This window comes from Rousettus aegyptiacus, unplaced genomic scaffold, assembly GCF_014176215.1.
Source record: "Rousettus aegyptiacus isolate mRouAeg1 unplaced genomic scaffold, mRouAeg1.p scaffold_m13_p_11, whole genome shotgun sequence".
NCBI lineage: Eukaryota > Metazoa > Chordata > Mammalia > Chiroptera > Pteropodidae > Rousettus > Rousettus aegyptiacus.
The window spans coordinates 1,790,362-1,932,695 of NW_023416286.1; the positions used below are offsets into that span (position 1 = coordinate 1,790,362).

Genomic DNA, 142,334 nt, shown 5'->3' on the forward strand with positions numbered 1-142,334 from the left:
GGCGTCCATGGACGAATGGCCAAACAAAACGCAGTGTGTCCATACGACGGAATATTATTCAGCCTGTGTAATCAATAAAGGATCGATTTTTTTAAAAAACTACAAAAAATCAGCAAGAAAAAGTCATGCCATCCCACAGGACAATGAGAAGAGCCACGGACGGATACTTCTCAGGAGAGGAAAAGAAACGGCAGGTAAACGTAGGGAGAAATGCCAGTCCCGCCTCAGGGAGCCGACGACGGTGACCTGATGTGGCCATACCATCCGGTCCCAGCCGATCCTCTCACGAGCTGCCGCTAGGGACGTAAGATGGGAGGGCATCTGGAAGGACGTTCCCCGCAGCAGAGCAGACGAGAACTAGAAACGCCCGACGCGTCCCTCGGCGGCAGCATGGACGAGGAGACGGCGGTGCGACCGCACGGCGGAATGCCAGCACCTCGCGGGAGTGAGGATGACCCCTCAGCCCGGCGCCGAGTCCCAACCGGGCTCGGAGGAGCCAACGTGTATCGTGAGCTGTTTTACGACGTTCGAAATCAAGCAAAGTTAAACTTCGCGTCATGAAACGGTAAACGGACAAGAACGAGGAGTTGGCAGAGCGTCCGGGACGGGGGCCGCCCCAGCGGCGGGGACGTGGCAGGCGGATGGGCGCGGGGAGGGACAGTGACCGCTGTCGGTGACCGCGGCGATGTTCTCGTTTTCAGGTCAGGTGGCGGGTTCATGGCGTTTGTTTTATCATTATGCTTTATGTGGGTTATTGTGTATCTAATTACACGTTACAGAATTTAAAACATTTAAAGATAGGTTTTAAAAAAACCAAGCAATGGGCAGAGCCTACGTGTTTCCAAGATTTATGAGAAAAGTGTTTTTTTTTTTTTAAACTCTGGTGTGTCTACAGGAAAATGGAATCTTTTAACATCTTCAAGAGAAAATGGATTCATCCACATGTCTTCTCCGCTGGAGTTTATGTCACAGATGTGGAAAAGGCTGCTCATCGTAGTCAGTTTTTGGAAAGGGCCTGCGGATGGGTTAATTCGGAGCTGCTGTTGGGCTCCCAGGGAACCTAAACGGACCCTGGCCAGCGCCGTAGCTGCCGGGGACCCGTGGCCAGAGGGACACGGCCCCACCCGCCAGGGTCTCCCCGAGATCCCGCTGCCCGCCGGAGTGTGTGGAAGGGCGGAGAAGCGCTCGATTGGCCCCCCGAGCTCTGCGCTCCTCCACACGACACGCAGCCAGGCACACGGCTGCGGTCCCCTCCGTCACGCCGCGGGACAAGGTTTCCAGAGCCGCCCTCTGGACACAGTGCAGACGGCAGGGCCACGTGAGGAGCGCCCGCAGGAAGCGGATTGGGGGCGACGCGCTCAGGACCACGGACAGCGCAGGCCGCCTCGCTGGGCAGACGCGCCGCTCGGCGGGGTTCCTGCCACGCAAGGCCCAACTCAAGGCCGCCCCTCGGCCAGGCGACAGGTGAATTCCTGCCGAATCCCGGCCGCCCGGAGTTTCTAATGTTTTCCTCCATCTCGTAGTTATGAGATTAGTTATTTGAACCCAAACGAGGCACTTTATCTTTGTGAAGCTTGTCCTTGGGGTTCGGTTTATTAAGATCTTTTGGAGTCTTGATATTTGGTCATCTAACCTTTCACTCTCCTGCCTGGCTTTGTGGCATTTTGAGGTTAAAGGTCACCGACAAGAACCTCCCCTTCCCCCCAAAAAAGATCTCTGATCTGTGACATTATGGTCTCTTCTCCGTTGACCCTGAAGCATTGGAAATTAGTTAATATCATTTTCCAGCCATATCTTAATAGCACCGAGTATAATAACATCCATTTCGCATCTCAGACATCTTTTTTTTTTTTTTTTTTATCACTTTCACCATGGAGATTGTGCTTTTAGGCCATTTCATCCCTCGTTCAGACAGGCCGGGAGCGTTCTTTTTTTTTTTTTTTTTAAGTATAATCGACATATAACATTGTATTTGTTTCAGGCACACGGGTTGTAACTGTTATGAAATGATCACTATAAGTCTAGTTAACATCCGTCCCCCACAGAGTCACACGCTTTTTCTGCTTGTGACAAGGACTTTCAAGACCCGCTCTTAGCCACTTCCAAACACGCATTATAGTGTTGTTAACTATCGTCACCATGCCATACCTGACATCCCAGGACTTAATTGTTTTATCCCCGGAAGTGGACCTTTGACCCCCCTTTGGCCACCCCTACCCCCAACCCTGCCTCTGGCATCCACCAATCTGTTCTCTGTTATCTTAGGATTTCCCCCCCTTTTTTCAGATTCCATATATGAGGGGGATCGTACGGCATTTGTCTTCCTCTGACTTATTTCGCCAAGCACAATTAGCATAACGCCCTTGCGGCCCATCCATGTTGCCTCAAAGGCAACGCTTCATCCTTCCTCATGGCGGGGGAGTGTTCCTTCGCACACACGTACGACTTCTTCATCTATCCGTCCATCTGTGGGCACTCGGGTTGTTTCCATATCTGGGCTGTCGTAAGTAATACCGCAGTGATAATCGGGGAGCAGATAGCTTTTCTAGCTGGTATTTCCGAGGAACCTCCATACTGTTTTCCACAGCGGCTGCACCAATTTACGATTTCGCCAACAGCGCACGAGGGTTCCCTTTCCTCCACGTCCTTGCTACCGCTGATTATGTCTCGTCTTTTTTAATAACAGTCATTCTGACAGGTGCGAGGCGACATCTCGCTGAGGTTTCGATTCGCATCTTCCTGCCGGCTAGCGAGGCTGAGCACCTTTTCGTGTACCCGTCAGCCGCCTGTCTGGGGCGTTATTCTTATGACAGTGCATGCGCTGAGCCGAACGCCCGCTCCAGTCCAACCTGTGCTGAGTCCCTAACGGCCTCTCACTAATCCCTCCAGAATCGACTATGTTCTAGGTGTGACGTTTCTATGTCACTCTCCCTCTTCTTAGCTCACGTGGGTGAGCGAAGTAAGGGGCGGGTGCCTGTGAAAAGATGCGGCCTCGAATGTCACCAGGAAGGCGCCCGACGCAACGGAGCTGCTAAATAAAATTCCCCCCATGTGCGGCCATCTTCGCATTACTTACACTCTTTTAATCTTCATCCCTCTTGGGCTGCTTTTAACCATCAGCTCTTGTCTAACCTAATTGTGAGATTTCTCCCTTATGCTTAGACCCTACGAGGCTGACATTTGGAGTGGGTGGGGTGAGGGATTCAAAACAATGTCCCGAGACAAAGCGTGCCTAAACCCTCCTCCCACCTAGGTATGGGAGCAGGGGTAAGAGGTGCCAGCTGAGGGGGGAAGGGCGGAGACCCTCCATCCTGAGCCTCTAAGTTCCATTCCAGGAGTCTCTGCCCAGGAAGAGCTGCCTAGGAGGCTTGCGCAAATTACTTTTTAACTTAATTCCTACATTTATAAAATGGGAATGACAGGATTTACTCTGCAGGGTTCACTTCGCTCTGGATGGGTGGGCCGGACCCTACTTTTATCTCCATCCGTCCCTTCCCAGCCGAGCGTCTGCAGAAAACGCTCTACTACGCTTCACCTGAGTTTCTTCATTGTGGATGAGGAGGTCCACCTGCATGTCCTCTGAGGCCTCTCGCAGGGCTCAACACCAGGTGCGAGATCACCTACCTGAGTCTGGCGTTCGTCAGAGTAACACGCGGACTCAGGTATGGTTAATCATTTGTTAAATAGTTCAGTTTTCGGTTTGGAAGAGCACCTACCGCACAGAGTGCATGCGAGAGAGGTTTGCATCGTATGAATTATTTTCCCATTTGAAACCCCGAATCTCGCTCAAATGGCTTTCCAACCCATATTGCACTGAAGTATCTTGTTTGTTCCATTAACTATGCACAGAGTCAACTGGGGAACCGTTGTTATTAATTTCAATGGAAAGCTAAAATGCAGTTCATTTTCTATAATTGCAGGCCCACGGTCTAAAGAGCCAGCAAAAGCTTTTAATCTGAGGCATTTTCAGAGGAGTATGATCAGAATTACATTGACCATCTTTTGAAGGTCCATAATTATGAAAACCTCAATAACATTGACATTCAAAGAGCTCTGTCCTGGAGATGCTCAACTCACATGCTGCGGACAAGCCAAATTGCCGTCGAGAAACGCGCGCGGGGACGCTGGGCAATGCCTGCGGGTCTTGCTCTTCTGTTCCACGCCGCCGGGTGGGGCTCCCCGCGCACACTGGGGGAGCACCCCCACTCCCGCGCGCGCGCGGGGCGTTTGGGCAGCGCAGCGAGCCAGCCCGTCCCGCCCGCGTCCCGCCCGCGTCCCGCCCGCGTCCCGCCCGCGTCCCGCCCGCGTCCCGCCCGCGTCCCGCCCGCGCCCTGCGCGCACCTGCCTCGCGGGCCGTGGCGGGGGCGCCGCGCCCTCCGGCCAGCAGAGGGCGCGAGAGCGCGGCCCGCGCCCCGCCCCGGCCCGAGCTCGGGCGCCCCGCCGCCGCGGCCTGTCCACCCCACCTTGTCGCTGCCGACCGCGCCCGGGCGCAAGCGTGTGCTCGGGGCTGGCACCCGTAGGTCACCATTCCGGGGGAGGGGAGATCCCCCCAAGAGAGGGACGGGCGGGGACCCCGAGCGGCCACACCGGGGCGCCCGGGCCCCGGGCTCGGTCAGCGCCCCGCGCCGCGGCTCCGACAGGTGGCGCGGGGACGGCGCGGGGAGCAGAGCTGGAGCCATTTGCTCCCTCGGAAGCAGCCCGGGAAGGCTGCGCGGAGGCGGCGGCAGTGGACGCGAGGTCCGGGTGGAGGGAGGCGGGGGCGGGGGCGGGGCAGATGGGGCAGGAACAGGGGCAAGTCCCGGGCGGCGCCGGAGGTCGGGGCCAGTGGGCGATGATGGGTCCCCCGGACATGTGAGCGAGTCGGGCTAACAGATCTGGACGTTAGTCAGGGGCCGAGAGGGACCAGCAGCGGTTCGGGAGCTGGAGAGAGCGACGTGGTCAGGCGTGCAATTCGCCAGGTCCACCTGGGCCGTGGTGTCGCCTTGGGGGGGGGCAGTTTTACCACCGATCAGCTGGGGAGATAGTGACGCGAACACACTCACACACACACACGCACTCACACGCACTCACACACTCCTTGCTCCCACGTGGCCCCTGGGCGACTATCTTCCGCAGTGCCCTTGGGTGGAGGGAAGGAATATTAGAATTCTATTAATTTTCCCCTGAAAACTAAAAAAAGAAAACCCTACAAGCAGTTAAAATACAGACGGATGCTGCCACCCTCAATCACTCTGAATGTCGAAGTTACGCGTTATGTGGCAGGTGAGAGACGTCATTAAAAGGGGGGGGGGTGTCGGAGGGGACCCGCACATCTCCATTTGTTTCCAACGTGCTGTGACTTAGCGTAGTTTGTACGTGTCTAGTTTAGTGGACCTAAGGGTTTTATTCTTTAGCGTTAACTATATTAAACCTTGAAAAAATAAATCGGGGGCTTTTAAAAAAGGTCACTGCAAAGAAATGGCTGATTGACAATCTCGGGAATGAAGACACAAGTGGACACCGAGAACAAGGCTGGGCGGAGGGACCCTCACCACCCACGCCACAAGGAAGGGGCCGTGAGGCTCTGACCACAGCCCACGGTCTCAGGCCACCGGCACGTGTTTTAGAAGAGCCGACGAGCCCATCATTTCGAGAAAAAGATGCTTCAACGATAAGCGAGAACGCAATATTTTTTTTTCCCCGCAGAGGGAATGTGTGTTATTGGGAGAGTGTTTTGAAAACGGAATGTTTGGGAATGTCTTATTGTTACGCCATTTTCGTTGTCAAAAGAGTTGGGCTGATGGTTGCAACCTGTAAAAACTCATAGGCGCATGAAGTTGAAACAGAATTTTCCCATTATACAGAAACCTACCAAACCGCCTTACAGGGTTTCGGAACCATTTGTCCAAAATGTAAAACTGTGAGGCCCTTTGATTCCCGTGGAAAAACAGACTGACATCAGAGAGGGTGGAAATCTGCCAGCTCAGTTTCCACAGCACAGTTTGTGTGACTGGTGGGCGGTCAAGGTCACAGGAGCTCCTACGTAGGGCTGGCCGACGACACACTTTCCCCGTGGGGATGGACCAGTCTCGGAGCAGCACCTCATTCGTCTGCAACGGCCAAGTACCACTGTAAACTAAATTCTAGCACCAGGCCCTCTGGATACTACTGTATCACAAAATGCGAAATTAAGTTTTAAAAAGAAATAATGATGCATAGCCAACTGATGGCTCTAAAACAATAAATACTTCGGTGAGATTTTTTTTTTTATACTTTTAACAAGCAAAAACCATTTCAAATGTTTATCTTTTCCTGATGCCTTATTTTCATATTCTGTTTTATGCTGAGTCTCTGTATTGGTAGCCATATAAAATTAATAAATTCACCTTCGTACATGGGGAGGGGGGGTCTTGTAATTCTTTACTGAGGGGGGAAAAATGCTGGCCAGGGGGGTCTGGCCGGGGGTCCGGGTGGGGTTCTGGCCAGGGGGGTCTGGCGGGGGGTCCGGGTGGGGGTCTGGCCGGGGGGGTCTGGGTGGGGTCCGGGTGTGTGTCTGGCCGGGGGTCCGGGTGGGGGTCTGGCCAGGGGTCTGGGTGGGGGTCTGGCCGGAGGGGTCTGTCCGGGGGTCCAGGTGTGGGTCTGGCCGGGGGCCTGGGTGGGGGTCCGGGTAGGGGTCTGGCCGGGGGTGTCTGGCCGGGGTCCTGGGAGGGGGTCTGGCCGGGGGGTCTGGCCGGGGGCCTGGGTGGGGTCTGGGTAGGGGTCTGGCCGGGGGTGTCTGGCCAGGGTCCCGGGAGGGGGTCTGGCCGGGAGGTCTGGCCGGCCAAGGCCTGAAGAGGGGCAGGATGCAGCACAGAGGTGTCCAAGCCCTGGGAGCTCAGCTCTCTGTGCCTCGGAGACCTGGATGAGTGCAGCATGTAGTTTTGGGGAGCTTACGAGGAGCCAATGGATAAACGCATGTGAGCACCGCTTGGCATATAACCGACTTTCCATAGCTGTTAGCAGCTGTGATCTCAGCGAACCATGGCAACCGAAGACGTTTTTCTCAGGGCCAGACGCTGCACCTCTGGGGTTCTCCGAAGCTTTTCCCGAAGTTCGATGTCAAGTCCTCGGCGTACGCAGTCTGAATCCGGGCGTGCCCTTGGGGATCTCTGCTATGATACACAGCATGCGAGCCAAAAGCAGCAACTGCGGAGACCTCCGACAAAATTAAATTTGGACATTACAGTGGAAAACTGGGAAGTAAACGGCTCGGACGCAACGGAGGAGCTGGCTTGAGTGGGGGACGCCGCAGCCCAGGAACGCCGATCCCGTTCACAGCCGAAGAGGGAGCGAGCCGGAACGCGGGCGCATCTCGGCGTGCGGCGTTCCAAGCCCCCACTCGGCAGCCCTTTACCCGCTGACCTCCCCAAAGGTCTGGCGAGCACGATAGCAGTGTTTGCGTTCCGTCTGACCGGGCTGCGTACACCGTATGCGCCCCACACGACAGCGGGGTCCTGCTCACTTTGTTTGCTGAGCGAATGTTGCCTCTGGCCAAGCAGCCGCCGTCACGGGGAGACCCAGGAAGACGCGGGGTGCACGTCCTTCCCCTGTTTTCAGGGTGTGCGGTGTGACCGGGTGGGGTCCGGCGATGCGGAAGGAAGCGGGGGCGGGGGTGGGGGTTCCTATACCAAACGCACGTCGTAAAGTTATTACGAGAACCGAATGAAAAACTTGTCGTGAATGCAAACGGCGTGGAAGTAAAGCTGTTCACTGCGTTGAAGGTTATCAGACAAATGCGGGTTCTTCTGTGGAGGAGATAAACACAAGCAAATTTGCCTGGAAATGAAGCCAAAGCAGGTGAGCAGAAACAAATCAGTCACTTTCTTGTGTCTCTTGTGCAGACGCATTGTACCGATTTCAAACTCTCCGGCTCTGGATGATGACGGCTTTTTTTTTCTTTTTTCTTCGCATCCTGACGTTTTTGGTTGTTTGGCCGCTACTGTGCTCTCTCTGTAACGGGAGATTTCAAACATCCCCTTATCCCCCTGTATTTCCTTACCCAGCTTTTCTTCTGGTTTGCTGGAGTGTTTGAAAGCAGATTCTAGGGACCACGTCATTCCATCCCCAAATACTAGTGCATTCTACCCAAGTTCTTGCAACAGCCTCCTGAGGGCGCCTCGCTTCGCCCCCTCAGCCCTTGGGCCTGGGTCTCCCCTGCATCACCTCGCCGAGCGAGCCCTTCTCTCCAGAGCCACGAGGTTGTAACCCAGAGACCGTGTCTCAATCCCCCTCGGCGTCTCTGCAGCTTCTAACGCTGCCGAATGTGAACCAGCCCCGCGTTCTGCGCCAACGCCACGTCCCGGCGCCGTCGGTGTGTGGGCGGCTGCACGCGCAGACCTCGGAGGAGCTCGCGGCCCTCGAGGGCCCCGCGGTGCGGGCGGCAGAGTGCACGGGGCCGGCACCGAGCACGGAGGAAGCGAGGGCTGCTCGGTTCGGGCCGGGTCTGGACAGGTTGGCAGGGCTTGCTGGGCGGCAGGAGCTGAGGGCCACGTCTGGGCCAGGTGACTTGCTTGTGCGACTCGGGTGCGTGGCAGAACCTGCTCACTGGCGCGTCGCGTTGAGAACATGCACGATACGGAGTGTGAACACAAGAGCGGAGCTCGGAGGGACGTGCGGCCGCAGACGGCGCGCCCGCCGCGTGGCCCTGGGTGATTCCCAGGCGTGAGGGGGAGCGGGCGGTGTGCGCATGCGTACGCACGGCTGCCCCCTGCCGAGCGCCGCCCCTTCACCCGCACCCTTCCTAAGACCTGCAACCACGTAGCAACCACCGAGCGAGGTACCGTTATTCTCATCTCACGGGTAAGGACGCTGCGGATCAGAGGGGCTTTTAGACGCGTGAGGGGCAGGAGCGGAGCTAGGCCTGTCTGTCTCTGTCCCGCCCCGATGACCGCCCTCTAAACCAGCGCCTCGTGCACCGGCATCTGCCCGAGAGGAGGACAAGGACGGGAGCCCGGCTGGCGTGCCATGGCCCGGCTCGGCGTGCACGGAAGCCACCACCACGGCCCTGACTTTACCGGAAAAGAGAGCGGCTTTACTGTGAAGCCGGTCAGCAAGCAGACGGGCGTCGGCGGTCGAAACCGTCCCCGACCCAGGGTTTCAGTACCAGGCCGTCCCGGACAGCAGGCCTGGACGCGTGCTCGCAGCTGGCGTCCGGCCGAGACCCAGTCCTATCGTTCCGTGTGCGTGTGTGCATGCACGTGTGCATGTGTGTGCACGTGCACATGCATGTATGGGTGTGTGAATGTGCGCGCACGCACGTGTGCATGTATGTAGATGTGCGTGCACACACGTGTGCACATGTGTGTGGATGTGCACACGCATGTGTACGCGTGCACGCGCGTGCGCATGTGTGCGTGCGTGTTCATATGCACGCGTGCATGTATGCCTGTGTGTGGATTGTGTGTGCTCATGCGCGCGTGTGTGTGCGGCGGCGGGCACGGGGCGAAGCGTCGGCGCCGGGCGTGACTTGCAGCATTTCCTCCTGCGCGTACGCTGTGTGCTGTTTTGTTCCGCTGTCTCTGAAACACGACTCGGTGTTTCCTAAGGAGCAGGACGGGCCGGCCGGAGCTGGTCCTGCAGTCACAGTGCAATGTGCCCCGAGCCCGTCACGCTGGCACAGCCCGGATGTGATCACTGCCCAGCGGGCCGAAAGCTCCCGATGGCCATTAAACAGCCCCGCCCCATCCAGGGGGCGTCGGCGGCCCTGCAGTCGGCCTCTGACGCCTCCTTCGAGAAGCCCTCCCTGACTGCACCTCCCACGGTCACGTCCGCCTCGCGTTCTCCGTTAACCTGGCTTTATTTTCTTTGCAGCGTTTCTCGCCATCTGAAGTTACGTTGCTGATTTCATCGCTCGCCATTCCCCTCTTCGGAGTGTGAGCTCGGCGACAGCTGACGCTTCGTCTTGGTGACTGATGGACTCGGCCCGGCACGTAGCAGAGGCGAAGATTAACCCGGAAGTGTCTTGCCCGATGTTCACTTAAAATGTCAAAAGCAGTAGGTGGAGAGAGAGTTTTCCTCTCGGTTTCCACACTCCAGCTGAGAAGCGAGACAGGGGCAAGTTATACCAAAAAAGCAATCGCAGTGAGATCTACGCTTCGGAGCGACTTGGGAGAGCAGACAACAACTCTTCCTTCAACGTTCACGCGCTGCCCACAGCGCAAGCTCCTCTGCTGTGAGTGTGCGCCAGTCCCCAGGGCGCCCGCCTGCCGCAGCACGGGCTGGGGGCCCGCGACGGCGAGAGGCCAGCGAGGGCCCGACCCCGGTGAGGAAGGGGACAGGCGAATCTGGACGGCTGTTTCCTTGGGGTGTCGGCTGGTGGGAGGGGGTAGCAGTCCCAGCTCTGGGACTCAGCACAGCCCGGGACCCAAGACCTTCTTGGACCGGTTCTAGAGTTTGGGGGAGAGGAGACTTTTTAACAATATCCGGGCAAAGTAAAGAGAAACGATTCTTGGCGGCGGCCTGCGTCCTCAGAACCTCGTCCGGCAGGGCCCAGGCGAGAGAGGTCTTCCTCACTCCTTGACGTCTTGCCCTGGTGATCAGCCGGTGGGCGACCCCGGGGTAGGCTGTGCTGGGGTCGCCTTGAAACTGAGAACGATCGAGGACCCAAGACAGTGACAGACCTGAGTGTGCAGAACAGCCCGGCTTCAAAGCGTCACTTGCAGCAGAGCGAACGGAGCCCGGACAGACGACTACGTGGCCGGCACCAGGGCTGCGGCCGCCGGCTCCGCGTGGCAGGCACAGCCCCGCCGCGTGCAGGGGACCGCGGGCCTCCCGGGGCCGGTCCCGTGCCCCGGCGCGTGATTACCATTCGGCGTCTCCGACCTCGGGCGCCTCGCAGCCGGTAGGCACTGTGTTTCCACGTGGGACTTTACTTCTAAAGCGCTCTTGTGTTGCCATAGAAATTAATTGGCTGCACAGTTAAGTGGAATAGATTTGCACTGTGAAATGGCAAAAGAGCTTTTGAATAAGGACCCTGAGGAGCTGAAGCCCTGCCTTCAGCGGGCAGAGAAGAGACGTCGAGAGAGAAAGCTCAGGTACGCAATCTCGGCCGGCGACCGGGCAGCGGCTTGCAAGGCCTGGGTAATCCCTACAGCTTTATCGCCAAACGTGGACACATGGAAGGCAGCCTGGATCATGCAAGACAAAGTCAGGCGTCGCAGAGTGGTTCAGAGCCCATCGACGTGTTGTGCACACACGCAGTCAGTGTGAAACACATTCTCATTTACATGACGACCTGGGGGAGGAGCACGTCGGCTGGACGTGTCTGGGTGTCTGTCCTCCAGGGCTCCGGGCGCCTCGAAGAAAGGGCACCTTCCGTCTGTCAAGACGTCGACTTGAGATACCTGCTCTCCCCGTGAGGTGCCCAGCTAACTAACATCTACTGTACACACTCAGATTCCAGGGCGGCTAAGTCCGAGTTCGTGGGGCTCCGGCCACCGTAACGCGGGACCTCGCGTCGGGAGCAACTCGGCGTCGTGCCCCGAGCCGCTGGCACGCGGGGGTGGTGGCCGCCGCACGCGATTCTGACCCCCACAGCTTCGCGTGTTGGGGGGCCCACGAGGCGGCGGCTCACTTTACACACCAAAGAAGGGCACTCGAGTTTGGGGACCGGAAAATGAGAAGGCGCTTTAGCGCCACCCGAGGGCTGAGGAGCGGTGGCGAGGTCGCCGTGGCCGCACTCTGGGGAAACCGCGCCGACGTCTGGGCGGCGCCGCCAGCTCCCGCGCCGCCCGGGCTGCCGCCTGTTCCCTGGCGGCCTTCTGCTGCACACCGTTTGTGGGATGTTCCCTATGGAGAACCACCTGCATTTGACACAGTTCAGAAACTAACTCTAGCCGAATCTTGACGGCCATAAAACGATGACAATAATACTGACTACAAAACTACAACACTAGGCAACACGTCCGACTGCAGGGCGGCGGGGGTCTCGGGTCTGCGCGGGGTACAGAGGGGGGACGAACAGGCCGGCCGGCCGGCCCAAGACTTGGAGTCAAATGCACACAAAGGAAAACTCCCGGGCAACCACCGCACGCACGGAACGGGCGCTGGAATTCAGGAGCGGCACGCGCCGGGCGGGGGGAAATCACGATCGTCACGACGAGGCGCGTGGACAACGCCGGGCAGCGGAAGAGATTTCGGACGGAGACGGAGACGGAGCCCGCCGTTCGCGCGCCTGTCTGCGTAACGAACTGCGCCCCGTTTTCACGAAGCGGTGAGCAGGTATCTGCGGCCGCTCGGTGCCGACATCCGGGGTGAAAGACATCCCATGAACCGGTAAGAGAAATGCGAACAGCCTAGCGGAGAATGGTCGCCAGAGAAGCCGCTGGAATGGAGCGTAAGCGCGTGCGAAGACCCCGGATTCGCGGGGGGCGGGGGGTTAAGGGAATGCGAGATGCCGCTTCGCCCCCTTCGCTCCGATCAAACCAGACCTTGGCAAGGATGCGGGGCAACGAAGAAAGAACTGTGCGCGCGACACTCAGCCCCCTCCCTGCCCCTCCCCCACAAGGCCCCCCACGCGGCACCGGGGCCCCCTCACTCCCAGGGAGGGAGAGCAGACGCCCGCCTGACAGCTGCGGGCTGTGCGCAGCGATTCTGTCCGGGGCACAGTGTGTGTGTGTCGGGGGGCTGGCGGAAGAAGAGTCTTACTTTGGGGAGACCCGACTAAGCGCTGAGTGACCCAGGCCAACAGCAAGTCACGAATCGTGTTGACAGGACACAGACTCCACGCGACACGAGGACAACGGCTCTTTGCCTTGACGATCTTGCTCCCAAGTCCCGTGACCTCGGTCTCGGCCCGGGTGCGGGAGCGGATGACGGGCGTGAGGCGGAGAGCGGCCAGAGCCACGGCGGTGCGGCCGTGCAGGGCGCAGGGCGGCCGCGTCCCTGGCGCGTGGGGAGTGGAGGCTGCGGGCGCGGGGGGCGAGGTGGCCATGTGACATGCGGGGGAGGGCCGAGGGGACGCTGTGAGCCCGTGCGGGAGCCTGCAGGACTCAGCGGGACCGCAGAAGCCTCTGGAAACCCGATCAGGGGTCAGACACAGAGGCCGTGGTGAGAGCTTCAGTCACTCGGAAATCAGGAGATGGCTTTCTCCTAACAACATTTTTTTTTTTTTTTTTGATTCAAGGAATGATCTAATGAAGCAGGAGCCACCATCTCGGGGCCTGGTAAGTGCTGGGACAGGGAGAGGGTGAGGACGCCGGGGCCACCGTCCCGCAGAAACAGCAGGGGAGCCGCGCGGCCACTCACCATCTGCTAGTGACTGCACTAAAAAAAAGCGAGAAGAAACGGGAGCAACGGGATTTAACACTCTGTGTTGTGGGACCCGGGCCGCCCCCGGCATCGCCGTCACGGGGTCCGGGCCGCCTCGTCATGGGATCTGGTCCGCCCCGGGCAGCGCTGTCACGGGATCCTGTCTGCCCCGGGCATCACCGTCACAGGATCCGGGCCACCCCGGGCGTCGCCGTCACGGGATCCGGGCCGCTCCGGGCGTCGCCGTCACGGGATCCGGGCCGCTCCGGGCGTCGCCGTCACGGGGTCCGGTCCGCCCCAGGCGGCGCCGTCACGGGGTCCGGGCCGCCCCGGGCGTCGCCGTCACGGGATCCGGGCCGCCCCGGGCGTCGCCGTCACGGGATCCGGGCCGCTCCGGGCGTCGCCGTCATGGGGTCCGGTCCGCCCCGGGCGGCGCCGTCACGGGATCCGGGCCACCCCGGACGTTGCCGTCACGGGATCCGGGCCGCTCCGGGCATCACCGTCACAGGATCCGGGCCACCCCGGGCGTCGCCGTCACGGGATCCGGGCCACCCCGGGCGTCGCCGTCACGGGATCCGGGCCACCCCGGGCGTCGCCGTCACGGGATCCGGGCCGCCCCGGGCGTCGCCGTCACGGGGTCCGGGCCGCCCCGGGCGTCGCCGTCACGGGGTCCGGGCCGCCCCGGGCGTCGCCGTCACGGGGTCCGGGCCGCCCCGGGCGTCGCCGTCACGGGGTCCGGGCCGCCCCGGGCGTCGCCGTCACGGGGTCCGGGCCGCCCCGGGCGTCGCCGTCCCGGGGTCCGGGCCGCCCCGGGCGTCGCCGTCACGGGGTCCGGGCCGCCCCGGGCGTCGCCGTCACGGGGTCCGGGCCGCCCCGGGCGTCGCCGTCACGGGATCCGGGCCGCCCCGGGCGTCGCCGTCACGGGATCCGGGCCGCCCCCGGCATCGCCGTTTCGACACGCAGCACGAGTGACACTTGTCACCGCGCGTCTAGGGTGCTGTGGAGGTGACTGACGGCCAGCCTGGGGGGCCCCGTGACCCTGGGCTGGCGCGCTCGGGACGACAGTGAGGGTCGCTCACGGAGTCAGCACCCGTGAGGCGCGGGACGGAGAGGGTGACGTTTATTCCCATCCACAATGATCGTCACGCCATTGTTTCAACATAGCTGAAAATCCTGAAATAATTTAAACCGAAGGCACAGAACAAATCGAGATATTTTGCCATTTAAGCATCCAATGACAAAATTCGAACATTTCAACAATAACAATAAATTATGAACAAGTTTCCATCACCAAATATCATCCTGACTGAAAGCTAGATAGTCTTTTGTAATAAAACTGAATTAGCTGAAGCAGATTTCAAGATTTCCATGATAAAAATAATATTGAAAAAAATTTCTTCTTTCAAAATACTCATTATACCACTGGATTCAAAGAAAGTATTTTACATACAAGAAAGTAGCAGTTCGTTGGGGTATTTGCTGACGGGTGGCCTTCCCGCCAAAATGACGCGGTCTTACAAAATACTTTATAAAATAGCAAAGTTGGTTACAAAATTCCATTTGGGGAGCAGGAAAAAAACGTGTTCCATGTCGATTAGAAGGTCAAAGCGTTTCGGTATCAAAGCGCTTCACGGCCGGTCACAACAGCAATATACCGGATGGGGCCTCCGCTGCACCCGGGGACAGCGCGGCTAAGGGGCCGAACAAGCTCGCGACGATTACTGTCGCCATTTCTTATTTATTCAAACGAGATATGTTGGAAAAAAGCATGATGAAACTGGCATGATCAGTGACATGCTACAGGTACGCCAAACCCCAGCGAGGTGATTGCCAAGTCTGAAAATGAGTGGTCACACTTCATGGCATACTGCGGTATCCCGCAGTACATTCTCTGATTATCAACACCGTTTATTCCAGAGGTCACTTGTAAGTTAGCTCAGATTCTGAACTAGGTTTCTAACGAACCTTTTTTCAAGTATGCATAACATTAATAAGGTAGGGGTATTTTTCCCTTAGTCACTTCTTTACACGTTCTTCCCAAGGAAGAAGAACCATGTTGAACAAGAGAGAAACAAAATGGGCTGGTCGTAGTGTTCAAAAAACATTTCAAAAATACGAAATAGTCTGGTGACCAAAAATGAACTGAAAGATATTAACATCTAAAATCTACTATTTCAGATTAAAAAAAAAAACCCACAGAACTTCTCAGATTTTGTCTTGAAATAATTAAGTTCATAATTAAAGAAATAATGGGGAAAAGTAAGGGTTTCTAAAATACTCAAGAGTCTTATCAGAATAAAAAAGTCTCCCTTCACCTCCTCAGCTGCAATACGAGTGTGTATTTAATAGCAATACGGTTTCACCTTTATCATCTAGTTTAATTGCATAATAAATCACAAAAACATTTCCAGTCAAGTTTGCTGATAGAAGGATAATATAAACTCTAGAAAATGATTGTTAGCAAAAGCTGCTTCGAAATTTTCCTACATAACAAAACATTCCTTGGGAAACGAATCTTTAATGCTTTTGGAGTGTTCAAGTAAATGCAGCTTTTCCCATCCCCGGCACTAAACTATAATTATCTCCCAAATTCCTGTCACTGGATCACATTATCTTTTATTCTCTACTATTCTAATAATAGTACGTTATTCTGTACACATCTCTTTAGTGGGGTCAGACTTACGTCTTCATTATCTATGAGCACTGGAAGATCACGGCAGAAATAAAATAAACCCGGAAAATCGCCTTACGGACGACGCGGAGCTGTGAAATGTTGGCACCAAGGACAAACAGGGAAGGGTCGCCCTCTACACCTGAAGCGCGTCCGCTCATGGCGCTGCTGGCTCCAGCGACGGCAGACGCCGTGGGCGCTGCTCTCACTGGTGCCGTCTCGGGGCGTGGGTGACGCGTCTTAGGACTCGGCCGCTGCACGTCCTCCGATCCGGCTGGCGGGGTCGCAGTTTGGACAGTTCGTTCGTTGTTACAGGTCGCGCTCTGAAAGTCTGAAGTCACGGGGTGAGTGGAAGACTGCGTCTGAGCTCAGGGACACGTGGCTAACCGGAGGAAAACCACGGCGATGGCAACGAGCGGACACTCAGTGGTTTGGGGCCCTGCAAACATCAGCTGCGTCTGCGGCTCGTAACCACCAGAAACACGACGACACGAGAGCGTTTTCTCCCCAGAACCTAAAAAAGGAAGATGCTGACGCGGAACCAGTTTCGAAATCTACACCAGGCTGCCAGGCCAGCAAATAACGGTCAGAGTGACTTTGTTCCTTTGCTCCTTCAGCATGGGGACGAGCGCGGAGTGGCTCATGCCCACCGTCGAGAGGCCGTTCACCGCCACGATCATGTCCCCACACCTGGACAGGGACAGGCAGGCAGAAACAGAAACAGAAACAGACTGTCACTGTTTGCGCGGATTAAAACGTTACCCTGAGATTTGTTCAGCATGCAAATCACAGTTTCGCTTGACCATCAACACGAATAGGGTGTACGATCTACTCTTAGAAACAAGTGAGGTGACTTTTTAAGCCTCTATTGGCCGATCGAGGACACCCCCGTGCCAACCTCTCCTGCGATTGGTGTGATTTCAAGGGCAGGCACAATAATTTTCACATCAGCTTAAGCAAAACAGAATTAGGTGAAAAAATCTGCTGCCTGCTTTAAAAGGAGAGCGTGGCTTATTATTTTGACTGTTACTTATTTTTCTCTTCATTCTTAGAGCTGATACAATTGAGGGTTCGGTTAAACTGAGAATAAGACGCACGCCTCTCCCTTCCATCAGCCACTGAGGCTTGCTGTACTCCAAACAGAATTATCTGTCGCAAATGGATAACGGATCTGAAGACCTTTCTGTTTTTTAAGATTTGAGGTTTTTAGTTTATAATGTGAATATGCTATTTTACTGTTAGCTGCCTCCATTTCTTTTTTGGAAACAGGCGAAATGCAAATTATAAACCAAATCATTGAGACTCCAGCTGGTTGGGTAATTTAGCTAAGAGGACGGTCCATTCATCTCCCCCTGCCCTTTCCTTGTAAAATCACGCTGTCCATCTTACACGAGAACCTAGCCCCGACGTGGCGCATAACCTGACGGACTTTTCACAGCACCGTTTCGATGCCACTTTCTGTTTAAAGTGTAAACTCGCCACTTGCGCAGCGCTAAGAACTTAGAGGCACCCATTTTCTCTCTGTTTGTACAATCTCTTGATGTAACACCTCTGCCTTCGACCGGCGGGGTGAGCAAGTACCTTCTGCCCAACGGTGAGGACTGGCAGAGGGGGGACAGGGAGGGCGCGGCCGCCGGACAGCCCTGAGTTTGCGCGGCGGTCAGCCGCCCTCGGCTACGTGACCGTAGCAAGGCCCTCCGCCTTTCCATGCCCGTCGCCTCGTTCATAAACTGGGAGTAACAGCTCCAAGAAGACCTCAGAGGTTAAGGAAATTCAACGGCACGACCAGGAGCACGTCGCACTGTGCCGGCACGCTGAGCACTGTCACGCGGTCATTCCCCGAGGGTCTGCGGAGCGCCCCTGCACGTCCCCACGTGGGGTCTGCATAAACGTCACGCCGTGAGAACAGAATCGAAGCGGAGCCACGGACGACAGGACCGGGCAGTGCGGGATGCTGCTCCGCGCTGGTCACCAGCACCGCGACGCCCACCTCACGGCTCCGTTTTGGCCCTGTCTCCGCGTTAGCCAAACGCGGCTGGGGGAGGCAAAGCGGCCAAGGGGACGGACACTTCGGCCCAGGCCGGGGCCGGCCACGTCTTCCCGCAAAGGGCCACGTGGTAAAGAAGCATCTCAGGCTTCGCGAGTCCCACGGGCTCTGCCACCACAGCTCGGAGGGCGCCTCGGATGACAGGGCGATGCGTGAGCCTGGCCGCGTCCCAGTCAAACTTTATTCGCAAGAACAGACAACGGGCTGAATTTGGAGCTGAGCCCGGTCTAGATCGTGTCCGTCACAACGGACCTGAAAGACACCAGTAAACACACAAGACTCACTTCAATCTTCCGTCGTAATAAGCCGGAGTTCCCAGGACGATGGTTTTGATGAAGAAAGGCTGATTGGTGTGGTTTTCTTCATATCCGCCGACGATACTAAAGCCCCAGCTGCCCAGGGAGCTTCTGCGTAGGACGATGTCATGGCAGCTGTGGAGGGAACTGTCAACAAAGACAAAAACCGAGACCCCGTTAGCACGACGGCGTTCACGGCCCGTCCGTCCTTGTCCCAGCTGCACTTGCCACCGCCAGGGACAGAAAAGGAGCCGCTTCGTTCCCTTCCGAACGTGCTGTCTGGACGGCCCATTTTCTAGCACGTGAATTTAACTTGTTTTATCATCTCTTGACAAGTGAACACGCACCCACGCGAGCGGCTTAAATAAACTCGGTTTTGAGTTACACCTCAGAAACTGGCGTCAAGGCCTGGATTTGCCCACTGCGCTGCCAGCGAGGTCTCCCACCCGACACCCACCTGTCTCTTCAACACGGGCATCTACAGGCGGCGACGTGCAGGGGGCCTGGCGCGGCTGACCCCAGCACTCAGACGCGAGAGGAAAAGGGGCCGAACGGCTCCCCCAAAATGCACGATCGCCGTCTCTACGCCAGCGGTTAAAACCTGTGCTTTCCGCCTTCACTTAAAATTCTGTCGTTTTAAGGGACACATTTCCGGGATTGACACAGCAGGAAACTCGATCTGGGAAACACTTAACCACGCCCACCGCCTCAGTATAACGAACACCGAGGTGCCGCAGTCAAAATGCTGCTGTCCAGGGAGGGCGAAAAATCCTGCTTACACGTCCATAACTCATGGATTAGGGAACAAGCGGGAAGCAAATCCAAAGTAAAAATGGGGGAGAAACCCCCTAAAGATACAGAAAAAAATATCTCTTTATAAGAAATCTTTTTCATGTTTACGTAAAACTGGATGAAAGGGCATCTCAGGCGAGGTGTCCTGTTTCTCATCCACTAAAAAGAATTCTTGACGAAGCCAGGTCTATAGACGGATACGCGACGCGCTGCCGCTTCTAAACGGCCCGGTCTCCTGCTCGCTGACGCCTGTCGAAGGGCCTGGGGTGGAGCTGGGCGCCATGTATTGGCCTGTTTTTTTTTTTTTTCTTTTCCCAGAAAAGTGTAGGTTATTTTCATTACTTGAATCTTCTACAAAAAACAAATAGACCAAACGAAAACAAAACGAATGAGGAGTTGTGTGGCACAGGCCCAGGAAACTCAGTGGGAACGCCTCCGTGCTCAGGAAAAGCAGGGTGCAGCCGCATGGGGTGCGGAACCGGCTCAGAGCCTCCCCTGCGCCCACCGAGCAGCTGCCTTGGCTGTCGCGCACAGGTCTGCGTGCGACACACGCCTCTGAGAAGCCAGGGGGCAGTGGCTTTTATTGACAGGTATCCTTTCCTTTCCATACGGGGCTCAAAAACAGATTTTCCTAAACTGGGTGTTTCTCATCTAAAACCACTGTCATGCTTCCTGGAGCACCAGAACATGCTCTGAACCCAAGGGGTAAAATGCCGTGACCCCAAAACTAGATGGGGACAACAGATGAGGAAAACCAGGGGCAGCCTGGCTCGGCAGCGTGCCCCCAGGGCGTGGCTGGTGTCCGTCACAGCCGCACAGCAGGAGGAGACGTGCCACCCACTAGAGTCTGAAGGGACGTGGCCGACTTCCGGGTTTAAACTGCCAGGGTCACAACATCAGGCTGAGTATCTGACGAGATCAGAGAGGGTCCCTTTGATGGCTACAAATTCACCATTTAGACAGCAGGTCTGTAGGCGTTTAATGGCAACCGCTTAAATCTATGTTGACTTTTCCATGGGGAAAAAAATCAATCAGTTTTGGTCATGGACTAAACAGATATGAAGTAGTTAAGTCATCTCTGTCATCGAAAAATCTTTCTCCACAAGGTCTGCATACAAAGTCCCTACAGGTCCCCGAGACAGAAACTCTTACAGTTTTAACCCTTTTTTTTTTTTAACCGAGAGTCAGATTATTGAGTTATTTGATAACTCAATAATCCAATTGGCTGATCCAATAATCCAGTAATACCCTTGATTCTTTATTCTTTCTGTGAAAGTACTTTATAAGCCATGCGGCACTATACAAATTCTAACCATCATTACACATTTATTCCAAAAAAATTAAGTGGCTTTTTTCATTTTAAGGATTTAAGAGCCAAATGTTCCATCATAGTTCAATGTTAGGGTTCTTTTATATATTAAGGATCTAAACTGCTTTGGAAATAAAGACAGTAATACACACTGCTCCTAGGTCAGTATCAAATTAAGCAAATCGCCTGGAGGTTCCAGAAGCTTCGTGACCAGAGATGCCTCGGCTGGCGGCTCAGCCACAAAGCAGCAAATCCTCGAAGGGCCTGAGTGAGAGGTGAGCGCCCAGCCTCACGGTTCGCCCGCTCACGGGCCTTAACGGATGGTTTCACTCACTTTTATAAACAGGTCTGTCCTCTTTAGCTTAGTTCTTATTATCAAACCTACCTTTTAAAATATAACCTGAGCAAATTTACCATGTTCTTTTGTAACTTGATTTAATGCTACTATTTTATCAAACTAAAGCATCTTTCCCCCTTGGCAAGTGAATGTACTGGGTCAGAAACCAAGGAACGTTGCAACAATGATTATTTCACAACACAGGAAAAAAGCTGTCCGCACCTCGGGAGGCCGAGCCACATGATCCAAGACGGGGACCAGTTGGCATCGTACTCGTTTTCGCTGACGGTGCTGGGCTGCTCGTCGGCGGCCGGGGTGGCCTCCTCTACCACCTGGACCTCCAGTGCCTTCAGGACAACGGTGGGGGACGCGGCGCTGGCCTTCAGCACAGCGACGGCCTCGCTGTGACTCAGGCTGGTCAAGTCGATGCCGTTGATATTTAACAAAACGTCACCTGTTCAAACGACGAGACAAGAAAGATGAGCCGAGGGATCACGTGATTACTGCCCTGTAATTTTATTTGTAAACGAATCGATAAAAGTTAGTTCCAATGACTCAGGTAAGGTAAAAGACCAGTATTTACTTCTTTGTAATTTTGATAATACTGAGAACAAAATCCAACTAATGAAAAACATCCCAAAACAATGCAATAATTTTGAATACTTTCATAGTATACAGGAAAAGGGGTGGTTTGAGGTAGCGTGACTCAACTGGAATTGCCAATCACGGGCTCTGGTTTAGCTGGGTGCGGGCCCTGGCAAGGTCATTCGCCTTCCTTCAGGCTCCAGGGATCCCTACTGCTCTTTCCAATTCAAAAAGTCTTCGATCCTTTGCTCTTGGAAATGAATTTTTAATCTATTTCGTTTTACAGTTTCCCAGTTTTATATATAAAGACAGCTCTACACAGTTCATTCAATGCAAATATATCAGAATACGTAAACAGAGGATATCCTTGGGCCTACGCGGAGAAATGAAAACCGTGATCTGAACATCTTCTCTTGCTGGAGCAAAAAAAAAGTGTGTGTTCCTCTGGCAAGTGACAGAATGAAAAAGGGCAAAGAGGATTAAGTCAAAGGTTGGGGAGGAAAGGGTTACTGTGTAGGTAGCACACACATTTGTACCAAGAAAGCCGACAGAAAACCCTCCTCTCCCGATTTAGCACTTATTTTTCAGATTAAAGCAAAGCATGCTCATTGCAGAAAATTTAGAAAACATAATAAATAACAAGGAAATAAAATTATCCTCAATTCGACAACTGGACAAAAAAAAAAAAAGGCAGCCTTATTAAGATATAATTCATGTAGTTCGCTCATTTAAAGTTGTCATTTTATGGCTTTTAATGCAGTCACAGAGTTGTGCGACCGCCACACCTCATTGTTAGATCACCCCCCAAAACTTCAGCCGCGAGCGGTCACTGCCCTTCCCCCAGCCCTGCGCAGTCACTAGGCCGCTTTCTCTCTCTGTAGATTTGCTTCATCTGGGCACTTCGGATCAATGGAGCCATATGTGGCCTTTCATGACTGGCTTCTTCCTGTAGGCAGGCATAATGTTTTCGAGGCTCATCTATATCATAATTTATGTTGATACTTCATTTCTTTTCATTGCCAAATAATATTCCGTGCCGCAATATACCACGTTCTGCCGATCCATTCATTAGCTGACATTTGGGTTGTTTCTGCTTTTTGGTTATTACGAAAATTACTACTACGAACCTTAATGCACAAGTTTTTGTGTGGCTATTATGTTTTGACTCCCCCACCTTCTTCTTGAAGAAGTCCCTTTAACATCTTTTGTAATACTGGTTTGCTAGCAATGAACTCCTGCAGCTTTTTGTCTGGGAAGCTCTTCGGGTGTCCTTCGATTCTAAATGACAGCTTGCTGGGTGGCGTCATCTTGGTGGTAGGTCCTCGCTTTCCGTCACTTTGAGGATCCCCTGCCAGTCCCTTATGACCTGCAAAGTTTCTGTTGAGAAAGCAGCCGACGGTCTCATGGGCGCTCCCTTGTAGGCAACTAGCTGCTTTTCTCTTGCTGCTTTAAGACTGTCTTGAACCTCTGACATCTTAATTACTAGGTGTCCCGGTGCCGGCCTCTCTGCGTTCATCTTGTTTGGGGCTCTCTGTGCTTCTTTGGCTTGCATGTTTATTTCCGTTGCCAGGTTAGGGACGTTTTCTGTCATTATTTCTTCAAATAGGTTTTCAATTCCTTGCTCTCTCTCTTCCCCTTCTGGGACCCCAATGACGCAAATGTCGGAGTGCCCGTTAGCCCAGAGGTCCCTTAAGTTGTCGTTTTTTGGGGGGTTCTTTTTTCTTGTTGCTGTTCTGATTGGGCATTTTCTGCTACCTCATCTTCTAAATTGCCGATCGGAACCTTGCTCTGTGTAATCTATCGCTGATTCCCTCTAATGTGTTCTTCATTTCCGACTGTTTCCTATCTATGTTTTCGTTTCCTGTTTCTTTGTTGAAGATGTGTTTGAGATCACCGAGCATCCTGGTCGATCGCTTGTCTCCATTTCTTCCAGTTCTTTTCTCTGGAGCTTTTCTTTGTCTCCCCATTTTGGCTGCCTCCCTGCATTTGTTTCTATTTATAAGGTAGAGATGCTGTGGCTCCTGGTCTTGGCAGAGTGGCCTTATGTAGTTGGTGTCCTGTGCGGCCGAGCAGTGCAGTCCTCCTTGGTCACCTGAGCTGGGTGCTGCAGGTGCGTCCCTTGTGTGAGTTGGTTGCCCTCCTGCTGTAGCTGAACCTTGGTTGCTGTTGGCACTTCAGTGGGAGGGACTGACCTTCAGGCTGATTGGTTGTGATGAGTGGAGGTGCTGCTGTGCTGGGGCTGACCCTTCGGAGCAGGATTCACTTTAGTGGGGGCTCTGGTGTCTGCCCAGTCTGCCCTTTGGGTTTACCGTCCTCAGATGCAGCCCCGGTGGTACTCCGGCTCGCTCTGAAGCTGGCTACCAGGTGTGCTGATCCCGGGGCCTCTTGGGAGAGGCCCTGCTGCAGGCCAAGTTCAGCTGCTGCCTGTGCCCTGCTTGGGGCCACCTGGCATAAGCCAGAAAGTGACCCGTGGATGCCTTCCACCCTCGCTGGGCTTGGAGGTGCTGGAGAGAGGCACAGCCATGAACTGAGGCAGCTGCCTGTAGTGCTGGGCTCAGGACTGCTTAACAAAAGGGACGGAGCTCACGGAAGCCAGATGTTGCTTGTCTGGGGTTTGTGAACCTTCGGGAGATTTTAGGAAAGTCCACAGCATGAGCCTAGGCAGGCTGTTTGTATGGAAGAGCCACCGGAAGTGGTTCGGGTGGGGCGGGGTCTCAGGGAATCCCCTGGGCGGGGTGAACCATTCAGCCAGGTGGAGGGGAGACCCAGATACGGTGGCAGCCTGTGTGTGCAGGCTGGGCGGGGGAGAGGGCTCAACAAAGAGCAATGGCTTCTGTCTGGGAAGGAGCTGCCCCTCCAGCCCTCGCCCTGAAGCCAGACAATCCAGTTCCTCCCCGTGTGTCCCCGGCGCCTTTGAGGCTGCTGCCCCAGCGCTGGAGCTCAGAGCAGGTGAGTCCGTCAGCGAGTGAGTCCGCGGAAGCCCTTTAAGAGCAACGCCTGTGACTCCAGCCATCCTCCGTCTCACTCAGCCACAGTCCCCGCTGGTTTTCACAGCCAGAGCTTGTGGAGACTTCTCTGCCCGGCACTGGAACCCTGGGCTGGGGAGCCCGGCGTGGGGCTGGGACCCCTCGCTTCTCCGAGGGAACCACCATAGCCAAGACAGCCCTTCTGATTTCCAGCCACCACATGCTGGTGGGGGACCAGCCCGGTCTGCCTCTCCGCCCCTCCTGCCAGTCTCGAGGTGGCCTCTTCTGCATGTCCTCAGTTGTACGCCAGCTAGATTTGAGGCGATTCTCAATGACGATAGTCCTGTAGTTCAGCTGTGACTCTGATGCGGTCGTGGGAGGGTGCAAGCGCAACATTTACCTCGTCTGCCATCTCGGCCAGCGCGGCTCCACGATAGTTTATTTTTTTGTCTGTGGTATGAGATGGGGATCCAACTTCATTCTTGGAGAAACAGGTTTTAAGACTCCCAAACCGAGTGTATGGAGAATGCTGTTTTAACAACTTCCGCTCCCACGTATACACATTATGTAGTGCTGATGGGGAATGTGAAGCTGTAAATGAATTAATTCCTAAACCCGCGACCTTCTTGTCTTCTACTCTGTGAGCTCCCTCCCACACAGACACTGCTCTAAGCGCGTCCGTATTTTCGAGATGGCCCTTCAAAGAATCTAGTCTGCCATAATGTGGGAAGCACGTCTCTCAGTCTTTTCCAAAATAAAAGAACCAACAGTCTAAATAACTGGCAGAAAATGCCAAGTGTCAACAATTTTCCTTCACATTAGGCATTTTTCTAATGTTATAAGGAGGTTTTATGCTTACGTATGCAAGGGGCATTTTAAAGAATTTTTCAAAAGTCACGTTTCAATAGAAAACTTTGTACATGTATATATTTTTAATGCGGAAAGGTTTATTGGAAAATCCTCGCCCTGAACTGGTGTAGCACGTGATGCGGTCCTGTCACTCATCAGAACCAGCGGGAGGAAACACGCCCGTTTCCAAAGCGATCCTTACGCGAAAAGCGGTCTCTGGCGTGACTGCGCCCTGCGCCTCTGCGGGGCGTTCCCAGCGTCCCGCCAGCGGCTGCGGGCGCCCCTTTCACAGGCGGGGACCCCAGCACCAGGGCGGCTGTCGCTCCAGCGGGCTGCAGGGCGATGTTTGCCCTTCCCTGGGTGGCCGGCAGGGGGGGGCATGGAAGAGAGGCTGACGTGGCTGGGGTGCGCGGCACGGGTGCGGGCGGGGTCCTCCCCAACCCCCGCAGGGGCCGGCGAGGTGCTCAGGGCAGGACCACAGCACAGGGGGCGCTGTTGGAAGTCTAAGCGGGAAAAAGCCTCGGGGGAGCCGAGGAGCGCGGGGCCGGCGCTGCTGGCGGGGGGCCCGAGCTGGGGGCCCGTGGGACGCCGGGGCTGGGGGCGCCTCCAGCCGGCTGCCCGGGCCGCAGTGACCGCCAGCAGCTACACGGGGCGGCGGGGAGCAGGACGCCACCCCGCACGAGGACACAGGGCCCGCCCGCACCGCGCCCGCCCGTCTCCCGCGGTGCACGCGCAGCCCAGCGCAGACTGCGGGGCGGCAGGGGCTCCCCAGGGCCATCGTGGGTCCCCAGGGCCATCATGGCCTGCAGTTCGCCCTCGGGGGGCCTCCCGCTGTCGCAGACAGAGGCGCCACAGCAGCGCAGGCGACGGGCCCCGAGCCGCACCCCCCCAGCCCCGGGGACCCGCTCCGTCCCCCGCCACGCCCCCACGCCCTCCCCGGTTGGGGGGCGCGGCGGTCCGGGGCCCCTTACCTCTCTTGATCCTGCCGTCGCGCGCCAGGCAGCCGTGCGGGGGCACGCTGGTCACGAAGATGGGCAGCTCGCCGCTCCGGCCGCCGCGGCCGCCCGCCACCGTCATCCCCAGCGACTCGCTCGGCGCCTTCTTCACCGTGATGTGCTTCTCCTGGCACGTGACGCACTGCGCAAGGTCCTGCAGCGCCGGGGGGGGGGGGGGACACACGTTGCGCGGATTCACTAGGACGAATGACCCGGGGGGGGGGGGGGGCGTCCGCTACCGCAGGCGGACGTTCTTCTCCTGAATCGCTTACTACAGAACCGAGAGTAATACACAGGCCCTCATCACTACGAACACGGCACTGGCCACCGGGGGCCACAACGCCACGCTCTGAACCACTGCCTCGGCGGGGACTATCTACGGAACCGGAACCTCAGGGCTGTTGACACGGGAGGTCAACGCAGCGTCTAAGTACCTGGAGAGCCAGATACGATCAAGTCTATAAAAGAAAATATTGCATTTAAGATTCCGAAAACAAGCCAATTAATTTTCTCCCATCTTTCTCCCCTACTCTTCCCCAGAGTAGTGCAAAAGTAAAATGTGGATTCTGCTAACTGCTGGAAAAAAGCTACAGACCTGCCTTCCGATTCGGCCGACAAGGATTATCGGAAGACCCAGTCATGAAGTGGGTGCACATCTACATTTAAAACCTCCATGAAAAGCTAAAAGGATAAGAAATAACTGAAATTTTGAAGAAGTTAATGACAGGAAAATAAATTCCCAATAAACTATATTTTCAGGGAAACGCTTTTTTTTTTTTTTTTTTTTTTTTTTTTTTTTTTTACTGACATTTATTTCTGCTACTTATTACTAAGACACTCCCGGAAGTAAAAAAAAAAAAAAAATTAAAACATCACTTTTCTTCTGAATTAGAATTCAATCCAAAACGAGGTGTATATATCCAATATTAACATTAAAATAGCAATAACATTGAGGGCTTATTACGTCCAAAGCTAATAGCTTTACATGCATTATTTCATCTTCACAATGTCTCTGAAAGTAACTACTACAATTGGCCCCGTTTACAGGTGTGGAAGCAATCTTAGGTCATATAACTTGGCCCAATCATGCAACTATAAGTGAGATCTGAACTCAGGTGACTTAAAATATAGTGGCAGCTAATATCTCAAAAAGCTTCTAACACTTATTGACTATAAGAGAATGTTGCAGATAACAAAAAATTATATCAACATTAACAACAACGGAAGTGTATGAACTACATCTGCAGAACTAGAACGTCCCCTTTAGAGGCATAATGTTAAAGAGCCGACAGGCTAACCTGACCCTGGATCCCCAGGCCCAACGGCTCTCTCCTCCTGTCCCGGAATCCACAGACGCTCGACCCTTTATCAAGCAAGCCGCCTGTCCTAACGGCAGAGCGCCCTGAGAAAATGTCATGGCTAGCGGAAAACTGGTAGACGTCCAAACTGGGCAAAACCCATTTCATTGTCAAGACAACGCAAGGAAACTCGGCCTTGAGCATGTTTACTTAGGCAGTTTCAGCTCTTAGGTATTTCATCAATTAAGGGTGGTGGTTTTACTCCTCTGATGGCTGAGATGTATGCATTACTTCCCTCAGGAGCCAAACCGAACTTCAAAGATTATGCTGGGTAAGCTCCATGGAAACTTCTCAGGGTGTTTATCCAAGAAACTACTTAAGAGGATTAGCAGTAGACTAACGTTCACTTTGACAGTGATTATGATCATTTGAACACGTTGTTTTGGTGAATCTGTGTTTGTTTTTCCCTAGGAAACCTTTATGGTTTCTAAATCAGAATTTGACATAACAAATGCAGGAGTAAATAGCTAAAATAATACTTAAAAGAACATTTCATGTGGTTGTTCTCATCAACCGGGTTTATACAATATTACCTAGAATAGCGATAAATTCAGCATTGCTATTTAAAACATCATCACATAAAAAGATTAGCAGAGTTAAAAGAGAAAAATATATGTGCTCGAAACAAAATGAAATAAGCAGTGTTCTCCATACAAATGTTAAAATGATTAAGGAGTTTTTAAAACTGTCTGAAAATTATGTCGTAGACACTCATATCTCAAATTATTGTAGAATTCAGTAACATAAAAGATTCAATAATCGACTTTGGCCTTATACTACAATTCTTTAGAAATATATATCTTGTAAAGCAAGGCCAAGCTATGTGAAAAAACTCCCACTCAAAAGTCCTATTTAAAACAGTAACTCCTTTTTCATAGTCATCATCATAAAAGCAAAATTATAGGTTTCTTTCATACATTTTGGTTTTTGTTCAGAAATGAGAACAAAGTGTGTGGTTATAATTTCTTATAAGTATTAACTAAACCAAAGACCAGTGACAAGTCTGTACTTAAGCTCAGAAAACCAGAGAAACCTGATGGGCCCAAAATACTGTGTCTTTAAGCAATGCTTTCTTAGGGTACCTGTGACATTCCAATGGTGATTACTTTCTCAAATACTGTACTGACATTAAGATGCCATTTTAGCACACAGGAAAACTTCTATGGTTTATAAGGCCAATAAATCAGTTTTTGTTTAACAAAGCAATTGAATTTTACCGAAGGAAAATGACTTCGGAAGCTCACATTGAGCTTACATTTTCACATAGTTGGGTAAGCATCATGGTTTAAAAAATTCTGGCCTATTTTATTGACTTTAAGTAAAGGATCAAATGAAGTAAATAATAAAGAACATGGTAAAGTGCCACCCTTTTTTGGTTTCTGCAGCTAAAGTTAGTAACAAAATTCTCAGTACAGATAAATGTCATAGGATTATATTAGAAAACTGAAATACTGCAGAATCTGTGAACAAGCCCAACATATGGGAATTTTAACTGATTTAGGTGGCATTCCTATGACTTATACTACACGGAGAAATATGCTATACGAGTACCAATCAAAATTTATGCTTTATATGTTTAATAAGCACATATCTAATTCTCTTGTCGTAGGCAACCAGCCCAACTGCTGAATACAGACTTACTGATCATTGTCTTAATTCTACTTTTCCAATCTTATAACCGAGTGTTGCATTTAAAGGAGCAAGCCAAGATAAGTCCCACTTTCGAGCAGGACTAAACAAATAGAAGATTTTTCTGGAAGGCCAAGCCCTTCTCATCAATCGCCTGGCAGAAGGACCTTCCCCATCAGCTGAAGAATTGAGACAGCATGATAGCTCTCCAGCGCAGCAAGGCACACACATTCGTACCCCCAACGCCCGTGCTCACCTTCCCCGACAGAATAACAGCCCCCGTTTAAACTTTACCGGCTGCAGCAATGGCCCTTGGAGGGTGGGTGAATTACAGACGCACGAGCGACACCCCTCACCTTGTGCGAGCTGGGTCTGCTGTAATACAGCGGCTGCACGGGGTGCTGGCTGCTGCTCTGAGTGCCTGCTTCTCGGACGGGGTTCCCCGGCTGGGGTTTCCTTGGTCTGGCAACCGTTAAGTTCACCCTTTCTCCACTGGCCTAGAGAAAACACGCACACGTTACCACCGGTTACTGATGACACCACTGTAAAAATCACAGGCGGTGTAACGCCCGATGCCCCGACGTCGCCCAGAGCCTCGCCTGGGCGGTGGCCTCAAGCGCAGGGGGCGGGGAGGAGGGGGCTTCATTTCTGGGTTAGCGTTTTGGAAATTCTGCACCTGAAACACACACGCAGCTCTAGGACACGCCCTCCCCGACGCCACCTCCCAAATGACCGAGACAAAGCAGTCCGATTGCCCGGGCCCTCATCTCCCCATGATTTCTTGAAGGGTAACTCTGAATGCTTCTTTGCCCCCGTCAAGACTGTCCTTGGCGTTGAGCAGGAGAGAGCAGAGGACAAAAGATAGAAAGGAGGAACAGATTCGAAACTTGATTAAAATCTGTTGTGACTTTTTGAAATAAGTTTTGTGCTGGCTACTCTGGAAGTAATAATCAATGAAACTATGCACGCTTTGTCTCTGCTTGCTATAAATCTGAGTCAAAACAGGACATCGGTTTAAACAGACCTGAAGAAAATGATTGTGGAGATCCTGGGTAACAGTATTTACATGTATGTACTGGGTGTATCTCTCTCACACACATGCCCTAAAGTGTTACAGTAAATTATTTTAGATGTTTATGACTATCATTTTAACAGAGGTCAATTATTTATATATACATCTATCTAGATTTTAAACATACGTTCACAGCTAGTATATTTTAAAAATACTTTATCTTAATATCTACTTTAAGTTATTTTACCTTTGCTTTAACTGGACAGGCCTGATTTATTTGATGCTGACTTATGGTATGATCATACTTTCTAATTTTATTATTATTCCTCTGGGAAAATATGACAGGCTGCTTTTCAGGAAGAAGGGAACTCCCCCACAACCGTTGTCAATAATGTTAAGAAATCACTCTATTTTTAGTTCTTAAATAGGAAAATAAGTGACCACCAATTTAAGGCCCTACTTATTAAAATCATCTGCTTATTCAAGCGTTTTATTAAATAGCTTCAGACAAGTTCTTCGAAAAAACTAAAAGAACGACAGCCAATATATGGCCAGACTTCCAAGACAACGTGTGGGGACTCGATCGATAGGGTAAATGCCAAAGTAGAATATTTAAAATCCTGACAGTCACATCGCTGACACTTCAGATCACATAGTGAAGTGACAAGATGCTCCCTCTGTGACTTTATTTCAATGTCCAGGATCATCTTCAATACTGCTCAATACCTCTTAACCACCAACTACTCCAGAATCGGTCTTTCACCTTTATTGGAAAACCCGTTTACACAAACCTTAAACAGAAACAAGTCCTTGACTTTTCTAGATTACTTAAGAGACAAAACCCTGTGCGTGGGATGGAAGTGGGCAGTTCGGCTTTAAATGATGGGTTTAGGTTAACTTTAAACAGACTGCACATGTAACGCTTCAGGGTTTCAAACATGGCAGAGGAGTTCTGTTAAAGTCAACATTTTTTTTTAAACGCGGGATGCCCGAATGACAATACCCGCAATTCATAAATAAGGAGCATGCCTTGTTGCTGGGAGTATAAACTGGTACGGTCTGACCTTTCTGGAGGGAAGTTCGGTAGTATTTTTAAACTTGAGAATGAAACATAAGTTAGAGAGTACACAGGGCCCTACTACAGAGCTATGGGAGATCATGACGTGAATATGGGAGATCAGACTTATCTGACAAGACACAGTTGACACTGGAAAAAAGTTAGAGACTCGGAATGCACAAGATGAGTCACGTGTTAGGCACGTGTGTACGCATATTCCTATTTATCTGTGGACGTACACATAAAAACGTTTGTAAGGATGTTCTCCACAACATAAATGTTGACATCCTGGGGTATTTACAGCGGAAGCAATGCTAACTTCTTTGTTTTCTATATTTTATCTTCATGATTCTCCTCTTACGACATGGAGGAGTACATGTTATTTTTCTAATCCAAAACAATGAGACTCTTATTTTTGAAAACTGAGCAACTTCAGTTTTCCATAGTTTGGGAAAAATTATAGCCCCAAATATGACACAACTATTTAACTAGCTGGATTATAAAAATTCAAATATGCAACATATTATCATGAAAAATTTGAAACGTACTTTCTACCTGCGCATCTACATTTTCTTGGAAATTTAGTAAAGATATTTACTCAGGAATTAAGAGTGTTTCGACACTGCCTGACATATATATAGTCAATTTACTTCTTTCCAGCTCACTGACCTGACTTCTCAGTTCATTAAGTCCGCTCAACTCTCCCGTTTCCTGTAACAAATCCCACAACTGGATGAACTTCCTTCCCCGGCCCCCGCCCCTCCCGCCGATCTGACTCTCACAGGATGAACCTGTTTTTACGGGTGCAGCAGCTGGCCGGCGTCCACGGGGGATGGCCCGAACGCTGCCTCTGATGTCAAGGACTTTTGAGGCGTCTGATTTCTTTACACCTCAAACCTATGAACTGAGACCCGATAACCGAACGTCCTCTCGATGTGATATGGTTGTGTGTGTGCGCGCGTGTGTGCGTGTGTGCGCGCGTGTGTGTGTGCGTGTGCGTGCGTGTTCTTAATGCTATGGTGAACCAACAAGTTAAAAGACAGAACTAAAAGAGGATTGAGACTTGGGTTTTCTCAGAGCCTTAAATTTTCATTGTCATTTGATTCTGTATAGTATATACATTTTTTAGTGACCGTCGACCTAAATTCCTGATGCTTAAATACATTAATGCTTGGTTTCCCTTATAGTGTTCTGTTAAGCTCACTTAGAAAAAACACATTTTTGTTTACGCCCACACTGGGCTAAAAGCCATGGCGTGGGGCAGAACCTGAGGGTCTTCTCCGGATGGTTTTGTAATCGATCTGTTTTAATGCTCTTACTGAAAAGCTCGTTTTCCTCTAATAACTGTCCTTACTTCACAGGGGCACCGGGAGGACAAATGTTATGATGGGTTTCAAATACTTTGAATTTCTTAAAAGAAAAAAAAAGGCACTATGGAGATAAGAGTTATTCTTAATCAAAGATGATTTTCCCTACGTTTACAGATCCTGAAGTGAAGAAGGAAAGTTCGGAGACTGGGCAGGCCACAGCCTCGCTACTTGTTAGATGTGGACACCTCCCCCCCCCCCCCCGTTCTGTCTGGCAGGAGGTGGGGCCTCGGGACCAACCAAGAAGAGCATGCGATGCTACAGAGCCCTCCCTCTAGAAACCGCCGACCTCAGGTTCGCGGAACAGCGTTTAGAAAACGCCACCTGTGACGAAGTCGCACTAGTGTGGATTCTGGAGAACTGACCGAGCCACGCCCGACTTTCCAACGAGACACCGCGTATCTCCTCGATCACATTGCTGGCCGAGGGACACGAACGGCGACAGGGCAGAGAAGGCCGAGACGCGGCTGGAGCGACGTCTGGAGGGTTCACCTGAATGACCTGCGCGGCCAGCTCGGGCGTCCCGTGCTTCAGGTCGTGGCCGTTGATGGCCAGCACGTGGTCGTTGCTGCTGAGCCTCCCGTCCTGGGCGGCCAGGCCCCCCTCCAGCAGGTCGAGGATGAAGACGCCCGGCTCGTCCGTCCTGCGCACCAGCTTGATGCCCAGCTGCTCCCCGGCGCCACGCTTCTGCAGCGCCACATGGAAAACCTCCTCCCGGGCGGTGCCGCCTTCCGAGTGGCCGGCCGCCCGGCCACCGAAGCGCCTCTCGCGCAGCACGGTGAGCTGCAGCGCGCTGCAGGGCTGCGACAGCACGGCCCGGGCGTAGTTGTGCGACACGTTGCTGATGTCGTAGCTGTTGACCTGCACGAGAGAATGATGAGCAAAGCGTGACGATCTTTCTCTCATCTCCCCGTGTGCAGAAATGTTTATACGCAACGTTTCCCAAAGAGACGAACCTCGAGAAAACGCCATGCGATCATTATTTACAAAGAAAACCACTCTGAAGACAGTTTTAAAATGCGGAGTTCCTAAAATTAACTTACGACGACTAGTATTAAGTAGAGAATGAGGATCACAGGCTGCAGTGAGTCTCGAATTAGCATCCCTGGTTCTGCCCGGTCCTAGCTGAATGACCTCAGGCAAACGACAGACCTTGTCCGAGCGTTTGTCCTCACTGACTTCGCAGATTGGGACGGGACTGAGCAGACAACACTGGCCCGTGAGGAGCGCTAATACAATGTCAGCTCTCTGCTGGAAACCGAAGCGCCGCTGGACCACAGATTTGCCTTCCCAACTGAAAAATGGACTTAAGCTAGAGAAAATAAACCGAGTTTTAGTTTAAGGGAGGTGGCATACTCCGGGTGCACCGCCTCACTTTAGATCAGTGATTTCTACGTTAGCGAAGGCGGATCATCATAATTTCACTCTCATTCTTTAGCACACACAAGTATAATATGTACCTAAGACAATAAACGCAATCCGATACTCACGGAACACTTATTGACTAAACTATCCCTTGAAATAAGTAGTGATGGGTCCATGGACATGTTACATCACTAAGAAAACACACCCGGCTGTGGTTATTCACCACGTTAGAGGGAGAGATTCGCACAACTCTCAGCATTTGTGACAAGCAGAGCTCTTCTCTTAATCTGTCCGGGATGGAAGGGAAGGGAAGCGAGTGTTCTCTACACATCGGCTCTGGGGCAGGTGTTTGCGATCGCCTAAAATTCTTTCATTTTGTTCAGACGAATCTCTGTCAAGCGAGGCCTCCCGCTCCCATTTATTTATCTAGGGTGGATAGTTTTAAACGCTGCTAACTTGAATTTTGTCGATTTTGGCCTGTTGACATCTTTTTTAAATCCAGTCATCGAATTCATAGATGTCACACACAAACGTGCCCTCCTCCCAAATCTGCAACATCTATGCGTTTGGCAGCCATCCAAGTCCTTGAGAAAATGCTGAATAACGTTAAGTCAAGAAAAAATCTTCAAGGCAGCTTCGAAAAGCTGGCCTGATGTGAATTCATTAGCTAATAACCATCATTTCTAGCTATTCGGCTAAGCTACCTGTCTCTAGGGTTCATATTCTTCTACCTTAAATTAAAAACTGTCACCCGTGACTCTGAAACATCTGGCTGAAATCCAGATACAGCCATGTGCAAATATGTAACCTCCTCTCACCTGCGTGAAGCAGGATCTGAAACGTTGGACGATTAGAAAAAGATTTTTCCTTCACGAATGTGTGGTTGCCAGTGAAATTCGAGAACATGGAGACGAAATAAAATACTGCTTCTAGATTTGGTAAAAATTGCATCAGCTAACTCTATCACATTTTTGGCTAAACAGGTTTTGTACCGATGCAATCAACGCACGACTATAATTATTTTCCTTCAAAATCAAAATGCCTCTATCACCGTCGACTCAGATCGAACTGAAAATAACTATTCTCAATAATGTTCTAAAAGTCATATTATTTCTAACAGTGATATTGATGTAATTCTTAACAACAGATATTTTCTTCAAAGTGCCCACAAGGCTGTATAGCAAAAGGCCCAGAGGATATATGTTCTCCTTTTCGAAGAGGCTATTTAATGGAATAACATGTATGTGTATGTATGAGAGAGAGGGAGAGAAGGAGAGAGAATTTTTAAAGGCAGAGTCACATGCTATTACTGCCTAAGGCTGGTCCGATAAGAGCACAGGCCGGCTGGCTCCTTGATCCGTAAATAAACCACCTTAAGGACTCGGGTATTTTCAGATTGGCTCACCGTATCATTAATGCAGCTTATCCAAAATGGAAGACAGCCAGGTAGTAAATACCAAACAGCCTTCTTTCCAAGTCTTCACTGGGAACGACCAGAAATACTTCCCCACATCTGCGTTCCCAGAAGACATTTTTTCTCATACGCAAACATTCTCTCCCCTTTAGGAAGTTACCCATTCTTTCAGCTTCGGTGATCATCTATTCTTGTATGATTCAAAGACCCCGGCCCACAATCACACAGCTCAAGTCCTGCACGGCAGAACCTTTACCATCCTCCCCGCCTCAGTCTCCACGTGCCCGCTCGTAGAACGGCACGTCGTCCCAAGCTAGTTCATTTTTGGGAACAGCTATTTCTTCTTAGAGAAGAAGGTGAGCGTCCCAACAGGGGTTAATGAAGAGCCAGACTGTTCGCGGAGGAGGCTGCATTAGGAGCCGACGAGAGATGGCCGTGAATTCTACCTTAAAATCTGTGACATATAAATTATAAGTAACCAGTGCGACTCAGTCTGTCTTTTCTAGATTTTCGTAATCAGTGTAGAGAAGGGTAAGTCAGACAGTGACGGTAACAGATGGGCAGGGAAAGTAGGCTACGGATAACGCCGATGGGGTAAGAATTTCAGGATGGCTCTGAAAACAGCCAACCGTGGAGCCCCAGAGAGGGAGTCTCGCTGGCCCAAGGAGAACCAGGCACCCTGTGCGGAGTCCACGGCGGACTGAGTCAAGCTCGGGAGAAGAAAAGAATACGTTCCATGTGTATGGGGAAATAGAGAGAAATTACAGAGAAATCCTGACCTGCTCTGCATAGAATGACAGCAAAACTCACCTTGACATAATTCGGGTTCTGCAGTCCCACCACTTTCAGAGTTTTAAATTTACGAATCAGAACAAAAGGGCGCCAATGAACAGGACTGAGGTTGCTACCTGAAGGATCTGGTCCCCAGCGAGGAGTCTCCCGTCCCTGGCGATGACCCCGTCCCGGTAGACTTCCTGGATCACGATGTTTATCAGCGGCGTTTCGTTCCCACCCACGATGCTGATCCCTAGCTGAATGTAAGGGTTGGAGCGGTGGATCTCGATCGTGGTGATCTCCCCTTCCGGTAAACCTGGTGGCTGCTGCGTGGCTGCAAATGAGAGAGAGAGAAACAGACGGCGAGAAAATCGAGATTTTAGATTCTGGTGTTCCGCAGGGAAATAAGTCATCTCGTGTTAATAAGTTATTGAGATGATTAATAACTAAGTAACACCACTGGGAAAAAAGAGAATGACCAAAAATATCTGTTTAGATAATCTGTTCAGATTCTCTAAACGTTTCCTCTTCTGGAGGAATAATAATAATAAATAGCAATAACTGACAAGTAACTACTATGTATCAGATCACCGGGGATGCCATAGTGATCTGATAAAGACGCGTTAAGAGAGTGTCACCTTGTCCTAACTGATAAACGTCTGAACCACGAACAAATGCCACCACGGCACGGTGGTACAGAGACGAGGGCACCTGCCGAGCGTGTGACCACAGTCATCGCGTCGGGCTCTAAGGAGCGGCTCCTGAGCTTTAGGGGACGAAGAACAGTTACAGCTGTGGCGGGGACAATTTGAAATTTGCAGTGAAGTTTGGACTTTGCGAGAGGAAGTCATACGTAAAGGTGAGCGCCCGGGGCCGGCTCGCGCAACGGGTCCCCGATCGAGGACCGCGGGCTTCGTGTCTGTCCCTAGCGGGGCGTCCAGTCAGACTGGCGGCCACCACGGGATGCAAGAGTCGGAAGCGTGGCCTTGGACACAGACACACAACCCGGTCCTTTCCCGGCCGTATGAGTGGGGCTGGCCACTCTCTTAAGACTCGGTTCTCGAACCATAGAAAAGAACAACTCAGGATATTGTCGCAAGCGTTTAATCGGTTACTACGTGTCACGCGCCTGGCCCTGGCCTGACACAGAGTGCGCACTGACTCTGAGGAGTCCCTGCTGTTCCCGGCAGCACTGACCTCTCAGTGAGCCCGCGAGAAGAAGCACGTTAAGGACAGAGAGGTCACGGACTGGACTGTGATGGAAGAGGGTGGGGAGGGGTCACCTCCCTGGGGGGGGGGGGCACGTCCTGTTTCTAAGACGCAAACTGTTAGGATTGTGAATGTGGGGAATCAGGTGGCGTGTGGACTGCATCTCAGTAAAAGGGGGAAAACCGCATGCTGGGAAAACGGGGGAGGGGCAGGAAGGAAGCGTCCGATTTGGAAACGGGTGACAAATAAGAGAGAGAGAGAGAGAGGGGCAGGGGGGGGGAAGGGAGGGGGAGGGGGAGGGGGGAGGGGGGAGCAGCACACACCGTCGGCGGGGACGCCCTCCTCGAAGGCGGGGTTGTCCAGGCCGGGCGCCTCGGTCCACGCGGGCAGGGCCGCCGAGGTCGGGGTCCGCTCGGCGGGCACCGTGCCGGCCCCCGGGCCGTCCGCCTCGGGGGCGAGCGTCCCCGGGGGCTCCGGGAGGGCGCCTCCGTTTTCGTTCTCGGTCTCGGGCGGGCTTTTACTGGTCTTCCTCCTCTCCAGGGCGTCTCTGCGCTCGGAGGCTCCGGGACACCTGGAAGAGAGCGTCGGGCGGTTTCTGGGCGGTGTGAAGGGAGCACGGTGACAGCGGCTTGCACCCCGCGCGCGGGATGGCAGCGGCTTCGGAGCGGGGGGCGCCCGAGGAGCCCGGCGCGGGCGGCGCGCGGTTCCGACCCTGCTGGCCGCGCGAGCTCCGGCCTTGCCCTCCGCCTGGCGGCTTCGAAACCAGCTGGGGCACGGCCAGCGGCCTGCCTCGCAGCTCAGAGCACCGCAGCGAAACGTCGCATTCGGGGACGTGCCAGCTCCCCGAACACACGCGCAGGGGTCTCGAAATCCTGATCACTCAACCGTCTTTCCCCAGGTTAGATGGCTCAGCCGCAGGAGCGGAAGTCAGGTCTCCGTCCTGAACGAGCCCCGTGCCCTGACTTGGACGCTGAGTGCCACTCCGCCTCCCACGGCCAGGGTCACCTACGCCCTCATCAGTGGGGGGCAACACATGGGAAAGCCCAGCAAAGCCCCAAATCACGTTACGACAGACACAGAAGGCGACCCAGAAAATCCATCTCCCGGTTTGTGAAACCCGAACGGTGGCGTTACAGAGACGCCGGGTGAGCCGAAGAACCATTCCAAGTCCCTGGGAGATGGGCAAGCACCCGGGAACGGCGCCTGGCTCCCGCTCGCCTTTACTCATCTAAGCGAACAGGAAAGGCGGGCAGATGCTTGTTCAAACACAGAAACGAAGGTTTCTGCATCAGCGATGATGGCGAGGCGCCCGCTCCTCCCATCCGACACTCTGACACCCGACACTGCTGTGCAGCATGACGGGGGCTGTTCCCGCGGGGGCCCGACGAGCGATTCCGAAAACTGCAGCACTGGAAAAGTTATTTTTGTCAAGTGAGCGCATTTAATTAGAAGTGTTTTTAAAATACCTTATTTGATAAAAAATTTGAAAGAGTGGATCATAAAAATATTTGTGACTAAAAAGATAGATTAAATTCCCCAAATACACGTCATACACAAATACGTGAGCAACGGCTGGTCTCCAATGGCAAACACGGGCTAGAAATAGGAAATAAAGAAAAGAAACAATGTGAACACCTGGGAATTAGCCCGGCGAACAACTGAAAATCCTACAAACTAAACAACTACAAAGCTTATGTTGCAATTGTTAAACATGCAAAAGTAAATGTGAAAAAGAAAACGGCAAGTTGTTAGATAAAGAAACACAGATACTTAAATTCCCAGTGAGACGGCGAATTGCTAACGGGAACTAAATTAAGCTATTTAAAAATGACGTCGCGTGAAAATACGAAAGGATGTGCGTAGCCAGCATTAGAGGAAGACGACCTTCGGGAACACCCGTATTTAAACAAGATGGACCCGCTGAGGAGGCTGAGACAGAATGACCGGACGAGAGGGGACGATGAGAGAGAGACTTCAAAGCAACCAAGGGAGACAGGCGCGTCACCAAAGAAAAAGTGGCCGATGCTACACAAGGGGAAAACGAGGACCGAAAAGCGTTGGTTTGATTGGGCAATGAGAAGGCCATGGTGACCCACCTCAGAGAGGACGCTTTGGTGACGAGGGTCGACGCCTGAGTATATACCAGCATTTCTGCTCACGTAATACAACCATTGACAAAAATCGCTAAAAACACCAAAATTACAGGGCTCGAGGGAAAAAGGGGCTCGGGAGAGCCCACTCAAAACCCATGCGTCTGGTAATGAGGAATGCCTGCTAACGGGAATGGGTTTCTTTTGGGGATGCTGAAAATGTTCTAAAAATCAGAGTGTGATGACGGTTGCACACTTCTGTGAGCACAATAAAAATCGCTAAAGTGTGCCCTTTAAAAACAGGCGAATTTTATAGTAGGTAAAATAATAGCTTTATCTTAATAATTTTTTTTGTTTTTTAAAGGACAGTAGGGGAATGAGTACATTGGGCCGGGCTGGGCAGAGAAAACTCGTGACCAGGCAGCTCCGAGCTGCCATCCTCAAGTTTGTAAGCTCACAACTGAAGGAAAAAGAGGAGAAACCAACTTTTGTTGGGTGTCTGATCTGTGCTAATCGTTGTGAAAAAACCTTCACATACAGAATCTCGCCGAACCCCCACAGCCACGCTATTATGCCCACCTTCAAAACGGGAAAGTCGAAACTTAACTAAGGCAGCATGACGTAGCTATTAAGTCGCAGAGCCAGAATCCAAACACGCTCGGGTCTGATTTCAAAGACGTCTGCTCTTGCCAGGGACGTGCTAAGTTAGTTCTACAGTTCTTTTTCTAGGCCTTAGGAGCATACATGAAATGTATTCTGCACACTTGTCCCTAGGAACACAATCATGAAACGTTACAAGAAAGGGCTGAGTAATCATTAAAAAACAAACAAAATCACAAACAGGAAAAAAAGAAAAAAACATACACATCGTATTTAATGGAGCATTTACCAGTAACAACGCAAAACGCAATTGGCCCTGGCGGATGTAACCCGGATGATTCGAGCAGGTAACTCGGTGTAGCAGGAAGCTAGTGCGGAAGATATTAAAAAGGAATAAAAGCAGAAAAGAAATGCACGTGACATTTAGTTAGACCAGGCGAGGCAGGTGGAAGTAGAGCTGAGACCGCGAGCGGCCCTCAGGGCCCCGGAGGCCGAGGGCTCTGCTCCCTTGGGAGGGGTCTCTGGATGCAGGTGTGTTTTGAAAATTTCTTAAATGAAACCGAATGGCTGTTGCAGGAGGGACTTTTCCTCACTTGCTGAGGGTTACCCTTCCATTCCCATATTCCGGCTCTCCGTACGGAGGAACAATCACATGAGAACTAACTGGATTTGTGACAGAGCGGCATCATTCCCTGGTGGGACAATGATTCGCAGCAGGAAACGAAGTGTGACAGACCTCGCTACATCGTTAGCCGCAGTAGTAGCATTCCTGGAGGTGGCAGAGGTAAAAAGACAAACGAACGATGCACTGTTAGTGCCAACTCCAGGAATATAAGCATCTCAGAAGCAAGGAAAACGATACGAATAGTTACAGAGTAAAACGTGGAAAACTCAATCCGAGCAGCGACAGTGAAAAGGGCAGGCGAAGGGTATCTGGGAAGCCGCTTCTCCCTAAAGCGGCGTGAACATAGACAGAAACGGTCAGACCCAACTACTTCTGGGCTCCAGAAATCAGCCGGCGTTCCGTGGCACTCCTGAGAGCGTCTGATCAAGGGAAGTGGCCGAAGCTCTGCAAACGCAGAGAGCTCTGCGGCATGTGGACTTGGCCTGTTCCCACCCCCACCTCCCAGCGCCACAGCAGCCTGGGAAAGGGACAGAGGAGGCCGGCAAGCGTCGGCGAGGTGGACCGCAGTGCCCCCACGGCCCCGTGCCTCGAGAACTCTCACTGCTCGACCTCTTGGTTCCCTGGAAGACCCCTCTCGCAATGCTGTCTGCATCTAGCCCGACTCGGAGGTCGCCCAGTGCAAACTAACTTTTCGCTGAGACCAGCTGTCGAAAAAAAAAAAATCACAGGCAACTGTTTAAGATTGTGGCTGCCTAAGGTGGGCAAAAGACTAATCAACAAGTGTAAAGAGAAAAGCTAGGGAAAGAAATGCTCACAGGGGTCCCGACATGTCCGGGCCACGTGCACACACAGGAGACCACACAGCGGGCAGTGAGCCCGCACCCCCTGCTGCCCCTGCCACCCCACGGAAGCCGGACATGAAGGCTCAGGGGGCGCTGTCAGCTGCCTGGGTGCTGACACGTGCCCCGCCGTGCACACAGCGCCCCTAGGAGAGCCTGGGACATTTACTGCTTACATGCATTCAAGGGACCTTCTGTCCAGTCATTAGCTGACCAGGAAGCTGAGCAGAGATTTTGCAGAATTAGTTTGGAAAGGCCACTGAACAAAAGAACATCAAAAAGCAATAACGAATCCTGGAAAGTGTGAAGAATTTGATTTTCAGAGTTGCCCCGAGGAAGCCCAGACATTGGCCTTACTACCAGACAATGACTTAAATCAAGTGTCATGACAGAGGAAACCGTGTCTAAAAAGCTAAGGGAAAATATGAGAATGATGTTTCACCAAATAAAAATATCAATAAAGAAATTATAATAAAGAAACCAATAGAAGAAGTTCTGGATCAGAAAAGTATAATAAAAGAAATGAGGAATTCACAGCAGGTTTGAACAGGCAGAAGAAAGAACTGGTGAACCTGAAGATAGGTCAACTGAGGTTGTTATTCTGAGGAATAAAGAGAAAAAGTAATAATTTCTTAAAAAATGGCCAGAACCTCAAGTTCCTGTGGGCACTGCAGAAAGGGAGTCCCACAAGGAGTCAGAGGGAAAGGGGCAGAAAGACCACGCGAGGACGAAATGACCAACGTCTTCCCAAGTGCGACAAATCCTGGAAGCAGCACGAGGAGCACTCATCACCCAGAGGCGGCCCTCAGTGGGCCGAGAGCTGACTCCGCGTCAGAAACCGTGGGAGCCGGAAGGCCGTGGACGACACAGTCCAACCGCTGACAGCGCCACGGCCACCACCACCAAAACCTCTCGGCCGAGAAGTCTGTACCCAGCAAAACAATCCTTCGAAAACAGGGGGACCGAAGACACTTCCAGATAAACAAAGAAGAGTCTCCTGCGGGCCGATCTGCCCTACTAAAAATACTAAAAGAAGTTTTTCAGGCTGATAAGAGAGGACAGTACCTCAAATGCATGTTCCCCAATCATGATTAATTCAAAATGGATCAGAAACAAATGTAAGAGCTACGGCTATAAAAGGCTGAGAAGAAAACACAGGTGTAAATTTCCATGACCTTGAATCAGGCAGCACTCCAAAAGAACAAGCAAACAAGGAAAAAATTGATAAACTGGACTTCATAAAAATTAAACTTGTTTATCCTTCATAGGACATAGGAAAGTGAGAAGTCAACCTATGGGAGGAGAAAAAATACTTGCAAATCATATATTTAATGAGGGTCCAGTATGCAGAATATACAGAGAATGCTCACAACTTATAAAAGAGAAAGCGTCCATTAGAAAAATGGGCTAATGATACTGAGCGCCTCTTTGTGTGCTCACTGGCCATTTAAATATCTTCTTTGGAGAAATGATCTATTTCAATCCTTTGCTCACTTAAACTTGACTTTTTATTGAGTTGTAATAATTCCGTATATATTCTGGATATTAGACTTTTAGCAGATACGTGATTTGCAAATTGCATCTGCTTTTACATTACAGATGAGGAAAGGATGTGGGTAGGAGTAACTTCCCTCCAAGCGAAAATGCGAATTTAAGATAACAACCTTGCTTCGGTCCACCCTTACCCCCATTGGCTCTGAAACCATCTTATGAACTAGAAAAGCTCTCAGCATGGAAAACAGCTTCTTTAAACGGCCTCTCTATGTTGTACAAACTTTTTACAATACTGTTAAACTGTAAGGTTTTTAAAAGGAAAAGAAAAATGGTTCTGAACTTTGCTGTAAACTAGGGCTTAAATGTTCAGTTTAATAACGACGAGGCAGGGAAGATGGGCAGAGTTGGGGCGGGGGCCGGGGGATCCCCGGCGCTGGGTGGAAATGCACAAAGCAATTTCTCAAATGTTATGCGCTATTTCTTAAAGGCTTTATTTCTTCTTTCGAAGTTGAGCGCTTTCTCACGTCTCTTAAAACTCTTCATTGCTTCACTAATATATCATGGGTCGATAACTAGTAACTTCATTTACTTTCATAAACACTTCACTCTCGGCTGCAGGAGGAACCGTCGGCCGTTCTCGATCAGAAGCGGATTCTGAAGAGCAGAATTTTCACTCAAACAGGGAAGGTAAGTTTCAATTCAAAATTTCAGGCAAACTACTCCTAATGCTGTATTTCTACTAATAATTAAGAGATTTCCACATCCTACAAATCCAGGAACAAAGGCAAAACAGTCGTATTACTTTTAGACAAAGAATCACTGTTGCTGGTGCTCAAATTCTAGAGATTTCGATGAAACACACCGGTGTCCAACGAATGCGTGATATTGTGTACAGAGACGCCCAGTCGTAATGATCATATCCTGTGTCTGCGATATCACTTGTGGCTCGTTTGTGTTGGTTTTAAAACTGCGGACACTTTACCTCCTCGTGTCACAAAGTGAGGCCTCTGTCCCCTCCCGTGGCATCTCAGCGGACTGCTTTACACAGAGTGGCGGCATAAGGCAGCTATGCGACTTCGAGGCTGGGCCATACAAGACCACGTGGCTTCTGAAGAACACGGAGTGCCGCGTAAGAACTTCAAACGCCCGGAGGCCGCCGTGCCGGCGTGACCACTGCCAGGCCCTCCGGCCGGGCCCACACCTCCAGTTACCTTCATCACGGTGCCAGACGTGGGCGTAAAGAAGCCAGCTGGGAAGTGGTCCTCCGGTTCCGGCCGCTGCAGTTCCTGGGTTCCGGCTCTTCTCCGCTGTGGCCCACGCGTCATCTGACAGAGACGAGTGTCCCTGTAGCGCCCTGTCTGAGTCCCTGACTCACAGAATTTAGGGGCAGAATCGAATGCTTGTTTTATGTCACTATATTTGGGGCGGTTAGTTTCTCAGTGATGGATAACTAGAACACAGGTCAACAATTTAATTGAACAAATATTAGGCGAGTGTCACCTTTGGGCAAGGAAATTCAAAGACAGGTAAATACACGGTTCTGACCCCTGAGGAATTTACAACCCAGCAGCAGATGCCAACCCGCTATCAGCTCCCAGAGTCTTAACAGCCAGAACGGCGTCTGGCACACGGTAGGTGACAAATATTGGCTGAATGGACAAATTAACTACAGACTGTTTAGGGCTGAGTATTGGGCTCACTTTGTGACACGAGGAGGTAAACATCTCTACCTGAATTTTCAACATTATTAATGGAGAGACTAGAGAAAGGTCAGGCTGTTCATCATACATCTGTTCAAATGGGATATAAATATTCTATTTTAGAATTTACCTTTTCATTTTGCATAATCAATAGTTACTCTTAGCTGCTTATATCAATCGAGTCACTTACTTTTTCAAATCATTCACATTTTTTAATGCCTTTCACAATATAGGCCTAAGACACTTTGAAAATAATTAAATTAGCAGCTCAAATGTTAAGAAGCACATTTAAAAATGGAATTTTCAACTAGACATAATCGCTTAGCCTTTATCGACCTATAAATGAGAGGACGTTGTGTAATTCCCAGGTTTTTACATCATCAACCTAAATAGCTTCATAGAAAGTACTGGTCCTTCATCTGCACACAGGCACACGTCAGAGACACTGCGGTTCGGGTCCAGACCACGGCAATGAAGCGAGTCTCGTAATAAAGTAGGCTGTAATATTTTTGCTGGTGGAGGGTCTTGCCTTCGATTTGTAAAAAAAGCCAAAAAACAAAAAAAACACAAAACACCAAAAACCCCAAACCCTCTCGCGCCAAAAAAACTCAGCACCTGTGAGCACAGTAAAGCGTAAAACCAGTTACACTGGCACTAAATTCTCGTATGATTTAAGTGAATCCTCCTGAAAATTTGTAAAAATTTGATCTCATCGCTATCAAAATAATTAATAACTGACTTGGGACTTTGTTCAGTCCCTCTACCATCCCGTAACTGATGCTCATAAAAGAAACCTATCCCCTAAAAAGGTCAGTTCTACCGAGAGAAACAAGAAAGCCTACAATACCCTTCGCGCTCCATCGTGACCGGGCCTGACTGAGGCCAGCGCGTTCAGAGTTCGGTGTCGGCTTCCAGGTCTCTGCCTCCGTGTTCAGAGTCTGTCCTGCTGGTGGCCGCGAGGCAGAGACCCGAGGCCATGTGCATTTTCAGAAGTCTACATATCCATCCCGCGCTTTCTCTTAGCCCTTATTTTTACACAATACAGCTTGGATTTAAGCGATTTCTCTGTAAATCTTCGTGTTTCTGATCTTTTAATAACACGTTCTTTCTCACGTATCTTAAATCATGTCTGATTAGTACACTCATTCTATCACACTGACACTCAGTGTTACAACGCGCATGCTCGTGTGAGTATGACACTCTTCCTAGCGCGTAGCAGTGGAGAGCGTGGCTCAAGCTGAGTAAGGTCAGCGTGGTGTCCTAGAATGGTAAATGACAACATGACGCTTAAGTCTAACTATTCCTTTAACTAGCTCTAAATCTTTGACCCGGTTTCCTGATTTGTAAAGTGAGGGGATTAGATTAGATAAGTCTATGATCTCATGTGTGAGTAACATGACAAGCTGTTCTATACCTTGTTGTTAATATATATATAAAATACATGTAAGTATAATAAATAGTGTTATTTCTAAGTCTATTATATTGTACTATGCATTGTTTCACAATCAAAATTACTGCAGCTTTTTCTAAGAGAATTTTTCTAAGAGTTTATTTGAGCCAAACCGATGACATATGCAAAATGACTATCGCTTTACACAACACACAAGTGGTTTAACTCTGAAATTTAGCAATATATGCATTTATTTCTGTCATTTTATGTGATCCGACCAACTTGACATGAGATGTATTTTAATCCTTCCTAATGGTATCAATGATTTCAAAGACTGAGAATTTTACGAAAGTCAAATGATAAAACTCACTAAACAATCAGCAAACTAAATTACTTAAGTTTTAAAAAGCTTTTATTAGTAGAACAAAATAACCACTAAATGTTTAAAGTTTCCACACCCCTAGTTCTTGTTCAGTCTGATCCCTGAACACAGTCTTTATATCAGCAAATAAAATCATATATACTCATTTTCCCGTTACAACAAAATCATCACTTATATTGGCTACAAAATATCCCAATAGTTGCTATACTATCATACTTTTAACTCTTCCCCTACTGTTAATTAGATCGACTCCAATGAACTATGTGCAATGTTGCAGTGAATGTATACAATCTTTCCTTCTTAGGATAATAAGCTAGATGAAAGGATACTTACATCTACGGTTTTTGAAACAAAGTGCCAAACTGCCTTGCAAAAAGAGTCTACCGTTTTAGAGTCTACCCTGTTTCCGTATGCACGTTTTTTGATAAATAATAAAGCTCAAGACTATTCCGTACGACTTACTTATCGTTATGTCCAGTTTTTTTTTGAACACCTTCTCTTTCTTGCGAGTTTGCTGCTTACCTGTTTTTGAGGTGCGCCTCCAGGTCACAGCGCTGCATGACGTCTTGACACACGGAAGAAAACGGACATGACACTAATAACTTGTCCAGAAGTTTGTGAACTAGGATGCTAGACTTCTTGCACAGCTTGAAGTGGAGTCTTTTGCGGTCCAAGGGGCAGAAATCCTTCTCTTGCAGGAAGTTCCGGAGGCACTTGCAGCAGAACGTGTGTCCGCAGGGGGTGTCCAGCGGCTGCAGCAGGGGCTGAAGGCAAATGTGGCACACCAGGTCATCGTCCACGTCGTCCTGGTAGTTGTACAAGTGGTTTTCCCTTGTCCAGTGCTGCTGGCCACATTCGAAGCACAGGGGGTTGAAGGAGGACGAGGACGTCTGGTCCACGGATACCATCTCGTCACTCGCCGTTCCCATTTTGAAGCACTTTCTGGATTTTCACACGCTCGACTCCCACTTCCGGCTGCGTTCCCGTCACTAGAAGGTGACGTGTCTGACTAAAACGAACGGGGAAAAAAAAGTAATTAATATCCATCGAGATGGGCTAAGAGCATCAACACGACATCACCGGTTAACTTCTTTTTTAGTAAAAAAATTAAAATTTAGATCAGGTAATAAATTAGTCATAAAAACGTTAACATGAAATTAACACATTTGCTAGTTGGCTCAGAATGACTTACGCTGCCAAGTTTGCAGTAAAAAAAGAAACTGTGATGAAAAGGAAAGATGCCAAATATTATATGGTGTGATGTAAGAAACAACCAATTTGTTTTACTGACTGAAATCCTAATAACTCACTGCTCGATGGTTGTTTTAGAGCCAATTAATCTACACAGTATGCTAATAACGCAATTCGAGGTACAGTACCTAACACGTTTGCACTAGTGATCCTAGTCATGGTTCTTTGCCTCTGATTTTATGCATTTATAGGACTAAACCAAAATTGTATCTTTGAAATGTAGTCTCAAGGATAATTTGGTGTCTGCTAGAAAAAAAAAAATAGACCTTTGCTCTGCGCTGTTTGGAGGGAAATGGATTTCAAAATACGTCTAATCTGAATATTCTCTTCATATATAACATTATAGGAATAAAATCTGCATAACGTCTATAAATAACATCTGCGCGAACTCCAGAGAATGTAATACTACGTTATGCCGTCGAGAGAGGAGAAACCTGCTCCGATTCAGCTAGACGGACGAGACCTGCTATCGGTTTCGGTTCCAGCTCTCGTCATTCCACACTTGCATTTGTTCTGGCTCACTCAGGGCGGCCATGTGTGCACGCGTGTGCACGTGTGTGCGTGCGTGTGTCCTCTCCGACACAAGACTCTTACGACGGCCGGCCCCAGTTCGGCGCGGGCCACCAGGGGACGCCCCCTTCGGATGAGGTTCCCGTGCTGCGTGCCGCATCACCGGGGGTGACAAAGCCATCTCTACGGGCAGCAGCTGTCCGTACTCATTCTTCTGTCCATATGTACAATATCGAGCACGTGCCACGCACTGAGCAAGGGCGGACGAGGGGCAGGGCGAGGGCGGCTGAGGAACTCCGGGACTGAAGTCCAGCGTGACGAGTTCTCTGAGAAGGTGATGCGCAGGGTGCCGTGTGAACACAGAGGGAGACGAGGAGACCTGGGGCCTGGCTCCAGGTGGCTTTGCGGCCGGAAATACTTTCAACAGGAGACAAAAATACGGACTGCCGAGTTAGCTGTGACAGCAAACATGAGCCAGAGAGAAACGGACAAGGGCATCGCGATGCTGAGTCACAGGAACCTGAGGGGGCTGGGTGAAGAAACCGTCCCCGGGGCAGGGGAGTCAGGGGACTCGGCTCCCGCCCAGGGACGGGGAGGCGGGACCCCAGGCTGACGCTCCGGCACGTGCTCCAATGATGACATTCCCCTCTCACCACACACGCGTATTTGCTACTTTATTTACTTGGCATATTTAACAGAAAAACAACACTAACATTTCAACGGCTGTAACGAGAACTGCCATGACTTACAAGGGGGCAGGGAGGGACAGGATTCGGATGGCATGGCCTTAGACACATCGTGTGGTTCCAGAAACTGCTTAATAAAACGACGGGGAGAGTAGCCTGCGATCAGGCCTGGGAGCAGCGACATTGAGAGGGCAAACGTCCCTTCTGCTCGGGAACTCCTGGGCCTTATTATTCTTTACCCTCCGAGCGGTGGAGCCTTCCAAAGGTCAAGGGCGAGGTCTGCGAGATCGGGGAGAGAGAGTCCACTTGTCTTGGCGGCCTGCTCCGTCGGCCCGGGCCCGCCGACACAGAAGGCCCCAGATGCCTGCTTCCTACACAGGCGGGAAAGAGGGTCACGTGCCCGCTGCTCTCCGCGGTGACAGCGGTTTATTCTAATTCTTCCTGGCCTCAGGAAAATATACTGCAATTCCAGCCGCCCACATAATGACTAGGAAAGCATTTCTCCTAGGACTATTATGCTTTAGCTATTTTTTTTTTTAAATCTCTAAATAACTTTTAGTTCTTTGGTTGTTTTCATTGTATCGCAAAATCTTTTCAAGAGGAAAAACAACATGTTCCCACTTTAAATACCCAGTCGTTGCATACTGCCAGCCCCGAAATACCTCTGTCACCGTGAAATAGACGAAACTCATCGCGGGCCGAACACGTGCGTATTAACGCCGATCCCAGGGCTGCGAGGCCGGACGACGTCAGCGGTCACCCTGCGGCCACTGCGTGAGGGTGCGAATCCTCCCTAAATGTGTTTCTTTCTCATATGTGAAGTGGGGTAAACGCGGTGCCTGTCTCAAAGGGCTGATATAAGGAGCAAATAAGCACGTGTGTGCGTGTGCGTGTGTGTGTATACATACATACATACATCTTAAAACACTGCCTGACCCATGGTAGATGCCATAGAAGTGTTAGCTATTATCACTATTACTAAAGAAGAAAAAAGAAAGTTCACACAGATTTTCATTTGCCCAAAGCCATACCATTTATAATCGCGGTGACTGCCGTGATTACGGGACAGAGGCCGGTATTCCGTGGAGGCCTCGCTGTGTGAGGTTCGTAAGGACCAAGGCGGCGGACCCTGTTTCTCCAAGCCCCGATCCCATCTCTCTATTCTCGACCCCGGCAGATGATTTCATTTCTCCTTGCGCACAAGCCCACTATGACACGTGACACTACTCACACCGCTGTCCCTCCCTAGCCTACGAGCTCTTTAAGCTGGACGTCCCACAGGGGAGAAGCTCAGTAAATGCTGAGTGACCGCTGGGCGACACCATGCTTGCTCACTCTTGGTTAGTTTAGGTGACCAGAAATACATCTATGTAAATGGGAGGATCTGCCCATGTTTACACAATTCCGATTTCAGATGTGCTATAAGCACAGTTTGAAATATTAAAGTACAAGTTAAATACATCACTGCCTTAAATACTTCCCAGTGTGTAGCGCAGTGTGTAACTTTACAAACGACATTATCTGTTTATCTAATATTCCAGGAAGAGTGAAGAGACAGAAACTACTACATTGGCCAGGAATGTTACACCACATTCGAAATAATGTCTTGACATAGAGCCAGTGCAGTGTGAAGGGCGCTCGAAGGCACGGTTCGCCGCCCGACGCCGTCAGGCTTTCCGGCCTTGCTCTTCCCGATCCACGGGACGAGGACGTCCTGGCGCGGCACGAAGACTTTCGGGGAGCATTACGGCTTCGCCACTGATCGGGCCCCTCCGAAACCGTGTGTCCTTCGGGTCGTTTCTCCGGACGTTACTGATTCAGGTGGAAGGGGCCTAACTGGTCGTAGCCTGGGAGGTCCCGTGCAGAGACAAACGACAGTGAGCCACAGTGAGCCACGCCCTACCACCGACGTAAGCAGCTCTGAGGCCTTGATGCCCAGAGCCCGAGGACGGCCCCTCCTCCCGCGTCCTCCCGCCAGCTCCTGCTCGGCCCGGCGGTCCAGGCGCACACCCAGCCTCCCCCGTCCCACCCCGTCGGCCCCGTCCTCCCCGGCACGCCGCGCTGCCCGTAGGCTCCTGGCGCTCGCGCACACACCTGCCGCTCACAGATGCGGCATCTGCCGGCTTGTCACTCACTCTCCTCATCTCTGAGGGCAAAGACATCAGTGACTGCCTTGCCTCCCGCACTCCCGGTTCTTGGCACATGTTATGCACTAACAAAGTTTGTTCTCAGGCTCACGCGTGAGCCTGAGATGTACAAGAGTTCTGAAACACATAACACAATCATAGAAACGCGTAAGAGAAAAGCAAACACACTTATCTCAGGCATTGCAAAGCGATCGCGACGCTGGACCTTGCCCTGTGAGTACAAAGACTAACATATCACTCTCTTGAATCTTCAAAAGTCTGAGGGGACAAAGAGCGTCTTTTTTTTTTTTTTTTACTTGATGATATCAACACAAGAAAATTTTGATTATATATTACGAATCAGCTTTGATAGCTGCCTTTGCCTCAAGCAGCGGTCGTCAAACTTTTACAGCTAAGGGTCCCTTTATCCACTCTGGACAAGCTCGGCTTTTCTTGAAAAGTAACACGCAACCTAGCAACCAAACTCCTGAGCGTTCGCCCCAGAAAGATGAAAACCGATGTTCGTAGGAAAACCTGTACAGGCTACACTGTAATACCCCAAATTAGAAATGATCCAGATTGTCCTTTAACAGGTGAACAGCTACAAAACTATGGCACATCCATACCATGACATGCTACTCAGCAGTGAAAAGGAACAAACTACGGCTAAACAGAACCACCTGCCCACATCTCCAAAGGATGAGGCTGAGTGGAAAACGCCAATTCTAAAAGGCTGCATACTGCATTATTCCATTTGTATGACGTACTCCAAAGGACAATGCAATTAATTCATTAAAATGCTTTAAATATTTATATGTTAACAAAACTATAAAGTCATGTTAACATTTTTATAAAAAAAAAACTTTTTAAAATAAAAAATATAATGAGAAAGAGAGGCACTGTTCTACATTTTTGCAAATCTAGAGTCTCAGATCCGTTTCTGGTTTTGATCTGTTGTGCGATCATGCGTCAAGTATCCTCTAGGAAAAAAACCTCCAAAAAAAAAAAAAAAAAAAACCTCCACTGGACATTCATGAGAGAATGAAAGTGAAAAATGCAGGAACGCCTTAGGAAAACGGTTTTGACCCCGTGGACCCCATGAAAGAGAACGGGGATCCCGGGTCGCCCTCGGAACAGCCGGGGCAGAGCGCTGAAGGGTTCTGACGTCCTTTCATAAGAAGTGACGGGAACAACCAACGCTACTTTTAAAAAAGACACAACCGGTAAAGGCGAAACGCTGAGATGAGGCTTTGCTGGAATAAAGCACAGCGTCTGTCTTTCCTGGAATCCAGTTCCTTCCCCCACATGCTTCTCCACTGGGAATAAGGTGTCTGGATATTCGGATGTATAGAAATATTTACCGTATTACATGAGAGCCCGACAATCAAAACTACTTCCTATTGCTGGCACTTGGAAAACTATCAAATATCAATTTCCGACAACTCCACATTCATAAGTCTCTCATTTCCTACATAAAATTATATATCATTCAGCACACTGAGCTATTTGCCTCTTATCCCATTTTAGCAAATAGAAATATTTGAAAAACCATTTAAAAAATTTTAAGATGCTATTTATAGTTAGATGAAGTCAGTCAACCTAGGAAATTAGTAAATTAAGCGGAAAATGCTAGAAGGGATGCAACTGAGGCTCTGAGCTCCGAGCCAGCTGGGTAACTAGGTCACGGCGCGACGCGACCTTTCACTCGCCACATGTTTATCCGATGTCTACTATGGGCCAGAATGCCACACACATCCTGGTGCCCTGGCTTCCTGTCTATGCAGGACAAGCTTTGCTTAAATGGTGATTGAACACACACGCACGCACGCACACACACGCACACGCACACAGTTTAAACCTAGTTCTGCCATTCTCGCAATTGCATATCTTTTTACGTACAATAAAATATTTACAGCTGTGACATTTCTCTTTTAGTCCTAAGACCTGTTCATTATTATTTTTGATAACTTTAATAATATCGTATTCTATAAAAAGAAAGTTCAATTGTGGCTAGTAGAGAATTTACAAATTCCAAAAGTCCTTCTACCTTGAATCTTGACCCGTTAAGCTGTGATGAAAAACTCCCTTTCAATGCAAAACGATAAAGGCAAAAACTAAACGGGATTATCTACCCAGTTCCTGTAGGATCAGATAGTTATACTAAAGTTATAGTTTCAAAAATTATACTAACTTATGCTACTTAAAGTAATTGAAAAACAGAATTGATATGAAACTATTTCAGAAAGGAAATACGCCATATGGGATGCTAAACATTCTCTGTCGCTAGGTTCCCAGACACACCTCTGCCAGTAAGCAGAGACCTCTGCGGGAAGAACTTTCTCCCAGAAGAGTGGCCCCTACGGCACGTGAGCTCCTCGCAGCAGCACCGGCCTCCTGAGCCGGGGCCCTTTGCGGGTCTCGGAGAATGCCACTGAGCCACACGTGTGGCACAGTGTGCAGAACCTGCCGTGGGGGCGGGGGCGGGGGCGGGACCTGCACTTCCCACCGGTTCGGTTCCACCGTACGCGGTGTTTATCTGCTGGATGGATATACTTTAAAACGTCTTCATGCTACATTCAAAGGCAAGAGTTCTGATTTTAATTAAATAATCTTTCTTCTGAAGAAGAAAACCTTTCAAACGTTTAACTTCTTGTATGGTAAATTTAGAAAACATCTGTTTTCAAGCAATTAACGAATTCTTATTTTCAATCCCTTTTTAATTTCTCTAACTGTGGGTCGGTTGCAATTTCTCCACCAACTATCAATTATCCAAGGGCACAAAGGGCTTCAGAAGAGCCCTGACCGTGGAGTGGGGGTCCCCAGCCACTCAGGCACTAGCAATGTGGCATTGTAACATGGCACGCTCTCAAACGTCTATACATCTCAACCTCCGCACGTGTGAGAGAGAAATGGTAGATTACTGTGAAGCTAAAAATGTCACACTGCCAGAGAAACCTTTTACAAGCCACGAGCCTCATAATACAAATTTATGACTAGACGAATGGTTGCAGAGGATGCCGCAGACAGGAGGAGACAGGCTGGACTGCGGGGCGGCCCAGCTCCTCCCCCTGGACCGGCGACAGGGGCCTGGATTCGACCCGCAGCTCTGCGACTCGTGACCAGGCCCCCGACCTGGCGGGTCACCCCTCTCTAGACTTCCTCTCTTAACCTGTACTAGCGGGCCAAACTCGAGGAACCCTCAGGTTACTTGTAGATCCCAAATTCCACGATTCTAGAAATGTACCAAACGGAAGATTTTTTCTTATCGTCCGACACTGTGATTACTATAAAAATGATCTGAATTCAAAGCTTCTCAGGAGTTTTGTGTGAGCATTTATCTTTTACTTGTGTTTGACCTTCACAGTACTTACTGGACGCTCTAAATATCCTGACCCGAAATTCTCTATTTTCACAGACAAGTGTATGCACAAGAGCAGTGTCAGATGTATAACTGAACATCTCCGCATTTTTATGATGATAGATGACTACGATGTTGTAAGACAGAAATAACTTTCTTTACTGGTTCCCGGCCAAGACACCATTACGAGATGCTGCTACATCAATCCGAAGGGCTAACACGGTTAGTCTGCTTTTTGCCTTTTATAAGGCAAGCACGGGTCACCACCGTTAGCAGTGCAAATAGACGGTTTTAGATGGCAGATTTTGCCTCACAGCCAATCTTATATTTTTTCATAAAAAAAATAGTTACAGAAAAAGAGCAAACTTTTTAGTCGTTATTTCCCACAATAAGTACCAAGAGATCTGTGCTCAAACCCACACAATAAAGCAAATAAAGTGGAACTAACCCGCAGTCAGACAGTTTGATGGCGACGGTGTTGCTAAAAATTAAGATTCCCAGACTTCACTGGCTTAGGTACGGGCGAGATAGAAGAAATTTCAGTGCTGTGGCTTTGCGGGCTAATCAATGAACCCGATAATTAAAGAAAAGCATTTATTACTTAAATGCTCGATGTGCTTCAGTTACAACTTAACATATATAAAAATCATCAGATCAAGAACGGCTTAGGGCCAGACCTCGAAAGACCAGCACCGAGCGGCCCAGATCTGAGTTCTCGACGTCGGTCTCCACGGACTGCGGTAGCTGTGGCATTCACCCAGATGGAGTCCCACGGGTTGCCAGAGGTCCTTCCAAGTTATTCAAATGAGTGTTTTGAATTCTAGAGTTCTCGTACTGAGAAAAATTAAAAGAAAGAAAATCCTCAACTATATTTTAAGTCACTACCCAGACTCGGATATAGCGCAAATAAAACAGCCCTTCAAAATATTAATGCCTCATGTTACATGATTGGAAATATTTGTACACAGAGCAGTCACTCAAATGGTAGTTATTGCAATGGTTACTATTGACAGTTCTACATTCTGCCCATTTACATTTCACGACCACAAGGGAGGCAGTATGCAGTGAAAATATGAAATCTTTCTAGGGTGATACTCATAAACTACTGAAAACAATCCGCTTTTTCCCCCTCCACAACTAGCATGTTCTAATTGAATGCAAGGGAAGACTGCCCTCCCCCCTCCCGTTTTAGAATAAAATGGATGCATGCAGCACTTCTCAAAATAAAAGATATTCTAAGAGTGTCTACTACAAACATTCGCACTGTACAGATACAATCTACAGAACTGGTGAACACAGTAAAATGCACCAAGACCATTAGCAAGCAGACTAGACTTATTAAACGAGCAATTTAGAATGAGGCATAATTTGTGCTATCATATTCCCTAATAACCAAGCTTTTTAGCAAAATTTAAAGTGTACCAGACAGATATTCTTCCATGGTTGTACTATATTTGCTAGATTAAACGAAACGAGGAAATGTCTCATTTTCTATTAAAGCATCATAAAGTGGACCAAATTAATTTTCATTATGTTTAGCGTTCCCTTTAAACAGGAATAAGCAACAAGGTCATGATTTAAAGTTTTAAAAAAATAGTTCAAATAAGCATTTCGTCCACAGTCATACCCAGCAGGGCAAAACTCTTCACGGAAAAATCTTCGTGCTCTTCGAGAGAGAAACACTTCTTTAAGGTAATACAACTTGGGTGAGGTCAGCAAATTAAAAGGTGACCAGGTGAAATTTCAAAAAGACTAGCAAATTAAACAAATTTCGAGCTAATTTAAGTCGAGGTGCACAATAGCGTTTAGAGGTATCTCTCTATATAGATAGCCACATGAGTTTATATGCACAAAAAGTGCCTAGAAGGGTGTACAAAAAGCCAACAGCGTCACCTCAGAGGCGCTGGGTGGCTGTGGTAAAGGCCTGTGAGCACACTTGTTTTTCATCAAGTACCTACTGCACGGACGGACTTTCAGGTGTATGAGAGTAAAGCCCAGGGGAAGCATGAACAAAAGGAAATAAAACAGGAAAGCAGCCGAGCTGGGTTCCTACCCACATGATTAAAATTAGAAAGCAAACAAATGAGATAAAAATAGAAACAATTTGTGGACATTAAAAATGGAATAGTCTGCCCAGGACGATGCTTCCTCTTCATGGCTTCATCTCTGTGTTTCAAAATTCAATAAGTAAAACACAAGCCTAAATACTACGTTTATCTGCAAAGTGACCTCACACCATAAAAATGGGAGAAATGCAGTTGCTGCTGCGCAATCTGGATCTTTCTGCAGGACACACACACGGAGTTGATCCAGTGCTGTGCAAACCCACTGAAAGGCCCAGCGCTACGACACACTTCTAAGAATCGATTTCACACACAGCTGCAGGCGAAGCCACGGCGGCCGGATCCGGCGGACCCCGTCCCACTGCGGCCCAGGGGAAACCTGCTAGGCATTCTTCGTTTCTAAAAATGCACCACGACGTCAACTGATGAGTCATGGGTCACACTCCAAGTTCTTGCGTACTAAAGAAAGCAGGCCACAAGTCTTCCACGTCAGTCGTAAAGACTGTCGAATCGGCTGTTACACACCGAGGGTTCTTTACAAGGTGACGCAGATGATCGTTTCTCAGAGAGACGTGAGAAACTTCAAAATAAAACCGCAAATTCCACGAGGAATAACTGGCAGGCTTTTATTTTTCCTAATTCGGAACACACGAATAGCTAAGTACTTTGGAGAAACTGACAGGTATAAACTCAAGTCGGTACGAATGCAACAGACTCCGGCTTCATGAAAAGCCAGAAGGATTTTCCATTCGCCTTGCTTCTCTTAACTCCTTCCTACTGTTGCTCTTTGGCCTTTTCACGGGGTGAGAGACCTCCGGGCGAAAGCGCCAAAGGGCACGAAACAAAGATGACGCTGTGTGACGGGCTGGCCACGCGACCTGCCCCCTTCCCAGCCCCGGTCGCCAGACTCCTCATGCATCTGCTCACCTGGTCACTGGTTCTCGCTCCTGCTGCCACCCGGCCTCAGCATGTGACCTCCCTGCGGACGGGGACCCCCCTCACCTAGTTCATCACTACGGTCCCGCCATCCGGAACTGTGCCCGGCACAAAACAGGCGACGAGTAAACGTCGAGCGGGGAAACCACACCTGATCACGCCCTCAGCTGTCTCGGGACGTCCACCATCACAAAGACGTTGAAATTTATTTTCACTTGAGACTATTCTTTACCTCTAATTTATAGTAACTGTCAACTTTTGCCTTGCCAGAAGACACTCTATGTTTAAGTTCCATCATTTAAATCATGTTTATATCTAAATATAATTGTACTGAAACGGGAATCTGATTTGTCTCAATTTTTGAGATCAACGACTCCTATAATGTACTTTCCTGCCCCAAATATCGAGAACGGTACAAAGTACTGAGTAGACAGTCAAATATTTGTTGAATAAATGAATTATTTTAAAAGAATCATAACTGGTGGGATTATTAGCAATTTTTACTTTCTTTGAATAGTTTAGGATTTTCCTTAATATTCTATAGTTGGCATGTATTACTTCTATCATTAAGAAAATGTGGTACAAAAAAAGAAAACCAACTGTACCCTCAGACCCGCGTGTACTCGATAATGTATGCAGCAGAGCAAATCAACTAGATCTGTTACTTGCTTCTCACTAGTTATCAAACAGAAAAATAGTCTTTAAAATAGGTATTATTTTAAAATGAAATATATTATTTTTAAGAACATTAAGCTTTATCTTCCAGAAAGATATCCTTCCAAAAACCCTGGTATACTTAGAGAATCCTTCCTTCCTTCCTTCCTTCCCTCCTTTCCTTCCTTCCTTCCTTCCTTCCTTCCTTCCTTCCTTCCTTCCTTCCTTCCCTCCTTCCTTCCTTCCTATTAATAAAACAATTTTCAAGTAACCCAAAGAGTAATTCTTTATGAAGACATAAAGAATAGTATATTACCAATAAACATTTTAAGAACTACTTAATGGTCCATTTTGCTTTCTTCCAGCACCGAGTTTGATTTACTGCCTCTGGTGCACCCAAACTATAAATACAATTCAGTCACAAGGGCACATTTAGAAGATTAAAATCAGACTGAGCAACTTTATAACATGCAAACCTTTTATAAGAAAAAAGTTAATACAATATATATCAGTTGAAAGTTGAGGTGTCTGAGTCAACCTGAAGTTTAAGGGTACCCAGGCTTTATCATCCTTCTCTCTCCTGCAAAATGAATTCATTAAAAAAAAAGTTTAGACCTTTGTGTAAATAGCTACCAGACCGTTAAAGAAAATCCAGACTCACAGAGTAAGTCCTGAAGAGCTTCTCAATGTTATTTAGGTTCTCGATGTGATCATATACTGTCAAAGGTAGAAGAATCATTCAAACGTGCTAACGAAAGCACTTCATATACCTGGAGAAAGAATAGGTCGGAGAGCCAGGAAAATTATATCTATTTTTAACAAACTCGGAAATGAGTCTATTGAAGTATCGGTTAATGTATCTCATCTATAATGAAAGCGCAAAGCCAAAAATAAGCGAAATTAACGAGGGTAATAAATATTTCACGTGAGATCTAATTGTTCAGGATACTTCTGGAACCTTATTAAACGGCCCTGACAGAACGGTCTGAAAAGGCGTACTTGGCGACCACTGGCCAGAGGTGTCACGCATTTAGTACGGGGCACAGGACTGTAAGAAACAAAAGGAAGAGAAAAATTCACACTGGAATACACTGTTCAGCACCATTTGAGAACTGTGTCCTAGCCCAATAACCATCATCAACCCCTCAGAACCAAGTGTTACATATTATTTCGGACTTTTCCCTTTAATTTCCATAAAGTCTCAGAAATATGTTCAGAATATTGTTTGTACCCTTATCTTATACCACATTCAAAAACTCATCCAAAATCTAGAACCTGTAAGTACAAAACTCCTAGAAGAAAATATAGGGGAAAAGCTTTATGTCATTAGATTCGGCAAAGACGTCTCGAATATAAATAACATCAGAAGCCCAGGCAACAGAAGTAAAAATGGACAAAAAGGACTACATCGGATTTAAAAACTTCTGCACATCGAAAGGACACAATCGACAAAGTTCAAAGGCGACCTACAGAACAGGAGAAAATACTTGCAAATAGTTTATCTGATAAGGCAGCGGTCCTCAACCTTTTCGACACCAGGGACAGGTGCTCCTGTGAGACTCTAACGCCTGAGGATCTGAGGCGGAGCCGAGGCGGTGATGCTGGCGCTGGGGGCTGCGGCTGCGGATGCAGGTGGAGCCTCCCGCCCTCGCCTGCCGGGTACCTCCCGCTGTGTGGCCCAGCTCCTAATGGGACACGCGGCCCAGGGCTTGGGGACCCCTGTGATAAGGGGTTCATATCCGGAATATATAAACAACTCCTAGAAATCAACAACAAAAATCAAGCAACTCAATTTCAAAATAGGCCGACCACTTAAACAGACACTGTCCAAAGATGATATGCGAATGGCCGACGAGCATAATGAGAAGATGCTCGAGATCCCTAATCATCAGAGAAATGCGAATCGAAACCGCAGTGCGATCTTCCCGCACACCTGTGAGGATGGCTACGGTCAAAAAAAAAAAAAAAAAAAAAAGACAGAAAATAACAAGTGCTGGCGACGTGGAGAAACCGCAGCCCCCGTGTGCTGCTCGTGAGATCGCAAAACGGCGCAGCCACCACGGGGGACGGCGTGGGTGTCCTCGGGAAATTAACAATAGAACACGAAACGATGCGGCAGTCTCACTTCTGAAAGAATTCAAAGCAAGGTCCCAAAGCGATCTGCACACCCCTGTTCACTGCGGTACTATTTACAAAAGCCAAGAGGCAAAAACGGCCCGGACATTCGTAGAGGGAAGACTGGATAAACGGAATGGGGTACGGACACACGACGGAAGACTGTTCGGCCTTAAAAAGAAATCCCGTCCCATGCTACGGCAGGGACGCGGCCCGAGGCCATCATGTGAAGCGAAATAAGCCAGTCACGAAAGACAAATGCTGTATGATTTCATGCTTGCGTGAGGTATCTACAGTGATCGAATCCATAGAAACAGAGTGCTGGTTGCCAGGGGCCGGGGACAGGAAGAAATGGGGAGCTGCCGCTTCATGGAAACGGAGTTTCGGTTTCGCAGGATGACAAGGTTCTGCGCGTCTGCTGCACAAGGTGAATACACTTAGCCCTACTGGACTGTCCATTTAAAAGGGGTTGAGATGGTAAATTTTATGTTTTAACTACAAAAACAGAAGCAGCATAAAATAGCTCTGTTAAATTATTATTTTGCTAAGATTCCTTTTACTTTAACCACTGAAAATTTAGCATCTGCGCTGAGATATGCCGTAAGCATAAAATATAACCAGATTTCAAATACTTGATATGAAAAATGCGAATTATCTTATTAATTTTATATTGACTAGATAGCAACTCATTTTGAGTATGTTGCTTTAAATAAAATACTAAATTTAAAAACATCGCTATGGGGTCGGTGGAGCTTTGCTGTGTAAGCTTTAAGGCCAGAGCACATTTGGAGGCTGGCGTGAGAGCCAGTGGCGAGGAAGGAAGGAAGTTCATTAACGCAGCCTCTCCCGAAAGAGGTTTTAAAGGATGAGATCAGGGCCACCTGTGGAAAAGTCAGCCTTCAACGGGTCTGAGACCGACGCAGATGAGTTGAGGAGGGGAGGGAGAGAAATCTGAGAAACCAAACCGCACCATTAGGAAGTGACCAGGTCACCTCCAGCCGGCAGAAGGAGCTGGGGTTGGATAAAACGGTCCATAAAAGATGAAGGTTTGGAATAACCCAAGAGCGATGAAGAACAAAGTCCTTTTTGGCGCCAACAAGGCTACCTGATCTGGCCCCGACTACCTCCCTGACCTCGTCCCTGGCCTACGTCACCCTTCCTCATCATGCCCATCTCTGTCTGGCTGCTCCCTCTGAGGGGGGTTACTTGGAGGACTTCCTCAGCGAAAGGCTCCCCAGGGACAGGGTTAGATCCCCTCCCAGTTTCCCCAGACGACGGCCGGTGCCAGCGCTGTCCAACAGACGCAGGATGGGAGCCACATGTGTCCCTTTAAAGGCAACAAGTGAATCATTTCTAATACTTTATTTAACTGAATATAGCCAGAACATTTTCATTTCAACACGTAATCAATATAAAAATGATTAATGAGGTATTTCACCTTTCGGGGGTACTAAGTCTTCACGATCTGGTGTGCACTTGACACTTAACGGCACGTGTCGATTCGGACTGGCCGTTCCAACGGCCACGAGTGCCGGTGACTAGGACTGGACGACATGGCTCCGAAGCACCCGGGGCCCGGCTTTGCCGGCATTACCCGGCCAGGCGGGGAGAGCAGCGGGGCTCACTGGGGGTGCTCCTGGCCGGCGCACCGAATTCGGGAGCAGAAGGGGTCGGCGGAAGTGCCCAACGATGGATGCCAAACTGGACAGGGGAGACCCCAAGGCCGATACCCGTCAACGCGACAGGGGACAGTGGGAGGGAGCATGGAACAGAAGGGCCGCTCTGCCCAGAGGAAGCTGCACCGGGGCTCACAGTGTGGGTCACGGGCGCCGGCAGGGCAGGGGCCTGAGGCCGGAGGCAAGGACATACACGTTTCCAGTTTCGACTGGGAAATCTGGGGCAGCGTTAAGCTGCAGTGCACGTGAAGGCCACTGGACTTGAGGGGGTACCGGGCGGTACCAGAAATACTGGAAGTCAAGGGCATCAGTCCCCCTGCAGCAGATGGCCCTTGACCGAACGTCTGTTACGATTTCCAGCTCCACACGGGCTGGGACAATCTTCTTCCCAAAGCCCGGTGCCGGCCACAGCCCGGATGCTTAGGTACCGGCTGAATCTAAGTCAGTTAAAAGTCAAAGTTCAAACATTATGATCACGCAGGAAAAAAGTGGCAACGGTCTCAACACAATGAGGAAATAAGAAAGGTGTAAGCGAAGGCGTCCGATTGATCCGTTCAGTAATTGTTCACGCGGTCTCACCGGACAGTAGTAAGAATTCCGATGAAGGATTGATTTTTAAGACTGGGAGTCGACGTCCCAGTGCGGGGTGGCGGGGGCGAGGAAGGGAGGCGCACAGTTCCCAGACTTGCTTTCCTTTTATCTGCGGAACGGTGATGGCCAGCAGAGCCTGAGGAGGCTGTACCGCAGCCTTATTTCACATGAGACACACGTCCTTACGACTTGGTTGTAAACATTTTTACAGTGACCCCGTTACACACTTTAGGGCCACTTGTTATTTAAAAGAACTCTAAGATTATGCCTTCAATAGAGAAAAATTAGAACCTCATGTCTTACACATTAACGTGGTATGCGTTTAAGTGGACAAATGGTGGTTTAGAATATATATAACATATATACTATAGGATACGTGTATGTATATTGTATATAATTATGTTTTTACCTATTTATTCCCTATTTTTTGCATTTGCTTCTATTTCTCATTTCCCCTACCCAATCCAATTTTAAGAACAACATCATTTTTTCCCCACAGAACTGCTCCACTGAGGGCCTCTCACTGTCAGAACAGCCCTGAATCTTGAGCCTGGGAAGATAAAGGTACAGAGGATGCTTAAACCCTCCCTGCGTGCGACTCGCTTGCTCCTTTCTTTTCGGGGGCTCTCATCGAGACTTCCGAGGCTCTGCTCTGGACTTTTGCTAAGGATCAAGTGAGGACAAAGTTATGATGATGCGGCCGTTGTCAGGTTAACTCTGCACAAAGCAGCATCCCTCGACAAGTCCGTTCCTCCCTACCACACCCGACAGGTGTCACACTGAAGAGTGAGAGAGGAGAGAATCATGCAGATAATTACAGCGGCTGGCATGGAAATCACTGAATCATAGTGGCCCTGCATTCTGCTACAGTTGCGGTATCTTCCTGCAGGTAAGTTAAGCACTTTAGGCTGCCTTGCTGGCTGGCTCGATTCTCTCACTTTCCCCCTGACCGAGAACTGGTCCAAAGATCTGAAGAAGTCTATGGACCAAGACAGATCAAAACCAACGGATCCAATTCATTCATTCGTGTGTATCTTAGTATTTATGGTTCTAAGTACTTGGAAATTCTTCAGTGAGCAAAACAGATATGAGTCCTATAATACATCTGAAAGCCTCTTTAAAAACGTACTAAGTGAGTGACAGTTTATTATTATAATGTATATCGTGAGCACTTGCCTTTAAAAAAAAAGTCCTCTTAATAACTTTTCATTAGGCTAATATACAAAATGGCCATTTCTTCTAACTCTAGCCAGCCAAAAAGTTACATAACCAAAGATTTTTCTACCGTTTTGTACTTTCTGAGGAAAAGAGATATATGAGAGGGAAGCTAAAAGGATTTATTTTATAAATCTGCCAGGCCTGTAGCAGGGTCATTTGAGGCCTGGCCAAGTCTCCTACAACTATAATTCTACATGTAAGATATACATATGTGTATGTATATATAAGTATGTACACACGTATACATACATATATGTGTTTTAAATGGGGAACTATACATATATACATAGACATATACATACACAGATTTTTTTCCAACCGACAACTGCTTCCTGAGCAGAGTAGAACCCATGAAATGAGACCTTTGATTCTTGTTGGATTCGGACACAGAAGACGGGCCTGGAGTCCACCTGAGCCCCACGAGTAGGGAAAAGTGAAATGGCTCTGCATAACGAGACAAGAAAAGATTTGGATGGCGGGCGGGGGGCAGGGGAGAGGAGAGGGAGAAGGGCAGGGACCCGGACCCCTATGTGAGCCTGGACTCCCTGTGGTGGTGGCCGAAACGCATTTCAAAGGCAGAGATGCCTACCACTTGGCATGGACATTCCTGGCCCCGGTTTAGGGACACCCCTCCTCTCTCCTCTCCCTCTCTTTTCCCTAATCTTCCGTCAACTTCCCCCAGCCGCAGAGGCCCCAGGCGAGCTGCCTTCAGTCTTTCCTTTCCTTTCTTTCCTAACTCCTGTTGGACGCGCCGGTCCAACGATTTCATCAGTCGCCCGTTAGCATCTCGCTGGGTCGGTCCGAAGCTCATTAGCGCCCTTCCCACTCCTCCCATCGACTGTTTTTAATTGCCGCTCTCACATCTCCTAACGTCCCATTAGCTCGTGAATGTCGCCACCGCTAAGGGAACAACTAATATTTATTGAGCACTTGTAACGTGCTCGGCATTACACGCATAGTTTCACGTGATCCTCAGGCCCTGCTAGACAGGTACTATGGTCACTTTCTAAACGTTAGGGAACTAGGGCTCGGTCGGGATAGCAGTTCTAAGGTAAGGGAGGGAATTCAACCCCTGTTCTGACTTCGCAGCTAGCCTAACCTGCACACTCCAGTCAGAGGACCGAGGACTCGTCCCCTCCCTCGGCAATCACATCTAGTCACTTAACCCTGCCCAACCAATCGTACTTCCTAAATGTCACAGCCTTTCTACGTCCACTGCCTTCACACAGAATAACATCTACCAAGTCCTTATGTGCCAAGCACTATTCTATGGACATACTTTTCCAAGTTTTATCCCCCAAACGCTTTGGAATGAACAACCTAAGGTGAAAAGACAGGTTACACAGTGAGTGAAGAGCCAGATTCACACTCAGACTCTGTGACTTGAGAGGCCCTGAGCATCGAACCCCTGTGGGACAACAGCTCCTGCTTTGTCTCCCTACCTCCCATCTGGACCTCCACCTTTCTGTTCAAGTCAGGTCAATAAATATTCGAGTGCCTGCTGCAAGCAAGGCAAAGTGCTAAGTGATCTGAAATGAACCATACAGCAGCCCCTGACTACACTGCCAAACCCGAGACTCGGTGAGCCTCGGCCGGAGGGACTGTGTGCAAATCTCATAATGCCACCACGCTACGCGGTGGCACCTCTGCTCAGAACGCACCTGGCAAAATCCCGCACCGCCGTGAGGAGTCAGCGCGGGTGTGAGGCCCTCCCCCCAGCGGACTCCGGGCAGAACTGTTCCCTGCCTTCAGGCCCCGCAGCACTCTGTTCCGGTGACTTTCAGGTAAGCCAGTGGGACAGAGGCATCGTCAGCTTCCTGATGAGACTACGACAACTTAGCACAAGAGCTGACGCCTGCCGCCCATGCGTGGCATGAAGCAGGCTCTCAACCATTTGCTCAATGAATAAATAATGAAAAACGTCCAACCTGATGAGGAAGGGAGAGGAACCAGACACGGAATTAGGAATGCTCACACTCAGTGGGGTCCAATAAAAAGCAGTGTTATTCTGAGCTGACCTACATTTTACCCCTGCGGGAAAACTCGCGTGTGTCACTTGGACAAACTAAAAAGGCAAAACTTTGTTATTCATGGCTCGACAAAGCTGTGACAGGCCAGAAGGGTAACTAGAGCAAAGTCCACGTTCCAAAGGGGCGTGGAGATGGGAATCAAATCCACCAAAGTAAATAAAATTGATCTACCGAGATCCAACTGTACCAGGGCTGGGTCGCAGGACGCTCAAGGAAAAAAATAAAAATAAAACAAGACACAACCCAAATCTGTCCTGGGACGCAGGCCAATTTACAAATAGGTACCACCGCCGGCAAGAATGCGAAATCCTTACAGCGAAGGCAGGTCCTATAAAACGAAGTGGTATCACTCAACTTCCTCTCTGGTTCCTATGATTTTTAAAAAAAGACTCATCTACACAGTTAAGCCCAGGATGAGTGCCCTGCAGCTCCTGGCGGATCCGGGCGCCCTGACCGACAGCCTTAGATGTAAACTGAAATATCGGAAGAAACATCACAGGTAAGTAAAAAAATAATAATAATAAAATAAAATAAAAAATCCTCCGCCACAAACATGGCACAAAGCTTCGCGAAGCGAGTGATGTAGCTCCTGAGTGGTGCTTGGTGTGCAAGTGCTTCCCAAGCGCGCGCCATGTCCTGAAACACCCCCTCCAGGAGGACAAGTCTCTCTCCCGCCCTCTCTAGCCTAAGAGGGAAGGTGGGGTGCACAGGCAACAGGCTGGGGGGGGGGGAGGGGAGGGTCCTCCGCGCCCCATTTCTTCCCAGGGAAACGAGATCCGATGGAAGACAGCGAGTGCCACCCTCACTCATGGCAACGTACACACAGGAAATAAAAGAACTCGTCCCCACCTCTCCCCTCCGTATAAAAAAAAAAAACCCACAGACGACGCGGGGATCCGCAACGCCGCGGCCGGTCCCGGCGAGCGGGGCCCCGGCGGCGCGTCTCCCCCGCCCGCCGCAGCCCGGCCGGCGCCGAGGCGCGCGGAGCACGGCGGCGGCGCCGCTCCGGCCGCCCCCCGGGCGCGGCGCGGCCCCGCAGCCCCGACGCCCGCACCTGAGGCGGCGGCCGGCCGCGCGGCAGCGCGCGGGGCGCCGCGGGCCGGGCAAAGTTACTCACTGGGGACGCGCGGCGGCCCGGGGCGTGCGCCGGCGCCCGGCGCCGCACTCTCCGCGGCCCGCCGAGGGAGCCGGGAGCGAGGCGGCCTCGGCTCCTCCGGGGATCGCCGCCGCCGCCGCCGCCGCCGCCGCCGCCGCGGACTTCCTGGCAAGAAGCAAACTCTGGCCAAGACTTCACTTCTCAACCGCCCCTGCTGCCTTCCCGGGGGCGAGCGCCAGGGCCCGGCCGCCCAACCCGACACGCACCTGGGCCAATCGGCGGCGGCGCAGGGGTGGAGGGGGCGGGACAGAGAGCCGCTCCGCCTATCCGAGGGCTCAGGGGGCGGGCCAGGCCGGGCCGTCACTCCAGGGTTAGAGTGAGCCCGCTCCGCCCCGCGCCGCCTGCCCTCCCCCACCGGCTCCGCGCTGGGCCCCCCGGATTACCCCGCTGGAGACGGCTCGGGAGTGTCTGCGCTCCCCGCCGAGGCCCCAGGAGCGTGGGACATTGCGGGGAGGCAGCGGACATGTAGGGGAGTCGGGAGGAGGGAGCAGGTGGCACAGGAAAGCAGCAATGTACGTGTGCTTGCGAGAGGACCGCTGGGGTGGGTGGCGGGGACAGGGGTTGACCGCGGTGAGCGGGGCAAGGGGAGCAGGGGTTATTAGCGAAGAATTCCTTGCGGGACGGAGAGGGAGAGGTACGGAGGAATGAGGACGCGGAGGGTGAGTCTGGGTGGAAGAGTCGCCAAGGCGGGGTCAGGGGCACCTGGGAACAAAGGTGAGAAGGAGGTTCCGCAGGTGAGGGGGTTGAAGAAGCCAAAGGGCAAAGAGAAAAGGAAGTCCAAAGCGAGGGAGGACGTGCCCCGGGGTAGAAAACATCCTAGGAGAGAAGGGATGGGAAGGAAAACAGTTTCATTCCGAACCCTTCGCCCCCAAAAGAAAAACACCAACGCTTGTCCTTTGACCCAGGTGAGCTGTGCGAAGATTCAAATAGCATCTTACACCCATCCTGTTCTGCCGTGAAATTCAGCAAGGTGTATTTATCCACTAGAGTTTAAGCCTCTCGTCCCATGAAAGCCCCCGAGGGTCGGGGTCCTGCTTAGGCGCATCACTGTCCCCAACGGGTCTAGCGGCAGGTCAAAAAGAGGTCTGATTCAGGCCCTTAGAAGGAAGGTGGTTTGGGGAGGCAGGTAAGCCCCGTCCCCTTCGCCACCACTCGGGTTACAGTGCCAGGGCCGAGCGCAGGCGCCCACAGGCCCGCCTCGGCCTCGGGGTGCGGCGGGAGCCCGACCCCACCGCTCCCCGCTAGCTCTGAGGGCGGAGCTGCCCCGGAGCGCCAGGTGAGCGGCTGCGGCCTCGCCGCCGCCCTGGTCGCGCGGGGTGGGCGGGGCCTAGGGGCGGGGCCTCCACGCCCCGCCCAGTGGGTGGGGCCTGCGGCTGCGGCTCCTCCTCCCTCCTTCCGTCCTCCGCTCCTTCCGTCGGCAGGTCCTTCCTTCCTTCCTGCTCCGCTCGCACGTTTCGTGACATGGGGCAGAGCCTCTCGCCCGGCCGCACCACCTGAGGATCCCGGAAGCCGCCCCCGCGATGGAAGAGGACCAGGAGCTGGAGAGGTAACGGCCGGGGAGGCGGGCGGGCGGGCGACAGGAGCGGGCCGCGCCCTGGACCGCGGCCGGTGGCGGGGGGGCCCGCGGCCGCCCGGGACCTCAGCCTGCGCGGCCCGGCCCCGCAGCGAGGGCCTGGCCGGGAGGGCAGGGGCCCAGAGAGAGAAGGTGGCGCCTGGGCGGGCGGGAGGGGGGCCCCCGATTGGGAAAAGGGGAGGAGACAGGGATGCATTTGAACAGAGACGCTCGAGACGCTAGGTACCAGGAAGGGAAGACAAGTTGTGAGACCAGAGTTAAGCCCCCAGACTGCCCATCCCCACTGAGATCAGCAGGAGTGCAATCGAGCTAACGTAGAATCACGCACCGCGCCGCTGTCCCCGAGCGATGGTCTCGGTGCGCTCAGTCAGGCCTACGTCCCTGTGACTTGGCCCAGGCCCCTCCTCCGTGCAGACCGCTCGTAAAACCGCTCTGTGCGCTGAGTTCTCCTCCTCCCTCCTGCTCGATTGACTCAGACTTTCGGTTCTAGTTTCCTTATCTCCTGCAAATGGAAGCTGTCGTCGGCCCTGCACGTTGATCATCAGTAGCCTCTCTTTTTTATATTAATCTGTCTTTCTACGCCTTTCAACTCCCTTTTCATCCTGGCAAACATTTAAGTGTGTGTTTTAAGGAGACTCCCCTTGTGGCCATGTGGACGGTCAGATGGAGTAGGGAGAAACTGGAGGCAGTCAATTAAGTATTTATTGATAGAATACACAGAAGCAAGAAAATAAGGGGCTAATGCTGATAGCTCTATGTAATCAGAGTGCGTTAGAGTAATAATGTGTTGCGGTCGTGATATAGTAAATGAAAAAAAGCTAGTTACAAAATCATATTCAGTATGATCTCATTTTTATAAAAAATGTGTGTGTAGAAAAATATCTGGATTGAAGACCTCAATGGCTGAAGGCGAGAGGAAGACAGCCCTGGAAATGGTCCAGGCGGCTGGGACAGATAGACACTGTGTGACATTTGTATTGCACGAGGAGGACCATACCCTAGGAAATTCTCTTCGTTACATGATCATGAAGAACCCGGAAGTGGAATTTTGTGGTTACACTACAACCCATCCTTCAGAGAGTAAAATTAACTTGCGCATTCAGACTCGGGGCGCTCTTCCAGCCATCGAGCCGTTTCAGAGAGGCCTGAATGAGCTCATGAATGTCTGCCAACATGTGCTCGACAAGTTCGAGGCCAGCATAAAGGAGTATAAGGACCAAAAAGCAAGCAGAAACGAGTCCGCACTCTAGACCCTTATGCAATGTACAGGAAAGAGCGTCCTCTAGAATATTGTCTTCGTGATCTTGGCAAAACCCAGAAGTAGAAGTTTGCGAGTACAGCACGATCTGTCCTTGAGAAAGGCCTGATTCCGGCTGTCAACCCATGACGGCTGTTGGAATCCCTCCAAGAAGCTTTGTGTTCATCTAATAAATTCCCACTTTAAACACTTTGAGTGGTTTCTGTTCCTTGGTCCTCAAGGTTGACTGTTTTAGGAATTTTTTTTTCTTTTAATTTTTAATTGAGCCCACATTGGAAGTGGGGAAACTGAGAAAATCTGGGGCCAAGACGAGCACTTTAGCAAGCGAATTAGAAAGGAGTATGCATTCATAGCTCGATTGCGAGGGAGCAGAGAGGCACTGGAGCGGGACCCCATATAGAGAGGTTTTCAAAAAAGAAGGAAAGAAAAGTAGGAGTGTGTGTTGGCTTCTTCACGTTTTTTTTAGTAATTCACAAGAGAATTTATCTTTTGCTAATGATTGGTACATGGGGCACGTGCGGGGAGTGATTTAAAAGAATTGTGGGAATTCTGGTTTCGTGGGAGAATTTTAGGTAGTATCAGGGTCCACCTCTGTGGTATAATTTATAAGATAGGTACCAGTTTACTGCTGTAATTTCAGGTCACTAATAAAATATTTAGTCAAAAATGACCTCAGTAGGTCAGGAGAATTTAGTTATTTTGTAGAGAGAGATAACTAGGATGACCAGATAACAGTTTCAGTCCTTAGGTAGTTGTCTGAGTATAGCCCAGGTTTGCATAAAAGGAGCACCACTTGAGAGAAAGTAAGGACAGGGGAAGAAGGAACATTCCATATGGGGAACATGATTTTTTGGGGAAACAAAATGTTGTTTTCACATCTCTGTGAAATTAAGTGAATCACATCTAAGAGCTATCCTATTTACCTCCTCAACCTCGTCTGATACCCATCCAACCCCAAATTGACCTTAATTTACCCTAAATATCTCTCAGCCTCTGAACCTGAGCACCGCGCCCCTCGGTGCCCTGTGCTTTGGGGACTTCGTTGATGCCTTTCCCTCTTTCGGAGCGTTCTTCTGCCATACTCTAGTCTGGGTGGGAGGCTGACATGCAGGTTCCTTTGAGTCCTGTACACGCTTTCATTCTACTCTCTGTTTCATGGTCTTGGATTTACTCTGTGATCGTTAGAACTTACGTTGTCTGCTCGCTTTACTAAGCAGCACAATGCCTGGTAGGTAGAGGACCGGTAAAATCCCAGAGGGATCCACGTAGGTCGTCAGGGCACAAGGCTCTTTATTCTCTTGTGTCGGACGACTTCCACTCACCTGCCGCAGAGCCTGCATTTCCTACACTCTAAACTTTTTTAGATAAATATATTTTTGTATTTACTGAGCACCTGGTATGTACGAGAGACCCTGGGCTAAGATGTTAGTCTCGGATGAGACACAGTTCTTATTCTCATGAAACATACCTTATAAAAAGTGGAAAAAAAATTTTTAATTGAATCTTTGTGGAAAAAAAAATGACAAATATAGGGTCAAGAGAGAAGACATGAACGGGGAACCTGCTGTAGGTATGGAAGTTAGGGAGATCTTGCAGGGGGTACAGGAAGAGAGGCGAGCTGTGCAGAAAAGAAAAGAAAAGATTTTAGGGGAACAGTGTGTGGAAAGTCCTGAAGCAGAAAACTGGTGGTCTGAGGAATTAAATGTGTTGAAAGATTTACATGTCGGTGGCCTCCTCAGCAAGGAGGAGAAGGACTTGGCCTACGATGGAAAGGGAAGAGCTGGGGGAGGGGTCCGAAGGAGTTGGATTTTAAGGACAATGGAAATGACATCCGGATGCTTTGATTACGGGGAGGGGAAATGAATCATAGGCCAGAGCCAAAGTGGCCAAGTGGCCTTCACAGGCTGTAAGCTTGGGACAGAGAAGAGAGGGTGGACTGGGCAATATTTCTAAACCAGATTTGTGCAGAACTGGCGGTAGGCCTCAGGGATTGGATGTGGAAAGTGAAGACACAGAAAGATGACTCCTACCTAGGTTTGGGGCCAAATTCCTGAAATGGGAAGCTTAAGGGACAATAGGGTGGGAGGTGGACGAGGTCACTGGAATCTAAGTGCATTTCTAAACGCGATAGACGTGAATCCGAGGCCGGGAAAGAAATCTAACTCAGCCAGAGAGTTCTGGCCATAACGGCGATATGAATCCATAAAAGTGAGTGTGACCAGGAAGTGCGCCCAAGGCCAAACCTTGGGCACACTTAGTATTTAACGCTTCGGTGAAAAAAGGAGCAACCAGTCCGGGGGTAGTAACGTCTGTAGAGAGTAGATTCGAAGAGGGGATGGAATATTAGGGTGGAAAAATATAGCTTGGAGCCAACAGTCCTCGTGGGCAGCATTCGTTTAGAGCCTGAGAAAGCTAAACATTAACACTCATTGTTCAGAAGAATGGCTTCCTTTGGGTTTCCAATAGAGAAAATATAGTGGAGAACATCGGAGAGCTAAATTTAAGCATCAGCAGGGATGGGGAGAGGTCAGAGTCTCAGGCAAAGGTGGAGAGTGGTCTCCTGGGGTGATAGGAAGAGTCTGAAAAGCCAGTGCAGCGTGAGGAAATTAGCCCTTGACAAAGTCGGGAGCCCTAAAGGGGTAAGTGGGAAAGGGTCAAACACTTCTGTGCCTTTTCCAGAAATTCTGCCTATGAGTCGTCCTGTGGGGGTGATAAATAGAATTATTTGCATGGAGTTTAATGCCTCTGAATCAACACCTGTCGGCAGATGAAAGCCAAGTTCAGGAGGTGGACATATTGGTGTAGAATGATCGTGGAATGAAGGGATTGGTGACATCGTGGGAAAGGTGCCCAGCGGCGACCACTCCCTGCATCTCAGAGGGCGTCATTGCTCCTGAAAGGATTTATTGTCACTGATCACGTGGCATGCTGTCTTTAGTCTGTAAAGGGTAGCCGCACACACACTCCACAGGTTCAGAAAAAAAACACTTTCTGAAGGCAAATGGGCAAAAAGGACACACAGATGAGGGCGGGCAGAGTGGCCAGCAGCCGTGGGTGCGGGAGGGGTCTTCGCACAGTCTGCAGGGGCCCGAGGGAAAGCCGAATCAGTCCATGAAAGGGCGAGGGAGATTGCTATGAATAATATTTATGTGAACGGAAAATAACTCCATCATTGCCTCTGATTTACACTCTGATAGCGTTTCACTCTAATATTAATGATTCAAGATCAGAAATTCTATTTAGCTGTAAAGTACTATATACCTTTTAAGAAGCCAGTTATTAAATGAAATGATGGCGTACTAAAGGCTTTTAATATATAATAATTTGAGTGCTTACCCAGCACTTCCCATTTTCAAAGCACTTTACAAACTAATTGTTTATAAATGGCATATAGTTTATAACATCTAAGTGCTCTAATTAGTTGGTGTAACATACACACAGGTGCCTACAAAGTCTCTGTAGGGATGAAAAGGTGTCTCCATAAAAAGTCCATTCACTGCCGTTCCTGGCATCTCAGGAGATACAGAATCACCTGAGACTCTATGGCCCACCATTCCCCGTCCTTGTTTTTGGTTCCCTTCAACAGGTCACTAAGATTATTGGTAATCTCCGGCTCACTAGACAAAAGTCATCATTTTGGATCAGCATAATTAGAGTCGGAGAAGGTCTTTGTGACACCTCTCTAACTGGGCCCCCGGAAAATCTACCCGAGTCCACCAGTCTGTTTTTAGGTCCTTATAAAGATCTCAAATCCACCTCTCGAGCTCAAAGTCAATGTCGGTTTTTCTTTTGCTACTCGAGACTTTATAAACCATCCCCATGCAGTGACTGAGTGGTCTTTATTTTCTCTCCGTGACGAAATTCCTTCCTAACCTAGAGTGTTGGGCGTCCATACAGCGAGCACGTACTTAGTAGAGGCACAGTGAGAGAATAAAACATGGGTCTGTCCTAAAAAGCCTTTTGTGGTTTCGGAGAGAGGAGACGGTTGTACACCTAAGAAAGAAAACAAATTGTGTTTACGGTGAATGCAGTGTGCCCTGATCTTCAGTTTAGAGTATTACGTGCTGCGCACAGAATGGAATCAGCGAGAGACACCGCGGAAGCGATGATGGTTCCTGAGGACCCACCCTGCTGGCCGCTGTCCCAGCGCTGGGCACAGTTCCGCCTGCCAGTCGCTCGTGGAGTATTGAAATTGGCAGACTTGTCAGAGAAATATAGCATTCCGGGATGAGTGGTCTCCTCTTCCCCAGTGCAAAGGAGCCACTGAGGATTCTGGAGCTGGGGAGGGCCATGAAGGGTTTGTGTTCCTGTCCCCTGTCCCCTGTCCCCGTGCAGCACGGACGAGGAAGGAAGCGCCAGGAGACAGGAGGGAGCTAGGGGCGTTTGAGACGGTCCAGGCGTGATGGGCGTGATGGAAGGGAGGAGGGCGGCAGGAACAGGGAGTGAGAAGGCGGATTCCAAAACAGCTAAAAAGTAGCCTGGAGACAGATGCTGAGGGTAAAGGTGACAGGCGGTGGAAGACGGCCCCACACCCCACAGCCCGGCCACTCCCTCGCCACCAAATCCAGAGCAGCGGGACCTGCCGTCTCCTTCCCAGCCTGGCCTTGCTCATAGGAGCCCGTGGGTGCAACCGTCCTTCCATCCTTCCCCAAGTCAGAAGAATTCCCATCTTAAAACGAGGACGTGGCTCCGAAGCCACAGATGTGGCAATGGGGTGGGACGAGGTGATCGGGACCGTGAGCTGATGGGCTTTGGCTGCCGTTCGCCTTCACCAGGTCGCTCTCCTCGAAGGGAACGTTTCATTCATTCATTCGTTCGTCCTATCATTCTTTCTTCATTCCATAAACATTACTGAGTACAAAGGACGTGCAAGCGCATTTAAGGATGCAGCAGGGAACGAGTTACCCGGATGCAGATTGTTTTCTAACGGAAGAGATAGAAAATAAACACAAAAATACATAATGTAACTTAAAGTAGCGATGTACATGGGGAGTAAAAACGATGGCGAGGAGGCCCTGCGAACTGAGTGGTTAAGGAAGGCCTTCCCGAGGAAGTGACATTGCGCAGGAAATGGGAGAGACCACGGATAAATGAGAGTACGCCCAGAATTTCTCGAAAGACGAACTTGGATTATTATTCAGCAGTGAAAAGCTGAATTATGGACCTTTTTGGAAGGAACACGTGTTCAGCATTGTGTATAAGCAATTTTTATTAGCTCTTAAATTGACGTCACTTATGTTTAGTCTGTGTATGTGTTTACCCGGTGATTGTAAAAGCTTATTGAGTTGCTGTGTGGGGCAGTATGATATTGTCGAAGTTCTGGATCGGCTAATACAGATATATAAATGTGTGTGTGTTAGGGGAGTTGAGTTGGTTTGAAGAGTTGTTTTGTTTTGTTCTGTTTTCGTTTGTCTTTTTGAGGAAAGTGCGCTTTTCTTGGAAGCAGACGTTGGCGAGCTTGGGACCCCGCACACGCCGTCAGGCTGAATAACCGCCTGGCAGGACAGCGCAGGGGCCAAGAGGTGGCACCGTGGGGCCCACTGGACTTTTAGCCGCGTGACCTTGGACACACCGTTTGACCTCTTTGTGCCCCTGTCTCTTCACTGGAAAGATTGGGGTGCCGGAACTCCCACAGCAGGGCGCCGTAACTGTTCACCGAGGTCATAGATTCATAGTGCTTAGAATAATACCTGGCCCTGCAGCACACACGCCATCGATGTTAGCTATAGCTGTCATTATTATGCCATCAGTAATCGTATCAAAGAAACTCCTTTCCTTCATTTTCTTCTAGGTAAAAACGTGAACACAAAAAAACTTAGTAACTTCCGTTTTTTGTTTTTTGTCTTTTTGTTTCTTGGTCTCCTCTAGCCCAAGCCACACTGTGATATGTATTCGTGAACCCCAGTATGGAATGTTATCCACATGCCAAGGCCATTGCTTCTAAGAAAGGCAGTTTAGAATGGCTTCCCTATTAATAGAATATAGGTAAAAATCAGAGATAAATAGGTTGTATCTCTTTTCACAAAGAAATTAGGAGTCTGATGGAACATTCATAGTCTTCCCCGAGCTTCAAGACAAAGGCGAAGCCGCAAAGAAAAGCAAGGTGTGTAGCAGACAGAGATTCAGTTCGGTCCAGATACCTAAATGTCAACAGGAAGGCAGGGCTCAGGCGAGGTCAGCTGAGCATAAAATTTCATACAACAGAACATATTGTTATTTTATCTGATGCCGATCCTCAGTAAATTCCACATTTGTTATGCGAGGCATTTAATGTATGCCAAAAAGAAAAGCTGCCTGTTTGCCGTTCTAAAATTACCGTGCTGCGTTGGGTCAGACCTCAAAATAATTGTCATCGTGCCCCAGACAATTGTATTAACAGGGCTCTAAGGGAGAGTGAGAGGTCAGGGCGCCGAGGGCAGAGGGCCCGGCTTAACTCTCGACTTAACCTTTCGGAGCCTCAGTTTCCTTAAAAAACTGGGCTAATAATTATACCTACTTTATCAGGTTATTGTGGGGAATAAATGAAATCCAGCACTTAGCACAATTCCTAGTACCGTACTCTCAAATACACGCGTGTCAGCTGTTACCGTCATCCTTGTGAAGCCGGTTATTGCCTAAGCCAGTAAGTGGTGGTCAGAAGCGTGGCCTTCACGTAGCGCTCGGGCCTCGTTATCCGCGGCAGACTCCAGGCCGGCTGGCTCCAGCTGGCGCCTGCTGTCACCCCGTCGCCACCTGCGGCTGACCGTCTGCCACCCTGGGCTTCTCAGCCCACGCCTGGCGTCCCCCCATCTCGGAGCTGCGGCCTTCGCCCCCGACTTCCCTACGTCTTCACATGGCCTGTCTCTTCCCCAGGTCGCTTACGCAGACCGGCCTTGGCCACTGCATTAATTATCCATTGCTGCACAACAGTGTGTCCTAAACTTAGTGGCTAGAAGAAAAAAACATTTCCTCACGGTGTCTGTGGGCCAGAACTCTGGCTGGGCTCAGCTAGGTGGTCACGACTCAGAGTCTCTCACAAGGCCGCAGAGGGGTGTCATCGGGGCCGCGGGCCTCGAGGCTCGAACGGGAGGTGACTCACGTGGGCCTGCCGCGTGCCATGGCGCCCGGCCTCCCCGATCAGGCGGGCCAAGAAAGAGAGCGCGCAGGATGGACGAAGCGTCTCCTTATACCCTAATCTCAAGGACACCCCATCGCTTACGCCCCGTCCCGTCTGCTAGAAGTGAGTCAGTGAGTCCAGCCCACACCGAAGGCGGGGCGGGACTTCGCAAGGGTGCGAATGCTAGGAGGAGGGGTCCTTAGGGCCACCCCAGAGGCTGCTGACGCCAGCTGCCTTGTCCCAGACAGCGTGAGCACATGCGCACGGACCTCCGCCATCTCCTGTCCCCGACCTCGCTTCGTGCGGACCCGTTGCAGTCCTCACTCACCCGTAACCGTCGTGACACTATGTGTTCATCAGTTTGTCTCTGACTCCATTTAAACACAGGCTCCCAGAGGGCGAGGGCTTTGTCCTCGTTCGCTTGTGCCCGGCTCGGAGCAGGGTTTCCTCAGGCTTCTTCACGAATGAGTGGATGCGTGTGCGACCGAATGTCAGTGTCTGGGTGTGACAGCCGCCTCAGCGAGGACGGACTACGTGCGGGGAAAGACCGATGATTTGTAATGACTCTATCTGTACACTCGTCGGCTGACACTCGCATACGCAGGCGCTGCAGTAAGAAGCTTCTTCCAGGAGAAGAAAGCCTCGGTGGAGGCCAGGGGGCACGCCTCTCCCGCGGCTTGGGTCAGGGGAGAGCTGAGGTCACGGGCAGCACGAAAGGTGCTCAGTTACACTTTGTAATCTGTTTGGTTTCTGACTTTTCTCTCGTTCCCGGAGCCCTGCATGCTGCCATTTCTTACCACTTCCGTCCCGTGCTACATTTATTACTTTTGCTCCTATTGCTAAAACAATGGCTGGCCCATCCCCTGCTTGCAGTTTGCAGCTGCAGCGGTCGTGAGACCGTGCTGCTGATCATCCTTGGCATCTCGTCCGCACGGAGTTCCGGGGGGGCGGAAAGTTGCAGGGTTATCGCTTCGGGGTGCCGTGAGGCGGAATGCAAAGCATTCGAGTCTAAGATCTGCTGTTCGGTCGGTGCCAGGTAATGTAATGCATTCATTTCCTGACCAGCTGCCTGATATATTGATGTCAGTTATTATAAGTGGCATTGCTTTGGAAAGATACAGAGTCCGAGTATTTTTTCTTCAGCTGCTGTTTTGAAGCGTTGCTCCGTTCCAGGTAGTAGGCCTGCGAAGACGAACCTCAATCGGTAACTTCCTTCAGTTTGCAATCAGGTCGGACCGAGGAGCTGTGTCGCATTGAAGGAAAGCTGTCATTTCTTCTAATGCTTCCACCTTCTTTAGAATTGTAGCCCCTCCCCCTGCACCTTGACTCCGAAGCATCTGCAGCCCCCGGGGCAGTCAGTGCCTGGCCCACAGTGGACGCTCAAAAATCATCAGTGAACGGATACAAGGCGGACTCAGTGCAGTTTTCACTGACTAGCCTGAGAGCTGAATTTGAATCTGAAAGGCCGAAATAACGATCCTGGAAGCTGTGGGGTTGAAATCCACGCATTTGCGGTTTCGCGTCTTCAGCTCTGTAGTCTGTCACGTGTACATAGGTACAGCAGGCTGGGGCTGTCAGGGAGGCCACAGACTCAGGAGCTCGTTTAGGCAGAAGGTGCTCATGACCGGAGCAGGCAGAGATAGGGTGCCAAAGGAGGGGCTGCCCGGAGGGGGCCCCGCAGATCTCACAGATGCGTCTGTAGGTGGCCGGTGAGTCCGGAGCAGTCACCTCAGCTGGGAAGAGCCGGGCATGTTGTTTACACACATCTGAAAGGCAGGACGTTGGACCTGGACAGGCACATGTGGCCGCCGGGGGCACCTCTCACAGTGAGACTGGCCCCCAAGGCAGCCACCATGGGGATCACCTGCTGTACTTGACCTACCGCGTGGCTTCAGAGTTCACAGGTCAATAATATTGCAAAAAAATAACATCTAATAGGGCAAACTGTGTACGGTGGCCTAGGTTCTGTTTTGCCTTTGACAATGGACTTGTCCTTATTTTGGTGGAAAAATGTCAGAAACCTCAGTCTTTATATGGCCTGGGAGCATGTGAAGGCCGCCAGGGTGTGTCCTCCAACCCCACCAAGCACGTAGCTCAGTTCTGACACTGTCTGCCTGGAGGAGGTGGCGCAGGTCTCATGGTCCTACAAGCCTGTGGGCGCCCCCCACCTCGCCCCCCCACACCTCCAGACTCCTGCTTCAAGCCCACGTCTCTTACTCTCTCTGCCACTTTTGGTCAGTTATACGGGATCTCGGGATAAATTTTAATTGGAACTCAGCTTTCATCACTGAGATTCCTCATCCAGTTACCGCAGGTCTTGATCGGCTCGCTGGCCCGTCCAGCCTACTCAGGCGTCTCTCCCGGTGCTCGGGAGACTTCCAGGGTGATCAGTGTAAAACTGGGGACGTAAGTGTCAATTATGTCATTCCCTGAAGATGGAGAGAAAGTACAGTCTTCGTGGTCTTCGTCAGAGTCAATGAGCCGGATTGTGTTCTGATCAGGTCTTGTCCTCGAAGCCCCCAGACTCGGTTCTACAGGTTTCTTCCTGTTTTTGTTTGTTTGTTTGTTCAGTTCTTTACAGGGCAAAGATTACACATGGTCCTTAAATGGATGGGAAAATCGAGGATTCTGGGGCCCGCTGGCTCGAAACCGTTCCGTCAGGGTCCGTCTGTAGAAGGGTCAGTCTCCAGGTGTGTAACCGCCTGCCGCCCAGACGCTCAGCAAACAAGTCGCGTTCCCTTTCGGTTTTCTTGTTCTGGTAAGTGGGTCCCCACCTGAGAGCTCTGTGCTCCGTTGCAAGCCGTGACACGAGGAAGCCACCCGGGCCCCTTCTTAGCCCGAAGCAGACGGCCTGCCAGACGCGTAGCTGCGGCTGGAGAGTCGGAAGGCTGGTGGGCCTGGCCAGGTGCGGGACCCAGTTTAATCCCCCTCCAGGGTCGACAGTGCTTTTCCCATGTAGAGAAAAGGAGCCGAGGTCTGCAGGAGGCGAGTCTCGCAGCCCGAGGTTACGCAGCTTGTAAGGAGGTGCCAGCCCAGCAATGCCCGACCCCGAGGCTCGGCCCTCAGCGCCCACGGCGTCACCCACGTTTCTTCCCTCGGGGACGTACGGCGCTTCGCCAGAGCGTGGGCCCCAGACCGTTCCGTCTGAGAGGCCGGGCAGCTGACCAGTTGTCTGCGCCCGGCCGAACCCCGCTGGAAAGGGGGCTGCTTGTTGTACATCTCAGCCATGAAAAGAGTCAGCGAGTTAGGGCACCTGGCTGAGAACCCCGGCACAGATGTATTGTTTAATATAGTCGGTTCGTGAAATTAACAGTCTTCATAGTATTAACCTTTTATATTGTACCGTTCTCAAAACACAGAAACGTCCTCACGGGTAGAGTGAACCAAGGGTGTGTGTAAATTGGAAGGGTCGCGGTTACTGGTTGACCTTGGTCAGCCTCCCCCAGCCTTGGATGCCTCATAAAAGGGGAGCAATAACTTCAGAGGCTCCTTCGGGGGTCCATGAGATAATTCTAGCATCCTGTCCCTCACCGTTCATTCTGGATTCTTTCCTTCCACGTTATAGTAAAAAGAGTCTGGTAAATACCCGGGTCTGGAGCCTCCCTGGAAATGCCAAGTGTGTAGGAATTAACGTGGAAGTTCAGTATAGGGCCCAGTTTCTGAATTTAGGGGTTTGATGTTTCAAACGAGTTGTGACAGCCTGGTCCCCAGCATTTGCATGAATGCGGTGACCTTTGCCACCAGCATACGAACGCGTCGGACCTTAGGAGCAGGCCGGCTGTGCTGTGCGGGGCACCAGCGTGGCCCGTCTCTCTCAGAATTCGCCCCTGCTCAGCTGGGCGCGGGCTCCACTTTTATCGCGGTTCTGAACTCGCCATCAGCGTGTGGCTCCTGGTGGCCGCCCTGTCCCTCAGGACGGGTGTGTCAGCAGTCAACGGGATGATTCTGACGTGGGGCAGGGACGGGAGAGGGCGGCGTTTGCGTTTTTTTTGACGTGTCGTAAGATGAATCATGAAGCGTTCGCTCCAGAGCTTGATTGCATGTTCCCTTCTCGGCCGCGTCGCCCACGCAAGTGATCTACGAGTCCCCGAGGAGAAAGCGCGGGCCGGAGTCGCTGCATCTGACCGTCTCGCATCCGGCTTCCGGTGCCCGGTCACCCGGCCGTTGTGTCTCTCCACAGTTTCTTTCCCTTGGCTGTCGGTACAGTGTCTCTGTGGTCTGATCACGCGGAGAGGTCGCACCGATCGGCAGTGCGATGTTCCGTGCTTCTGGCCTGTCTCCGGCAGCGGCGGGTACCCGCCTGCTGGTTCCTCGCCTGGAGGTCCCCGCAGGCTTCCCGGCGGTCCCTCCCGTGCGGGCGAATTCCGCATCTGCAAGGACGTGTTGGCACCTTACCCGCGCCCTACGCCTTCCGCCACCTGCCAGGGAGGCGCTTCTGGGGTCCTCACAAGTACACGTAAAGCCTCACCTGCACAGTTGCGTGGTTTTCACAGGCTTGTTCAGTGACCGGTCTACGGTCAGTACTTTGCACTTTTTTATAAACATTTTCCCCAAAGGAACACTACTCCCAAAGTTAGCTGTGTGTGCCTGTCTATCCTAACTGCTTAGTTCCATTAACTGCTACATTCTAGAAACAGAGAGTTTCCCCCCAAACACCTGTATGTCTAGTAACTAAGATATTTTTAAATTGTAAAATGGGATTGAAAATTGTGCTACTTAAATTCATCATTGTACAAATTGGCACCTGAAAAATGACTTGAAACTCCACACTGGAGGGTTCATAGGGTTAAGACTTTACTGATCGGGTTCAATAACTTATTTTTTTATAGTAGATTCTTATACTTAATTGCTGATGTAGAAAATACTGTCTGTGTGTAGATATACTTTTTTTTTTTTCCCCAGAACCCCCCCCCCCCCCAGCTACTTTTGTAGAGAAAAATGCCATCTCTCTCAAAGTCCTCTGTGACACGTAGGGTATGAAAACCAGAGGACGCCTGGCGGTCAAGGCGCGCCCAGGGCCTCAGTGCACCTGCGGAGGATGCTGCTCAGAGGGCCCCCCGCCCCGTGCCCAGCTCTCCACCGGCCCTTGTCCTGAGGCCCCGGGGCAGCCGGCGGAGCTGTGCTGCTGGCCGTCCAGTGCCGGCTCGTCCCCCCTCTCATCCTGTGTTACTGGACATCTGACAGTTATCAGTATCTTTGCTTCACGGGTCAAAAATTGCTTAATTCGGTTGATGACAGGTGCATCATTTATCTTGCAATAGCGCCTTCAAGAAACTAGTTTCTGTGTGTGTTTTAAAATGAAAACACTTTTTAAAGAGCATGAATCTTGTAGGGAGGCCTACACATTCTGGAACTTTCCATCTTCATTTTTTTTTTTTCGTCCCTTGGCTCTGAGTTCTAAGTGCATTTTATAATCATTTGATGACTCAGACGCTGAGATCTACAAAGGGTGGACGGCTTGTCTCCTGGCAGATTCTATGGCCTTGACACAGCTGGAGGGCCAACGGGGCTTCCTGTCGAATGGGCCATTCCCGGGGCTGCAATCCAAGAACCGAGGCACTGAGGAGCCGTCTGCGCAGAGCGGCAGGTCACCGGTACGGGGTGCAGTGGCTCTGAGATTGAGAGAGCGGTCTGCAGGCCACGAGTTCGGTGCAGTGGGGTTCCTGGTATGTGGTGTGCTCATGAAGGGACAGTCTGCCAGACTTCGGGCCTCACCGAGGAGAGCCGTGGGGGCTCGCTCAGAGGCTCTCTGTTGGGGGGCTCGCCCACAGGCTCTCTGCTGGGGGGCTCGCCCGCAGGCTCTCTGTCGTCGCGTCTTCCTTTGTGCAGCTGGGTTTTCTCCCGTTTGCATGTCGAGTGGCTGTTTGCCAGGAGTGTGGATTTCATTTTACGGTTCTGCTCTCTCGGCCTCCGTCATGTTTCCCTGTCTTTTTATAAATTCAAGCAGCCGCCGTATTAGCTTTCTTCTGCTCTGACCTCGGCTTCCTTCTATTCCACACCCATCTTCCTGGATTTTAAACCATTTTTCCTTTGCAGTTTTCATGAGTTTTGTTCTTTTAAGCATTTGTTCTGTTAAGGAGATCACAAAATGCTTTCACTGAGTAAAAGAGCTCCATAATTATGTCGACCTTATATTCTTTAGGTTTGTTTCTCCCAGCATTCCAGTAGGGAGTGTGTGTGTGTGTGTGTGTGTGTGTGTGTGTGTGTGTTAAAGTTAACAATTGACCTATCAAACAGAGGATGCCGTTCCTGGTATGGCGTGATTCACAGGCTTTTCTATTCAGAGTTAACTATTTCTAAGTTAATTCTCCACCAGCCCACCCAACCTCCACAAAATTATTTCAGTTAAAGATGTTTGTCTTTTTTTTCCATAATTTATATAAAATTTGCCATGGTACATTTAATGAGCTCTTGTAATAGGAACTGAAACGAATCACTATGTTTTCTGTGTGTGGCTCCTTAATCAGGATTTAAGAATAAATATTTGTAAAGATACTTGGCTGCTTTGAACACAAGGTCACTTCATTGTGAGGTGTCTTATGAACTGAGAAATCAAGCGTCCCTCTAAGAACCAAACTAGTCGGAATCAGCCCCCATGTGAACTTACAGAATAACCCACCCTCAGAGGTCACCGAGAAAGGAGGGTAGCTGTGGACGTTCGGAAAGGTCGATGTCGAGGTGAAGGGGCCTTCGCTACACAGTTCTGGCCACGAACACAGATACGCACACGAGCCTCTGGAGGGCTGGGACAGGCCGCGGCGCCACAGGGGGTGAGGTTAGGACCCTGGGCCCCGGAGTCCACCTGCAGGGCCGCGTCCCAGCCCCGGTCGGGCCTTCTGGGTCTCGTGACTCTTCTTCGTTTCTCCTCACCTCGTTATCTGTGAAGGAGGAGTTACGCGGGGGAGTCCTGAGGATTCGGGGTAAGGCACGCGGCCATAGGCGCTGTCGCCATTGTCATTTGTCATTGTGTCTCTAGCGGTGTCTACTGTGTTGACATTCAAAGGAGCGTTTCCTTGAACCTGGGCAAGAAGGGCAGGTTCGTATCTGCAGACGTGAGTAGATGCGAATCACAGACACGAGTAGATCCCTCTGTCAACTAGGGACCCGGCACCCCGTGCAATTTACAACCCAGGGAACACCCTCCGCGTGTCTCGACCTGCACCTCGAGGGAAAGGCAGCTTGAAGACGTGGGGATCGGTGGGTGGCACCGCCGTGGACCTTGGAGCAGGAAGGATTTGAGTCACGCAAGCGTTTAGAGAAGACACATTAACTTGTCAAAACTTCTTGGCGTGAATGCCACGGATCATGCCCCGAGAAAAGACGGTTTCCCAGCAGTGCCGGGCCTCCGTTTTTTTGCTGTCTCAGGAGTTCGGTTCCTGGTTCTGGAGGTCCTCATGCCTTAGCACGCCCTTGGGAACAGTTGTTTTTGGAGGCTGAGTGACACATCGCTCATATATTTCTATGCGTGTAGGTCTGTGTGGAACGGATGGGACGTTTAATGCTAATTCATTAGTCATTCTGTCATTTTGCAGGGAAATTGTAGAACATAAAGTTTCGATTTTCAATTTTTTACATTTAAGGGTGATTAGCATTTTGACCAAGATTTTAAAATTTTGTCCACGTTGAAAGTTAACATTTGTTTCTAATACTTTAGGTTATCATCATCCATGGAACATAATTTATGTGAAAATGTTGATTATGGGATCCCTGATATTTTGTTGACTTTCAAACCTTTAGAAAATCACAGCTTGACACATTTTTGTTGCACTGAAGGTATATTTGTCACGGTAAGAGGAAGGAATCTATTTTATTTAATATTTTTAGCTTATTTTATAACCTTTAAATACGTAGACCTGAGGTGTGTGGGATTTTACGTGCTGACAGAGAGGAGCGGGCACGTCTGTTGACATGGAGGAAACGGGGGGTCGGGGCAGGCTTGGGGAGCGGTGCCGTCTGACCTCTGTCCGGTGGCAAGGGTGTGGCCGGAGTGGACAGCCGTTTGGACACAGTACAGCCCAAGCAGGGCTCTGCCACACGGGTGGTGGTGGCTGTGGGGCCGCGGCCGGGCCAGGCATCCTAGCCAAAGTGGCCTTGGGATGCGGTCGCCCCCCGGGGCAGGGAACGCCCCGGCAGGCCGCGCAGAGACAGGCCCGTGGCCCCACTGTGACCGCGTGATGTCTCTGCGTCAGCATCCTCGGGCTCCAACGCTGAAGCTTTCACGGCAGCATCTTCACGAAGACAAGGAGTGTAGAGAATGTGAACGTATGTGAATGAAATAGGCGTGGACCATTTGCATAATGAAGCAAAAGAATGATACCTCACAACTAAATGAAGGCCATTCATCTCCGATTGGTAGCGCACTAGGGAAAAAGTATTTTCTAGATCTGAAATCTTAGGCTTTCCCAGCCGCCCTGAGGAATTAAAGGCCTCAGTCCTCACAGGAAGCACTCCGGCCTCATCATAGTCCGTCATCTCTCTATTACTCCTGCGTTGTAATATAGAGTAGTGAAGTCTGAAAAATCTCAATAATTCTAGTCTTCAGAAATAGACGACAGTATTTAGGGCAACCGGAGCTAATGGAAAGTGAAGAGAATTCTGGAAGGGCAGGACCAGCGGACGGCGTTCCGAAGGTCCGGTGACTTCGGTCGGCGTCTGCAGCGTCCACTAGGGCCTAATAGCTGATGCTTCTCAGGCCGCGCGGGACTGTCACGGTCCCGTTCGAATCCGGCTGCTGCGTAACACGGCACCCAGATTTTGTCCCGTGGTTCTGCCGACCCGTGTGATCACAGCCACTAACTCTGCGGACTGGCTGTGGGCCCACCGCTGTTTGCAGAGAGCAGCAGTGACCCGGATCATAGTTTCTCATCAGAACGTTCCGTGGTCTGACCTCACATCCTTCCAGGAGGAAACTTAGACTGCCGTGGCGATGTTTCTCCTAAGTTCTGCCCCGTGCCTGGATGGGTGGGCAGTGTGTGCGGGCGCCGTGGGTGTGAGCCGGGCGCCTGCGGCATTGGTGATGTGCTGGGCCGGCCAGATGCCCGCCTAGTGCACTCACTTTTCAGTGTGCGTGCGCTCGGCACCGCGGCCGCTTTGTGCGAGCGCATCGAGACCTTCAGGGTACAGCTTAGCGCCTTATTTGGGCCTGTTTTTCCGTCCACCGCGTGACAGATAAAGACTTCACAGTGAGTCGATCAGAGCTGACTTTTTAAAGGCTGAGGGAGGCACGAAAGTGGAGAGCATCCGACGGTCAGTCTTAGTCCGCCCAGGCCGCTAGAACGGACACCGTGGGCCGGGCGGTTTGAACAGCAGATATTTGTCTCCGACAGTTCTGAAGACTAGGAGTCCAGCCCCAAAGTGTGAGCAGATTCGGCGTCTGGTCTGTGGGCAGCCGTCCTCCCACTGTGTCCTCACGTGACAGAAAGCGAGAGAGAGCTCCCTGGGTCTCTTCCGTAAGGGCGCTAATCCCATTGTGAGGCCCCACCCCGTGACCTAATCACCCCGAAGGCCCCGCCTCCGCACACGGTCACAGGTTTTAAGGGGTCAGGATTTCAGTGTATAAATTTTCGGTCTATACACTTCATCGTTTCTCAAAAAAGTGCATGTAGACCCACCCAGCTGTCTTTTTTTAGCAATTAATCGATATTTTCCTTCTCTGATTTTGGTTATTTATAAGTCTTACTTTTTTATGTTCATTATTTTATTTGCCATCCAATTTCTCGTGTTTCACTTTAGTCACCTTGAATTTCTTGCTACCCTTTCTATACACCAATATAGTTAACTCTCAGTTGATTTATGTGACTAAACACACACACACACACACACACACACACACACACACACACACTGGCCTAGATAACTCAAAACTAATTTATTTGACTTTGGATTTGAAGATGGTTTTTACCAGCTTTGCATTGCCACTGGGTTTCATTTAAGCTGCTATTATGATCAGTTTACATTCCTTAAGCATGTACCAGCTGGCTCATGGAACGAACGGGCAGGCCCGAGGAAGCCAAGCTGGGATGGAAAATTGGCCGTAGACGACACACGGATGGGTCACCGAAAATCGACCGTAGTTTGTTCCTGCGCCCAGAAAACTGTCTGCTCAGGGACCTAGCTTTCCCAGGCCTCTGGTTTGCACTGAGCTTTATAGTCTAATATACTGAATTTGTTTTACATAAAAACCTTTAAGATGTTTAAAGGACCTAACGATTAAAATTCCTGTACCTAAAGCCAAATTTATGTCTGAATATTTTTTTTAATTGTTCAAAGTCCCTGTATACCTAGTTCTTCCGCGTTCTCCTGTTTGCTTTTCCTATATGTTCCTTTTAGTTTCATTATCTCATTAAAAAACAACCTTTCTTCATGACGTCGATGCTTCGTAATCTTTGACAATCAAAGTATTTGGCCTCCGTGATAACGTGTAATACAGACTGGATTTGCTCTTTCTTTCCCTGAGGATTCTTTAATAAGAGTTCCAGGCCACGGTAGTGAGGAAAATGACCTGACTTTCTGGGGGGTTTTTTCCCCCTAATTTTGAAGGCTACGTTGTATTTCAAGGCGAGAACACGCATTTGCCAGAGTCGTTTTCCTGTTTGGAAATGAAGCCGCGCAGAAGGAGTGCGTGCCCGAGAACTCGGGGTGGGAGGTGGCGACCGCTCTGCATTCTTAGGACGTAACAGTGAGCCGTCCTCTCTGCCGGGGCCCCTCTAGGGTCCGCCTGCCTCCCAGTTCCCCTCGAATGACGGCGGAAGCAGTGGCGGCTCCGTTAGGCCTTTTTTTTTTTTTTTTTTTTTTTTTTGCCTTTTGATGATTAACAGGAAAAAACAAACATCTGTTTAGGACTTGCTGTGCAAATGTTTGTGGAGGAGGTTGGAAGTGTAACAGAAAGATCAGAAGATGTACAGCCATCAACTCGTGGGTTTCGTCAAACCAGTTGTAGACGCGTAGCTTGGGTCCACGCCAAACGTCCGGTGTGGGGCGCGTCTTCCCACGTTTGCTGGGGACATAACCCCGAGAAGACGGGTGCCGGGCCCCGTCCCCGCCCAGCCTGAGCCCCAACTCGTCCCATCTCTCAACACCTGCGAATCCGTTTCTCCCCAGGCAGGCCTTCTCGTCCCCGCGCCTTCCTTTCTCTCTGGTTGTAGTCATGCCTACGAAGGTTTCCTACGGAAGCTAAAGGTAAATAAGAGTGCGGGGGACAGTTTTGAGTAACATCAAAACTGCAGGAGGATCGGCATCGGACTTCACAGCTCTGCACGATGCCTGCGTAGAACATGCGTCCAGGATCTCTGCAAGGTTCTTGCCCGAGCGCTGTTTCCTGCAGACGTGCATTGTTTCAGCCGGATTGGGACATAACTGGCCTTTCTGGGCGGGTCCAGAAAGCTGGCCAAACGTTTTAACACGGTTTTTGTGAAAAAAGGCGTTCTGGTTTATTTATAACTGAGACGTAGTTTGTTCATGCTGGGGAACTGGCCAAACAAGTATTTCCCTGATGTGTTTAACTTTCCGAGCACGTGTGTAGATCCAAGTCAGGTTGATCGCCTGCGCCGAACGCCAACTCTAACTGGAAAATAAAAATTAAAAACGAAGCAGAAAAACAGATGGACTACCTGTTTTGATTCGCGAACCAGCACACTAACTGATGGGAATTGTGGGGGTGTTTGGGATATTTTTACCCTTTGGGTTTTTTGCACTTATATCTATACGGGTGAAAAAGGGCCTCTGTTTCGGGGCGTAGCAGGGTAAATCTTCCATGGAATACCGTGTGAGACAAACCCTCAGATCGCATCAGTGGGACGTACCATCATTGTAAGTAGGTAGAAGAAGGATGTGTGGTGATCAGGTGTGTGTACTCACCTGTTTGTGACTCCCGAGGCTGGGCCGGGAAGTGGCCGCTGATGGAGCCTGTCCAGGGATGAGAAGGCTCAGGCTGGCTTGGCGCTGGCTTCTTCGCTTACCCTGCCAGTGGGCCCTCCCAGGTGGGTCAGAGACGGTCAGGCTGCTACTTTAGCTGGAAAGGCATTTTTTTAAAGCTCTCCCCATTAATTGGAGTTTATTTTTTTTAAATGTGCAAGTTAGAGAAAAATAGATATATCTGTTGAAGATTAAGAGGGTGATGAAATAGTTTGAATACATACTATGAGAAATATGGAATAAATACAAGGAGAAACATTTAAAAAGTTAATTTTTTTTTTTTGGTGAGTAGGGGAGGACGATATAGTATACCACTGTATTTTCTTATAAATATTGAAATAATAATTGTCTTTTTCATCTATGTGTGTGCTTTGATAAAATAAAAATTAATATGAGATAAAACATTCTTACAAACTAACAGAATGTTAATATTTTAAAATTACATAAATAGTATCTATAGTAGCAGTATTACAGTGTAATTAAATGTTTTTATAGAGAATCGATATATATAGTTATCCAGTTTCAAAACATCCCAACTAGATTTATAGTTCTGTCATTGGACTGTAGTTGTTTGCACCTTTATACCTCCTTTTTCTCAGGCTTATTGCTTATATGCTGGAAGTCATATCGGAGCCAGGGGCGATCACCCTCCCCTTTTACTACCCATGGCACCTTGCACGGTCTCGTAGGCATAGCAAAGCCTCACAATGTGGATGATGAATACGTTTTCTGGTGTGTAAATCACTCTCTACGAATTATATAAATAATACATTCACCCTTGAAAAAATAGAAAGTTCAGAGAAGCAAACTAGAAACTAAACACCACAGAAAAGTTTGCCTTACCATTTGGATAACATCCCTCCAAATGTTTTCCTATGCAATGCATACATGTGAATACATTTCAGATAAGACAATCTTTCACACACTGCTTCGTACCCACCTTTATGTCATGACTGTCGTGACTGTCCTTCTGTGCCCAGTGTTCATTCATCTTCCTTTTCAACGACCGCCTGATCTTCTGCTGTGTGGATGTGCCACGATTTATCTAACCAGTCCCGTTTTAGTACACATTTAAGTTTTCTAGTATTTTTCCCTAGTTGTTAACAAGTTGTTTAATGAGTATTTCTGTACATATAGTTTTGCCTACTTATTTGACTTTTTTTTTTTAGGATAAAGTGCAATCTTTAGGTCAATAGATACGCGTTATTTTTAAGGCTCTTTATCATGTTGTCAAATCCCCATCAGTAAAGAAAAGAATATCCATTCCTCTACTCCCTTGCCAACCGACAAGCAAAAATAGATTCATCATCGTTGGGTTAATTAGTATTTCTTAGAATAATAGTGCTTTTGAACATTTTTAATATGGATTTAATTTGTCATTTCGTCTTTATTTTTCATTGTTTTTTCCCCTTCGTATAAAAAGTTTCTTTTTTCTTTTTAATTTTTAGGTTTTTTTCTTTTTAATTTTTCTTTAATTTTTATGTATTCAAACGACTAACCATTTAAAAAAAATTTTTTTTAACTATTTCTCCCACTTTTGAAATTTTATGTTTCAAAAGCTGTTCCCTTCCCCAGATTCCGGGTGTGGAGCGAATCGGTTTGCAGAATTTCATGGGCGACTCCCTCTCAAGTTTCTCCCTTTTTCCCATCAGGAAAGCAGTAGAAGAACTGCTCAAAGAGGCGAAGCGCGGGAAAGCGAGAGCAGAGACGATGGGGCCCATGGGTTGGTAAGTACTTGCGTGACCTTCCCCAGAACTTAAAACCAACGCCTTGATGACAAAGGTCTTCCCCAGCGGGCAGAAGGGACGGAAGACGGGGGCCTGGCGGGAATGGCCCGAGGTGGGAGGTGGAGGAGCGCGCGACCGGGGCGGGGCCGCGGGGAGACCGTCCCCCACGCTGACGTCGCGCCCTCGGGTCGCGAACGCCCACGAGATAGGCGGATGCTACCGTGCCTAACGGCACCTGCGCGGCGGTGACGCCCGTCCCTGTTGCTGTCTGTTTTAATTATAGCCGCTAGTAAAGTCAATGTGACTTAGAAGAATTATAATTGTAAGGTTGATCACGTGACAGTTCAGCCGTGTAGAAGTAAAGTTTACCTTCGCAGTTTCTATCCAAAATAGAGCTGGTAAAAACTTAGTATTATAAACAGAGGAAGAATTTAGCCTCAAGAATCAAGTCTGCTCCTTTAAGCATGACTTTAGTAATAGCAGTCACGTTCTATAAATGTTCCGATTTTAGGTCTTTTATCAACAATTTAAGATTTACTGCAGAGAAGTACTGTGGGCCATTTAAAAAGGAGACAAGAGGACAAGCTAGGCTTCTGATACACCTCGTTCTGTAGATTTGACTTAGAACCAACCGTGCACGGGGTTTGCGTAAAGTATAAAACAAAGTTTATCGAGATTAAAGAGGGGGAAAAGACAATACCTAAAAATCAGGCAAAATAGAACAAATGGACCTGAATAAGCCACTTAGTGGATGGCTTAGCCACACGTGGAGCGACTGACTAGTTCACCTTATCTGATTTTGACTACATTTCCAAACGACAAAAAAAGAACTCCAAAGAAATCTTAAGTTGTCTTCAGTCATTACATTGTTAGTATTAATACTGATATTGTTATTCTGGACATACTATGTGGTAGGGTAAAGCAAATAAGTAAATATTTATTTGCTGTAACTAGCAAGATTTTCAAGTTTGAGGTCCCGGTCTCCAGAACCACCCTCGCTTCGTACTCCAACTGCAAGTTCAGGCTTCCCCAAACGACCCTCGGCTTCAGTTTTGCAAGAACTAATACAATTCACAGAACGCGGTCAAACTTAATGGTTGCAGTTTATTGCGGAGAAAAGGCACAGATTAAAAAAGCCAACGGGCGCGGGCCGGGACAGTTCCGGCCAGCAAGCTCCTGTGGTCTCCCCTTGTGGAGTGAGGACACGTCGCCCTCCCCTGTCAGCATGTGACAGTCGGCCTGGCACATTGCCAACCACGGACGCTCCCTTGAGCGTTCAGAACTTTTACTGGGGTTCGGTTACTTAGGCACAATTGATCAATCGATTGATCGATTGATTGATCAATTGATTATGGGCATGGTCAAGCTTAGTCTCCAGGCTAACTAATACCATGTGACCCAAAGCTCCCACCTAGAGTCACATAGTCAGTCTTTCTGGCTTAGCCAGCCCTCCCTCTGAGACCAGATGTGGCAGGCCCCACTCGCAAGGGCCACCCCACACAAAGATTTCTATCAGGTATGACCTCCCCTCCCAGATTGAGATTCTCTCCGAGAAGCCGAGGGCAAAGGCCAGAGCTCTCTGCGGGCAAGACCCAACTGTTTGCTACACGGGCAGGAGATCTTGTCACACTAGTGAGCAAACTGGCAGAGGCCACTGTAATTGTGTCGGAAAGACTGAGGGACCAATGTGAAAGACCTCCCACGAGTCAAAGATGGGATGATCTGATCATCAAAAAGAATGAAGCTACAATTATTGAGATACTTAAAGCACCAAAATCCACAAGGTGCCTGATGAAAGTCCATAATGAAAATCACAACGAGGGACTCAGTGGTCCCCACTGGGTGATGCGAGGGAACCAAATCATTATTCATAAAACTGGAAAATAGTAAAGAAGAATAAGGCATTTACCCTGTTTCCTGTACAGATCATACCATGTGGTTACAAAACAATTGAGGAAAGAAAAATTCCTTATAGAATTACAGATGTTAAATGTTCAAAGGACTGTAGAATTGAGATGATCATAATTTAATCCTTAACATCTCAGTAAGAAGACAATCTAATTTAAAGCAGACAAAATGTTTAAATCAATGCTCTATCAAAAATGGTATGAGGTGGTCCAGCAAGCATATGAAAAGATGCTCAAATCATTAGTTATCAGGAAAATGAAAATTAAAACCACAGTTACCGCTGCTCATGCACTAGAATGGCTATAATTTTTTTTTTAAAAAGCTGATGGTACCAAAGAAAGATAAGGCTGTGGAACTTGTTGTTGGTAGGAATGTGAAATCGTACATCCACTTTGAAAAACAGCAACAGTTTCTTACATGCAGACAGAATCATTCTAACCCATGACCAGAGAATTGAAACCCTTAGTTCACACAAAAATCTGTGCGGTGAGGTTCGTAGCAGTTACATTCATGGTAGCTCAAAACTGGAAACAACCCAAATGTCCATCAATTGATGCACGGATTCACAGACCAGTCATGTCTATGCATTCAGCACTACTCAGGAATCAAAAGGAGAAGAGCTCCTGGTCCCCACTGCATGCACAAGTCTTGGAGGCGCTGTGCAGAGCGAGAAGGAGCCAGACACAGAGCACTGCGCGGTGTGAGATTCCACTCGTGTGACATTTAAAAAGCCAGCACTACGGTGACGGAAGAGAAATCGTTGGCTGCCAGGAGGCGGGGGCGGAAGGAGGGGTTCACCGCAGAACTTGTTTGGGTGATGGAGATGTTCTACATATTGATTTTTGTGATAATTATGCGACTTCATACACCTGTCAAAACTTACAACACTATTTACTTAAAAGGATTAGTTTTATTCTATATAAATGATACCTCAGTAAACCTGATTTTTAAAAAAAGAATGTCATCATTCTACCATCCCGAATGATAGACAGAATCTAGGTAAAGAGCATCAATGGCCACTAAGTCCATCAGATGCAAAGTGACTGGGGAACACCCTGATGACCGGGTCAGGCTGACAGCGCCTGAACTCGCGGATAAATCTCGATGCCATGGGAAGAGCAAACCGCCACCTGCGACACATCCTTATCAGAACATCGAACCCAGGTCCGATCGGGGCTCCGGGCAGAACTTCTAGTTTGCGGGAAATGCAGAGGCCAGAGGAGCACGGTCAATGGCACTATGGGGATAAAACCACAGACATCCAAAATGTAGGGGATCCTACGGGACAGGCCACCCGGCTTCGTTGAGAAATGAATCGCAGGGAGAAGAGGAGGAGGAGGAGCATCCTGCGGGTGAGTAGATTTGAGGCACATCGAATGAGACGTGCACCGTGGTGGGCTCCTTATCCAAGCTAACAGTCGGGGTATTCGATGACGTTCATGTTGATTTTTAAAAACATGTGATAATGGTATTGCCGTCACTTTATTTTTAGAAATAAAAATTTCTTTTAGAAATTCATTCTGATGTATATATGGGTAAATTGGCGTAATGAAACGAAATATTCCAGCGTGAGCCGCTCGGCACGTAATCTGTGTGATCATCTTAGATTCAGTAGAGTCCCTGCCGCCTGGGAGGGCGGCTGCAAACCCCACGAGATGACACGCGTGAGGACGGTCCCCACGGCCCCTGCCGGAGCGGTCGGTTGGCGGGCGTCAGCGGAATCCGGCCTCCTCGCCCTCCTCGCCCTCCTCTGTCCTTTGCGCAGGTCAGCTGCCTCTCCAGTGGGACCCACATCAGCATGACCTTTGTCAGGGGCAGGCTGTCTGGTTTTCGGTGTAAGGCAGGATCTCGATCAGGGCGACGAGAGTTTTCAGTCCAGTCTAAGGAGTCAGCAGACAGCTAATAAATCACAAATTCAGGTGACTTGCCGAGTGAATGAGAAAACGTCCGGCAGGTTCTTTTTCTGCGAGGGGTGTTCGGGAGGGCCGCCTGCGTCCGGGCTGCTCTCCAGATGGAAGTCACGGATCCCGACCACCTCACGGCGTCCTGTCGGCTTAGCGGAACTTTCTCACAGTGCGGGTTTCTCGGCGGCAGCTCCGCGTCCCCTGGAATGAGTGATCCCGTGCACAGAGAGGGCTGTGGGGGTGTCGATGTCCCCTGTCGGGGTCACACGAGTTAGGCCGGCAGTTCCACAAAGCCAGCGAGCATGGGGATTCCTTCCCGTGTTCCACATCCCCGACCGCAGAGTGCGACTGTTTTCCACGCGGTCCGACCGAGCAGTCACCGTGTGCACATTCGGGTACAGAAAGGAGGGGAGAAGGGAGGCGCCCCTGCCCCCGGGCCACCTCCCGCAGGTGCGGGCGCCGTGGCCGGGGCTTAGGTTCACGTCTACACCTAAGTTTCATGTCTACCCCTAGGCCAAGGATTCAGTCTTGGTTTTCCCAGGCAGCCGTGTGCCAGGCAAATACCCAGGTGCTTTCATTACAGATAAGGAAAGAACGGATTGCGGGGGACAACTAGCAGCCTCTCCCAGAAAGGAGGGAGAAGCATGACGAAAAGGGGGTTCAGGGCGGCAGGCCAAGCACGGCGCTCCAGAGCTCTGAGAGGCCCTGGGGGAACAGGGTGTGGAACTTACGTTTTCCCGTTAGTTCACAAGACGAGAATTTCTGCTGACGCTGTTTTTTTTTTTTTTTTTTTTCAATTATCTTACAACGATGGCCCGCAAACTGGTTTAGGATCCTACACTCTCCTAAAAGTTATCGAGGACCCCAAAGAACTTTGCCATATGTGGGTTATGTGTACTGACATTTACTGTATTAGAAATTTAAATTGAGCAAATTTTACAGTATATGTTAATTCATTTAAAAATAATAAACCCATTACATATTAAAGTAAATATTTTAACAAAAATAACTATATTTGCAAATATATATATATATATATAGAGAGAGAGAGAGAGAGAGAGAGAGAGGGAGTGGCATCATTTATTCTTTCTGTAAACCTCTTTACTGTCTGGCTTATTAAAGACACCTGGAATTTCATATCTGCTTCTGCAGTCTATTGTAATGTGTTGTTTTGGCTGACATAGATGCAGAAAATCTGACCTCTCACAAACATGTCTTTGGAAGAGGAAGAAGTGTTTCCATAGCTTTTCGAGAAAATTATGGTGTTTTTTAATACTACATTAAAACTTTGCAAGTAACTCTGACGACTGGTAGTTTCTTAATGTTTTTTTATTAGTCGCCCCTGGCTTTATTGAAGTATAATTGACAAATAAGATTGTATATATTTAAAGCGCACAGCATGATGATTTGAGATCTCTGTGCATAGTAAACCATTAATTCCCATACTCAATTTAACGCAGCACTTTTTAAGAGAACGCTTAAATCTCTCTTAGCAAATTTTAAGTAAACACAGGCATATTTACCTTCTATCGTGGCTGTAACAAATCACCACAAACTTTCGGTGGCTTAAATAACACAGATTTATTGTTTTATAGTTCCGAAGGTCAGAGGTCCAAAACGGGTCCCCTGGGGCCACAGGCAAGGTGTGGGCCGGGCCGCGCTCACTCCTGGAGACACTGGAGGACACTCTGTGTTCTCGCCTCGTCCTGGTCCTCGAGCTGGCCGCAGCCCTTCCTCTTCAAAGCCCGCGAGTCCTTCCCACACGGGACACTCACGTCCGCTTCCAACGTCACTGTCCTCGCTCCGATCTCTCTTCTGCTGCCCTCGTTTTTGAGAGGTGTTAATTCTTGCTCATTTCCTTAACATTTTTAGAATAACATGAACTGTCCGTGTTCCATGACGGTAGAAACCCTTCGTCTACCCAGCACTCACTCGGACGGGCTCCTCTACACATGCCTGATTTTGTAACATTTATTGGTCACCTGGAAAATATCGGTTCACCAAGTTATGAAAATCTTCCAAATGTTGACACATTTCATTATATAATATTTTTTTAAAAAACACATCTGTAAATATCACCACCGATCTCATCGGGAAAGTCTTTTAAGTGTTGGGAACCTGCCAAATTCAGTTTTCCGGAAGTCTAATTTTTTTTACTAGGAAGCTCCAGTTTTATCATTGGCAATGAATACTGCGAGTTATTTTCCTCGAAGCGACAGGCTCTCTCACCTCTGAATAACCAGCTGGTTCACCTTGCAATTCAAGCAGTCACGTGAGCATTTTTTCTTGAGTTAGCTCTTGGTCCAGCACATCCTGGAGGATGTGGGCTTTGAAAGGTGCGACTTGCTTCTACTCTTCGTTGGTACTGGCAAAAAGGCATGTTCTCCATCACGCTCATCCTGGGGCAACATCTGTTTTCTTATCTGTTGGAATGTGTGTGTGTGTACGTGTGTGCGTGTGTGTAAATTAAAACTTCTAACCACTAACCATCGGTTCTCAAACTTATTTGCACGTTTGAAACCATCTGGGAGCTTTTAAAAATATGTGCCTGCGTCTTACGATCAAAGATTGTATGAGTTTGGGGTATGGCCTGAGACTTCGGAGGTTAAAAAGGTACCCAGGGTGATTCTAAAGTACACTCGAATTAGCCAGCCACCACCCTGGCCCAACTGTGACAGGAAGGGCACCAGCCTGCCCTGCGGCATCCAGAGCCTTCCCCCCACCTCTCCAAGGCGGCCAGTGTGGCCGCAGACAGCCGGCCCAGTGTCCCCAGACCCTTCCCTGCCACGTCGACCTCTGTGGCCAGATCCGTGGGGGGACAGTCAGTTGCTTCCCACTGGGCCGCGGTCTGTTTTTCTGAGCGTCTACAAGACCTTTGCGTGTGCTGTAAACATTCCAACGGCGCGAACGACATTACTTTTCCCCCCGGGTGTTCTACAGAACAATCTTGAGGAAGTCGTTGGCGCCGTTGCTAGAAAGAGATTGCTGGATTTAAAACACAAGTGGGATGCCATTTGTTTCTGTTTTATAAAGAAAGAGGCCGTTTGGTGCTGTATAAATCTCGAATGGATTTGAGCAAAAGAATCTTCTTAGAAATGCGCTTGACGGAGGCTGCAAAGTAGCTGAAATATTGACTTGTTTTCAGTCAACGTAAAGGAGTTCGTAAGCGCATTTCAGAAATGTGCTCGGCTTCTTCGTCTACAAAGCCATCTTTATTCTGGTCACATGGACTTATTGATACAGCCCACAGCAATCTTGGGGGGCTGGCGCCTGTGGAACTTCAGCCTTCTACTTAGAAAGGCTTGTCAAGAAGTTGCAGAGATTGAATCTGACAGAAAGGGAGTCTCCGGTTTCCTTAACCCAGTTGGTGTAAGGGATGTGGCTCTTTGGGGTACCCCTCGGTCTGGGCGCGGGGTCAGTCTGGCGACGCCTGCATTGTTCCTGCCCCTTTATGTCGTCAGATTCGCTGATTGGAACGCAATAGCTTCTCCAGTCCTAACTCAGGCGCGTGGTTTTTGAGTCATCCGAGTATTCGCTGAGCATCAGTCGGTAGGTTAAGAGGCCAGGTGAGGTGAGGAAGACCCTCGGCGAGCAGGGGAGCACAGCCATCTGCCGGAACCCGCGGGGAGCGGGGAGGGGTTCAGATCTCCGGGCGACGTAGGTCTGAGGCTCCCGGCAGTGTCCCGGGGCCACAGAGATCCAAAGCTTTTCCCTTCTAGTTTCACGACGCGGGGCCCGAGTGGGTTTCCTAAGGCCCAGACCAGCTTCCGTGTGTCTGGCCTGATGCGCGTGTGCCGGACGCACTGCCTCCCTCCTGGGCGCGTCACCTGTCAGCGCACAGAGCACCTGCTTCCTGCTCCTGCCGCCCGCACGCGCGGTTCAGAAGGGCATCGGGGGCCGGCGCACCGCGCAGCTGTGCCCCTGCTCGCCCCGCTGCGGGAGGGAGGAGCGGTCTAGCCCAGCGCGCCGCCACCGCCACGCGCGCACCTGCCTCGGACCTTCACCTGCTCCCCGCCCCACCCCGCCCCACCCCGCCCCGACTGCACCCGCCTGGGACCTTCACCTGCTCCACCGCCCCCCCCCGCCCCCGCCCTGACTGCACCTGCCTCGGACCTTCACCTGCTCCCCGCCCCACCCCGCCCCCACTGCACCCGCCGCTGACCTTCACCCCACCCCCCCAGCTCTTGGTGGCCTGAATGTCCCCTCGCTTCAGGACCTGGCACGACGCCTGGCACGGGGCAGACTCGCGGGTCTGCGGCGCTCAGTGCTCTCGCTGCCCTGCGCACCCGCGTCGTGTCGGGCGCGGCGCCCCGGAGGGCGCGCGGGAGCCGGGCAGCAGCGCCGACCGTGGCGCCGTCCGCGCGTTGCCCAGGCGGCCGCGCGCCCCGGCGTCCGACGGCCAGACTCGACTGGCGGGGTGGCCGGCGGTGGCGGAAAGCGGGTGCGTGCGGTTAACCAGCGGCGCCCCAGTTCCGTGCGCGCCGCGGCCGCCGTAGACTCACGCCCCGGAGCGCGCGACGCTGTCGCCGGGGCGGCCCGGGCTCGGCCGGGGAGAAGAGGGGTGAGTCGGGGCGCACCGCGCGGACCTGGCGTCCCTGACCCCAAGGCCTCCGTCTCCCGCGCCATAAAAACGGGGTTTTCTTTATTTTTAGCTTTCCCACCGCCCGTTGCCCCGCCCAAACCCCGGGGGCGAGCCGAGCGCGTGCGCGGAGCGCGGCCGTGCGGGCCCTGGACGCGGCCGCGGCGGCCGCTCTCGTGTCCGCGCGTAAAGCGCTGGCAGCCGGGGCCGGGAGGCGGGTCCCGCGGGGCCGGTCTGCAGCCCCGCATCCGTTTCCGTGTGCGACGTGGCCATTCGGCCCTTTCACACCTTGCAGTGGGGCCGCCGCGCGAAACTCGCCTGTCGCTGCACAGTCACCGCGGGCGTTGGTGGTCGTCGCCCTCCCCATCTCCCCCGGCCCCCACCCCGTTATTCTCGTTGGCGGGGGACCGCCCGCCGCCGTTCCGTGGGCCATGCTCACGAGGCTTGGAAACCGCAAGCGGCAGGTGAAATCCGGGGACCGCTGGTCGTTCCCGCGTCCATCCTTCCGCGGTAGAGCCCCAAGGGGGAAGATCCGGGGGGGAAGATCCCGCTCGTCTCCCCTTTGTGTTCCCTAGGTTTGTTTCACAGGTCACTGTCTTTCGTAAGTCAGGTATGACACCTGCAGCATGAGAATGTTTGCAAGTTACGTTCGACAGTGACTGTGACCCTCACCTGGGATCTTGGCCCCTCCGACGGCAGACGCCACAGGACCCGCCGGCCCGGGCCGAGCAGGGCTCGTCAGCGGGCGTCTGACCCACGGCTGCGGGAGTGAAGGGCGTCGCTCCCCTTTTAAAGCTCCACTCAGGGCCGGCACTGTCGCGGGTCCTTCCAAAGCAGTGTTTCTACCTGGGTCGTCGTGTTTGGGGTTTTTTATCCATGTAGGTAGTCTTCCCACAAGAGCTAGAGTAACTTCCTAAAACCAAAAATGAAAATAACTAGCCAGGGTGTGAAAGTGGACACTGTGTGTGTCGGAGCTACAGACAGACAGCGGCCTCGCCGTCCTGTGTCCTCCCTCGATCACAGCCCCCCACCCCCACCCCTGCCCCCCAGCACGCACAGCCGGCGGCCCAGGCGGAGCTCACCCGCCTGCGGCGCCCCGGCCTCTGCCGGTACTGCAGGCCTCAGGGTGTCTGCTCAGTGCAGACAGAGACAGCCCTGAGAAAGGGCTGAGCGACAAGGCGCAGAGATGAGTGACGTGAAGCGGCCCCCCAACACCCCAACATCCCAACGTGAGGAAGGAGGAGAGTGGCTTTCTGAACGGTGCACGCGCAGAGCCTCTGATCGGCGGGGGCCTCGGGGACCGCCCCTCGCCTCAGCCTTTCGCTTTCCGTCTGGGGCCCCTCCGTGAGCAGGGTACGGAAGGTCAGGCCACGCAGGTTATGAGCTCTGAGGCGACGCCCCCTTCCCACGGGCCCCGACGTCCACGGAGAAGCCTGGAAAGGGGGACTCCCCGACACCGAAGCCTAACCATTTCGGTACCAAAACTTTTTAATTTTAACCACTTTCATGAAATTTTCTATAAAATGTCTCATTAACTTATTCTCAGTAGCTCAGGTTTTTTCTTTTAAAAAAATATTTATTTTTTAAATTGTTTTAAATAAATTTTTTAAAAAATAGTTTTAAACTATTTCTCATTGACAAACATCAGATCTTCACCTCCATTCTTGATTAGCTTCTTATCCTAGGTGATTTGCGACTTCGGGATGCTCTCGTGAGTTGCCATGGAAAAATCCCTAGTATAGAAACTTATTCGATTGCTATATATATATTCTTTTTCATGAGCAGAGCGTGAATAGTAATCATATAGGTCCATAGTCCCTTCTGAATTTAGATCCTTTCGCACTTTAGAAAGAAACTCTAGCCTGTGTTGTGCCCCACAAGGATGCCCAGAGAGCCTTGCTCAACACATTCGATCATGTCTTCAGCAAAACACACGAGTGCCTACACCACGTTGGGCAAAGACCGGATGTAGATGGCCTGGTGTCAGCTCCGGTGAGATTTTGCTGCCAGATGAGTTGCGGCATCATAAAAAGAACTTGATTTTCAGAGGTTTTTAAATGTTGAAATTGTAAATGTGAAATTATAGACCGAAGATTTCCTGTATGCCGGGGTCCGCGCCGAGGGCCCTGTGCGTTCTCTTGCTGAGTCTTCACGACGGCTTTACGCGGTAACTCCATCTGGGCCCCCGTTGGCACGTGGGGAAGCGGATGCACAGAGGGGTTAGGGAGCTAGCCCACGGCCACACAGCTGGCCGGGCAGGAGTGCGAGGTGCGCTCCATGGCCGGCGTTTCCTAAGTGCTCGTTATGTGGCAGGCCGCGCTCCGAGCACGCGGCACGTTCCCCCTGAGTGCAGACCGAGCCTCGCGGAACTGGCGAGAGGCCGCGGGGAGAATGTGGGCCGGGCCCCGCCGTCCCCCCGATGGGCGGCATAGACCGAGGGCGCACGCGCCCGGCCCAGGTGCCGGGTGGTCCAAGTGGCATCAGCTCCAACGTCACTCTGCTCGTGCTCGGCACGAGTAGGACGAGGCACGACCGACGTTAAAAAGCCCGCCCTCGATGTTCAACGGAGACGTCGAGGCCAGTTTCCCGCGGGTGAAAAGCGTCCCATTGTCGGACTGGCTCGTCTGGCCACTGCGCTGAGACAGGGCAGCCATCCTCCCACACAGCCGTCGCCGGCAGCACAGGCCCCGCCGTCCCCCAGCGGAAGAGGGACTTGGTTTGTCTCCGGCCTCGAGAAGATGGCCTCGGCTGGGAGACAGCCAGAGGCCGTGGGACTCACCAGGGGACAGGCTTAGCGTCTCATCCGTTGAGCCCAGAGCAGAGCCGACGGGCTTTACCAGCACGGAGGTGGCCCGTGCCCGTGAAGACGGCCCAGGGTTCCCCCGTCGCTGGCTCTTGAGCGCCAGCTCCCTCGCCGTCTGTAGCCGTGAGTCGTCTGTGGTCCGGTTCCTCAGAGAAGTGACTGTGGGAAGCCCCAGCCACAGCGGGCGGGGGGCGCCCGCGTCTTGCGCGCGTCTGCGGTGGCAGTGCAGCGTGCCCTTCCCAATCGGTGCTGAGTTTGCAACTCCGGTGGCTCGGGTGTCCTCGCTGAAGCAGCGCCTGAAGCCAGCGGCGTCCTGTAGTGAAGCCACCAGAGTCCTCTCCCATCGCACAGGGCCCCCGATGCCGTGCCCCCCCCCCCAGGTACACACGGCTCGGCCTCGGGGCGACGGGCCGGCACCGTGCTGGGCTCCTCCGCCCCGTCCCCCCCCCACCCCGTGCTCGCCCTTCTCAGCTCTTCATTATCACCCTCCTTCTCTGCCTCTCGTCTGGTTCCCCGTGGCTGCTAAACGCCAGCGCTAAGAAAACAACCACCACCCCCACCCCCCAGACTCCAACGCCGTCACCGCCTGCACGGGTTCCCGCTGCCCCCCCCCCGCCCCGCACGCCACGGTCCTTCTCCCCGCAGGCTGCCCGCCCGTGTGCTGGCTCGAGCCAGGCCCGTGCCCGGGGTGGACATGCCGTCTCCGATTCTTCTCGGATGCCGTCTCTGTCCCTACGAGCTTCAGAGCTGCCTGGTGGCGCAGGAGACGTTTCCTTTTATTGATTCTCCTCCTCCTCCTTCCAGATTTCTTGCCATTCCGGCTGCCCGAGGCGTTCTGACCTCCACATCCGTGACACTAGGCTGCCGACTGCTCGCATCCCACGGCCGCAGAGCCAGCCACAAAATCACGGCGGCGGGGTGCCAATGGGGTGATCTGGAAGTCTTACGGGGGGCTCTCTTTGAATCAAAGTTTGATACAAAGGTGGAGGTTACGGATTCCTGTATTTTCTGTAACACTGTCCCACCCGCATAGCGTGATTTCGGGAATCACTACCCAACTAAAATGGGCCTGTCATGGCGGCCACCTCAAGGCCAAGGGAAGTACACAGGTTTTTGTTTGTGTGGGGTTTTCTTTTCCAAAATGAAAGATGTGTTAGACCGGAAACAATAAAACAAATATTATGGTACGTAGGTAAGTATAACTCAGCATGTTAATTAACAGTTTAATGAGTCATGTCCTCCCTCCTGGGTGACCTCTAATCATGAAGCCACTTAAGTGTGCACTGCACAGAAATTCACCCAGAGGCTGGGTCTACGTACGGCCTGTCTCTGCAGCAGAGACAGGGAGCCTGGAGGAGAATGTGGAAGAGGTTTTTAAAAGGTAGAAAAGGTGATTATTGTATTTTTAGAAACTGTTCTAGACAATTTTTATTTCTAGAGTAGATCGCTGAGCTCCAGTATTCGAGATATAGCAGGATATATCCTTTTTGCTGTTGTTCTTTGGAGAGGGACTCATTTTTACTCTTTGTTAATTCAAAGCAAGCCACAATGTATTTCACTGGAAATGCAGATTGTAGTCAAATTGGGCATGTATTGTCTAAGAAGAAAATTTTAAACGATCCGGTTAATCTGCGTTGTGGTCCATACCCATAACCACGTAGCAGTCGAGAAGGTATTCCGAGAGAGGAAGAGAGGGTGATAGGGTTCGGATCAGCTCCAGCCCGCCGGTCTCCAGAGTCCCCAGGGCGCTCCGCCCCTCGTACCCAGAGTTTACACTAGGGGGCACGCCAGGAAAGGCGAACGAGTGTGTGAACTCGGTTGCGCGGGTGCAGCATTCCTCGGCAGAGTCCGCGGTCTGACCTGTGACTGCTCTCCCCCTCTCCCCCCAGGATGAAGTGTCCTCTCGCCGGCACGAATAAAAGATTTCTGATCAACACAATTAAGAACACGCTGCCCTCCCATAAAGAGCAAGACCACGAACAAAAAGAGGGCGGCGAGGAAGCCCCGAAAAGCCAGGCCCAGAAGGAGGAGAGCCGGAAGCCGCACAGAGCCCACCCTTACAAGCACGGCGCCCAGGCCCGGGGCGCCGGCCGCCACTCCCCGCCGCGGAAGCGGGCTGGCCGCGACAAGCATGACCAGCGGCCGAGCCGGCGGTGAGGCTGTGTGCGCGGGTTGCCACGGACGGGCCAGAGCCAGCGGAGCGGCCAAACCCGCGGGGGCGATTCGCAGCAGGCGGGCGGCGGCCCGGGGGCTCTTCAGGGACATTTGTGCAGAGGCGCCAGCTCGGGGGAGCCTGGGCGCGTCCAGGCTCCGTGGGCGCGTCGCGGCCGTATTTGCTGTTTCTGGTCTATCTCGTTTAGAAGCTGGTTTCAAAATAAAACCGGAACGTAAAGGTTTTCAGACACCGTTAAAACCAGGTCCAGTTTTTCTGACGGGCTGCGATCGTGGTCATTTCTCAAAGATTCTCAAAAAAAAAAAAAAAAAAAAAAATCTACTCATAAATCCCACGCTTTACCTTTTTGGGTGACACGTTTCAAATTACTGATCATCGGGCCAGGAGTCATGTTTAAGAAAAGGTGGAGCCCTGCAAGGGCTGGGAATTTACCGAGAAACGTTTGGATGCTCAGCTTTATTTTCCTTAAGTGAACGATCTAGGAAATTCTCAAAGTGGCTTTGAATCTCGTGCTCCGTGTCAATAAGCAAAGGTTAAAAATTGGCTCTTGTTCTCGTGCATTCTCAAACTCCTTTCTGAGATAGAACAATTTTTCTATATTTAATTTTTTTGAGTATGTTAGTTTTAAGTGGTGCTTTTAAAAGAATCTCCAGAAGGTAAAATGAACATAATTATTTTACTGCTATGTCTTATCTAGCTAAAGACCTGTGATACCACTTTCAGTGTGATTGTTTCTGAAATCTTAACTTTAAATAAAAATGTGTTTACTATGCCTTTTCTTTTCAACCTTGGCATGAATCTCTTTTAACATACAATCACAAACTTTTCAAGCCCGTATTCTTCCTTTTATACTCAGGAAAATGTCACCAAGCACCCTCTTCCCCAGTCCACAAAAGGAAGAAGAATCTGTCACTCTGACCCCCTCCCTAATTTTCCAAAGCGTAGAGCTTATGCCTGGCTGCTCCGGGATAATCACTCTGCCACAGCCAGGCTCCCTGCTTCCCTGCGGCCAAGAAAAGCCCTTTCTGAGGCTAGAAAGAGACACATCCGAAAAGTTCGCTTTAGGGTGTTTACAGAGACGCCAGAACAGACAGACTGTCGCTCCCCGGCCAGGCCGCTCAGCCACACCCTCAGTCTGCTCTGAGCTAAAATCCCAGGAGTGAGGAGCCCAGAGCCACCCGAGACCCAGGAGCTCACCCCGTCCCTTCCAAACACAGAAGGGGTGACTTGGTTCAGATGACTTTATCTAGGTGTGCATTATTTGGGCTACATTTGAAATGTTTTCTATTTAAGTAGTTGTTAGAAACAGCGGTGGTGAAGGCTTCTTAAATTCTTGTTATAATTAAGTAAAATAAAGTTGAATTTGTCTGTGCACTCTCTGGAGCAGACTGGTGAGTCCCTTGTTTAAACGGAAATGATTTTAATGAGCGTATTCTTACACGCTCAGAAGTAAAGGAATCTCTCGAGCCTGATCATACTTACCTTTCTGACGTAATTGCGTTATAGGGTAAGTGTTCTACAAAATCATCTTCCCTTTTAAAACCTCCGTTCCGATTCCGAAAATTTTCTCAGAATCGTGAACACCCTCAGCAAGGGTAGCCATGGCTCCCCGTATATAAATGTCAGGAGCAGATTTTCCGTTCTTATTCTGTATCTGCACAGTAAATGTTAGGGAGGGTCGTGTCCCCAAATGCCACGCACACCAGCCACGTCCTGCTTGCTGGCCCGGCTGAGAGGTTTTTTTCCAGCATCACTGTCTACTCTCCAGTGTAAGTACATTTAGAGACCGCCAAGCCCAGGATGGAGGTTGCAGAAGCCGAGTCTTAGTCCCGCGTCTGTCTCTGGGGCCCCGTCTGGGTCACCTGTCTGGACGACATCTTCCTCTCCCATGACGCAGGTGTCTGGACCAGGTCTCTAATGCTGAGATGGGTCGAGACAAAAGTTGGAACGCCCAGCCCTAAGTTTTAGGAACTGCACTTCCCGCTAGGAAACAACGAGACGTGGACACGCATTCAGCTCAGCCGTACCCAGTCACCTGGCAGCGGCCGGGCTTCCAGAACAGCGCATGCGCGATGGGGGAGGGGCCAGGTGGGCAGAGGAGGCCGCGTCCCAACGCGCCTTTCCGGTCCGATTCTGGAAGATGGCCGAGGAGGTTTGGATTTCTGTCACGTTTTGGGGGGGCGGGGAACAGTAGACCTGCCTGCTCAAATCTAGGTAGCTTTCCATTCCTGTCATTGAGGACGGGTATGGCTCAGGGCGGCTTCTGTTTTCATGACTAATGGTAATGTCTACCGCTCCGGGCCGAGCACCCGACCTCGAGGGTCAGCAGACGGTACAGGAGGGCAAGTAGTAAGTGGCCCCACAGCAAGGGAGGCTGCGCTGGACCGGTGTGGACGGGGACGCTCGTGGTCTGTCACCTCCAGGCCAAACGTCGATAGGCCTTTTTCGTCCGGCTCGATCGAGGTGTATCTGACATACAAGACTGTGTGAGTTTAAGGGATGCAGGGCGATGGTTCGATGTATGTTGCAGAATGGTCGCCCCAGCAACGTGAGTTAACGCATTTCCTGTTTCCTGTGGGCCCCGCGAGGACGTTTACTGCCGGCCTTTACCTGTGTCCATACGTCACCTCACTGCCCCGAGGAGAAGGTGTCGTTGCTCCCCCTTTGCACATAAGGAAACTGAGGAGAGGTTAAAAAGTCTGCCCAAGGTCACGGAAGTGGCAGAAATGCTGTCAGAAGCCGGGGCTGTCTGGCTCAAACACCTACATTCCTCCCTCTACTCTTGGCCAAACCTGGCCCAGATACGGCTCCTCGGAACCCAGGGCTGGCATGTCTCAATGTGTGCATGGCCCAAGGGGCCCAACTTAGAGCCTAGAGATCATTTTTATAACCTGTGCATTTTATTGGTTGAAATTTTCCCCCCCAGAGACCTGAACACAAACACTCCACCCAGGGACACTTGCACTGGGGGCAGTTACCCCTTGGGGCCATCTGAACCCAACAGAAAAGCTGGCCTTTCTGTGGTCACACGGCGAAATTGCAGCCGAGGGGAAGCATCGGGGAGACATGAACCTCACCCGCAGGAAGCGAACATTTTAGGTGATTTCGTATTCAACCTCGCCTCTGCGTCTGCCCAGGAGAATAGCAAGATTTGGGAGTTGAGCAGTCTTAGAGTCAGGGCCCCTGGTGCTATAACCTCCTTCGATGCGGGGTGAGTGTACTTCCTGCCCATCCCTCTCTGGCCTGAGGAAGGCGAGTCAGCAGCTCGCGGGGCCGGCCCCACCCCATGGCTCATCTCTGTCTAGACGACGGGAAGGCTGCTTTGCCAAATGGGAACTCTCGTTCTCAGTGTGGAAAGTACCGCTGAGTAGGGTGGACTCACGCACACAGGGACGCATATGGGAGGAAGTAAATTAATCTGCATTAAACCAGCGAGAAAGCGTCGTAAGCAGAATTCAGAGGCATCTCTGATCATCAGCACAAAACCCGCACAGATCCTTTCATTTTCGTTTTTTCTTAAAAAGTCAAAATTTTTATTTTTATGAGTTTCAAAACTATGTAACTTACCTGATGAATCTGAAATATGTGTGCGTGACTTTCAAAAAAATAACGCAGAAGGCAACATATAATATATAACCGGCTCATGAAAAACTATCAGAAACACACTAAGAACACAATAAAAAAATGGCAAAAGATGAACTATTTGCAGAAAATACTAATGTTCAATGAGCACGTGAAAAAATAGTCATCTCACTAGTCACCAAAAAAATGCAAATTAAAATGACTTTTTTCACCTTTCAAATTAGTGATTTTTTGTCCTGCTGAACTATTAGCAACAGAGTAAAATTGGCTCAATATTTCCAGGAATCGTTAAAATGTTCTCTTTTGTTAACAAAGAAATCCTGTTTCCGAGAGTTCGACAGGTTTTGTGTTCAATTTAGTGTATGTTCTTATCTAGATATTTGCGAAAACTCTCCTTAATTATTTCACTTTTTGTTCTTGCCCTCGTTTTAATGATCCTGCTTTAGAACTATATGATCAAACCTAGCAATAATATGAATGTAAACATGTAAATAAGTCGCGGACCTTTTATCTTACATGCCAATGACAGTCATTTGTAGTTCGGGCCACACAGGTGAAGGTTGGAATGGTCTTTTGCAGGATGCGGTTTTCTGCTCTGAATTAGTGACTGATAAATGGTTCTTTTTCTCCTAAAGCCAGAACACGCCGGGTCTGGAAACCAGGAGGAGGGTGTGGCAAACCTCACGGCTTAAATTAATGAGTCACTCTCGAAAACGTGAACTTCTGATCCCTAAACCTCTGAGCTCTGCAGGTCTGCTTAGTACCCATTGAAGAAAGAGTCTTCCCTGGGGTAGTGGTTCCCCCGGATGGGGCGTGAAGACTCTACGCCATGGCAAAGGTCACACTGCTGAGCTGGGACTGTGTCCACGAATGTCCTACATCCTGGGAAGGAAGGATGCGAGAGGGCTCCTGGCGCGCCTCCACGGGCGGCCGTGCCCGGGGTAAGCATTAGTGGAAGCCTGCCAGGGCTTCACTAGTCGTGACCACGGGGGCCGGAGTCACGCCCAGACCACGGGGCCGGAGTCACGCCTCGCCCGCACGGCGCCTTCCTAGGAAACAGAGCCACGTGCTCCCTCTCGACTGCCAAGGTCTGAGCTGCGCTGGCCCGGCCCGCGGAGCGCGAGCGGGATTCTGCTGTCGCCCGCCCCCTGTGCGGCCTCCTCTCCTGGAGAGCAACGCCAGGACTGCACCAGGTGTCACCTCCCGGCTGGCGTCACGCACGAGTCTTCAAGACACGCAGTAAGTCCAGGCGTGAAGATACCAGAAGCGTGGGGACAGGAAAGGGAATCGATGTCTATAGTGAGCGTCTCACGCTGCTGCCGTCTCTGCGATGGAAGGGGTCCCATGCAATTAACCAGCCCCGAGGCGTGTGGCCAGTCCCTTCGGCGCGCGGTGCTCGGTGGCGTCGGCAGGCCGGACCGTTGACCGGGGCTCGTGGCCAGACCAGCCTTGTTGGCGAAGTCCACGCAGCGGGGCTCATGCCTGACCCCCCGTGCCTGCAACCGTGTTTGCTGTGCACACCGGCCCTCTGCTCACTGCGATCTCGACGGCGGGTCGGCCTGTGCACCTGGCCGTCGCGAGCCACCCCCACTAGGGGCTCTCTCCTGTGAGCGTCCGCACGGGACACCGGTGTCCTACACTGCGCACCTCGTAAGCTGTTGAGCCAGACGCCTCTTACCCAAGCCTCCTCGTCACTGATCCTCTGAGCCGGTTCTGCCTCGCCTCTGACCCTCCGACCAAACCACTGGCGTGGATATGCACCTCTGACCTTCTCTCCTGCCATTCAGGTTAGACGAGCAAACGTCCTGCCGGAAGCTCCGCCTTGCCCTGATGTCCATCAGGGCCACCCACGCGTGGGGCTGACCGTGCTGTGGGCTCCCCTGCGACCAACGGCGGGAACTCGTAACGAGGCCAGAGGAACAGAACGGCAGGAGAGGCTGCCCCAGAAGCCTGAGCCCATGCACCTTACCTGTGCCTTCAGACCCTGCTCGAGCCCGATCTCACGCCAACACGTCATTGTGAATTGACGAGCCGCTTCCCATGCCTGGACGTTCAACTCTTGGATGACACCCAGTTCATAAGGGGCAGCTCCGGTCATACCATCATTCGGTGTCCTAGAATCAGGGGTTTAGTCTCTACCCAGACCCAGCAGCAATCCCGAAGCCTTTTCGCAACAGGAGATTAGCTGTTTGCCCAGGAGAGTCTGGCTCTTCGGCTCCGTGACCTGACTGCAGTTGACCCATACGCGCTCACCCCGGGCTCTGCGGAGTACCTCCACCTGCCGCAGACACACTGGGCATCACCGGATCTGCTAGCTCGTAAGGCCCGGGATGGTAGCCGCACTGAACTACTGAGAAAGCATCTCTTACTCTTGGTACCGGCCAGACCTGCTCGCTTCGCAGATTTCTCCGTAAATGGGTAGAGGAGAGCCCTCGTAGTCGATTGTCCAAGCCGAGGCACTTGTAAATGAATAGGGTGCTGTTTAAAATTACATCGAGAGAACAGGCATGAACTTAAGTGTTCCAGATGAATGAGTCACTCTAAATAGATATTGCTTCCGAGATTCAAAGAAGCCCACCGAGTGGGCACCAATGACCGCGTTACAATGGACCGTGTCCGGGTTTTAGTTGTTAGCCTACCTAGTCTCCCCACAGCTCAAGGCTTCCCCTGCAGGAAGGCAAAGGCAGCCTTGGGGTGCGAAGAGTAGAGGGGGTTCCCCAGTGGTGCCTGTGACAGGGTCAAGGCCACCATTGAGTCAAAGAGCTGCATGGAGATGCAGGATTGATAACCTCAGGACTGGAAAACCATTTGGCTAATGTCAACTATGTGAGGCTAAGTCTCCCTCTTACAGTCAAAGTTTGTTGCTGCCTTGGACGAAAACCCTGCTTCCTTTCCACTAGCCCTGTTGACCTTCCAGAGGTTTCCCTTACACTAAGGAGGAGGAATCACAGTTCTTGGAAAGGTATAAGTATAGCCCACAGATATATATGCATCTAACAGTGTGGATTTCCATTATCTGTGGAGAGAGGAAGAATGATGAGGGAAAACTTTTACATCGTGTATTCTAAAAACTGACGCACCTCTGAAAGAATATTGTCATTCCCTTTCTTTGCGAGCACACGCTTTACCTGGTTTACTGTCATTCTCCCTGTTTTCAAAAATAAACACCTGAATTACTCTTCCAACTTATAAGTTTATTTGTCGCTTTACCTGTAGAAAGGTAGGGTGGAGATCCTGGGTTATACTCGTGTGTAAAAGAGAACCTGTGAAATTAATGCATTAAGAATCGAAGTGAATATCTGCTTCTGGCCAGATGGAGTAACGGGACAGATTTACCATTCCACATGAAACAACTGAAAAAAAAAAAAAAGCATGTTAAAGAACAGTTCTCAATGTATTGGGCAGCAGGCAACCCAGGACAATGATTTCTGAGTATAAGGAAACAAGAAGGTGACCATTGTGACTGCCCCTGCGTGGATGGAGTTTCTAGGAAGGAAGGAGAATCTGGGGAGAGCCCTGAGATTCTGTTTTTCTAGAATGTAGAAATACGATGGAGTTTTTGTATGTCGATCTTGTAGCCTGCAACCTTACTAAAATAAACTCATTTGTTTCTTCAGAAGATGAGGAAGGGTTTGGGGGTTTGGTTTTGTTTTGTTTTGGTATATCCTATAGGATTTTCTACATGGATGTTCACATGATCTGCAAAATAATACTAATACTAATACTAATAATACAGTTTTAATTCTTTCTTTCTGACCCGAATGCCTCTTACTCCTTATTCTTTCCCTAATGCACCGGTGAGAACCTCCTGAGTAATGTCGATTAGAAGGAATGAGAAATGACATACTTTTCTTGTTCCTAAACTTAGGAACACATTCGGCATTGCACCAGGAAGTATGACGTTAGCTAAAAGTTTCTGTAGGTGCCTTTTATCGGTTTAAGGAAGTTCCCTTCTAGTTATAGTTTGCTGAGGGGTTTTAAAATCTGGCGTGGTTACTAGATTTTGTCAAATGCTTTTTATGCATTTATTGAGGTGACTATAAGGCTTTTCTTTCTCGGTTTGGTAATATGATAAATAATAGATTGGTCATTGCCTGTTAAACCCACCATGTAAAATCTGGGGCCACCTGGGGTAAGTTTCACTCAGCCTTGATAGTTTATCCTTGTTGTATGCGGTTGGATTTGATTTGCTAAAATTTTATTCAGTTTGTGTCTGTGTTCATGGGGGATATTGGTATGGTATATTGGTATTAGTTTTTTTTTCTTGTATTATTTTGTTTTGATAATAAGGTAATGTTAGAATCATAGAATAAGTAGGAAAATAGTCCCTCTTCTTAAATTTTTTGGCAGAATTTGTGTAGAACTTGATAGCACATCTTTATGGAGTGTGTCAATGAAGCCACTTCTACCTGACATTTTCCGTGTGGGAGTTTTTTTTTTTTTTTTTTTTTAACTAAGACTTCAATTTACTTAAATGATATGGAAACGTTCAGGTGATCCGTCTCTCCTTGAGTGAGCTTTGCTAATTTGTTCAATTTATTGGTATCGAGTTGTTTATAATATTCCCCGATCGAACTTTTAATCGCTGTAATGACGTCACTTTCTTGACATTGGCAGTTTATGCCGCTCCTCTGTTTTTCTAGGCGTACCGGGCTAGCGTGTTGTCGAGTTTCCTCATCTTCTGAAGAAGCATGTGAGTCCGATCCCGGCTTTTGTCATCGCCGAACCTTTTCTGCAGTCGACTCTCCCCCTGCCCTCCCTCTTACAGGATGCTCGTGATTACATCTGGGGCCACCTGGATAATCCAGGCCGGCTCCCTCTTCTCAAGAGCCTGAGCCGAATCACGCACGCACGGGTTCCAAGGATTATGATCTGGAGATCGTCAAAGGCCACACGGGGAAGGGCGAGGGATCGCGGTCAGCTGGGGACCAGGAAGAGTTTCAAGAAAGGAACCCACGTTTGGTCCGAAGTTTGAATTTAAGCCGTTTTGAATGTTTATGATGGAAGCAACAAATGTAAGTGGGACCGTGCACCCTTACAAACTGTTAAGTGCCAGCAACTTGGGGCTAGTCCTGGGGAAGTTACCCTAAGAGGAATGTCAACATGGCTTCCTCCATTGCACCAACTCTGAGCTGCCTCTCGACAGCCCAGCAAAGAAGCTACATCAGGACGTTTTCTCAGAGATCAAGGGGAACAAGGCTGACAGGGGACTGGCAAGATTGGGGGGCACGGCAGGGCGGTTTCCCGCTGGGTCCACTCAGCAAAGCTGGCGCCATGTTTCCCAGAATTGCCGTCCCGCATGATTCTAGGTTAAGGTCCGGCAGAGGGGAGATTCCCGCGTGACTCAGAGACGAAAGCGAAGCAGCATGCATCAGGCTCAAGTCTGCCGCCAGGCCCGGGTGGACGCCGCCGCACGTGGTGGCCGACGCACCGGCCTGCTCGCGGCTGGGCCCGCAGCTGCCCGGCTCCCGGGAGGTCCGCTCCAGCAGCCCCGAGTGCCATGCCGGGCACAGGTGCAGCTCCGTAAGGAGAAGGCGGCCTCGTCTGCAGGTCGCCCAGGACGTCCGGGTCAGAGGCGGCGCGAGACGGACGCGGGGTCCGGTTTGTCCTCGCGGGTGCTGGCTTGTCTCGCTCCATTGTGTTTCGCTACCTGGTTTGTCCTTACTGCCGGGCCTGCTGACCACAGCATCCACGGTGACCACAGCAGCCACGTGCCCGCCGCCGGACAGCAGAGGCGAGGTGTCCCTAGACATCTTCACCGGCTCACGACTGTGAAAAGTCCAGTGCCCGCCGAGCCCCTTAATCCATGTCACTCATCATGGTCCTGCTTCCCAGACAGAACCCTGAGTGATGCACTGTGGCCTGTGGCAATGACCTCGTCTGATTAAAGGGGGGTTGGGGGTGGGATATGCCGTTTTCATTACTTTGGAAAAGAAAATTCCAAGAAGTTGCTTACTTAACCGATGTACAGAGTATTCACAAATCTGTCTCATTGTTGGGACTTTCTCCCACAGAATAATTCTTAAGGACCTCGAACTGTGAAATCTAACACATCTCTCTCAATAAACAGCTACGGCCTTTTCCTATTTTGTAAAAATTCTAGACTTCCAAGAAAATGAAAGAAGTCAACCCACAATCAAAGTGTAACATTGGTTTTCATCTCCAGATATTTTTATTTAGCTAAATCCTTTTTTCCCCCCTCTTTAGAAAACCTCTTGAAAAATCCCATTTGACAAGGGATATTATTACAGTTCGTAACGGTCAACATCGGGGCAAGACTTTTTTTTTTCCTCTTTTGTAAAATCAATTTGAGTTATTTACAATGAACTTAAAAACCATGAACTTTAATGAAAAAGCTTGACAGGTTTGATGTATGATAGACTAAAGTTTCAAAAAAAAAAAAAAGTCAGGAAAAGATTTTTTTTTTTTCTTTTTGGCCGTGAAATAAAAACATGGGTCTAGCCACTCAGAGTCGCTTCTAAGAGAGCAGTGAAATAGAGTTGCCCAGTGATTATAAAATATCTACAGAAAACCAGTTAACAAAGGAGATGTAAATGTTTTTCCATCAATGGAATAATGTATCAGGAGGGGGTTCGTTTCTCCCAACAAACAGAATCGGGTGTTTTTGTGTTTGTCTGCAGGCTAGTTACTGATCACACTGCTGATTTTATTCCGTTAAAGTAGCTCCTAATCATTATTTGTTCATGAGAAGGACAAAGTAGATGGGCTGTGGGAAATCCTTACGGAAGGGTCCGGATTCTGGCCGCTGACGGCCCAAAGTACAGGATGGATGTTTTGAGCTCACGCCTTCCCCCGCACCGGCTCCCCAGCGCCTTGCTTTGTGAATGTTTCCGAAGTCGTAAGCGTTGTAATCAGTCTCCCAAACATAATCGTCAACTGGTTATTTACTTTGACCACGGACTGCTGATTTAAAAGGAGCCCTTTTTCATGCTCAAAGGAAATCCTTCCACTTTCCCCGTGTCTGAAGGCGAGAGAGAAGAATTGTATCATGGCACCCAGCCCCATGCGTTCAGAGCCTTGAAATGATCACGAAATTACGTTTCCCCTTTCGTTTATTTTCCACTTAAATCCTGTTTTACAGTAATCATTCAAATGACTTCTCTGCATGGTCAGCTAAATACTGGCTTGAGGAGGCTGGCTCTTTTAAATAGTGGAGACTAAATAGCCACTACTCGGTACACATCTCTGAACAAGTGTTTGTTTAACAAACGGGAAATATCTGGAATATGAATGGAAATACGTCAAAAATGCAATTGCGTTTTTTCTAAAACAGGCAAGAAAATATAGATTTTATTCCTTGTTTGTAACTTTTTTGAGATTGCATTTGCGATTAACTCTGCATGAAATAAAAGAGCAAAATAGAACAAACTTAGAGAAAAAAACTGCTTCTAAAATTATTAGTGATATCTACCTTATGATTTACTAATTCGTATTAAATCAATGACCTAGCCATATATATAATATAAAGTTATTTAGTTGGGAGAACATCTATACCGAGTTCTGCCCCTTTTACAAATCATTTGACTCTGTAAAGTTTATTCTTTGGGATGAGTCCATTTTTTGACCAAGTTAAATACTTAAACTACAGGAAGATTATAACTCGGTGTACTCGGTGTAATTAGGTTTGACACTTCGTTTAATTTGGTAGTTTCTGTTCAACTCCAACCCCTCTAGCCCCAAACAATGGCGATGATGTCAAAAGACAATGGGGTTTCTGGGTGAAGTCTACGGCTGCGCGACCCTAAACAAGCCCGATCCCGTCTGATCTCGGAAGCTAAGCAGGGTCGGGCCTGGTTAGTACTTGGATGGGAGACCACCTAGGAAGACCTGGTGCTGTAGGCTTAAAAAATAAGGGATTGTAAACTGACAAAGTCCTTGCAATCTGTGAGGCTGACCAAGGATCGCCTCACCTAAAAAAAAAAAAGAAAGGAAAAGAAAAGAAAAGAAAAAATGATATGTAACATGTATCGTTGAGTTTTGTGGCACTGGAAACATGTTTGCGGAAAACTTTCTTCATTTTCAGACATCCCCAAATGCTTTTGAATGATGCAAAACATCTTCAAATAATTGATTAAAATAGAAAAGATTTCTAAGATGCGCGTACATTTAACACGTGCTACGTTATATATCATGTCTTACAAAAGAATGCTTTTAGAAAGCTCCCCGACTTTTCGGAGTTGAGATATCTGAGCTGCGAGTCCAGACGCTGCTCCGATGAGGGCGGCGTGCTCTCGGAGGAGAGCCTGGGCTTCGGACCTGGACGAGCCTGGATCTGAATTCCAGCGTCAGCGCTCTCGGTGGAGAATTGGACAAATGACCTTCCCAAGCCCATTTTCTCCTCTGGAAAATGAGGATGATCCTGCTTGCTTCTCAGAGTTATTGTAAGAATTAAAAAACGCAGATAAACTATCTAGCGTCGGCTGATACAAAAGTGATGTTAGTTCCTTCCTTTTTTCCTCTTTTCTCATAATCCACGCCTGGAAAAACTTATGTGTCAAATTAGCATACGATAACCTTCCTGTTGGGCGGTGGGTTCATGACTGATTGCTACAGCGTTAAAACCTAATTTATTAATTAATGAAAACAGGCCGTGCATGGATGATAATGAGGGTATCTTGAACTCTGGATTATAATTAGTCCAATTCCGTGTACCTGAGATCCAATAAAAAAAAAATTATATGTGAATATAATATATGTGTTCAACTGGTACTCTCTTATCCTAAACATTTAGCATTTGAATTAAAAAGTTAAAAAGAAAAAAATATTTTGCAATTTTGCAAGGCGAAGAATTATAGCTCTAGAAATTTACATGTAAAAAGATGACGTGGATAAAATACACACAAAACCTCATAAGATGTGGGAAAAGCACATAAAACTTCATTAGCTTGGTGCAAAAATTGAATTTCGTCCATTTTCGTAATGCCCAGTGATGAATTCAATAAACAAATAGGATGATTCATCTATTCAACAACTATTTATTGAGTGCCAACTGTGTATGGAACAAACCTGTTCTCGAGGAGACAGAGAATTAATTAATTTGGGCAAGATGGAGGTCACTGGTCACCTGGAGGAGACCAGTTGTCGGGGGGAGGGGGGGCGTACAAGCCTGACTGGCGTCGCTTGAGGAGAAAACAGGAGATCCCGAAGTACGGGCGGGCACTCTAGGAACCGAGGTTGTCTGTGAAAGCAAACCGATATTGGCTTCTGTTGGAAGAAGCAGGAGTCAGCTCCTTTTGAAATGAAAAATACCACAGCACACTCGTGGTTGACAGGGAATGGCCCAGTAGAGAAAGAGAAATCGAGGATGCCAGAGAGAAAGAGGGGCGTCTCTGAGCCCAGCCCCTGGCAAGGTGGGAGGGAGTGGGCTTCGGGTACCGGGGGAGGCGCTGGCCTTGGGGGCAGAGGACAGGTGGTGTGTGCAGGTACGGACGGGGCGTGGGGAGACAAGTATGCCTTTATCAGCTGCTACTTTTCAATGGGATCGTGGCAATCCGGAGCTAGGTCAGCATGTGGGCTGGCGCGTGTGTTAGGAGCGGGGGTCTGAGGCGGAAGAGGGGAAGAGGACCGTGCGGGACAGCAGAAATGCGATTTGATCAACACAGGGGGCGAGGAGCAGGGCCCGCGTGGTGTGCGCTTGCTCAGGGCCACATTCGGAGGCCGTGATGCCCGTCCAGCGAAGGCAGAGGTGTCGGGAGGCCAAGGGGCTCTGCCACAGAGTCCGCCCTGGGGGCCAAGGGGCAGTGACTGACTGACAGAGGAGCATTAGCATATTAAGATCCTGCTGCAGGTGAAAATGGTGAAAATGTTGGCGGAGGAGGTCAAGAGTGAGCGCGGAGCTGGCGGGGTGCGGAGCAGGGAGCGGGAAACGGGATTCGGCGGGCGGAGGCGCAGGGCTCGGGGAGGACGAGGACAGATCACGCACACAGACGGCAAGGGGCGGAGAGCTCGGCGCGGCCACCGGATCTTCTACTCGGATGCCGAAATGACTCAGAACGACGACGTAAGAGTCCTGTCGAAGCGGAAAACAGCGTTTGGGGGGGCGGAACCCTCCATAAAGGAGGGGAAGAAGCAGGAGATCGGCGGGGGACGATAACAAGGAGGGGCGGCCGGTGACAAAGGCGGCTGGGACGCACGGAAGATGGAAGAAGGAGGCCGGCAGGGTCCGACGGCTGCGCGTCATACCCGGAGAGTCCCAAGGGAAGTGAGGAGGAAACGGTGTCCCGGAGAAAGCCAGGTTTCGGGGACAGCGAGAAGGTGACGTAGCAGGTCATGAATCAATTCAGAGCTTTAAGAAAAAAATAGAGAGACGGTATGTATAATAGAATGGGAAATAGAAGAGCCTGTCTGATAAACTTTAGATAAACATGGTTTAGTAATTTTTTTTGCTTGTGCGTGTGTGCGTGTGTGATCACCCTACACATAGCCGTAAAAATCATCCTCACCGTAAGTTGGAGTGAACAAGGTTTGAAGCCACGGCATTGGGTGACCATAGAACTCTACGGGGATGAGAATCTTTATGGTGCCTGGTGACCTGGGTGCCTTGGAAGCGAGGCAGAAAGGGACAAACGCCACTGACCAGTAAACGGAACGGAGCCCCGAAGTCCCAGGCTCCAGGGGCCCGGCCAGGACCTGTCTGCCACCTGGGTCTAAGGTCATGTGACATCTTCAGCACCCAATCAAGAAGCACGGGCGGAGGGGACATAAAGGCCCCCGGCACCCGATCTTGTGTGCGGGATGCAGGGTGCGTCTCCCGCAGCCCGGGCAGCCGTCCTGGGGGCGTAAGGCCCACCCTCGCCCCGGACTGAGGCCGGAGCAGGTTCGCTCGGTCCAAGAACTCTTCGTGGAAAGGTCATCTCAAGGGCTGGCAGTGAAATAGTCCGTGTGGCCTTGGACGTGCGGAATCCTCGAGAGATGCTCGGCGCACGTCCATCGCGCTCAGCCGCAGGCGGCCGCCCCGCCTGGCAGCCCCAGAGACGCGCTAATGCCTTCTCCCCGGCGTTCACGTCGAGGTTCGGCTTCCGCGGATTTTGCACGGGCCAGACGGGTATTTTAGCGCGACTCGTTCAGAACTCGCCGTGAAGAGATCGTGACCTTGAATTCGATCTCCACAGATAAGAGATTTTCTTTCTTTCTTTCTTTCTTTCTTTCTTTCTTTCTTTCTTTCTTTCTTTCTTTCTTTCTTTCTTTCTTTCTTTCTTTCTTTCTTTCTTTCTTCTTTCTTTCTTTCTTTCTTTCTTTCTTTCTTTCTCTCTCTCTCTCTCTCTCTCTCTCTCTCTCTCTCTCTTTCTTTCTTTCTTTCTTTCTTTACATCGCACAACTGCCTGGCTCGGCCCGAAACTCAACCGCGAGAATCTCAAGTCTCATTGGGCCATCGTCCAGCAGGACCTGTAGATGGTTCGGAGGGAAGCCAGCCCCAACAACGAAGCTTAGAAAAAAGAGATCGGCGTCACCCCTGTCAGGAACACGGAACGGTTCCCCATACGAAACGATTTAGAAGGCGACAAGTCTATCGGAAAGGCTGGCTGCCTTTTGCTTTGCCGGAGGCCCTCGCCATCCCACGTAACGGCGCACGGCCAGGTGGGCTGCCTCGTGTTCCCTCCGGGGCCTCAGTCCCAGAGCCCTTCCAAACCCTGCGCCTTGCCTTCCCGGGAGACAATGCGCACCCAGGGGCCAGGGCTGGGCAGACGGCGCCAGACACAGAGAAGGGCGGAGGACTCCGGCCCGTGGTCAGGCTTCGCCGTAACGTCCGACAGCAAACGTGTTTCAAGAGACGGCATTAAACAGCGACCGTCGAACGAGTAAGTGTCCGGGAGCCGAGACGTCCACCAGGCGGGGGGACGGTGACTTAGGGGATGCGTCTAAGCCGCGCAGAGGCCCGGGGAGATCGTGAGATGTGTGTCCATGCGGTCGGTTCCATTTTAGCCGCCGTCGCCATTTGTGCCTTAATTAGTGCGAACTCCCCCCAAAGGAGCCGAGTTTCAGTCGGGCCTTTTCAGCCGCGGCCGAGGGAGTGGGAAGGAGGCGAGGAACTCGCGGAGAAAGGCCCGGCCGCGAATTGTTCCAACTACATGTCTGTTCAGTGTGTCGAACGCATTCTCGAGGCAGGTGCTCGAATTCACAGGCTCTTTAGAGGGAACTTAGCAGCCCCAGGAATATACTGGTCACGAAGAAGAAAGGAGGGTTGGGAGGGGGTATTGGGGGGTCGGGGGGGGCGGGGGGCACAGCATCAGCTGCCAGGAGGAAACAGCTAATCGCGGAAACTTCTCTGCCAGAGAGGGGGAGGTGCAGCTGCCTCTGCGGTAAGGTAAATGAGTCTCAGACGCCAATGGATTTGCAGGAGCCCCGCGCCCTCCGACGATGGGGCGGGGCGGACCCACACCTCGCCTGCTCCTCGCCCGTGCCCCATGCGGGCGCCGACTGGGTGGTCTTAAGCCCACTACCACCCCGGCCACACCAATCAAGGCCCCGCAGCTGAGACCCCGGCTGACCTGCCTCAGGAGCCTTTTTTTCAGACTCCCGATTCACTCGTTTGTGTGGGATGCTTTTTCTTTTTCTTTCTTTTTTTTTTTTTTTTTTTTTTTGCTACTTTATTTATGGGATTACATAAACGAGCCATTAAAAATGTAAATCTTCAGAACAGTGGGATAATACAGATTTAAACAATAACGTGGTGGTGGGGGGGTGGTACAGTGCAGAACGGGCTATCTCCCCATCGGGGACACCCCAACAATGGGGGGTTAAGGGGAGGACGGCGGGGAGAGAAAGAGAGCCCCCCACCCCCCGCTCCGTGGCAGTCACCCACGGGGCGGGGGGGTGTAGGGGGGGATTAGGGTGTTTTTTTTTTTAAAGGCGTGTTAGAACAATAATGAAGATGTGCCATTTATAATCGACAAAAGAGGGGGGACATCCCCCGCTCTGTGTGTGGGGGGGGGCCTGGGGACGATCAGGCAGGACCACGATCTGAGAGGCTTATCCCACCTCGTGGCAAAGCATTTAACCCTTTTGTGGCTTTTTGCGGAAGCCGAGAAGAGAAAGAAGAGCCGGGGGGGGGGCGGGCGGGGAGTGAGGGGCGACCGCTCCCATTCCCTTCTCTCCCTGGGAGGATTTTAGGGTTAAACGTGTTTTTGTGCTTTTGGTTTTTTGGTGTTTTTTTTTTTTTTACATCGTTTCTACATGTGAAGTCTATGGGGCCCTCTCGTCCGGGTGGTCTTCCTGCCCCGAGCAGGGCACCCCCGCAGGGGGGCAGGGGCCACGCGTGGTGGCCGTCGCCTGGTCACCTGGTGTCCCGGGAGCAAGGCAGGGGAGGAGGAGCGGCTTCTCCAGCTCCAGGTCCCCCCTCTGTGCCCAAGGCGGGCGGGGGGACCGTGGGCGCCAAGAGCGGACGGAGAGGTCAGACCCAGCGGGGTGCGGGGTGGGGCCGCGCCATTGCGCTTAGACGGGGAGCGGCCCGGCACCCACGGTCCCCGCGCCCGGCGGCGGGCGGACGGACGGACAAGCGGGACCTGGCGTGTACTGTACGTGCAGCCGGACATCCCTGCGCCTTGGGAAGACAGGAGATCGCAGCGCAGGCCACAGCGCCGGTGAGCGCGGAGGACGCTGAGGATGGGATGCTCAGGGCAACGAGCCGGTCACGGAAGGACAAGCCGGGGACCGCACGCTCAGCAGAGGAAGCTTCCGGAACTGTGGGCCCTGCCACGGACCCCGGCGGGCCAGGGCAAGAAGCCTCAGCGTTCCGACCACCAGACTCTCGGGCTCTCCCCGCTCAGGTTTTCCTCAGTAAGGGGCCCCCCAAATTTCAGTCGGCAGAGTTGGAAGTCACCGCTGTCTGCTGAGGTCCCCGCCCCCACCTTCCTCGTGACCACCTGTGGCTCCGAGACCTAAAGGGTCAGCATACCGGTGTGGCCGCCACGGTGGGGGTGCAGCGGACAGGGCGGGGGGCCCCAGAAGGAGCAGACGTGCCCGTGAGTCCCCGTAAGACTCTCCCGCCCGTGAGGCCCCCATACCCCCATCAGCAGGTACAGGTGAGGAGCCTTTCCCAGAGGTTCCCCTTACGGTGACCTCATTTGGACCCACGGCCTGAGGAGTCCAGGTGGGCAGCGTTCGGTTACGGCTCTGTCGGGGTGGCTGAGCCAAACAGGTCTGGGGTCTGTGTCCCGGTCCCTTAGGGAGCTTTTCCCTGGGGTGCATATCTTGTCGTCTCTCTACTTACATTCCATCACCCCCCCCAAATTTACCAGCTGCACCCACCTTCCTCAGTGCCTTCTTCCCCCACCGAGGGGCTGGAAACCCCCAAAGTGGCTTCAAGCTTTACAAGGACAACCATTTCCTTTCCAGAGCCAATCCAGGTCAGAGAGAAAAGGCCCAATTCATGGCTTTTTGGGGGGAGTTTGTGAGGGGGCAGGTACAGACCCAGGGACCCCTCAAACCCCAACTCGCTGAGGGCTTCTGATCACAGAATTCCTAGAACTCCAAGCTCAGCGGGGGGAGTTTATAACGACACTCCAGGTAAGAGATTGTCACCCTTGGCTGCATATTGGAATCATCCAGGGGACATTTTAAAACATGGCGTCCTAGGTCCGGCCTTCAGAGGGTCTGATTCGATCGGCCCGGGGTACAACCCGGGTGCCAGGGTTTGTCCCAGCCGCCCCAGGCGGCTCTAACACATCCCCAGGGCTGAGAACCACTGGCTTAGCCATAATGCCAATGAGGAAGCATCGTCAACACTTACAGGCTGCTTTTATGGTAGATGTCACAGCCACCAGCCTGTCGCGATTTAGGACGGTGGGTAACAGAGTTGCAGAGGGGTGTTCGAAGGATGCAGAGCGGGGGCAAGCGCCTGTCTTTCTGACTCGGGTAGGGAATGGGGGTCGCCTTTACGGCAGGCGCTGTGTATTTGTCGAGCGACTACGGTCGCATTGGCTAGCCCTGGAGGTGACGGCAGAGAACAGAAATCTTCCCCCAAGGGGCTCACATTCCAGCGAGGGCCGCTGGGAGGACCCTCACGTGGGCTAAGCACGTGCGTTTAACCTGAGAGGAGCCGTCGCAAAGCAGCCCACCGACGGATTGGGAATAATACCGCTTGCCCTAAACACTTGCGTGCTGAAGATGCTTCGTGTTGAGAAGTGTGTGTGTGTGTGTGTGTGTGTGTGTGTGTGCGCTCACACTCGCGCGCGTGTGTAGGGTGGGGAGCTGGGGGGACGGGGTATGGGAGGAGCGCAGACAGAGGGCGTCTGGGACAGGGAAGGCTGGAGTCGGGCCCCCCACCTCGTGTGGCTCGCCCCCTCCAGCCTGACTGCGGGCCGTGGCACGACTCTGCCCCATGCTCTTCCCAAGGCTCCCTCAGACTCGGAGGCTCCCCCCTTGGTCCCACCAAAGGCTCTTCCACAAGGCCGCCTCTGCGAGATGTCCCTACACGCATAGAGGACACACGGATGGCGTGGACCAGCCGGCTCCCAGGGGACGTGACATGCTTCCCGAGTGCAGATCGCACAGACGGGCTGCGTTGGGAGTGACCGCAGCTCACCCTCCATCCTTCCAATGAGCCAGGCCACGGAAAGCCCAAGGACAGTTTCTATTTAGTTTCAGAATGCATTTTTTACATCGTTAGACTTAAAACGGTAGATTGGGAGTTTCTCCAAGGGCAGAGACTGTGACTGATTTTTTTTTTTACTCTATGATTAAGTAACTTGTTTATAGTAACAGGAATGCAATAACTCTTTGCTGGGTAAATTAAGTAAATAAGTTACTTGGAAAGTTTTGTGGGGAAACAAAGGACTGCTTCAACTTTCCTGACTTCTCTGGCTGCAGAGAGCCTCCTGGTCCCTCACGCCCCCACGTGTGATCTAGAATACCTGATCGCACCCTCCGGTCTCAGCGAGTGATGTCTTCCGGTCCCCCCAGCCAGGCACCTTGGACGCACACCGCTCGCCGGCGCCACGCTGCCAGGCTGGGTCTCCTTGGTTAGCTGTGTCCCCGCTCGGTGCATCCAGTGAGTCTCGGGGCTGCTTTGTGTCTCGTGGCCTCAACGCCTAGCACTGTGCCGAATACACACACACACACACACACACACACACACATCCTCTGAGGAGTGGAGTCTTGTTTGTTTATTGTTACTTAAATATATTAACACACCTAAGTCAATTTCTTACGAAAATCAAAACCATCATGTGAGTTTTAAGTTTTCCAGCCTAAATCTGGAGCTTGCGCCGATATCATGACTTTTTTATAAAATAGATAACGTTAGGAGAATTGGAACGCAAATGCTGTGGGTCTCAAAAAAAGAGGATTTCCCTTGGCATTCGCCCTGCTAATGCTGCTTGTCGCCCTTATGTCTGACACAGCAGGGTAAGGGAAGGCGAATAGGGTAACTTGTCCGAACTTTGTGGCTAGACGCGAACGTTCGAATTGTCTAAATGTTGTCTACATGTTGAGAGAAACGGAAACTTTCGAGTTAGGAAAATCACCCTTTCGGCTTCGTTTCCTTTTCAGATGCGAGGAGCATCATCGAGTGACGCCGATCGTGCAGGGTCAGATTCTCGTGAGCCGCGCGGTTTTCAGACTGGCCGTTAGGTTCAGCCGGGTCAATTTGTTATTGCTTTTCCAATCATGAGTTGGGACCTGATGGGTGACGTGGCGGGACATTTGGGGTGACACGATGACATGAAAACTGGAATCTTCTGCTAGAGGAAGAGAGACTTTTGGGTATCCACCCGAAAAATTCAAAAACATTTCTTTGTATAGACACATATACCCCGATGTTCATTGCAGCGCTATTCACAGTGACCGGGCCATGGAAAACAGCCCGCGTGCCCTCCAGTAGATGACTGGATAAAGAAGAGGTGGTGCGCCTATACAACGGAATATTACTCAGCCATGAAAAAGGTGAGGTACTGCCACGTGGAACAGCACGGATGGATCCCGAGACGCTCGTGCTGAGTGAAATCAGCGAGACGAAGACAGACGAGAACCGTGTGACTTCACTCACGTGTGGGATCTAAAACGGCAAGCAACAAACACGCAAGACAAACAAACAAAACTTGTAGACACGGACAGACACCAGTATGGCGGTTGCCAGAGGGACAGGGGGAGGGGGAGGGAAGGGTCAAGCGGGCCGAATACACGGCGAGGGCAGGAGACGTGGCTTTGGGTGGTGACCACACACGGCAACACACGGATGACGCGTCGTTGAATCGTACACTTGACACCTGTGTGACCTTATTAATCGATGTCACTGAGAAAGTCAATACAATTTGCACAAGAAGGAAAAGGGGAAGGAGAGCGAGGGGGCAGGAGGGACGAGCCGCGGGTGTGGCTGCGCTCACCGGGCGCCGTGGCGACGACGTTGGTTATTCCCCTCACCGCTGGCGATAGCGGGGCACCGCACGGCGTCCCGGAAGGACGGACGTTTGGTCGTTTGCGCCAAACGCGGCATTGTCGCCCGCGGGACGCCTTGCAGTCCCGTTCGTTTTCCCGGGCGCTGAGCACTCGGCAAGCAAAGCGAGAACCCGGAGCCGTCGCGTTTAACGGCGTCACCCGGACCCGTCTGCCTGGAGTCTCTCTGCCTCTTCCCCGCCGAGAAACTCTTCTCGGATCGAGGCTTTTAGTTGTTTATCCAAAACCGAATAAACAAAACCTGGTGACCGCCTTGCCTCCTCTTTCACTATGCGCGCTATTTTGAGGCAATCGACATTTTTAAAGTTACCGTCAATCCGTCTTTCTACATTTTGCCTTCTTAAAAAAAAAAAAAAAAAGAGGAACTCGAGCCCACTAACTAGTTTAAAAGAGACGAAACAAACAAAGAAGGCTTTTTCCTCCTCACAAACTGTGTCTATAATGACTTGAATCATGTTGAATTTCACCCATATGCTGGGGAAGGGAGGGGAAAAAAAAAAAAAAAGAAAAACAACCACCGGCAAAAATAACTACTGTGAATTCAAACCGCAAATGAATGGCACCAGCCTCATTCATAAATGTCATATGAAGCTGTGGTTTAAAAAGGCAAATCTGTCATTCTGGGGGCAGCAGCTGTTGTCACATTGAGCAAAATGGACACAAACGGGTATTATTTTAAAGTGAAATGCTCAATTTCGGGCCTCACAGGCACACTGTCCTCCGCATCGCCCTGCCTCACACGAGCCACGGTCCCCAGTAGAGGGCTTGATTGCACAGGAAATCAGGCTCGCAGGCCGTGGCCTCGGAGGCGGCGGACGCGCCGGCGACGTCCGAGTTACTATGGCAATCGCAAAATAGGAAGGTCTTTTCTTCTTTCCCTCATCTCTGCGTGCAGCCGCGGGCCGCCCCTGAATGGCCCACATCTGCACAAAGTTTTAACACGGTACTCAGATAGAAGAAAAGGGTCCCCAAAATGGGCAGTGACCCGTCTCGGAAAATGTTGCAGATTTTACATGCACGGATCGGGGAGCCGGGCCACGCCGCGCAGGTTATGGCATCGCGAAGACACAAAGGGATGAAAGCGCACGGAGGCTTCAGCGGTCGGGTGCTGAGAGGCGGGGACGGCGCGAGTAAGTGACCGCTTAGATGCAGATGTAAGGGGAAAAGTCAGGGATGGGCGACAGGAAGTTCCTGGTTCGTGAATGAGGGAGAAATTTCCAGCGCGCGCACACGCACACACACACACAGACAAAAGGGGGAAATACAATAAAACCAATCCATAGAGATTTGCCGAGGAACCACCCCCCCACCCCTCCCTCCACCCAAGCGTCTTTAGCAAATCTCGGAATTGTGAAACCCTGTGAAACTAACACATGGCCCTTCAGACGGGGTCTTTGTAGGCTTCGCGAATCCCACCTCTATTTCCTTGCGATTTGCCAGTGGGACGAGGAGGATGCTTTCAAACGCTGGCCGATCCCCGCTGGGAGCTGATATTTTGGACGCAGCTTGGAAAAACGGATGTTTGCTGATAAATATATATGTGTGTGTGTGTGTGTGTGTGTGTGTGTGTGTGTGTGTGTATACATATATATACATACATATACACATATATATATCTATATATAAAGACAGGTATAGCAGCTCCTTGGGGACAAGCCTTTCTTGGAATCGAGGGGACTGGCTCATATTAATTCCTAAGGCGTGGCTTCGGGGCTGGAGAGACTCCCCCTACACACTTTTTAAAAACCGACGTTGAGTCGGATTTTGCTCGAGTCCCCTCATCCCTCCCAGGGGATCCGCGGTCTTCTGGAATGGCGCTTCCTCCCCGTGCCCCTGGCCGAGGACATTCAGGGTTCAGAAGAACGTGGCTCGTTCACCCCACCCACCCCCGCTCCACCGAGCCGAAGGGTGAGCCACAATGCGCTCCCTCTCGAAAAACCCAAGTGTCAAGAAGAAGCAAAAATGCTGAAATGAATCTTCGCCTCTCTCAACCGAAAGAGGTCTTATCCATGGCATGAGAGCGCCTGGGGTAGACTTGGGTCGGGGGCGGGCTGCAGCGTCGCCATGCGCAAAAGCGCCAGGACTCAGAGGGAAGAATGCGTTTAAATAGCATGAACTCACCACAAAAAGTCCGCGGGGCTGAAAGGCGAGGGACCCCAGTAAAACTGACCCCGCATTTCACATTCATTGACTCTTGTTCCTTCGGGGGGAGCTCGCCTATGAAGCGAAGGAGACAATGGAAGACAATGGCTCCGTCTCGCCAAAGTTGGCTCGCGCGGCCCTCGCCAGTACGTCTAACCGCTTGTCAATAGGTCTCGTGAGTCCCCGAGCTTCTAAACGCTCTGTCACATCCATGTCCCGACCACTTTAAGTTCTGCTGAAGCTTTGTGACCTGGACGGCCTCCCCTTTATGCGGGTCAAAACCCAAGGCAGAGCCATTGTGTTCGACGGCCTTCATTAAATTCATTGATTTGACCTGTATTTTAAAGACCGAAAGTCAAATGGAATGGGAAGTCGGAGAGCCCATACGGAGTCCTCTCCCTTGCGCTATCGGGCGCGTAGGCGCGGGGGACATGGTAGGGAGGCTGGAAATCTGGCTCGTATGCAGCCGGACGAGATTTTTAGAGAAAACTTCGGGTTTGGTTTTCGTTTCATGCAAGGATGAAACAAATGCTAAGGTCGAAGGAAGCCGTTGTCTTGAACTTGATTTTCTTCCCAGAGAAGCTTTGTTTCCCACGTCTTACCGCAGCCTTCTCACAAGGCTGCAGCTGAGGCCGCCCCCCCCCCCACTCAACCCTGAGGTCCCCCGCCCCAGCCCAGAACGCTCCGGAAGTGAGTTGCCACTCTAGACTTGAAATGAACTTAAATTGTCTTTTGGACATAATGAGGAATGTCAGCATTTTTTTTTTAAGCCCTATCTTTTGTGTGTGTGTGTGGGGTGGGGGTGGGGGGACATTTTAGGGCAAAAAAAGGTCACAGATGCTGCACATTTAATGTGGGGAGAGGCCAGGGAAGAAGGGGATTGCCAATAAGAAGCCAAAAAAGTGCCCTTTGCCAGCGAGCTCGCCTTAGCTTGCCGTTCCTTTCTTGAGCTCCCACTTTTAGCCTTAATCAATCTCCTATATTTTCCAGTTAAGAGGAGCAGGACAACAATCCACCCATTTCTTCGTAGAAAGACAGCACGAATCACACTGTTGATACGACTTAGTAGCTACCACAGTTCTGAAGATGTTTTTCCCACCGGCTAATCCTATCAACACGACCGAGCCAGTGAGATGTGACGAAGGAGTCAGACCCCTGAGGAAACGAGGTGCCCTGAGAAAGGCACCCCACACCCCCTGGGAGGCTCTGCGTCAAACGGAGAAAGATGCAAACAACCCACGGGCTGAAGAGACTTGCAGGAATCTCAAAACTTCCGGGACAGACTCATCGAAAGTCATGGAGAGCTAGCTCTGTGCCCAGAAGGCTCACTTCTAATCATTGCTAGGCATGGTGACAGACAGCATCGTCCCTGAGGGAGGTGCTGTTATCCTCGCTTTATCACTGAGGAAATTGAGACTCAAAGGTCAAGTAGCTTTCCAAGGTCGCGTTGCAGATAGAGTGAGCAATGGAACCCAAGTCTGTGGGGTCACAAAGCCCACACTCCGGGGGGAAAACTCTGCAAATTCCTTTCAATCACCAGCTGCTACGAGTTTGGGAATTCGGCTGAGATGTGTGAAGGAACGTACCTCTATCCCCAAGACCCCCGCCCCCACCCATTCCTCTCTGCTGGGCACTGCCCTCCCCCACCCCCATGCAACAGACGACCGGGGTTTTGCTCTCTGAAGGGGACCCGTGGACCAAAGCGCATGGCATGGTGCTTCCGGCCGGAGCTCGGTGCTAAATCGTTAGCAGACAGACATCAGGGATTAACAGACAGACGCCTGACGACCCCCAAACGTAGGAAAGTCATCTGAGATTAAACAGCGGCCAAAAATCGAGAGGAATTCTACAAATTTATCCGAAGATAAAAACGTAAACAAAATTGACCAAACACTTGTGCTCGTGGGGCAGACTCACTGAAAGGCTGTGGAAACATCCAGAGGGGCTATGGGCAGGCTGGGCGGGGTCGAGGCAGGAAGGAGGCGAAGGGCGGTCAGACTCCGGCCATAATCTCAAGGTGGGGTTGGTAGGACTTGCTGGTAAATTGGATGGAGACGAGGAAAGAGAAGGATTAATGACGGGCTGTGGATGCCTCCCAGAGACGAACGGAGGCCTGGACCGCGGCTTGGTACCTATGGATCTGACATGCCTTCTACACGCTCAGACAGAGATTGGGGAATCCTCATCCGTCCTTCCACGCCTGCCCCCGCCCGGCCGTCCGGGTCGGCCGGGGACACTCGTTCCTCAGACGGACGGAAGCGCGGCGCTTTGATGTATGTCCCTTTGCGAGGTGCAGGCAGGCCGAGGCGGACGGAGAAGCAGGAAATGCAGAGCGGCCCGATCCCGGTGGCCACTGTCCCGCCGGATCCCCAGGACATACGGGGTCCATACGACGGCCCTGCCCGGGGCCCGGGGCAAACCCCGAGGTCCTGCAAAGTCACGGGGGTGGAGGGGGGGGTGACTCATCCCCTTGGAGTCCTCATCTACGGTAAGTGAAAGGGGACAGGTACCAAAAGCTGCGAGTTGCCTGACGCTCTGTATATGAAAAATCCAGAATAAGTAAATCCATAGCACTAGAAAGCAGACGTTTCTGGGGGCTGGGGATGGAGGGGATGGGGAGCAACTGCTTAGTGGATGTAGGGTCTTTTTGGGGGGGGTGACAAAAATATTTTGGAACTAGACGGAGGTGACGTTTGCACAACACTGAGAATGTACCGATGGCCCTGGAATTGGTAAAGTAATTCATTTTATGTGTCACCTCAGTAAAAAAATAAAAATAAAAAAAGAATGATATAAACAAGTCTTACTTCAATAAAAAAAAATTATTACACACAAGAAAACGAGAAAGAAAAAGGAGGAGGAGAAGGAGGGACTGGCTAAGAGGAAAAAGAAAAGCCAGCCATCAGAGGGCTCCTACGTCCCCAGGGAGCAACGTGCTTTATCGTCCCTGCCGAGCGTCCTCGTTGGCTGGAGCGGTGGCGGATGGCGGAGCGGGAGGGGCCCTTGGTCACTCGCGCCCCGCGAGGTCCGTCTCATGCCTGCCAGGCGCCGGTTCCCGGGCGGCCCCTGCCGGGTGGACTGGGTTGCTCAGCGATGAAATCTGTGGGCCCCGCCGCCAGCGCCAGCATCGCCGGGTTCGAGTTACAGCTCTTCCGTCACCACAGGACGTTGAAGAAGTTACCGCATCTCTTCACGCCTCATTTTCCTCCTCTGGAAAACAAGACGACGTCGGTTAATCCTGGCGACATACTCCAGAGCGGTGCCTTCCGCATAGGAAACGGTTCCCTCAATATGATCCCGAGAGCACCTGGAATGCTATTATCCACCTAGAAATCAGAGGAATTTTATTCTAGTTTGTTACGCTTTCGCTTGTAATGTAACGTAACGCTTTAGTCCGTTTGAAATTTATTTTTATGTTTGGTGTGAGAGTCCGAATGAAAATTTTTCCAATTTCTTTATACCAAGTATTAAATAAATCGTCTCCTCCTTGTTGACTTTTTGTATTTAATTTACCCATATGCTGAATTTATATGTACATAAGGATCTATATATGAGTAACTTATTCTGTTCTACTAACCTTTCTGCCTATTTTAGTACTAGGAAACACTTCTATTATAGTAATTTATAATATATAACCTACCGTAGAGACAGTCCTCATTAGCCTCCTTTTTCAGAAACTCTTTGATTTTTCCACACGTTTATTATTTTCTCTAAACTTGGGAAGTTTTTTTAGTTCCAAAGGAAAGATCATCTCAGTGCGATTTTGATTGAGAGAACGTTCAACCCCCACGTCAATCATTTGAAAAGAGTTGCTCGTTTACAAAATGCATTTTCCCCACTCGGACATATCTCACGTCGTAGTCTGCTTGAGATGCTAAAGCAAAAATGCCGTACCGGGTGGCTGACAAGCCATGTAAATTTATTTCTCTCAGCTCTGGAGACTGGGAAGTCCAAGGTCACGATGCTGGTGGATTCGGTGTCTGGAGCGAGCCAGCTTCCCGGGTCACGGGCACCTGTCTTCTCACGGTGCCCTCGCATGGTGGAAGGGAGGGAGCTAGCCGGGTCCGTTATAAGGGCGCCGATCCTGTCATGAGGGCTCCACCCTGTGACCTAATCACCTCCCCAAAGCTCCACCTCCAAGTGCCATCACGTTAGGGGAATAGGTTTCAACGTACAGATTTGGGGGGGGGGGGGCGCCACAGATATTCAGTTTAAAGTATCTCGTTTGCTCATGTGGCTTTTTATTTTCCTCAATAAGATTTGTAGTTTATTATTTTCCATATAAATCCTGCCCATTTATTGTTAATTATATCTAGGTAGTGTGTGTGTGTGTGTGTGTGTGTGTGTGTGTGTGTTGGGAAAAGGGTTATTTCTAACATAAAAGGATTCTTTTCCCCATTATATTTTCTAATTGGTTATTTGGGGTATAAAAAACACTATTAGTTTATATATATATATGTATATATGTGTATATATATATATATATTTATCTCATACCATGTCGCCTAGCTGAATCATTTTATTAATTTTGATAGGTTTTCTGTTCTTGCATTTTCTAAGTGAAAATGGCATTATCTCTACACAATGATAATGTTTCTTCTCTTTTCCAAACACTATATTCTTGTTTCCAGGGCTGCCGTGGACAGACGCACAAGCTCGATCACACAATTCCAAGAGCACCATTCGCACGGACGTGTGAACAGTATTCCTTGGCCTTGTACAAGGTGGTGCGTTGGCGGTCGCTAATTTTCCAATTGTGTTGGCCAGAAATGTCACAACGGTGTTAAGGAATGGTATGCCTTTGCTCGTTATTCCTAATTTTGATGGGACTTCCTCTAATGTTTCGCCGCTGGGAATATTTTGCTGAGAGAGAATGTACTAATCGTTTAACCTTCGCCGAGGACTTTTCCGTGCGTCATGGCCGAGTGCGTCTTTGACGGCTCAGCCCAGTCATTCACATCATTACGTCTCCCTCCGGCTGTGGGTCATATCCCAGTTTTCTAGATCCACCACTGGGGTCTCCATCCAAGACCCTGAACACAGGTGTTGACCGGTCGTGATCAAGGACAGAGCCCTATGACTTGTCACCAGAAGCCTCCTTGCGAGGGGACAAAGCCCCGTCCTTCCCCATTTCACGCGGTCCTCTGTATCAGTCACAAACGTCCCCTGTCCCCTTTCCGATGAGAGCTTGGCGACTGAGACGTTCTCCTAGGGATCGTCGATACAGAATAGAAAATGGGGGGAAAGCGGAGTCCTTGCCTTGACGGACCCCTGAAGACACTGACCTTTCACTCCCGCTGCAGGGTCGCTGGCACTCACCTGGTCCCTTTCTTACCTGCCGCCTGACTTTCCAATTCTTTCTTTAATTCTGTGAGCGACCCAGCAGCCATGCGACGAATGCTTCTTCTGTCAGTAAGGGATAGTAAGTTTCCGATAATAAGTTAGCGATCGTAAAGGATAGTAAGTTTCTCTAATTTGCAAGCGAAGAACCCTAACTCATGCAACATTCACCCACGAATGATCGTGAGCGAGTGGGTCCAGTAACTGAGAAAATGCAAACACAAAAACTGGTGATACGGCCCTCGGCTTCTCCGGCAAACTCTCGTCTGCTTCTCAGGCGGTGAGGATCCTGTGAATAAAAGCTGCCGGGCTCATCCAGCGGCGTTCTTGGGATAAGGCGCTGGAAGAGAGGCGTCGGCCGGCGCTCGTTTGCTCCCCGCCATTCCTGACCCATCAGGTGAGGGTCCTGGTGCGCGCCTTAGCTCCAGCCAGCTTCCGACCAGCAATCAAGGCGCAGAACGCGGAAGAAGGAGGCGTCAGACCGCATGAGCCTCTGTCATTTCTGCTAGATCAGGACACACGTCGCCTGTCACTCGGACGGTCCTCTCGAGGAATTCTACCAGTAACAGCTCACACTCTGCATACAGCAGAATGAGGGGAGACCCCGGTGCCCCAGGGGACCGGCTTTTCTAGGTCCCAAATGTACAAGTAGAACAAGCCATGACCGTAGGAAACCTTGATTCTATTTCAGTGACCTGGTTCTGGTCCCTTCTGACCACAAAGCATGTCCATGTGCTAACGCCCGAGGGTCATTTCTCTGCTTTCCTTATCCAAGTTGTTGGTTTTTTATATGGAGCAGAATTCTGGGCAAGACCATTCTGCCGGACCCTGTGGCTGTGGCTGAGGGACGCATAGTATGAGGGGCGGGGCTCCCCCAAAGGCCAGCAGATGTTACTTCAGTGCGGTGGCATCTGCCGTCAAAGCCAGATGCAGGGATTTCGTTGCTAATCTGGAGGCCTCCCATTTTCCTGCAAGCTGTAGAGCTCTGTCCCCTCCTTTCCCTCCTCCAGAACCGGCTTTATTAACTGCAAGAATGCGAGAGGTCTCTCTGCTCTCCACGTGGTCCGCGCCCCACGATAGCCTTTTGCCGTAAATGAGTCCTACTGTTGCTTGCTCCATCTGAGCTGATTTGGCCGGGCAGTTTAAATCCTCCTCTCCGGGACTTGGCCTGGCACGTTGAAAATGAGAGCCTCGTGATTTGGTTCTCCGTGGCTTTTCCTAAGAGCTGGGGACCTCTGCAGAGCGGTTGGACCTTTGGTCCCCTGTCCCAAAGGCTTCGGCCAGACCCGCAGGAGCTGGGCTGGGCTCGCCAGCGACCACTACCAGCCTGAGCAGCCCCTCTCTTCCCATTCGAAGAAAAATCCCACTTTCTTTAGACACGCATTATGCGGAGACGCTTACAAAGTTCTGCAGAGTCCCCTTCCAAACCCCTAACATCTCCTTTGGGAGTTTCCCACAATGCACCACCAGCACAACTGGCACCACACCTGTTCGCACACGCCGAACTTCGAGTCCGGCGCAGCTAGGACTGACTAAAGGGTCCTGTCGGTGGTTCTCAAAGCGCTTCCGAGGCTGCTTCCGTCTCCCAGGCGGGGCTCCAGCCGCATCGCCCGCAGCCCAGCTGGGAAGCGTCTTCGCCGCCAGTCGGGCATCACCTTAGCAGCTCGCCAGGTGAGCGTGCGGCGACCCCAAGGAGAATTGCTGGGGATCTCCAAAAGGGTAACTGAAACTTCCTTGGGAACAGGGAGACTCGGAAGAGATTATGAAGGGCTATCACAGCCCCTTCTTACTTCTGAACTAATACCTGGACGAGCCCCCACCTCTCAGGAACACGTTCGCTGACCAGCCTTAAGGTCCAGCCCAACGGTGACTCTTCGGTCCCCGCGGGCAGTGGCCGAGTCTTCTCTCCACCCTTCCTTGTCTCGTTCCCCAAACCGTCAGGGAAAAGGATGTGTCTCAAGAGCCTCTTCCTCCGAGTCCAGTGAGCTTTGCCCCTACACGCCCGGCACCTGCTCCCACTCCCGGCCGCTCCCCCACAAGGGAAATCTGGCTTCAGATTCTAGTGGCGATGGGGCCCCCCCGTGTCAAACACTCCTCCGGCTGTTACGTCATTTGCTTTTCGCAGCAGATGCCCCTTGAGGGAGTATTACCTGCCCTCCATTTCATAGAAAGGAAAACTGAGGCTCCGACAGGTGAAATGATTTCCTCGAGGTCACCAATTGTTAATGACAGTGCAAACTCCGGATAACTGCCTAGGAAGCCTCCGTGCGTAACGACGCAGCTGCGGGACGTTCCTCTGCCTTCTGACCTCACCCTGCCACACACCTGGGCCGACGCCTCGGTCACTGCCAACTCCGCCATTGTCGTCGGCGGCCTTTGCCCACACGGCCACCCAGTCGCCTCTGCAAACAGCGCCAACGGCTCCTTCCAGAGCGAAAAGGACTTTCCCTGCACCGCGGGACGTTGGTCAGTACGAGCGAAAACATCCCCAGACAGTGCCAATGCTCCTGGGGGCAGGGGTGGGGGGGGACACTGGCTAAGTCCCTCCCCGACAGAACCGCCACCCGAGGGTACGCACGCCACCAACTCTCTCCTTGCCTTTGATCAGCGTTCCTGAGGAATCGAGGTCTCTGACGCAAAGCCTGTCCCCACTGGGGCCCTTGAGAACGCCAGCCGTGTTAGGACAAGCGCCCGACCAGGCTCTCTGTCGCCGTCACCGTCCTGTGCGATCCATCACATACGGTCCCCGCTTGGGGAACCCGGGCAGCCCCAGGGTGCTGCATACTACAGTTTAAGTGGGAAGACAGTGAGATAATGTTCGCTCCTGAGAACCAGCGCACAGACGTCCTGGCGGAGGGAGCCATGGATCGGCGCTCGCGTGGAATAAATTTTTCACACTGCCACTGTCAAGAGACCCTTACATTTCCCTTACATTTACATATAAGATCAAAGACTTAGACGTAAGTCAGGACGCGTGTCGTGAGAGCTGGGGCTGGAACTCTCTCTTGCCCTGTTAGGTGGGAGCAGACAATTGGCTGGAAGTAAAGCTCTGGCATGAATTGGCTGGCAAGGAGCCAGGCTCACCGCCTGGGGCAGACCAGGCCTGGGGCCCGGCTCCAAGCCCGGGGGGCGGGGGGGTAGGCCGGAAGTGAGAAAGCGTGTCATCAGGGAGGCAGGGAGGAGGCAAGAAGCAAGGGAAGGGAAGGTGGGGAGCCCAAGGCCAAAGCATGTTTCAGCGCCCAGGGATCTGCACCCAGGGCGGGCGACGGGCCCCACCACAGAGTGCCGGCCCCGGCCGCTGGAAACGCCACTCGGGTCCATCCGTTCGGCATCCTCAAAGGAGTGGAATGTCCGTCCCTTCTTTTCCTACTTGGTTTCGGGTCAGAGAATCAGATCAGAGCACGAGGAAGCCTGAGCGGATCCATCTGAACCAACGACTGGAAACAGTTGTTAAGGGGAAAAACAAACAAACAAACAAACAAACAAACAAAAAACAAAACGCTTGTGATTCGAGGGGAGTTCCGGTCTGGGCTGGGCCAAGGCGGCGCCCAGGCCTGTCAGTGGACTCCGAGGGCCTGGCTCCAGGAAGCCAGCCCGGGGCTCACGACCCCTCCCCTGACACCGAGCCCAGGAGTGTGTTCTTGGACGTCTACTCTGTGCCCGGGGTCTGTGGCCATCCACATTAGACGGGGAGGCCGCCCACTACTTTCCTATCAACCCACCTCTTTTCATCGATCCGGGAGGTATTTTTACTCAAAGACTGAAAGAGAGAACGTCCATTCAACAATAATGACAAGAGGGGACATTGAGTGGGTCCTACTTACGCCCCTGGCCCTGAGCTACGCCCTTTGCGCGCCTTACCTCCTCTCGGGTGCTCAAGGACCCCCGAGGGAGGGGACCTCTACTGTCTCCAACCCACATGCAGGGGCGCCGAGGCGCAGACGAAGGCTAACTCGGTCAAGGTCACGCGGCCAGTCGTTGACAGAGCCGGGATTTGGACGCACACGGCCTGGTCCCCCAGCTTGCGCTCCCCAGCCCCGCACCTCCGCAGCAGTCGTGACGGGGTCCAAGCGTCACCTGGAGAGGAACGAGCCCTCCGTGGGGAGGGACGAGGTGGGGACGAAGGCTGGACCTGACCTTCAGGATTCAGGCAACACATCACGGACTCGCCACACGGGCACCTCCCGTGGCTCTTTGCTCGGGCTCTTCCTGGAGCGGACCGGCGTGGGCAGTCCGTCACGGGCCGACCGCGGCGCCGGCGCCGGCTCCGGGTGTCTACGCCGGTCCCCGTTACCACCGTTTAGTTTTCCGACTCTTCCTAATTAAGAAAGGTTCCCACCAGCACCAGCAAAAAAAATCCTGGCCACCTCTTTCATTATCTCGGCCTTTCTTCCCCTTAATGACTATTGAGCTCCCGGCTGATTAAATTAGCTTTTCGAGGTCCTTTCTGAAATCTGGGGGAAATTATCTGAAAAATCATGAAATCAATTCCCTTCCGCTGTTTTAATCTTTTATGCCGCGGGCTCAGAGAAGGCCGGGCAGACAAGTGCAGGCCCTCTGAGAAGTGTGCAGCTCCACACTGCCTGCCAGCGCCTTTGTGGACCATCTGGGTCAATTTCCTTCCAAGTAAATGAAATGCAAATAAAAATTCCAGCAGTTTTTCAGCTGCCCGGCTGATTAGCATGACAGAGGCTGGGAGACGAGGCCCGACCCCTTACTTCCCCTCATCCCATTAAGTTGTAACTCCACCGCCCGCCGCATTCATGGTGTTTATTGACGCTGAAAGGCGTCTTTATCCAAAACTAGCTAAATTCACATTCAGAGTTTTCACTTGGAAGTCTGGCCTGCCGTGGCACCCACATGAAAGTGGACCTATTGTGGCCGGCTCACGTGTCCCGCTGCTTCTGAACCGGGCTGGAGGTTTCCCAAAAAAAAAAAAAAAAAAAAAAAAACCCCACGTGGATTTCACGAGTTTGTCTCCTTCCACCATGCCCCCTCTTGCCGAGTGCCCTGGGGCGCCCAGTGCAGGGAGAGGTAGGTGAGCGTGGGGGGAATTCTGAACATCGAGACCCGAGACCCGTCGGGACTGGACTGTGAGAGGCTTGTGGTCTGGCGCGGTTTACCTGTGCAGGTAGCGGAACCCGCCGCAGCCTGCCGGATGAGCTTTCCTGCCGGGGTGCGGTCCCCCGACCCTGTCTCCCGACCTCCTCTCTCGCGAAGCATCAGAAGAGCGGTATTTCTCCGCACCTCAGCCCTGCGTGACGGCAAGGCGTGGCAGCAGCCTGGATCTGCCGGCCGGGAGGTCCTCACTCGTTTGTGACTTGGACGTTTGCACAACCCTGGGATGACTCGCTCACGGCCGAGGCTGGGAGGACCCGGTGACCACACCCGTTTTCGTCTGGCGGAAATGGCTGCAGAAGCTACACCTGCTTCATCGCAGACAAGGGATGTTTGTCTTTGGAAAAGGAGAACGAGGGGAGAGGAGATGAACTTCAGGCGGAGGAAGGGTCGTTATTATTTGTGATTCTCGGACTGTCCCTCCAAATAAAAAATATACATGGTCAGAACCCTCTCCCCCTGACCCCGTTGGGGTTATAGGCAGGGAGAGAGCTTTGAAGTCAAGTTTAAGGGATAGTCTGGGTGATGAGTGACCTCGATTATCATTTAGCAGACGGCCCGTGCGTGGGTTTCCACGCGGTTAGTGGGTCGGCGTCCTCTGATGCTACTGGAGACCTTCGGCAGTGCAGAAAACGTCGTTTCAAGCAAGTAAGCAACGCTGGACCAGCCTACAAAACTATCTTAAACTTTCGGTCACAGGGTCTGTGCCAAGCGTTGCAATATTTAACCATTTGCATTACAATCTTTCCCTACACTCTGTTTCCTGTTGGGTCCAGGTTAATAACTCAGCAGGTCCGTCGCTTCATAGGTTGGCTCAGACTTCCCTGGATGTTGGTGAAAACATCTGTTTCGTCACCTCTTCTTGGCCAAAAAGGTTGGGGAAGGGGGTGCAGAGCCAGGGCTGAGGGAGGGTGACGTTGCCAGGGACCGTGCGGGAGGCGGGCGGGTTCGCTCAGTGCAGGTGCACGCCGGTCCCATGGGCTCGTGACCCTAAGGGAGCAGAGTAGCCTGCCGGGAGGTGACTTCAGGGAGAGCCACCTTACTGCGGGCTGCGACGCAATGCCACGCGGTCACGAGGCCCAGGACGGCGCCGGCGGCGTGTGTGTGCAGACGGGGCTGGGGGAGGCAGCCGCAGGGCGCCCGCCGCCTGACTGTCCCCCTGCGGGGACGCCGCCTTGCAGAGACTGGCCAGAGCCCGCGACGTGAAAGGGGCCACTTTCTAGAGGCGCTACCTGACGCCCCGTCCTCTCCTGCGCCCCCACAGTGACCCTGCGAGTCACGGGCCAGCAGCCCCGTTTCGCAGACGGCCAAGGCTCCGGCCGGCTGGGCGCTGCCCGCGCCCTGAGCCGCGGCCAGCAGCTGCTCCTCACCGGCCCCGAGTCCACGCACCTCCCAGGCCACCTCCCCGGCTCGGCCACACGCACATGCCGCCGACTTCCGTTCCTGATTCGAATGTGGGACGACCACGTCTCTCGAAGCAACGTAACTGCGAACCCCGGGTGCCGCGCACATGGCACTGAGCGGCCCCGTGGGACGTCATGGGTGCCCCTGCCACAGGCTACCCATGCTGTCCTGACGGCGACGAAGGCCCCAACGCCTTTCCCCACCTCCGTGGAGGGCGGCGGCAACCCCCTGGGGACATGGCACCCGGCCCGAGGCTTCGAGGCTACTGTCTAGGCCTCGGCTTGTCCCATCTTCCCTGCAAACCAGGAGCACCTGGAAGCCAGCGGCCAGGCCGGGGCTGCTACCCTGACTCACGCGGTCCCCCTCACTGCCAAGCCACCGGGAGAGGATCACCGAGCGCTGCCAGCCAACTGTGAAGCGACCCTCTTTCCTCACGGTGGACCCGCGAGAGCCACCGTCCCTTCCCATGCCCTTGAAGGCGAGAGCCAACTTTGTCCCCGATTTCATTCACGAAAACGATAGTGTGTCAGGGATAAGTTTCCAGTTTATCCCACGCAGATGGCAAAGCGGTCATCGGGCCCCGTACGAAACACCGAATGACTGTCTCGCGCACTCGCTAAGTCAAGGTCACCACTCCAGGGTCCAGTACCCACCCGCCTGTGGCCTACCTTTCTCTTCAAAGTGTGGCCCGCGGATCAGCAGCATCCGGCCGTTTAAATCTGCATTCTGACAGAATCCCAGGTGATTCTGCGTACCCTACTTCGGGTTTGAGAAGCACCTGTAGGGGATCCTTTTAAAGTCTGAGGTAAAAAAAAAAAAAAAAGTGTGATTTTTTCCCCCCCTCAGAGTTTGTAACTCACGTGAAACTGTACACACACGAATTCTGAGCAAACTCGGAGCTTCTTGAATTTGTGTTTCCTTTGCGCCCAGTGAAAGGTTTTTCAGAACTTGTTTTAAACCGTCGTTGTTGTTTTTTTAATCTCTCTCAGGCTTTTATGAACTCAAAGAAACTTTTACCCAAAAACACCTGAGCAAGGGTAGGAAGCTAACATTTTTCGTGCCTTCAGATGTGCATCATATGATTTACGTCGAGTCATCTTCACAGCAGTGCTGTGACTTGGGTATTTTTGTTGCTGTTTCTCTACTATAAGTAAAAAATATTTAAACAAACAAACAAACCAACCAACCCAGACTGAAAGAAACTGGACTCAGAGGTGCCGAGGAGAAGCGGCGGAGCCGGGATTTGAACCCGGGCCGTCACGACGTCTGCACCTTGCCCTCGTGTACGAGGCTGACCCAGCCGCAAAGCGCAGCGAAGGATGCTGAAAGCGCGTCCAAATCGCACACGCCGATCTGCTTTTCTCCGGCAGGGGATGGTCGCAGGCCGGATGAGCACATGCCAAGCACAGCTGTGTCTTCAGATCGCCAGCTCCCGGTCGCGACAAGAGCGCCGACTTGCTGTCTTCTCACCGAGACTGCTCTCCAGGTCGCCAACAAAGGGGTTTCGAGCTCAAGGACACGACTCGTCAAGATCTTAAAGGAGAACACTCAGAAAGTGACGCTGTTTATGGCCGTAGCGAATTCGCCTAGCCAGACACAGTATCGCGGCGGTGCAACAGTAACACATCCGTCTCTGAGCTAGGGAGAGTCGGGACCGCCTCGTCAAGACTGTCACTTAGTGGGGCACTGTCACGCCAGCAAGCTCAGACATTTTCCCTGTGAGACAGAGGCCTAGCGAGCAAGAGAGAGGGACCAGCAAGCAAGGCACGGCCCTGTTCTTTCCACAGCCCTCAAATGGGGGCCTCGGTTCCCAGCCCCCGCCTCGGCTGGCCTGGGCCGTGGCTCTGCCCGCCCTTGTGAAAAGAAGACAGATCCCCAGGACAATCTGCCTTAAGGATCTGGGGAAAGAACACGGTTTCTGGGCTCAATTCGTGTTAACCTCTCAGCGAGTTTCTCAGTCCTGTGTCATCGGGCCCGCGTAGGAAGCTTCTTCCAAGCCGGGGAGAATGGCGGATGAATTTTTGGTATCGAGTCAAGTAGCCACCGACATGCACGTACTGTGACCAAATAAAGCACCCTCAGAGGTGTTTCCTCTAGGGGGTTAGCAAGACCCCGGGGATACTTCGTGCGGAGCCTGCCAAAATCCCACCGAGCAAGCAAGAAGTATGGTATTTTTCAAACTCACTTATTAAAATGCAAGTTGATGGGGAGAGGAGGGAAAGTCTGCTTCCTGACACCCGTCAGGCCACGGGCGGAGAATTTTCAGAGCCCCAAGGCCGAGGTGGACATTGCATCCGAGGGGAGGACCGTGAATTCTTTCAGAAAACACTGAAAGGTCCCGAGGTCACCATTTTGCTTCGATTCCAGGTGGGAAGGGCTCCCCATCTCTCTGTGTGTGTTCCCTACTCCGCACCCCACGCTAACACCCCCGCCAAGTTTCCGGTACCACCCGGTACTTCCCGGTCACTGGAGGATCTCCGACCCAGAAAACGCCTTCTGCTAAGCACCCCAGGGCACGAGATTTCGTCTCCCTCTTTCTCCTTCTTCCACTCAAATTCCTGTTCAGCAGCGATGCAAATCACAGGTAAGTGTCGAAGAAAAATCAGGCTCACTGAACTAATTCACTCTAAAGTGTGAATGACTGATAGCCCCATAAATATCCCAATTTACATTTTCAAGGATCTTCTTTGCTCTACTGAATCTCTAATTGCATGCGTTTCAAGCTAGGGAGGCGGAGAATTTTGTTTGTTTGTTTATTCGTTTACCACGTGAGCAACTGGGAACCTGTCATATGAAAAGTCAGGTTTTCTCATTAAGAATCACTTCAGTGGCTTACTTAGACCCATTGGCCGTGTCCTTATTCTCACGGCCTCATGCCTGGCGCCATGATGGGGTCCTGCCTTGGCCAAAGCAAGCTGGTGACATCGGCAACTGCCCTGCCCTTGACCCATAGAAATCTAGAACTAGACTGTTCCGTGTGCCTCTTGCCTCACTCCACGGTGGCCTGAACCACACAGAAAGCCCCCCAGGGACCTGCCACACGTAGGCCACTTCTTTGGTGGCATTTAGCAAGACAAAGAAGGGGATAAACTCTGCCCTCTGTGCTAGTACTCTCGAGGGTTTGAATTACTTTTAAAATCCGAAGACGAAATTAACCTTTAGGTTGAAAGACGTTTCAATGTCTGTTAATATATTCACCTTCGCGCCAACGCCGTCACAAAACGGCATTTCAGAAAACTTCTCAGGGAGGAAGAGGCCCACGAAGGCGAGAGCGTCCGGGGCCCGCGAAAGGCATGGCGCAGCCCCGCGCAGAGGCGACGACCCCCGGCGGCCTCCGCCGCGCCGCCACCTGCACCGCCATCCACTTCAGAAACGACCTCAGGAGACCATGGCATCGTCCTCTCCAGTGCCAGAGAGGAACCGACAAGCCGAGAAGCTAAGTCGCTTCTCCAGGGTCCTGACTGAGGTGGCGGGTCTGTCACCCGGCAGGCGGATGGGGCAGGTGTCGAGGGCGTGCGAAGCCTCCGGGGCGGCCGATAAGTCTGGCCTCGTTCCGCGATCGCCCAGGCCAGGGGTCTCCCTGCCAGCCGCCATCACCCTACAGACAATGGGAC

At 51.0% G+C, this 142,334-nt stretch overlaps 3 protein-coding genes and 1 pseudogene across 11 annotated transcripts; 3 read left to right on the forward strand and 1 right to left on the reverse strand.

The window, feature by feature from the left end:
- Nucleotides 1–14,370: 14,370 nt before the first annotated feature.
- Nucleotides 14,371–68,756, reverse strand: LNX2 (ligand of numb-protein X 2). Of its 7 annotated transcripts, none has more exons than XM_036228384.1 (10): nt 68,690–68,756; nt 46,941–47,427; nt 37,622–37,869; nt 36,224–36,423; nt 33,029–33,397; nt 29,457–29,597; nt 26,090–26,267; nt 20,941–21,172; nt 18,269–18,427; nt 14,371–16,627 (listed from the first exon to the last, which is right to left on the reverse strand). In XM_036228384.1, exons 2-10 carry the CDS (start codon nt 47,345–47,347, stop codon nt 16,492–16,494), a joined length of 2,070 nt encoding a protein of 689 aa, XP_036084277.1. In that variant the 5' UTR covers nt 47,348–47,427; nt 68,690–68,756; the 3' UTR covers nt 14,371–16,491. The 7 variants fall into 7 exon arrangements, with proteins under 7 accessions (XP_036084277.1, XP_036084276.1, XP_036084274.1 ...); XM_036228383.1 differs by lacking the exon at nt 68,690–68,756 and adding an exon at nt 66,750–66,940; XM_036228381.1 differs by lacking the exon at nt 68,690–68,756 and adding an exon at nt 63,905–66,490.
- Nucleotides 68,210–69,811, forward strand: POLR1D (RNA polymerase I and III subunit D). The gene is made up of 2 exons (XM_016156258.2): nt 68,210–68,334; nt 69,236–69,811. The coding sequence occupies exons 1-2, from the start codon at nt 68,309–68,311 to the stop codon at nt 69,609–69,611; spliced, it is 402 nt and encodes a 133-aa protein (XP_016011744.1). The 5' UTR covers nt 68,210–68,308; the 3' UTR covers nt 69,612–69,811.
- LOC118609330 (protein POLR1D-like) lies at nt 68,210–104,508 on the forward strand. Of its 3 annotated transcripts, none has more exons than XM_036228386.1 (4): nt 68,223–68,334; nt 79,287–79,473; nt 90,281–90,355; nt 103,439–104,508. In XM_036228386.1, the coding sequence occupies exons 2-4, from the start codon at nt 79,322–79,324 to the stop codon at nt 103,704–103,706; spliced, it is 495 nt and encodes a 164-aa protein (XP_036084279.1). In that variant the 5' UTR covers nt 68,223–68,334; nt 79,287–79,321; the 3' UTR covers nt 103,707–104,508. The 3 variants fall into 3 exon arrangements, with proteins under 3 accessions (XP_036084281.1, XP_036084279.1, XP_036084280.1); XM_036228387.1 differs by having other exon boundaries at nt 68,229–68,334; nt 79,287–79,405; XM_036228388.1 differs by lacking the exon at nt 79,287–79,473 and having other exon boundaries at nt 68,210–68,334.
- Nucleotides 104,509–115,048: 10,540 nt separating this feature from the next.
- Nucleotides 115,049–115,167, forward strand: LOC118609428 (annotated as a pseudogene).
- Nucleotides 115,168–142,334: the final 27,167 nt, after the last annotated feature.

Bases quoted from the DNA above. Each gene is read 5' to 3' on its own strand.
- LNX2 (XM_036228384.1), bottom strand. From the start codon at position 47,347: ATGGGAACGGCGAGTGACGAGATGGTATCCGTGGACCAGACGTCCTCG. The intron at 36,424-37,621 runs GTGTGTGCTGCT...TCTCATTTGCAG, and splicing joins GGAGGGCGTCCCCGCCGACG to CCACGCAGCAGCCACCAGGT. The intron at 29,598-33,028 runs GTGAACCCTCCA...TGTTTTCTCTAG, and splicing joins TGGCCGCGCAGGTCATTCAG to GCCAGTGGAGAAAGGGTGAA.
- LOC118609330 (XM_036228386.1), top strand. From the start codon at position 79,322: ATGGATGGGAAAATCGAGGATTCTGGGGCCCGCTGGCTCGAAACCGTT. The intron at 79,474-90,280 runs GTAAGTGGGTCC...TTTTCCCATCAG, and splicing joins CTTTCGGTTTTCTTGTTCTG to GAAAGCAGTAGAAGAACTGC. The intron at 90,356-103,438 runs GTAAGTACTTGC...CTCTCCCCCCAG, and splicing joins ACGATGGGGCCCATGGGTTG to GATGAAGTGTCCTCTCGCCG.
- POLR1D (XM_016156258.2), top strand. From the start codon at position 68,309: ATGGAAGAGGACCAGGAGCTGGAGAG. The intron at 68,335-69,235 runs GTAACGGCCGGG...ATGTGTGTGTAG, and splicing joins GAGGACCAGGAGCTGGAGAG to AAAAATATCTGGATTGAAGA.